Source organism: Aplidium turbinatum, chromosome 5 (genome assembly GCF_918807975.1).
Source record: "Aplidium turbinatum chromosome 5, kaAplTurb1.1, whole genome shotgun sequence".
NCBI classification, from domain to species: Eukaryota; Metazoa; Chordata; class Ascidiacea; order Aplousobranchia; family Polyclinidae; genus Aplidium; species Aplidium turbinatum.
In genome coordinates this window covers 28,783,185-28,927,363 of record NC_137476.1, presented here as the reverse complement: position 1 = coordinate 28,927,363, position 144,179 = coordinate 28,783,185, and the positions used below count along the sequence as shown (strand labels likewise).

General features: G+C 36.9%; 5 protein-coding genes across 7 annotated transcripts in view; 2 read left to right on the top strand and 3 right to left on the bottom strand.

Annotated features, from left to right (window-relative positions):
- Window positions 1–3,843, top strand: part of LOC145771105 (muscle, skeletal receptor tyrosine-protein kinase-like) — a 10,115-nt gene extending 6,272 nt beyond the window's left edge. The window contains exons 3-7 of the mRNA XM_082582844.1: window positions 317–486; window positions 1,733–1,872; window positions 2,297–2,477; window positions 3,097–3,164; window positions 3,832–3,843. Coding sequence (XP_082438970.1) covers window positions 317–486; window positions 1,733–1,872; window positions 2,297–2,477; window positions 3,097–3,164; window positions 3,832–3,843 — 571 coding nt within the window. The remainder of the gene's footprint in view (window positions 1–316; window positions 487–1,732; window positions 1,873–2,296; window positions 2,478–3,096; window positions 3,165–3,831) is intronic.
- LOC145771310 (tyrosine-protein kinase transmembrane receptor Ror2-like) lies at window positions 2,389–8,285 on the top strand. 2 transcript variants are annotated; one of them, XM_082583055.1, is made up of 10 exons: window positions 2,389–2,477; window positions 3,832–3,881; window positions 4,035–4,191; window positions 4,952–5,113; window positions 5,571–5,755; window positions 6,187–6,301; window positions 7,045–7,155; window positions 7,335–7,463; window positions 7,595–7,745; window positions 7,944–8,285. In XM_082583055.1, exons 3-10 carry the CDS (start codon window positions 4,103–4,105, stop codon window positions 8,094–8,096), a joined length of 1,095 nt encoding a protein of 364 aa, XP_082439181.1. In that variant the 5' UTR covers window positions 2,389–2,477; window positions 3,832–3,881; window positions 4,035–4,102; the 3' UTR covers window positions 8,097–8,285. The 2 variants fall into 2 exon arrangements, with proteins under 2 accessions (XP_082439181.1, XP_082439182.1); XM_082583056.1 differs by lacking the exons at window positions 2,389–2,477; window positions 4,035–4,191 and having other exon boundaries at window positions 3,837–3,881.
- Window positions 8,286–24,613: 16,328 nt separating this feature from the next.
- On the bottom strand, window positions 24,614–143,134 carry LOC145770216 (uncharacterized). 2 transcript variants are annotated; one of them, XM_082581809.1, is made up of 13 exons: window positions 142,999–143,134; window positions 141,775–141,910; window positions 139,905–139,996; window positions 139,177–139,333; window positions 136,739–136,854; window positions 133,410–133,471; window positions 131,862–131,958; window positions 131,254–131,412; window positions 130,583–130,707; window positions 128,413–128,471; window positions 26,860–27,055; window positions 25,785–25,876; window positions 24,614–24,802 (listed from the first exon to the last, which is right to left on the bottom strand). In XM_082581809.1, exons 1-13 carry the CDS (start codon window positions 143,032–143,034, stop codon window positions 24,663–24,665), a joined length of 1,467 nt encoding a protein of 488 aa, XP_082437935.1. In that variant the 5' UTR covers window positions 143,035–143,134; the 3' UTR covers window positions 24,614–24,662. The 2 variants fall into 2 exon arrangements, with proteins under 2 accessions (XP_082437935.1, XP_082437934.1); XM_082581808.1 differs by lacking the exons at window positions 24,614–24,802; window positions 25,785–25,876; window positions 26,860–27,055 and adding exons at window positions 118,785–119,519; window positions 120,553–120,644; window positions 121,861–122,056.
- LOC145770124 (intelectin-1-like) lies at window positions 66,586–69,313 on the bottom strand. The gene is made up of 3 exons (XM_082581709.1): window positions 69,190–69,313; window positions 67,355–67,446; window positions 66,586–66,783 (listed from the first exon to the last, which is right to left on the bottom strand). Exons 1-3 carry the CDS (start codon window positions 69,311–69,313, stop codon window positions 66,610–66,612), a joined length of 390 nt encoding a protein of 129 aa, XP_082437835.1. The 3' UTR covers window positions 66,586–66,609.
- On the bottom strand, window positions 99,625–101,248 carry LOC145770217 (transcription factor BTF3 homolog 4-like). Its single transcript, XM_082581810.1, has 4 exons — window positions 101,131–101,248; window positions 100,880–100,917; window positions 100,273–100,399; window positions 99,625–99,938 (listed from the first exon to the last, which is right to left on the bottom strand). Exons 1-4 carry the CDS (start codon window positions 101,207–101,209, stop codon window positions 99,892–99,894), a joined length of 291 nt encoding a protein of 96 aa, XP_082437936.1. The 5' UTR covers window positions 101,210–101,248; the 3' UTR covers window positions 99,625–99,891.
- Window positions 143,135–144,179: the final 1,045 nt, after the last annotated feature.

Below are 144,179 nucleotides of genomic sequence, written 5' to 3'. Positions count from 1 at the left end.
TTTGATTGCCAAGATTAGGACAAATTGTTACAGAGCCGGTTAATTACCTCAGTGTCTAAACTTTTGTGATTGCTTGAAATGCAACAGCAACTTTCAGTTTAGCAAAAAACATGTTCCTCCTCAGATTGTGTGTATAAAGGTAAACTGTCATCAAAGAAATATTAGTAGTTTTGTATAAATTGGAATGTTTGCAAATTATTTTCTTATGAGAATTTCCAATATTGCTTCATTGGACCGATTGTTCAGGCTTGCTAAATGCTAATGCAATAAAAGAATCTTTTACAACTTTAAAATTATCAAGTACTTTATCATTTAGGTTTTTTAACAGGAAGAAGGTGATACATAGTTCTCAATTTAAATTGCTTGAAAATGCACGAATTCTTCGAGTAACAGCAAGCAGAGCGACTGAAGGGTTATATTGCTGTGTGGCTAGCATTACCCCAGACTTATCTGACAGTCGTTGTGGTGCAATGCATGTTCAAAAAGGTGAGAAAAGCTTTAAAATTGTTGAAGGTTGATGACTCTTAAAACTTCATTTCGTGTACAATTGTATATTTTTTTAGATTTAAACTAAGAACACTTATTAGGATTATTTTATTTAACATCAGACAATTTATGTTTGATCACAGCTGGGAGTATTTTACTGAAGCACTCCTAACATTTTTTAATAAAAGTTTGTACTTTGCTGAATTTCGATTGTATCATGTTGTATATACATATTATTATAATGTAGTAATGATGATGTGTGTTTTTGTATAGTGATCAGAGATGTACGTATACGCCGCAAATTCTACGCCGTGGACTTGCGGCGTAGACTTTTTGTTTATGCTAACGCTTGCGGCCACATTTTTTTGGATAGTTGTCGCTTAAGGCTACTCCGTATATTTTTGCGGTTTTTTAGCGCATAACGTCAACGCATACTTTTTAATGTCTTAGCTGTTGTTTGCATTTTTTTTATCAAACTTTCCAGATTTTGAATAAGTTGAAAGAATGTTTTCAATGGGCAAAGACATATTGAAACCAAAACGCAGCAAAATGTCAGATGAACACTTTCAGACGCTTGTGTTTCTTCGTGGAAATTCAAAATAAAATTTGTTAGTTTCGAGTGGTTTATACCGTGTGAATGTTTGGCACCTAGCAAACACAATGAGTTTACGCTAGTGTATGCGCTGACGCCGCCAACTTTTTTTATAAGTTACGTTGACGCATACGGCGTATGGTTTTTTCGAACGTTTGCGTTTACGCTGACGGCGTCAATATTTTTTGTATGCGCGTACATCACTGATAGTGATACATATCCAATTGTCCATCCAAAATATGAGTTGCTCCTTAGTGCTTTACAAAGCAGACAGTGTCACTGCAGCCACATAGAGATACAACCGAGTAGGCATTATTACCGGAATTCATTCAATTTCCAGGCAGAAATAAGAATCAGTATATATATAAAAATACCAATTGTTAAAAGTCTTTGGTATGACCCGACATTCGACAAGGTATTGCACCCATGCCTACAGATTCAAAGGCGGACATACTGACTAAGCCATCGAGTTGGTATATACCTCACTAATCTGATATTTTTGTAGTGAAACAAAGTGGTTTGTATCGGTAAGGTGTGACCTTCTCTGGGTGTGACCTGTATCAGTGTATCATGTTATGAAATGTGCATGCCCCAATGCTAAAATTTCTAATGTCATGCAGCAACTAAAAATCAACGTGTTTTAAAATCTTTTAGCTCCGCTGGCCACCATTTCACCAACATTGCTCACTGCTGCTGTGGGATCCTCAGTTACACTTTATTGCTCTGTGCAAGGTAGGCCATTGCCTTCTGTGAGTTGGCTTGCGAATGGCAAACCCATCAGGTGCCATGGCAAGGTAAGTGTCGTAAGATGTTTTCGATTAATTGCTTTGATTCTACACTTTTTAACTTGCCTATATGAGTGTTGAATCCTTCAATTATGTAACGCCTATCTTGTAGCATAAAGGACTGCTGGAGTGCTGGTGTTACGCTACAGTGTTGAAATGTTGCCATATCTCACCACTGCTGCACCAAGCTGTTGCTTTCACAAGCGATCTTAGTGCTCCAACCAATGCAACTGTGATGCAAATAACACAAATCGGAATGCCTCATCAACCACACTTTTTTTCTTGTTTGATTGGCAGTGGCAGTGTATTGCAAGGCATTTAGCCAATTTGTCCAAGGAAGTAGTATATACCATTATAGAGTATTGTGAATCTATGTTGTAGAATGTACAGTTCTCCTAAGGCACAAGTATCAGAGACGTTGTATCTTTTATAGCTTGTTCCAAATGCAGAAGAGCAAAGCTTCTGTTCTCGTCTCTCCGTGGGAGATAACACCCTGACAATATCCGATCTAAAACTGAGGGATGTCGGGAAGTATCAGTGCGGTGCTTGGAACACGCTGGGAAATTCCATATCTGGATTTGCTGATCTTATAGTGAAAGAAAATAAAAATCGGGGTAAGTTTTCCGCTTGTCTGCATAGAATATGTAGAGTAAACTGTTTTCGGTTATTTCCCACTTGCTATAATGCTATATTTACTTAATTGGATTTATTTCTTTACTATTTAACAGTTTAATAACATTGATAACATAACAATACATGTTTGTTAGTGTACTTGTATTCTGCTATATCCAATTCAGATATACTTTGTTAACAGGGTTTCACGATGCAGACATGTTTACATTGTATACACGCTGCACTTAGAACTTGCGCAAATAGTTGGTTTCATGGACTCCTACTTCATTATTTTTGTGCCTTTCTAGACTCTGCGTGCCTATTTCTCCGTATTAATTCAAAATGCTTCACTTTTGCTGATCTTACCAAACTTTTTTTTAAATGATTTTAGACACAGGAAAAAGCGACTTTTCTACGTGTTAAATTCTTGTCAATTTTATTTTGATGTGGTAATGTTGTGGCTTTGTCGATTTGCAACAGCAAAGGCCTGTGGACTGTCTAGCCGTCCTCAATTTTCGGGATTTTAGTCCTTGCCACATTTAAGACTTTCGCTTTTTTCTCTGATCTACTGGCAGTGCTGCGCGGTAGACACTGATTGCATGCTTGATGCCATTTTCAAAGTCTTCGGTGTGTCCCGGTCTGGAATCGAACCCAGGTCATCTGAAACCAGTGGAATAGCCATTGCTCAGGTGCCACTGAGCTTAAAATTGCATTTCTTTTTGCAACTTTTTATATTGTTTATAATTTTCCACTCAGAATGCGAGACTACTACATAATAAAAACGTACGTTTTGTAACATAAACTAACTTCTCTCTGTTTTCACACTGTTAACAATAACTTTTGTTTTGTTTTTTCCATTTCTCTTCATCTTTTCCTTGAACAAGAAAAAAGGTTTGTTTTGTTTGGTAATTTTATTCTTAAGCAATTTCGTTGTGATTTTTTTTTCAACTACTTTTCAGTTTTCAGTGTCTTTTGTCTTTCGAATATAACGCACCGCGCAACATTGTTTGTTAGCTTGATGAATTGTTTCTATAAACTGGCCAGACAGCAAGCACCCGCCTCTCTTTCATTGATTCAGCGTTTGCACACGTTTAGTCATTGTTAAGAGGACTGGTTTACTATATGAGCAGCTTATAACATTATAACTCTCTTATGACTTTTGTGTTTTAACTTATTCTTTGAGATATGTCTTACTGTGCTTTAGAATAATAGTTCATTGAGTGGTAACTATGTGCCGTAGCTGGAGTGGTGCTTTTTTCGCGTTCCTTCTGTGGACAATCCACCAACTTAACAGGTTTGTAACATGTTATCGACAACTCGTTCATTGTCCTAACTTCTTGCGTGTTTTCCTTTCAGACCAACTCTTGACTGGACTACGGCCACAGACCACTGGACCCGGCCCACAGGTAACCACTAAACGTTTTTATTTTTACAATAATAATGCTTCAAAGGCCTAAAGAAAATATTATAAACCCAAAGCTTTACATGCTGCCTACAATCGACCATCGGTACTTGAAACTCGTTCGCTTTACAATGATCTTGACGATGATAATTTGTAGAAACGTCCACTGAAGAAAATGAAAGCAGTTCCATTGCTACCACATCAACAGTTATCTGGCTGGTTGTCATGTTGCTGTCAGGATTCCTTGGCAGTTTGTTGATGTGTTTCTTCATCAGGCGTCGATCCAAATGCAAGGACTCTTCAAATAACGACGAGTATGATTTTGTATTTTGACTCTTTTGTCTGCAACTGCAACATATCTTGATTTTGTTCATAAGAAACCAAAATACTCAGACAACAAAATTCGTCATTTTTACATTGATTCAACATCTGCAGACGTTGAATCAATGTAAAAATGACGGATTTTGCCGTCTGGGTATATACGGTTAGGAAAAAATGGTTCATTGGTCAAAGAACTTGTCTTTGATAAGTGAATCCCCTTCTCGCTAAATTCTCAAATTTTTACAATACAATAAGTTTTTATTTTATTTTTGTTACGCAAAAATATCTATATATATTACGGATATTACATAAACACATAAAAAACTTCAAAACGTTTTCAACACATCGTTGTGTTATCAGGAATGGCCTCATATTTATGAAGTCGTTTTCTGTTTAGATGAATTAAGATATTTTCCTGAAGAGGGCAGAAAGTTTTGCCGAAAACGTTCGAAATTATGTATCTATTTCATTTCTGTATTAATTTTGAATTATGCAATTCAATGTTATTAAGTTGTTATCGATTGTCTGTCTATGGTTTTCTGTATCAATATAGCTTTTTTTGCGTAGCAAAAACACAGTAGAAATATGTTGAGCCCTTTGACGTTACTCAGTTTTTTGTGCTTGTGGCAAAACAAACTGAACTCTGTACCAAAGCACTACAATAACAATTAACTCGTAAAATATACCGTAATCCTTAATTACGATTCAGTTCTTCCAATATAAGTTTCAATTTTGGTTGCATTTCCATTTCAGCAAGGTTCCAGAACTTGACCGCCAGATGGAGCCAGATAGAAATAATGAAACAGAGAGAATTTCTTATGACGATCAATTCAAGCGTCTCTACTGCTCTGGTGTGGATTTCAAACTGGTGAAAGAAATAGGAAAAGGACTTTTCGGGAAGGTTTATCAAGCAGTGTGAGTACTCTATATCGTCAGTAGCCGATATGTATTTATCAAATAAACGGTTTTAAAAAATTCCCAATTTCAACAATCAACAGTGCGATTTTATCACTTTATACCCGCATTGAAAAAAGTAAATGCGCTGCCGTTCAGTATTTGTTGGTGGCCTAGTTTTTGAACTCACATTCACAAATCGCATATGATATAACTTAAAGACTCTTTTTATGGTATACGAACACCTCGTATAAGTTTGGCAAAGTTTAAATACCATCTACTGCTGGTGTTTCAATAAGAAGTGAATACGGGCTAAAATATATTAAGTACAAAAGTAAGTTTTTTGACTTCATAGTTTTGAAATTTATTTGGAAAACTAAACTACCTGAATTAGCGTAGCGCTTAACTTTTGTGGTCAAGTTTTTATGTTTCTGCTGTTAAAAGTATGACTCATAAGCAAAAGCATTCTTAATTTCAGAGCAACTGGTGTGTACGCGAACGTAGACGACTCCTTGGTTGCGGTTAAGTTCCTGCACACCAACAGTGCTGGTTCTCGCGCTAACATGTACAGAGAGGCTATGCTGTTGCATTCGTTTGCGCATCCCAATATCGTGCATTTCATTGGACTCTCTGAAACCTTCACCGAGGCTTCGGATAGCCTGGGTACGAGTCTTTATATTAGATTAAAGCAAACAAGTTAGACAGAAAATTCCGTCATTTTTACGTTGACTCAACCTCTGCAAACGTTAAATTAATGTAAAAATGACGGATTTTGCTGTCTGGGTTAGTTCTTGCATCTTTTAGTCTTCACAAAGGTTCATCACACGCACATTGAAGCGCAGTTGATCTTGAATCTATTCTATCAACACTTTTCAAGATTAAACTTTACCGCCATTTTTAAATAGATATGTGGTATGACCTGACAGGGTGTCGTCGAATCAACCTCTCCTGGCTCACATGCGAGCTTTTTACCCATTCGCAGAGCTAAATTTCATTAGTATTTTTATGTTACTGATTTATTATTTATTAATCTTTTTGGTTAAAAACTAGTTATTAGAAAATGTACAATCGACGTTGAAATATGTTGATTTCAGTCAATGAGCCGATGCATCCTCCCTTCCTCATATTCGAGTTCATTGATGGTGGTGACCTCTGCACTCACCTCAGAAACATCTCACAACGTCTTTTTGAGAGCAGTCAATCAGATAAGTCAGTGATTTTGACATTTCTTACATATTCTTAACATATTATACGTTATATTAATTATATCTTCAATTTTTTTATTACTGAAGCATTAATTGATCATTCAGCCAAGATTTGTCTGGATGTTTGTTCGGGAGGCTTAAGTTGAAGATCTGTGCGATTCATCAGACAATTGTTTTAGCTTTCGTTTTCATGTTTAAATCTTTACGAACGATTTCCAAATCTTTTGTTTGTGATTGGAGTTTTACAACTTTTGTGGCTTTGATCTCTTTCGATTGTTATTGAAATCCGGCCCTGTTAGCTAAGTTGGTTAACGCACGTGACTTCGTAACCGAAGAAGCTTCAAGATCAAGCACCACTGGTTTGACTCTCCGGGTGTACGCTTGAGCAACGCACGTTAAAGAATGCTCTTCAATTGAGTGGCACCTAATGGATCGAATAATGCCTCGGCAACAAGACTTGAACAATCAGAAACTTCACTCTGCCAAACTCGGTGACCGACCTGCGTTAGGTGATCAAAGCCTCTACAAGTACGCGAAACTGCCAGGATGAAGCTCTCAAAGAAGCTTTCACAGTCCGAGGATAAAGATTCAATCAAGTAATAGAGAAAAATTACGGATTCATTTGAAAATTTTCTCATTATGTTTCTTAGATGAAGCATCCCTCTGTGTCTGTCGATGTTACCAGTTGACTTGTTGTGGCCTGTGTTGTGTGATGTTGTCAATATTATTGCAGCACATTCATTTCAGATTTTCGCGCGATACTGTTCAAGTTGGAGATATTGAGATAGAGAAGCTGACAATATGTTCTCACATCGCACTCGGGATGAAGTATCTGTCCAGCCAACATTTTGTGCATAGGTCAGTTCTCCACGGATTTTCTTGTGTCAACGCTGCCTGTCAGCGTTTTCATGATGAAGTATTATACTTTATGAAGCAAACTTAGTGACCAGAAGATTAAGTTTTTTGAAATAGCTTTTGTGGTCGACAAAAGATCTCGGTGAAATAATTTAAACTCTTGTTATTTTTACTCGCTTCAGAGATCTTGCCACCCGGAATTGTTTGATATCGACACGAGGCGTTGTGAAGATAGCGGATTTTGGTCTCTCGAGGAAGATGACCTGCGCGGATTATTACAAATCTGGTGACGTAGAATCCGCTCCCATAAGGTAAGGATAATGACCTTTCGACTGTAACCCATCTCGAAAAAAAAACGTTTTTCTACATAAATACAACATCTGATAACGTTGAATCAAACCAAAAGGAACAATTTTTACTTACTGTGTTTGCCATGTTGCAGATGGATGGCTCCGGAGTCTCTCTTGTACGGACGCTACAGCCCCCAGTCTGACGTCTGGTCGTACGGGGTGACGATGTGGGAGGTATACACGTTCGCCATGCAACCTTACTTTGGTTTGACCAATGAACGTGCGATTGAAGTTGTGCTCAAGGTAGGGATTGTCCTTTAGAAGCAATCACTTTTCATCTTATAACCGTAATCATTTCTGCACTAACATCTTGAACAGCTATGAAATATTGCAGTAAAATGAAGTGTAAGTACAAAAATATTGCATGGTGCGAAATGAGGTACATTCTCCTCCAACGGTTACTTTTAGATCCGAGTTCATGCAACTATATCTTTTACGCAGGGCAGTGTTTTGCCGAAGCCAACATCTGCACAAATGTGGGTTTACAATCTCATGAGACTGTGTTGGAATTTCTCCCCTCACGAGCGTCCTAACTTCGATGACATCACTTCGTGGCTACTGAACCATGAAATACAGAAAGCTTTAATAGAATGAAAACTATCCTTGCTTCACGTGGATTCGACGTTAAAAAATACGTTTGATTACATTTGCTCAGTTTGGACGTGTTCAAATCGTTGTTTAATGTTTATGTTGCAAGCTACAAATAATTTTTTTTGCTGTTTTAAACTGAATGTACACAGCTTCATGTAAGCTTATTTCTTTTATTACAATAAAACAATTTTGACCTAATAATTTTAATGTATTTTTTATTCATTGACTCTACTTTGTGTTAGATTTAACCTTTAACTTCGGACTTGCACAGATTAGTTAGGTACCGTACTCTGGCATCTGTTCAAAATGCCAACTAAATTCTGAGCTGGATAAAATTCGATCATTTACGGAACAAAATGGTATCCTGACCACAAAATATCTATCGAAATTTTTAGGTTACACAAATAATTTGTTTGGTAAACTGAAGGGTAACCATTCACCTTTATACACACAAAAGGAAATTAATCTAACATCATTGCATATATGTGTATTTTGTCGACGAAACAAAAAAGTCAGTTGGCTCAACTCCCCTGCCGATGGAGGAGAGTTGATCCAATGATCATAGTCTCAAGGTGAGTGAGCCATTGCCTACCAAAACCATATAAACACAAAAGATATAATACAAAATAAATTATCCAATATTATTCAGTACACAGTGTTACAATGTCACTTGTTAGATTTTTTTTTTTCACTATTTAATTCAAAACGGTGATGTTGCGGTAACATTATCCGCCATCAATGACGGGCCCCAATAGTTTTTTGGTCTAAAAAACCCATTTCAAATTGCAACCCAAGCGCTTTTCCAGCCGTTTGCGGTCGCTTTAAGCGATAGTCTAGAGTAGAAGAGGAAGTGCACCTTGGAAATTGTTTGACAGCATAATAATTGAATCAATAATAATAATAAATACTGTTATCATTAATATCCAATTATAATGACGTCACACACGTTTCAAAAGGGAAATCTTGAGTTCACAATTTCCCTCTGGTCCCCTGCTGTGAGCAAGTCTTTTGATCATTCACGTTATTCTGGTCAATTGCAAGCTTTTAATAAATCTAATAACAAAAAACTGATTTTAATAATTATTATTTATTTGCATCAGACAAGGTTGTCCATATTAAAACTAAAACACAAAAAAAAAGAACACAAAAAGACAAGACGTAAGGAGTCACTTGAATGACATGTGCAACATATCATTGTAGCGCTTAAAATATGTCGTTTTATAGAAAGCGTCTGAGGACATTAATGCTATGATAAGAGAATTGAGAGATCTGCAACAACGTTGCACAAAGGCATAAACTGTTTTCCGCAAAAGAGCATCAAAAGTTGTAACATTTGGATTGACTTTACATTCACCTGCACTAGTAAAGCGAGGCATATTGTGTAGAATTCGAAATGAGTCATTATATGGAATTCTAATCCGATTGATCGAAGAACGGCGATAATTGTGCCAAAGTTGACAAGCATAAAGAGATGTAGCCTACAGTAAGAGTGAAACAACACATTTTTTACTCTTCGTGAACATTTATTTTTTAATTTGTTTGCAGTACAATAAAGAGATTTAACTTGTCGCAGTATGTCCTTGTCATCTGATAATGAGGACGTGATATGCACACCTAAATACTTAACATTTTCGACAAACTCTATCGGTTCTTGGTCAAGAATAATCCTTGGGGAAGCAGACAGATCGAAATGTTTGGGCTTAAATAACACCCCCAGGCCCGTAGCCAGACGTTTTCAAGGGGGGGTTCCCAAATCCAAAAATATGGACCTTTTGAAAACGCTTTCTTCTTGGTGTAAACAAAAACAAGCAAGCAAAAACATAAGAAGCGGCAGTACACGTACCAACAAACAAAACAAAATTCAAATTGTCAATTATAAACAAAATGAATAAATAGGCTACCGGTACAAATTTTTTTTAAAATAACAATAGCACATCTACAGTGGAACCGATAGGGGTGCCGGAAGCGGGGGGGGGGAGGGACAGGGCAGATGCCCTTATAAGGTCATGTAAGCTACTGCACAATTTGCGCCACTGGTGGTCCATCTGGAATTTTTAGTGGTCCAAAGAGAATTTTATTGGTTCACATATGGACATCGATTGCCAATGGTCTATGATTTTTTTTCTTAAAAAATGGCCATGGGACAATGGCACAAATACATGTAGGCTAAGCTTCAGCGAATTTCACTGTGATTCAGTTTAAAGTAAGCTAGATCTTACACTATCCACTAAACCAGTGGTTCCCAACCTGGGGTCTGCGGACCCCTTGGGGGTCCGTGAGAAAGTCTCTGGGGGTCCGTGATTACCTTGATGAATTTTGGAGAAAAAAAAAACGAAAAGCGATCTTTTTACTTTCATTTCTCTCATTAAATTTGCTTACGTTGAAAAAGTTTCGGCCTGGCACTTTGGGTCACCTTAATAATCAAATACTGCTGACATTTCTTGAACAATTTATTCATTTTCTTATTTGAGCGACTGTTTAAGTGTTTAGCCTAATATTTGCCGCAGGAGTCATAGCGGCAATGCAATGTGACACAGTACAGAAGTTGAGTAGCATAATTATTACAATAGTCAATAGTATGTTGAGTTTCAGGCAAAATTTAGGTAGGGGCCGCAGAATAATTTGTCTAAAGAGGTCCGTGACAACAAAAAGGTTGAGAACTACTGCACTAAACCAATACGCGTCCACAATTCCTTTGCCTGTTCTCACGTCAACTATCTTTTATCACGAGAACTGTAGGCCTATTCATAAGATTTTATCAATAGAATCATTTTATTTTTCGTCATTAACGTGTGCCGGACGAAAATGTTTTCAATCTTCCATTTATCTTCCAGAAACCTCTTATTTAGAACTATCTGTAAGGTTTCAGCTAATCCTGTGATTATATGTACACTACACCTTCTACAAAATGTGGACCTTTTCGGCTCAAGGGGGGGTTCCCGGGAACCCTGAGAACCCCCCCTGGCTACGGGCCTGCACCCCAAAGGATTTTCTACAATTAAATGTAATGTCATGTTGCTTAGCAAAGTCTTGGCAGATTTCAATCAATTCACGTAAACCAACAAATCTGGGACAAAAGCAGCAAAGGCCTTCAGCAAACATAATGTGATTTAACAATGCATTCCCTACATAGCAACCCGCTTAAGACATGTTAAGCTTTTTGGATAGATCATCAACATAATAATAAGTAAACCAATAATATTGAGGAGAGTTGAGCCATTGCCTACCTAAACTATGTAAAAGCCATAGCTCAACTCTCCTAGACACCAATGGCTCAACTCTCCTTATGTTACCTTGTTAGGTAAAACCCGGGTAAAACTTGAAAGTTTTATTAAAACAGCGCTGCAAAGTTGATAATAGTTATGATAAAAAGGCATCACATTGACAATATATTACACTTCTTACAAGGAAATTATCTGCCACTACTTTGTGGCTATAAGATGAAAGACTTGTAACTCAGCAATCCACCTTTAGATTTGATTTTCACGTTGTACTACTTCAACAAGCTTTACTAGATTAGGGCTACCATATGTCCTCTTTTAAGAGGATTTGTCCTCTTTTTTGAAGAAAAATAAATTGTCCTCCGAGGTCACCCAAAAATGCTCAAATGTCCTCTTTTTTTACATTTCCAGTTTTCTTGCTCATATTTTCAACAGGATTTCAATGTTATGTGACTTCTTCGCAATCTCCAATCATTTCTGTACCAATGCAACATGTTGGTTTACAGATTTTCAAAAAAAGATTGGCGTACTGCCGGTATTTGATCTGTTGTTCTAAACCAGGCGTCACCAACCTTTTTTGCATGCGGGCCACTTTGGCACTAAGGAGAGCTGTGGCGGGCCGCACTAATAAAATTTTAGGTAGATTTATTCTTATGCTAGAAAAGAACGCATTTCGTACCCAGTATCCAGCGTTACATGTTATTCATATTTATCTTAGAATACCGCAGCAACAAAGTTAGTTGAACAACGCTACGGCCAGGCCAAGCTCCTTTAACAACACTTTTGACTTCTTCAAAAACGTGGCCACTTGTTTTGCGCACTTATAACGAGGCGGGCAGTTTCCTCAGAATATTCATCGCCAAGCAAGAGTGGTGTTGTCACTTCGCTTCACAAATGATATCTTGCAATTAACAGTTTCAGTAAACAAGGAAATGTTTGACACATCGCAATATAGGCAACAATAGTGACCGGCAAACATATCAGCCAAAATAAGCTCCAATATCAGGGAGAAAGAAACCAGGTAGCTTACCAAGAAACAAACGCTTGGGAAATCACCGAAAAAAAAACGTTTCTATCGTAACTCATGAGCAGCGTTCCCTCTAAAAAAGCAATGAGTTGGTTTTTCATCCTTTTTGTGAGAGTCTACAAAACCGTCTTTCTTTGATTGTTATTACACAACTGTCACTTGCGGTGCTTATCAGCATTGCAAGAATTGTTGATTAACAACATTTTTGCAGTAGGCTATTAAGCTAAATATTTTTCAACTGCCCGGAAGCATAATAATTCTACTTTGTACGCGATTTAATCAACTACTGAGACAGTGTGGCTGAACATCGCATTGGAATAACTTTAAGCAACCCCCACCTAGAACTACAATCTGATTGGTCGGTCGGTGGAATCGTATGCAAAGCGAAAATATGCTTCCCGGAAAGTATTTTTTGCCTTCATGCTCTTTAACTCCTCAAGAAAAGTAGTTTTGGTTATAGGCTACTTGTACGCTGATACCTTCCGCGGGCCGCCAGTTGGTGACCCCTGTTCTAAACAATCCTAGAGGTCCATTGAAACACTAGGCTACATTGCTTTGCGATTGTCGTAGGTAGCCAAATCGTGGTCAGCGATGAGTGCGAGCGGAACTGCAAATCCACTTGTGACAGTATTTCCTAACTTGAGGTTGAAGAGATCTGATCAGGGATATCTATAACTACGGGATTGGAAACTCTATCCAGTGCTATACATCAGTAGGGTCATCACATTACTATAGGACTACAGAAAGATTAACAAAATAAAATACCGACTAAAAGATATACAAAGTTAGATTTTGCAATAATAATACAAAATGTACACTCACATAAACTTAATTGATGTATAAAAGTACATTTACGCTGCTAGAAAAAAAACGATGAATCCAAAAAATGAATGAATGCAACGAGTCCAAAAACAGCCTACTGTTGTTCTGTAGCATTGTGCGTACTGCAAATCGGATCAGAAGTAAATGAGGAGTGTTCAGCAATCAGTGAAATATGCTGTTGTATCATCAATTTGTTCACTGATCGATCCAGTGCGAAACCAATCCGTTTACGACGTCATCAGAACTAAAACCAATAGTCATTCTGGAAATTTTTTAAGCAGCAAACAAAATACAACATAACTGCACTAATGGAATACAAACAAATAAACAAACCAGGCAAGCATAGACCTTACAATTTACAGGTGAATTAATGATTACACTTTTGGTTGTTCGTTTAGCCTACTACTTGCTACCCTTTGAGGTCAATTTATGTGATTATTTATCACAGCAGCGCACAAAGAAAAATGACCCTACTGGTGTATAACATGGTTTTCAGTTCCACAGAGTTTCCAATCCCGTAGTTATAGATATCCCTGGATCTGATCAACAAATGTATGAAAAAGAAAAATTAGGACAAACTAAAAAAATGAGAAAATCAAAAAAATGAATAGGCTAAATCACAAAGAAATACTGTAAAACATTAAAACACGCAAAAACTTGCAAAAGAGTTTGACATGTTTACATTTTAAGGTTCTCATACCTTTGCAATAAATTATTGTTTTACCCAGATCTATTTTATACTGATTTAGCGCTTGTAGACGTTGCTGATTACCAACTTAATAGTTTGGCTAATTTGCCAAGTGAAGCAAATCAAAAAATAATCTAAGGTGCACTATGTAGCCTATAATATAGGCCTATAAGATATTTCAAAATATATCGTGGCATGGATAGTTACAAGTTATGTGGGTGTAAATGTTGAATGAATTTTATCTGTGATGCCGTGTATACTTTAGTGGTGTTGCCAACTATGGTCTCTAAGGAAATAAGTTATGGCCGATACCAACGACATTTCCGCCCCTGTTTTGTAGCCACAATGGTACAAGGAAGGATTCGGCCTTTTAGTTGAGTCTGTCCTTAGCATCTCATTAACAGCTGTATACAACTTCAATTAGCCTATATTTTGTGCAAGTAATTTTATCATTTCGTTAAAGCTGATCCCTTTTTTTCCGAAAAAAGTTAAGGCATGGCTACCTGCAGTTAGGCTACTGCTTGATCTGCCACATTTTTATTACATTATCACATTACATTTTTATTTTGTCACACAAACCTAACAAATCGGCTTGTGAAAAACAAATTTGTCTGTTTTTTTGCTGCATACGTCTATATTATCCAAAAGGATGTAAAAAATTCTTCATGCGTAACATTCTATTCTACGTATTTTACTCGCTGGCGAAACGTGTCCTCTTTTTAGGCGATGAAAATATGGTAGGCCTATACTAGATATAATTACAAAATTGATTGAGTCAAAATGGCAGTAATGTTGCATATGTCACGCAGAGGAACCCAAATATTAGATTTCAATACTATAAATTGCATTTTTTGGGGGTGGATCAACCCTCCTTGCGGCTCAACTCTCCCGGGTCTCCCCTACTTCCTTCTTTTGTTAAATCAATGGTCATGGCTCAACCTTTACCGTTTAGCAAAGCACCTGTTTTAGCCTACTTTGGTTTTTACACTTAATTAGATGATCCTACTTGTTACATCACAATCTGTTTCAATAAAGGAGTATGACTGACAGCTATTCTGTTTTCATACCCACAAAAGCTCTGATTGAATTTTGTCTTGAGTTGATCGACAATATTTCTCATTTTGATTGAAAAAGTCGCTTTTTAGGAATCTTATAACGTCAATACTAAATCCCACTCGATCGATCGCGATCTACGTGTTGGCCACATCCACTAGCGTACGCAGGGGGGGGGCCATTGGGCCATGCTCCCCCCCTCCTTAAGATGTTGAGTGACGTCACGATATTGAGAATGATGCTTTCAGTCTCTTTATGCTTGGAAATGATGCTTTCAGTATAAAAAAAACTTGCCTAATTTTAAACAAAACTGAATTAAAAGAGCGAGTTTTGCCAATACCAAACCAGGGATATCTATAACTACGGGATTGGAAACTCTGTGGAACTGAAAACCATTTTATACACCAGTAGGGTCACTTTTCTTTGTGCGTTGCTGTGATAAGTAATCACATAAATTGACCTCAAAGGGCAGCAAGTATTAGGCTAAACGAACAACCAAAAGTGTAACAATCAATTCACCTGCTGTAAATTGTAAGGTCTACGCTTGCCTGGTATGTTTATTTGTTTGTATTCCATTAGTGCAGCCATGTTGTATTTTGTTTGCTGCTTAAAAAATTTCCAGAATGACTATTGGTTTTAGTTCTGATGACATCGTAAACGGATTAGTTTCGTACTAGATTGGTCTGTGAACAAGTTGATGATACAACAGTATATTTCACTGATTGCTTAACACTCTTCATTTACTTCTGATCCGATTTGCAGCACGCAAAATGCTAAAGAACAACAGTAGGAGGTTTTTGGACTCGTTGCATTCATTCATTTTTTGGATTTATCGTTTTTTTTCTAGCAGCGTAAATGTACTTTTATAATCAATTAAGTTTTAATATGAGTGTACATTTTTTTATGTTTTATATAGTTTTAATATGAGTAGTTTATTTACATTTTCCTCTAATACGCTGCATAAATCACACAAAGTATAGGCTAGCCTACTACCCTAATAGGCCTAGAAAATTGGTGTTGAACTATGATCTAATAGGGCTGCAGCCGTTGCACCTGTCACTCATCGTTTTGTAAATAATTATAGGCCTACTATGCACCTCATTTTTTCTAGTGCAGAATCAACAATCATCTCTTCAAGATCAATCCTTTAATAATAGTGAGAATGTATTTCACACCATCAGTGAAGTGTATCCTCGCCATCATAATCTATTAACAAAAATGTTTAGGCCTATTTTCTCGGTCATTTCCTTTTCAAACGCCAACAGAACCAAGTTCGCCTAGAACATAGACCTACGTGTAGGCATATCTATCCGAGATAAGACCGAGAAGCCACTTTCACAAACCGCACTACTGGACCTGAATAATGCCACAGTAGCGGCAAGTTTATATACGGTACATTCGGGAATGCCAGTCGTTGATTGTAGCCTACTGTGTTTTTTCAGTGGGCTACTAGGCCTACATTGGAATCGTGGTGTTCTGCAACTTCCACATGGTCATGTAAAAACTGTTTTGCGACTTGCAATTCCACCTCTGATGGAGTAGTAGCCGATCTATCTTCAGTTGGGTATATAGTGGAATGAGAGATATAGCCTACGCCACGGTCCTACCCAGTAATCGATTTCGAGTAATGGGTAGTACCAAATTTCAGTAATAAGTAGAGCAGACAACCTGAAACAGACATTGCCGTCGGCTGCAGCGTGGTCGGAAGGCGTAGCCTACACCGATGCATAGCGCTCAAGTCCGCTTTCCCGCAATGCAGGGTAAAGACATGAAAAACAAACAAAACAAACAAGTATAGAAGCATACTTAGAATGCAAATGTCAAGGTGGTTGTCCGGTAACTGCACAGTATTCTGGAGACTGATCGGCTATCACACTGCTTAGCTCAGTTGGAAACTGGTGTAGGCCTACCCTGGATCTCACCAGCAATAAATTTCGAGTCTGTCTATTTAACACAACATTCTACCACACCATTAAACACACAATGTTTACAATTAAACAACACAAGAAAATTGAGTATAAAACTGAAAAGTCAGCAAACAGAGCTAATTAACATATTTTTTCCAGGGGGTGCCAACATTTTTTCACGGGGGGCTTCGTCCCCCCTGCGCCCCCCCTAGTTACGGGCCTGTATAGGTTGCTATGCGATCACGGCGCAAATTCAAATGTGTTCCATCAAACTCCATTTTCTGAGGACATTAATTTTCGGTAGCTTCTCCACTGCGCAAGGAAGTTGGATTTCTTCTCGTAAAGATGAGGATGGTAGATTGTATGTCCTGGAGAGATCTTCCATTTTCTGTTGGACGATCGATGCTTGTGTTCCCTCCTCTATTCCAATCTGAACAGATGATGTCATTATTTTCACAAAGTAGCCTACATGTTTAATCGGACTATAATGCCATTGGACTGACTAGTGTAGGCTAAATGAACTTAATCTCAAAGTCCGTTTACACTGACATATTTGCATCTTTGTGCTAAAAACTGCTGCAATAACATGAATCGCTCCTATTGTTTTAGCATCGAAGATACACAAAAATTTTATCTAGCCCTTATGTTGTTAGACGTTAACATTAGAGGCGCATCTCCCATTTGGAAACAGCTAGCCTATGTAAAATACTTTGTAAAAAAAACATAATCGAAAAAAAATTGCTCAAGGAAAAAAGATTCCCTCACCACTCAGTAGGCTACTGCCAAATTACAATCATGTCCTTCAATAACAATGACGCAGACTGTAAATTTTAGGTTCTTTCAGCGCATTGAAATTCTTTTGCAATTCCAAGAGTGCTGTGCAGCTCAACTATAACTGTAAATTGACTGTAAATGGAGTTTAACGGCCGTGGTAACTAGAACTAAATAGTTGGAATTTTGTTTTAAATTTCAGACCAAATGCTGCAAGCCTCAAAATATCCACTGGGGTATTGCATAAAAACTAGAGCTTGGAGAAAAAATCTGATTGTAGATTTGGAATCAGTGGCTAAAACTCATTCAGAATCGATCGAAAAATCTCTTGCAACAAGGAATTTTTTTTTTTTTTGACCAGTGTTATTTAAATACGTGACAATGAATAAGCAAGCGACAATTTGCGATAAAATTTACTGCTGATCTAAATGGGCAATGTGACATATTACCTGCTTTTATGGGTTAATATGGATTAATTGTGCCGCAGTTCCTGATTTACAATGCTTCCACGAGGATTTTGACAAAAATTGCTCTCAAGAAACACAAAAAGTTTGTCAAAAGCCATAATTTGACAAATTTTGACTTTATTGAAAATTTTGACATTATTGTCAATTTTGACTTTATTTTAACCTATAAACTTTCTTAGAAACAGCCCCTTTAGTGCTGAAAACATCCTTATTCATTGATTCGTTGATAAACGATGTCCTTAATAAAAAAATTGTCTTTTTGACTTTTGCGGGCCTAGTTATTAGTTAAATGTTTAACTTATTTTTCCAAGTCAGCTTCCGTTTTTGAAAAATCATGATGAATAAACTGAAATTACAATACAGTGAAGCAATAACGAGTGATAATTTATCAAACAACATTTAGTAAGCCATAATTAAGATTCAGTTGTATTAACCTACATGCTGTAGGCCTACTAGTTTAAGATCTGGTTTGTTGCCATTATCATGGGCAACAAACACGGTAGATGTCGCAGTTGCGGTTGGTGTGGTCTCCGTTTTTTTCTTCTTGCCACACTCACAGATCGCGGATGGAGCCATCCTTCATTTATAGATGTTGGAGCGAAATAGTCCGACGCCAGTATGCAGGCGTTTGAGCCGCACCCAAGCCTTCCTTGGTAAAACATTCCGGTTGCATGAGGACCGGTGTCGGAGATGAAACTTTGGAGTCTTGAGAAGTTCTTCTTCCATTGCGAGATCCATTGGTGGCCTGCCCAGGTAGCGCATTGATGGATTGGTCTTCAACGGTTTTCATCAAAAGTCGTGCGGCCCGTAGTACAAATGGGTGTTTCGATTTCAATTTAATAACTACGCATTGAAGTGACAAAATCGACAGGCTAGATTTCCAAAGTTATGAAAGCCCATGCAAACAGTGCTGCAAAACTGCTCCATATAAATTTTCTCTTGCAATCAATCAATCAATGGTTTATTTGTCAGTAACAAGTACATAGTAGGCTACATGTTAAAATATGCACAATGCAAAAGTTGTACAAATTCCCATACAGGGAGGCAACGAGACGACCATTATTATACGGTCTACTGGTCAATTGCCACCCTTACAGAAATGAGGATTTTGTCATTGAAAAAAATGTTGCAGAAAGACACAAAGTTAGTGCGTTTCAAAATACATACAAAAACGTATGGTAAGAAGATAACGATAATGTAAACACAAAATTCCAAATAAAAATAAAAAGTAAGCGGAGATCAGAGATTACTCAAGTTTCTTTCAGACTAAAGCTTTTAAATTGCATATGAAACTGATAAGTTGATTTTCATAACATAGCACTTACGATGCACTGTAGCTTTGTAGAATTAACATTTTGATCTCTTTTTTGAAACAATGAAATGATAGTTTTTTGAAACTGCTTGGAACCTTTGACCAGACCACTCGACACTCGTTCCAATACCTGCATAGATTTTTGGGCAAAATCTGTGTTTGATCTATTTATAAAACAGTTGCTGCTAGTTTGATGTCTTGAGTTATACTGATGAATGGGTGAAGCATTTGTAAATAAATCACAATACGTAGAGGGATAGGCTACTGACTCGTATGAACTTTGTATCCTACATAGCCTGTGTGTTTTTTTTTATTTCTATGTTATGCAGTATAGGCCAAGACTTTTAGTTTCAAGATGTTTCTTTTGAAAAATGAAATATTTGTGTGAGCATAATAACTTCGTTTTGTAATTATTCTTGTATCTTTTTTTGTAATTTTATTAATGAATCCAATACACTGTAACAGGCCTTTCCCAAGTTGATATACAATATTGTAAATGGCAGCAAATTAAAGCAATATGCACATTGCACATTGCACATCTTTTAAAGAGTCGGTGTTGAAATAATTTTTGAGTTTTAGTAAAGCCTATAAACTTTTCACAGATTTATCTATGTGATATTTCTATCGTTTCTAGCACTAGTTGCAACTTTCATCTGACGAAACGTTGCAACTAGTGCTTCGTCTTCAATTGCCTTGCCTAAACCAGGCATCGACGGCCTCAGATAAATAATTAGGCCAAATATTCCTATTAGCCAGAGATGGGCAGTACCGAGTACAATTGTACCGCGGTACTTTTTGAAATTTGTACCGATTGCTTAAATACCCAGTACGTTTTTGGTCAAAATACTCGGTACTTTTATCAGTACTTTTTTTTCAACATAGTTTACTCCATAACGATTTAATCCGTAACGATTTAATCCATGAACGAAAATGGCGCGATGAGAAATCGAGAAGAGAAATCATCTCTTAAGGAGTAGGAGTACTGCGGCCAATCTGTCTGGCATTGGATAATTAAGCTTCAAGGCGAAGAAAATGCATAGGCCTACATAGGAATCCTTTGGCCAACGTTGTTTACGGCATTGAAAAAGTTAGAAGAACTGAAATCTAACAATATCGTGGGTGTTTGCTTGCCGTTAGTGACAGTTTTGATGGAAGCCATCCAAACGAGATTTTATCAAGTCGGCCTACTCCACAGTCCACAGCACTGGTCATCAACTGGCGTTAGCGTTGCATCCACATTTTCGGCTCTCGTTGATCCCACAGTCGAACATGGATGAGCGATATTCATTTCTTTCGGAAAGCATAGCGAAAAGCATCAAGACTCAGATGATCGGCGAGCTTGAATATTTGCTTGAGCAACAAGGTCAGAATGAAGCTGAAAGCAGCAGCGACGACTTAGAAAAAGTTGCTCATAGCAAGACGAGTTTTTCGTTTTTTTTGTTTGAGCAACCGAGAAGCCGACGACAAATTGCATCTAAACTGGTTGATAAATTTCTCAAAATGAGTCCTCAGAGATGCATGATAGATGCATGCTTTAAGCATCCGATTATCGAAATATTGTTTATTAAAACAAGCACTGCAATCCCTTCAAGTGCTGCTATTGAAAGAGTTTTTTCCACCGTTAAAGACATATTGAGGCCGAAACGAGCTGGATTAAGTGACACTCATTTTGAGATGCTAATGTTTTTGAAAGCGAATGCCTATAACAAGCTTGCCCCAAACTTTTACTACATACCCAATTAGTTATAAAGTAATAGGCCTATAACTTTAGGGTCTTATCAATTTTTATTTGTAAAGTGTTGGGGACTGTAGCCTATTGCAATTCCTAAAATCTTTTAGCACTTTCTTTGCTTTGAATTGTGTGTGTTAAATTAGGAGTCCAATGAGGATTCGTTGTTTTGCGGTTTGCTCCGTATGTGGCATAATTTTACTGCTTTTCAAATGTTATGGGACCCTGTTTAATCTTTAGAGATAAATGTTGAACAGAGGTGTAAAAAGTAGTCCATTTGAATAGTCAAGGAAAAGTACAGTTACTGACAGGTCAATTCTAATTCGTTACAATTACAAGTAGAAAGTACCAGGGCACATTATCACTCAAGTAGAAGTAAAAAAGTACGGATCTTTAAAATTAATTAAGTAGAATTAGTAAATTTTGCAGGCAAAAAACAAACATTTTTGACAAATTTCATCAAGTTTTGAAATAATATTTCAAAATCTCAACATTTTTAGTCATAAAATATCTCACTTAATAGTTTAATCTTTAATGAATCATTTTGGTCTTAGGAAGATTAACTTTTCGTTTTAACAATTCTTTTTAACAAAACTTTTAATTTTTAACACTTTCTCTTTAAAATATTTTTTTATTTTAGAAATGATACTTTTTAACAATTTTTATCAAAGTTACAACTTTCTTCTTGACAAAATATAAAATTACTCGAGTAACGTTACTTTGGCATAAAACTAAACCAGTGAAAGTAGAAAGTAATGAAAAATAAAACTACTCAAAAAGTAGCCTACTAGTTGCTGAACATTGCTGAACTGAATATAAAAGTAGGCTAAAAAGAAATAATAGTGTCACTGTCTTTTATTTTTTGAAAGTTGCCTTTATGTTTATGTTAATTTTTATGCTAATTGCAAGCCAGTCCATTTTAGATGGATACCAGTTTTTTGTTTTATTGCTACTTAAGTAACACTACTGTCATTGCTATACACCTCTGATGTTGAATGGCCTTTACTTCCAATAGCTTTCTATACTGCATGTTGGGTTGGCCCTTAACTATAAGTCTATAAACTAACAAGCATTAATATGCCTACCTTAAATTTATGAAGTTATACTAGCAAATCAAGAGACTTGTTACTTTATTTTCCGATCTGTTCCATTCAGCTTTGCGTGCCTACCAAAGGGCTGGTTGGGCAGTCTTTGTGTAGAATATGAACATCGTCATGGCGCGTTGCTGTTACTTGTTAATATAATTGGGATGGAGATGAATCGCATTTGTGGTTTTAAACCTAAGATTATTTCGATTACAATCACAAAAAGATTCATCATTCTAAGTCTTGTAACTTGTATTTAAAAAAGTACCGTACCGAGTACCGTACCGGTACCGCGGTACTTTTTGAAAATAGTACCGGTACCGGTACCGCGGTACTATTTTTTACCAGTACCGAGTACCGGTACTGCGGTACTTTTAAATTATACCGTGCCCATCTCAGCTATTAGCCTACATGTTGGATGGATGATTGTTTCTGTTTTGTCGTTAAATTGTTTCAGATGAGTTTGTCTTTGTCTGCCAGATGTCCACTTTCCAAAATTTTTACCAGTTATTGAGGGATACTGCAGTTTTTGCTTTCTTATTACATGGCCGAGAAACTTACATTGTCTGGTTTTCATACTTTTTAACAGAGTTCTAGTTTGGTTCACTTGGTGTAAAATTCCATTATTTGTTTTCTTTGCCGGTCATAAAATGCGTTGCAATTAGTGCTAGAAAAGATAATTGTCCTGATAAACAGCCAGGCTTTTCAGTATTCTGATATTTCTATGTTAATTTATTATGCATGTAAATGCCAAAATATTTTATTTGATCTTCTGTTGAATTGAATGCATATGTTAACAAAGTTAATATTAAATTCTTTTTATGTTATTATCATGTATTGAGTTTTTGAGAAATTTATCGAAGATAAATAATCTATTAAGCTTCATCCTGTTGTAAACTTTTTGCACTTCGGTATTTGCATTTTCCTGCAAATTTATTTCACATTTGTCACTGATCGTAAAGTTGGTGTCGTCTGCAAATAGTTTAACGTTTATGTTTGTTGAATTCGGTAAGTCATTTACATACAGCAAAAAACATCTTCGAAGTTTTCTATTAACAGAAGCATCTCTGCATGCAAGCACATTTTGACATACTTTATGCGTTAGAAGACACCAACTACTGTTTAGGACAGGGGTCGGCAACCTTTTTGAGCCGCGGGCCAATTTGATAAAATAAAATATACTGGCGGGCCGTAACTGCCGGGACAGATTTTCTGAAACGCGAATATCTTACCCTTAAATTGCACGGCGTTTTACACTCCTATTCATGCTTATATGATATGTTCATTGATATGATAAAAGGAATTTATTACTTTGAAACCGATTATTAAAAGAACAAATGTGTGTAACAATTTAATGTGAATGTTGATGTTGTTTGCATTTTTTTGCCAAATTGCCAAAGTCAGTTTTGATATTGGAACAAGAAATTTGTAAAACATCATTAACATGTTCATCAGATAAACGTGATCGAAGTGTATTTTTTGCAAAGTTCATCTTGGAAAATAATTGTTCACAAAGATAAGTGTTCCCAAACATGGATGCAATTTTTTTCGCATTATCTCGTAATTTCGGAAATAGGGCTGCAGATACATGTTCTTTGTAAAACACTTCCGGAGAAGTAACGTGAAACTTCGACTTTAACGTTGTATTATTCTGAAGTTCAATCAGTTCCATCTGCACGCTATTGTCCGCATCGGCTGGATCCACATCAAAAGGTGTTGCCAGTAACGCGAATTCGTGTTTGTGCCTTCGCATGTCCTGGAACCGGGAAGCAAACTGCTGTTTGATGTCAACAATAACCTCCACATATTTCAACATACTTGACGGACTGTTGTTACCAGATTGGAAAAATGTGCAAAATTAGAATTACGAAGTTGGTGTTCCCAAAGTCGCAGCTTACATTCAGGTTTTGTTGCACTATGATTTTAGCATGCGAAAAACAACTTATTTATCGTCGCGGGCCGAATTGCGTGCTTTTGCTTGGAACTGCTCGCGGGCCGGAACGAAGCGCCTGGCGGGCCGGAGCTGGCCCGCGGGCCGTAGGTTGCCGACCCCTGGTTTAGGATAACGTCGTGGTAAGTCACAGTAATTGGCCCTCGCCAATAAATATTTCAATGTCGTTTTAAAGTCAATAGACTATTTATTCTATAGCCTATGTATCCCACTGATATTCTGACAAGTAGGCTAAGTAATTTTTATGATATTGTTTTGAAATAGTAAATAGTAACTGTTACCATGTTGAAAAAGTTTTTTTGTGCATTTTAGATTTTAGGTCAGTGCTTGACGTATTCAGAATAAGACGGTAGAAGAGTATGATCCAAAATTTTAACAAACGTAACTCATCAGAATGATGCAATCAAGAATACACGAAATAAATGAAGTTGAGTTGATGAAAACAAAACCTTAACTCATATCTACAATTGTTTCAATAAGCTGTTAGAAAATCACTTTGCAAGTTTAAATGTGTCAAACTTCATTGTGTGACGACATTATTTTTTGATAGGTTCTCCATTGAGCAGGGAAGTTTGATTGCTTCTCGTGAAAATGAGTATGGTAGATTGTATGTCCTGGAGAGATCTTCCATTTTTTGTTGGACGATCAATATTTGTGTTTCCTCCTCTATTCCAATCTGAACAGATTATGTCGTTATTTGAAAAAGTTAAACTAAAAATAAATCCTTGCCCGCGGGTCACTTGACCCATTACAGATTTTCACTGACACACTGATCTTATTAAAAATAGCAAAATGCAAACAAACAATTTTGCCAAGAAAGCAAGTTTCACTAAATAAGTAGCCTACCGTGCCGAATTACTATATTGCAGTTTGACGCAATTAAGGCGCTGTAGGCCTAATGCACGTAACTGGGTGTAAGGTAGGCTATTATAAGATTATAATGCATTTGATTCTTAGCAAATTATTTTGCTGGGTAGGATTAGTATGATCCAGCAATAAAAAGGATGTAGTCTATACGTTCTTGTGAGTTTCATGCTGTTGAAATCCATGCTGAAATATAATTTTACAACGTGCCAACTTCAAACTTTTTGCCAATTTTGTTTTAAATCATGAAAAGGTTTGCGGTAGCTTTGTCAACTTGTTTGGTTATTGAAATTCTTGGGAGTCCATGCGCGTGACCAGTCAAGGATAATAAGACTGCCAGAGAAGATGCAGTAATAAGATTTGCATGTAATTAAATGTATGACCATGTTATAAATGTAGGCTATGACAGATATGACTCATTTTTGTATTTTTAAAGATTATGGTGTCTTTTGTAACTCATGCAATGAAAACGATTTGAACGAAATTAAATTCGGCTTATGAATACCATTAAGAAGCAGGCTATTTGCTTTAGTCAAAGTTTATACTAGACACGATCCTTGCTCTGATTCCTAGAGGTGACAGCAGATCGACAACGCAAGGGAACACCACCCCTATTAGACATAGTTGTTTTGGCTGATCTGATCCCTTTCGAAGTTGACATACGGTAGTTACTCATCAAATAAATGCAGTTATTCTAAGTCTTGGCATTTAAGATCTAGACGATTTATGATTCTAATGAAAAAACTTCAAAAAGATAAAATTGATGAAAATGATAGAATTAAAAAAGAACTGACCTGAATAATCTCCGCAAGTTGAACTTTTTCCGTTTTTGTTGGAGTTGATTCCTCCAACGCAGTGTAAGGATGGATCACCATGTCCCATCATGCTTCAACGTAAGAAAAGTAGTTTTATTTTGTTTGAAAGCGACAGCTGGTGGTGTTAAAAGGAACTTTTTGATCAAAACGTAACGTACAGTAATTCTTTGCAAAAAAGTTTGAAATATAGAGAAATATATAGGCCTGCATATTTACATAAAATATATGCATGCAAATAAAGTTTTGTGTTAAAAAAACAACTATCTTGAAATCTTTAAGCGGTGAAAGATATTTCAAAAATGTTTTGAAATTTCAAAAACATAGGCCTAAATATTGTATCAAACTGGAAAATCACCACACGGGGATCATAGCTTCATGGTCATTTATATCCAGCGCACCTACTGCTTTGGTGAAGCCTTATGTGCCGAAATGGTGTGCCACTGTTTGTAATTATTATATAAGCTATTTAATCTCAACTAAAATTAACCCAACTTAACTGAACTAGCAACTTTAATAATACTAATAATATTGTTAATACTGTATAATTAAAATTATTTGCAATACAAAATTGTTACGAATTTGTTTTTCAACGTTACAGCCCCATTAATCAGTCAAGCTGTTAAGCGGTTGCAAGTCGAAAACATTAAAGTTGTGCAAACTTACCTTTCTAACCTAATGGTTAGAAAGGATAGCTTAGGTCCAGTAACCGTCCGATTTGTACGAGAAACATGTTTGATTTTTGCAAGCCATAAATATCGAAAACTAACGACATACAAATAGTTAAATATCCATTCATCATTTTTGCTACAAAACATCCCCAACTTGAGGTAGTAGATAAAAAGAGAAACCCTTGGCACTAGAAGCTCAAAGGACGAAGATTTTGTTACAAAATTGTTAATGTTTGATTTATCAACAAGATAGATAAAAAATTAACCGACTTTACAACCTTTGATGTTCCTAGGCAATATTGGCATGCAAATAAAATTGTTTTTATTAGTAAAAACCATTTCAAGTTATGAAATACGGTAGGCCTACATAACCTATCTTATCTCACCGAACACCTGGACATAAAGCATGTGGATATCCAAACTCATCATAAGCCCGAAATTCAATGTAGCCTGCTCTTATGAGGTTGACTTGTGTAAGAGGAACACGTGACATGATGTCAGAGAGACCTCCCTTTGCAAACTCGATGGGCTGTGCAAACGTTTGTAATGGCGAAGGTGGGAACTCGAATGTTGCAACAAAGCCTATAATAAATTATAGCAAGATGCGGTAAAACCAGGGATTTCTAGAAGTACGAGATGTCCAACTACCTGACAAGAAGAGGGTGTGCTAAGTTTTACTGTTGTCTGATTCTGTTAGGTAGGACCAAGAATGATTTGAACATCAAACATCACTAAATGGACAAAATTAAGTTATGAAAATGCAGTACGAACAGCTCATGGTCGAGAACAATGGCGTATTGTATCCAACCCTCAATACGAAGAAAGAACATAATGATGATGACAATGATTCTGTTCCAGTTTCGAGTAAAGATTTATTTTACAGTAGTGATAGCCCAAGTCTTGCTCGTTTAAACTTAATTCAAAATTAACTTACAGCATTTTTATCATCTCAATCCAACTTATTAAAACATAATAATGTTTACAAGTAAAAACAGAGAGAGACTGTTCACCAGGCATTTTATAATAAAAGTAATTTGCGTTCTTCTGGTGACTACTAACCTAGTAAATAGTCACCAGAAGAACGCAAATTACTTTTATTAATGTTTACAAGTTTAGTTTATATGCAGAATTTATAATCAGGAAAAACAAAAGATATAGGACTTGACACACGATAGGCTACTTTATATTACTTAAGCGTTGTTTTATTTTTTTATTCTTTTTTTTTTATCTTAAAGGCTTAATTGAATACTCTTGAAATCTGTAGTTTCTTTCTAGATTAAGTAAGTTCAGCAATTGCTTCTTATCAAGTTTATTCCAAACGAGCAGAAAGTTTTCTCGTTTTAGATGACCAGACCAAGCACCTATAAACTCAACATTAGGATATCAGTTTGGGTCAAAGTTATAAACTTAGGCTATAGGCTGCATTCGTACATATTCTAGATTACAAACTTAGAGCCACATAGTTTGAATAAAAACTCAAACGGTGTTTCAGCTTTTAGTGGTAGGTAGTTATTTTTACAATCGTTTATTCAATTGTTTTAATTTGTATTATTAATAGGTAGGCCTACTCTATAGCAAGATTTCTTGAAGAGGGTGCGAGAGACACTGCTGTAGGCTGCAGTAAAAGTCTGGTGATTATTTAGCGCAAAGCTGCGAAGTGTCAAATGATTTTAGAAGTCAACTAAGCATTTGCTTTCATGTTACAGTAGACCGACAATTAACTGCGTCAATCGCTTGATCACCAGACCACTCCCAATTAGTTTTATGCCGTGAATCAAGACCATTTATGCACAAAAGCAGACACACCTTTTACATTGTAGAAGTACTCCTAAATGATTTTCCTAGCATACATTAATTTAAACAAGCGAGCTTGTTTAAGTGATTTTTACCATTAATGTATTGTAGCGTATAGTTTGTTCAACGTAGCAGCTTTGATCAAAAAGTTACTGTAAAAAGCAAAGCCCATTTCGAAAAAAAAACATTGCTGTCACTGTAGTAGGTTACGGTAGCCTAAGACAATGTAGCCTACCGCTGAGGCTCCCAAAACTCTTTGTTGTGCCTTGGTCCAACATTGATAAGCATTGCTTTACTTTATTCTATAACTAGCCTATATAGTCTACTCTAGAATCTAGATTCTAGTTATAAGCAGAGATAGACAAGATCACCAAGAATATGTGATCTTGAAGATCAAGATCACTTTTTCTAAACTTGAAAAAAAGAAAGTTTTTAATCCATGATGTTGCAAACTAAAACTGAATTTTACTATAAGCAACCAACCCTTATAGGGCTAAACTGACGTATCCCTGGGCCTGGACACATTTCGCTCATAAATTTGAGATGATGTCGTCGCTTTTAGCAGTGACGTAAGGGATCCATATGGGTCCTTTGACCCACAAGGGCAATATTTCATTTTTTTTTGGTTGGTTGCTCAGTAGTTGTTAAACAAACGATGTTCTTTGGTAAGACGTACAAAAGTTGATTTTTGCACGCAATAAAGCATACAACTGAAATACTAACATTTTTTGCTTTCTTACGTTGCACTATTTACGTCTGCGCATGCTTTTGACCTTACTGTATGAACCGAAGAATCTATATCAGAGGCGTGCAACATACGGCCCGCGGGCCAGAGCACGGCCCGCGGTACCCATTTACGTGGCCCGCACATTCTTCATCAAGTAGCCCATTATTTTTAAATACTTTTCACTGTTAGATCGGAGGATGTTGTTATTTGTAACGTCATCATTAGCATTATTGACTTGTAGCATTGTTACATCATTAGCATTATTGTTGCGTCATTAGTAAGCGTTGTAGAAAACCGCCTTGTTCTTCTGGCAATGATTTAGTAACATAAATCTTACTTTATTGGTGCAGTGTGGTAGGCATACCATATTTTCATCACCCAAAAGGAGGACATGATTAGTAAGCAAGTAAAATGCCAGTGGATTTTTACATTTAAACAATTTTTACATCTTCTTAGATGATTATAGGCCTATCGATTTTTAACAATTCATTAAAAATAATCTATAGTTCTGCAATGTTTGAACTATTCTGTCCATTTTCTAATGTGCCACCATAACAAAGTTAATGCAAGCTAGCTATCAGGTTTAAGACGCCTTTGCACTAGGTTTGGTATAGAATAATAGATCGAACAGTTTAGCATCATCAATGCCAACATTTTTCTCTGACAGATACTTCCACACACCGCTGAAAAGCGTTATCCTATTCTGTGGAGTAAGACAGCATAAGCAATAGCCTAAGCATCCAATCAAAGGATGTGAACTCGGAAAATGAAATTAGTGGTCTATTCATCCAAATAGGCAACATAAGAGTCGAACAATAGAAATACATCTGACATGGTCATCGAGTAACACTGCCTTCGTTTGCCACAGAAATAAATGTATCTACCATATCCACAGCAAGCAATGTATTGTCAACCTCAAAGTCAACAAACACTTTTTGTGAACAAGGATAGCCTACTTCTGCCACAGACAGCTCACAGAAAACATACTTTTTCCTTTTTGGTATCGTTGGTTAGCCTTATGTAGCTTTCGCCAAGGTCACATAAAAATAAAACCTTGTTGAAAATGATAGCAATGCAAAAACGAGGACATTTGAGAATTTTCAAGTGCCCTCGGAGGACAATTCATTTTTTATGAAAAAAGAGGACAAATCCTCCTAAAAGAGGACATATGGTAGCCCTAAGTGTGGTGAATACATTAATTTTTATTTTACAAAAAGCTTAGCATAGTAAAAATGTCTACAAGTAAGAAAAGGAAGGTTTATTATGAAAGGCGGAAGTTCAACAATGAGTGGTGTATAAATTACTTCGTTGTTCAACACAATCAAGATGTTGTTTGCCTGATTTGTCAAAACACTATAGCAGTAATGAAAGAGTACAATATCAAGCGACACTACTGTGCAAAACACTCTGCTAATTATTATAGCATGATAGCATTGCATTATGAGAGCAGTTCTTTTTAAAAATGAAGCTGTTCAAGACAAAACGCAGGAATCAGCTTACAGATGAGCACTTGTCAAGTCAACTTCGAGTTGCCACTTCCTCCGTCAAAGCTGACATTGGCAAGATCTCTGGACAGAGAAGATGTCAGGCATCTCATTAATCACTCACTCAATGTGTAACTTGAATGTGTGTACTTTTCCATTAAATAAATTTTTCATATAAATTCATGTGTTATTCGATAGACTGGCCCTCAGCATCATTATAATTGTACGTTGTGGCCCATTGCGATAAACAGTTGCACGCCCCTGATCTATATGAATACCTCGAGGTAGCAAAGCCTATTTCAAGCAGTAAATTGAATATTTTTGAAGTACGAAAGGGACCAAACAAAATTAAATGCTTTCTGAATGTTTTTAGATAAGAAATACGATCATAGTCTATTAGTCTTTGTATATCAAGAAGGTTCTCAAAAGTTGTCGACATTTTTGCTGAGAAAATGAATGCCTATGCAAAAGCAAATCCCAATTTGGCACAAAAATTCAGGAAGCTCTCTTAATCAAACGCTACAACCCAAATTTAAACAAAGAATTACTTGCGAGGGGCGCGTCTGTTTTCCTCAACATTTACTAGATGTATCACGCAGCGTACCAAGTAGTGCAAATTATTTTTGAGTTACGTAGTTGCCTTTTCCTAATGTAGCCTAATTTGTTTTCCATCTGTCTGTCTGTTTTCGACACTATTGCTTTTAATCGCTGCTTATAGTAAGTTAATTAGTTACCTTCAAGAAGAATTTATTGCATTTTTATGAATATTTTCAGATCCCTAATGAGGGTATTTTCAGATTCCTAATGAAGTAAAGGCGGCCAAGAGAAAGGAACTAGCTACCCTACTCTCGTTTGTCGTTAGTGCCGAAGGCTTAGTACAATGAGAACCTTATCTTACTATCCCCTGATGCTTGAATAAACTATGGGACCCACTTTTTTTTGTAATGAGGACTTAAATTAAGCCGAAAACGTTCGACTGTTAAAACTATTTGTAAATATGTAAAATATAATGTTATAATGCTCAACCTTGTTGTATAGTTGTGTCTTGCCTGTCTCATATCAAGTTTTATAGCATCATTTACCTATCGGGCATCCTAAATACTATTGTCTACTACCGGTATCAAACTCGTTCAACGATAAACCGCTCCAAACGAAAATACAAAAGCTATACAAAAAAGATGTCTTCACATTTAATATTAATATATTTTTTTATACTCAGACCTTAAACAACTATTAGCCTGGTTGATTTGCTGCAATAAACCACTTAAATGACCAAAGTCGGCTAAAGAGTCCAGTTTTTTTAGCACTTCCGAACTAAAGTTTTTAAACATCTAAAATTGGGTCAAGCATGGCCACCTAAAGATATGGCCTGATTTGTCACATTTTGCAGAAATTTCCAGGTCTTTCTAACTTTGGGCAAACGTTTACATAAATTTTTCTAAAAATTAGATTTTTACACTTTCTTTATTCTTTTCCCCAGATGATACAATAAGTTTTAACATCCTTACATGTTGAAAAACAAAGAAAATTTGATTTCGAAGATTTTAGTCAAACTGTTAATTTTCAATAACAGTCTGATTTTGCGTTTTTCAACTTACTTTTTCTCATTTGCTAATGGTTCCCCAAGGCAACAAGAAGTTTTATGTCATTAGGAAACCGCAAAAAGTAAAAACATCTCAGAAAATGTCAGTCAAGCACTAGCAGTAGCTGTAATCAAAATATGCAAAATGTGACAAGTCAGGCCGCATCTCCTGGTGGCCATGGGTCAAGGAAAGCGAACATTTTTAGAATTCACAAAACAAAATTGTGAACAAAGTTGGATCATTTTTATCATACGTCAACAAAAGTATATAGCCTACGGAATTTGACTTATTTATTATGACCAACTCAAAAAAGGTTTTAAATTTAAAAAGGGCAACACTGACCAAATTATTGAAACTTCAAATCGACTTTTCTTGGAGACTTATCATAATTAACAGTGGCTTAATGCTAGTAATTGTCACTTTGTGCAGTACGAGTTCGAAAAAAATGTCTCTATCTTGTAACTAAACTTCAATTTTAAAGTAATTTTGATCTTATTGTTCTTCAAGATCAAGATCACACAAAAAAGTGATCTCAGATCAAGATCATGCCCATTTCTGGTTATAAGTTAGACCTGAACATAAAAATAAAAAACTGTTATAGCATAGATTAAGCCATACTTATCATTTCTTGCAAAACATCAATCACTTGTGGTTCTGTGATGATGCTACCACTCGTTCTAAAAAAAATAAATAGAATGTTAAAATTCTGTAAATTTGACACTGTGAGAATAGGCTACAGGGCCTATATGCTGTACATTCATCAAAGATTTGCTTTTTACATACATTTCAACCATAATCTGCTGAACAAAATCGCGGATTAATGATCCTTTGAGGAACTTTCGACAAACTGATTCATAATTGTATAACCAGATGTTTAGCTTATTTGGCCGCTTGAAAAGACGCAGTAGGTACATTGAGCCATAAATGTATGGCAATCCAATGAACCCAATTGGATAAGTTTCTTTGTAAAAATTCATTCATACAGAAGTCTTGACGCAAATATGTAAGACACTAAATTGTGAAGTCGTCACTAGGTTAACCTATAGCCTACAAGAAACTGGGAAAAATCATGTAGCCTACCGTGACGTATATTAGGTAAAAAACGACATCTAGAAAGTTTCGTCTCACTTCATGTCGGCTATAATTTTTCCAAAAAGATACGTAAAATTAAAATTGCTAATGGTTAGCAGGTCAAAAATAGGTGATTTTGGCAAAAAGTGGAAATGTTTAAGCCTCTTGAGGCAAGATATCCCATTATCGGAGAGCAAAATGGTTGTCATTTTTGGATTTCTCATGGTCAAAATCAGGGAAAACAATGCAAGAAGCTAAAAAAAATTTGAATTTTGAGCAGGTCTAATCGAACATCATGTAATCAGTGTCACGCTGTTTTATTGCAGTGATCTTTGAAATTCTCGTGTTATTATTTAAGTGTTACTGTGAGCTAGTCAGAAGCACTGCGCAGTTTGATTTTTCTTGTTGAAAAAAATTGTATTTTGTTTACATATAGATAGAATTACTGCTTATAATTTCTGAAGAGGACATCATGTGATATTGAAAACGTTCGAAATTTGTTTCAATGTAGCTTTTTTTGTTTTCTGCAAATGTTGTAATAAACTTAAATATGTTAAATCCGATAAGTTAGTAGGCTATGCCTATATGGTTTAAAAAAGATAAACAATATTAAAAAATACTTCAAAAAAATTTTTGAAGCCAGCCAGTCAAAGTGTTTAATTGGCTTAATTTACAAATATTTGATTAATTAAGATTAATTACTTTTTAAGATTTAGAAAATTTTTTAAAAACAAATGTAATAATGTAAATAATTAACCCAAACAGCTATTTGAAGTAATGCTGGCAATTTTTATAATTAGGCTATAGATTTGCAACTCTGCCGTTACAACCTGCAAACTGCGAACTCTTACGTTCACTGCATAAATGACCTGATAAAAAGCCCAGACGGGGATTATTAAATCATAGATCAGAAAACTTCAAACGCAATTTATTTTTACAATGATTGGATTTTTGAGAAAAAATAAAACTAACTTCATAAAAGAAATCGGCTTTGTGTTTTGTCTGTTGTGTATTATTCGGCCGAAAAACACTTATTATAACATCGCTCATTTTGCAGTTTATCAAAATGTGCATAATTTTGAGTTATAAATGCACAAGATCGTGATCACTGCGCTAGAGAATTAATGGACCGTATATTCGATTGCCAAACATGTTCTAACAACAAACCATTCTTGGAGTCTTTTAGAGTTGTGCGTAAATGTTTCACCGAATCTGACACTAAAATCCACGAGGCTTTGCTAATAAAATCGTGCAATCCTCGCCCCAATACGCAGTTGTTTGCCGCAGGCGCTTCCTATCTGCCTATTTTTTCTTAATTCGTTATATGATGCGCTTTTTGCCTCGCGTAATTAACCGCCATGTGATGTGCCTTTCTCCGCTGCTTTGCAGTTTCATTCTTATGCATTTCGTTTTTCAATTCATTGTGTGGATCAGTTGTTTATTTTCAATGTAAATGTAAATTCAGTTATTGTTCGTTACTTGAAAAGGGCTAGCATGTGTATTGTGTATGGCCGAAAACGTTTGTAGTTTATAATTTATGTTCACTTTAATGTATTATGTTAAATGCCGTGTGGTTGTTTGGTTTTATATGTCTATGGTTGAAGAAAGTCACCTCTTAACCAAAATTCCATTAATAATAATTATTCTAAACATACGTTTTTTTACTGAGGCATTAGCAAATATTTGATAAATGCAAGTAGTTTAGTAAAACATAAAGTAAAGAATACCTTGAAAGCAAAGTATAGCCAGCTAATATATTTCTTGGTCTCTGCAATCGCATTTCGTTGAGAAGACGATCAGTTTGTTTAGACCAACTTGGATAATCTACGAACGGTTCGACAGAGCTCCACTTCTAAAGTATGCAACGTCCGGCAAATTAAACTTAAATGCAGTAATTTAAGTACAACAAGCAACAAATGAAGAGCTTGTTTCCAAAACCGCTTACATCCACTTTCGGTGATTTCGAGAAAACCACGAAAAACGTTTATGACAGTTTCAAGTCAAGTCAAGTCAAGTCAAGTTCGCTTGGTAAATGTAATGCGATTTTGATTTCTAACGATGTATAACTACCTACTGAATTGAGCCATGACGTTTGTCCAGATCTAAGGAATATTAGAAGGCTAAGAATCGCCTTTTTATAAAATTAGAAATGTGGATATAAGCGGTTTTGGAAATAAACTGGAGAATAAAAATTGCCAGAATGACAGAAACCAATTTTTGAAACCATTTTTCCAAGCTGACCACCACTAATTCATCACCACAATCCAAATTCACTTTAAACAAAGCAAAAAAACACAGTTATAAAGCTCAAGTAGGCTACTAAGCAGTCTGAGCACCGTTGGTAGCTGCAACAATAGGCTGCAAGCCTATAACAGTGCTTATCAGTGTTGCCAGATAGTAGATGCTTCAAACTACCAAACACATTTCAAATTTTGCCAAACTGACCAGAGACTGACTGTCAACTCACCAAAAATGTTTGCCAAAGTTCTGCCAACTCAAAATTTACTGCCAAACAACGTAAAATTCTGCCAAATCTCGAATTTGGTAGTGAAATTTGCCAAATGGTAACACTGCTGCTTATTACGAAACGATGACGAAAACGGTTTAACAATCAGCGATATGTCACGTCATACAATGGCTTAATATGATTGGTTAATTGTGGATACAAGTGGTTTTGGAAACAAAGTGTGATGGCGCGTAAGCGGTTTTGGAAGAAAACGCAATTTTTAGTGTCGAATTTGAAGCAGAAAGAGAAGGTTTTGGAAAAAAAGGAATGGATAGTAGGTACCTATGGTAATACTCTACCTAATGACACTCTAAACTCAATTTTGGTAAAAGTGGGGCCTAAGCGGTTTTGGAACTGGGCTCTTCAAATAATTAGATACTTAATTTTTAAGTTCGTCAAAATGCGAGAAAACAATTGTTTCTAAATTATTTGAAAATAGTTCAAGTTTGGAATAAAATATAAAATATACGTTTGTCGCATTAGCACGGTTACAACCGTTTTTTTTTTGTTTTTTTTTTTGGTTGGTTTTGAATCTTTATCCTCGGACTGACAAAGCCTTGATAAGTTATTCCTGGTAGTTTCGCATACTTGTGGAGGCTCTTGACCCAGAGCCGGTGACCCAGAACCGGTTACCGAGATTGGCAGAGTGAACTTTTCCGATTGTTGAAGTGTTGTTGCCGAAGAATTATTCCATTCATTAGGTGCCGCTGAATGGAGAGCAGTCCTTAGAATGCGTTGCTCTAGCGCACACCCCGAGAGTCGAACCAGCACAGCGTGATCTTAAGCCGGAGAGTAACCACTGAGCTAACTGGGCTTTTCTGCTAAAAGCACCAAATATCAATCTTAAATTAATTATTAACCTGATTGTTGCTTATGTAAAAGTAAACTTCACATATGGATGGGTCGTTTGCATCATAGATGTGGAAGACACGGTATCCAATTAAGAAACTATCTTGTCGAAGAGTCCCCTCGTAAGTTGTAATATTTCCCCGACCGTCAGCACCAGCATTGGAAGTTACCTAGATACAATTTTAATAACATTGTGGAATTTGTATTTTAATAAATTGTATTAAAGACATTAGAGAGTGACGTAACCCACACGGGGATGGTGATCAATCAAAACAGGACCAAGATATATGTAAATACCAGTGGCGTAGCTAGGGAATGTGCCGGAATGTGCCGCCCGGGGCGGATTCAGATTTTACCGCCCCCGTCAAGAAAAAGCATGTGAAAATGAAATGTGTTTTTTTGTCAGATTATAATCAAAAATTGTATTCTGAAAGTGCCGCCCCCAGACGTGCCACCCGGGGCGGTGCGCCCCCCTAGCTACACCACTGGTAAATACATTTGTAGTTATACTTTTACCGGAATGTTAAATATCTGAAAGCCACTTACGAATATAATTTTTCAATTGTATGTCGAATAGACTGAAGCTTATGCCTTAAAAGTATTAGTCTAACATCATAGCCTATATCGTAGAGTTTCATTATCCTTTATGATCATATTTGATAATTTGACAATAAAGTTCATCAACATAACTTTCTGGTGTCCTCAGCGGCGTTTAAATGAATTCTTAGTGTCAAAGTTTTAATTTCCTAAAAAGAGTTTTGTTCTCTGTTTTTTATTCGTTTAATTTATGGAAAATATAGGCTACCAACCCGTATTGAAAAGGAATCAACAGTGCGTCCATCCATCCAGGCCAGGAAGATAAATGGATGAACTGCCGCGCTTGTTGCCCAGTAACCAGGAAAAATGCTGCAAATGTCAAGTTATTTAAAATCATTCAACAAATTTCACTTTCAACAAATAACCAGGATAGCCTGCTTATGATAAAATATCTCGCAATGTGACAAAAACCCTTGTTTAAGTGCTGTTAGGCCTACCTGTTAGCCATGATGCTGCAAAATGGAAAGATGTTCTTGAAATATGTTGCGCACAACCCGAAAGTAGAATCATCGTTGGTTGCTGTTAATATTTCTTCATTCACAAAGACAACCTTTCACCCAAGTGAGTTATCGAAACGGACAGTATTTTTTACTCCTATCCTTGCTTTATTCTTATCAGTGAAGTTTTGGGAGTTGCTGCTGGATTTTGCTGTAGCCTACCGTTGATGTTTTAGAGCATTAAATTTGTTTGTTTTTCTTCCTTTTATTTTTCTAAATATTAAAATTCTTGAAGTGTTGCCAACGTGCCATATTTTAAACTGATTATCCTGTTTCGGTATCAAACACGTCACAATGTTTGCGTTTTGTCGCTTCTACTATTTTCTAGACCTTTGCTGCCCAGTAAACATTTTTCCTTGGCCCAACGTTGGCTGACGGTTGTTCGGGTTGGCTGAGGGTAGTGTAGTTTTGCCAACTTTGCCAACTTTTGAAATATTTTAACTGAAGATACCTTCGAAGAATTGTTTAAGTTTGCTTCATGGTATTCCTTTTATAATTGTAATGGGACAATGAAAATGCAAAAAAACTTAGAATTAGGAAGTCGGTCTTTCCAATGTTGGTGTGCAGTAGGGTGCCACAGGCGCCCTCATGTGGCCGAAATCACCTGAACTTTTTTTCTGGTGTGACATTTCACATATTAAGGCACTTTGCAAAGTTTGATTGAGATTGGACAAAAATTGGATGTGCAGATTGAAAACGAAAGTCTAAACTGAAATACAGTAAAATTAGGGGATTTCCCTAGTTTGAACATCAGTTTTTTTGCTATTTCTCATCTTTTCTCAACATTGAAACAAGGTAAATTCAAGAATTAGGTTAGGAGACCAGTGCCAGTATGTCAAGAATCAAGATCTCAATTGAAGTCAAGCATGACAGCTCCGCGCCTGTTACATTGATTCACCATCTTGCAACATTGAATCAACATAGCTGGCTTGACCTCACTCAGGGTCTTGGAATAATGGCTTTAGTATTTCTTCTTCTGTTGAATCAGTATTGCAGCGCCCAGGAAAGCTTAGTCTTAAACCCATGCAAGTTGTGACTTAATCTGGGAGAATATAGCAGACAGCAAAGATAAGGCAGGTAGCCTACTGTAAGAAAGGGTTATGTTACCTTTGCTTCTTGCAGGAAAGGCTAATAATGTTGTAAAACCTATGGTTGTATTGTTTTTTAGGTTATTCTACTAATGATAATTGATACGGTAGTGCTTTTACAAATCGGTCTGGTTAGTATTACAATCATGAACAGCCAGTCTCAGAATGCTGAGAAACAGTATCTTCTTTCTACTATTCCAACGAAAGATGATCAGAAAATCAAGGGAAGTAAACTGCCAACTTATCATCAAGTGATTTTAAGCTTTCTTGCCTTTAAGCAGGAGCTTGAATCTCAAAATCCCACGAAAAGGAAAATCCAAATATCAGTAGATGCAGCAAACGAGACAGTGAAGGACATCTTAACGTTTTACTACAAAGCTAATATTCCAACAATTCATCCAAAAAAAATGGCTCAAAAAATTCAATCTTTTCGTGATGAAATGAGTCTTATCTTCAAAATTCAGATGGAATACTTCCATAGGAGTGATGGAAAGCAATCGGAAAGGATTAAGGAATTTAAAAAGAAATTCAATTGACCTTTCCTTTCTGGCCTCGCGATGTAATGAAGAAGATGTCAATTGAGGAAGATAAAGAATTTTTGTGGAGCATGCAAACTACCAGAGAGGCGTCAATGGCAGGGAGAGACAATGCTTTGCGTAAGATGTTGAAACGAAAACATTCTAGAAAAGAAGCAGAAGTGCAAAGGAATAAAAAGAAATAAAACGTCAAGAGGCTGAATCCAGCAGCAAAAGTAACATTTTACTTTCTTCTAGCGATGATACCAGTGATGAAGTGATTGCAGTTAACACTGCCGAGCCTTCTACATCCACAGGAAGTAAAAGGAGTCACCGTCGAGTTGTAAAAACCGGTACCGCAATATTTTTACCACACGACATTTTACGATCACCTGGTTTAGTGGCCACAAGTTTACTAAACAGAATAACACCAACTGCATTATCTGCAACACTACACTCGTTAATCAAGAGTTGTTCTGGTGAAACTATTCGCGTAAACTTAAACCACATGACGGCTCAAAGGTATAGAGTTGAAACGATTTTCAATATTTCTGAAGCGGTTAAAAAAAGGTTGGATACCTCCTGAAGTTGGAACCATTCATTGGGATGGTAAAATGATGGAGTCACTAACAAACCCTAATAAGCAAGTTGATAAGCTTCCGATATTACTATCAGGTATTGGAGGCTCAAAACTGCTTGGTGTTCCTTATTTGCCTGCACAAACATCCGATCCAAAAGGAAAGCAAATAGCCAATGCAAGCATGGAATTGTTAAACAATTAGAACTGTACTGCATGTCTTGCTGCAATGGTGTTTGACACCACAAGTAGCAATACGGCCACAAAACTGCGGCCTGTATCCAAACACAAGGTCATCTTGGAAAAGACCTACTTTGGGCAGCATGCAGGCATCATATTGGGGAGATAATACTGACGCATGTTTGGGAAGAACTCAAAATAGAAAGCAGCAGTGGACCCAACATTTCCATATTTCAACGCTTTAAAAGCAATTTTCAAACTCTTTCTGATAGCGCATCAGGTTGTTTTCATACATCAAAATCGCACGAGAAAATTGATCTGCTTGCCAGCAAGCGGGAAGAATTGTCTAATGCATGAAACCTCATATTTTTAGGCATTTTTCATAAATTGTTGAACATATACAATTGACACATGGTCTGTACGATTGTAAATTAGTGAGTAAGTTCACCAGAAAGTATTTGAAGTTCAAATACTCCGTAACTGAGAAGAAATGTCTGAGTTTTGATGATTTAGAGAGGATTTTACTATTAAAATTGTGAAAATTTACCTTTAAAAACTTTAAACTTAATCTGCACGTCCAAATTTTATCAAAACTTATTGAAATTTCTCACATATGCTTTTTTTACCAAGTGTCACATACAAAAAAAAGTTCAGGTGTATTGGACGCAATTTTAATTTTTGAGGGGCGCCTGTGGCACCCTAGTGTGCAGTTATACAGAACGTTGGGCCAACGTCATTATTTGCGGGCGAACTACGGTAACCCCTCAATTTTTTACGTTATTGCTATCAGTAAAAAAAAAATTTGAAATGTTTTTCTAAATCATGCATCACTATGAGGATCACTAATTCTGAAAAAAAAACACTAATTTGCAAATTTAGCTGCAGTTTTTCAAGTTTGTTAGCAGCAGCTAGTTTTTTTAGTGTTCTATTATGGCTCTATATAACTATACTCTGCCTTCTTAAAATTAATCTGGGCTGTAGTTTCATCTCGCAATTTTTACGTGCTCCGTTCATTTTTGTTTTCAAAGTTTTCATTTTATTTTCGAAAAAAATTATGACAACACTGAGCTGAATAATTGGACCACAGTTTCCCGTACCATGTGTTTCAGGCAAGCACTTTAACTATAGACATCTAAAACAACTAGACAGCGCTTCTCCCATCTCGATTGAAGAAATTAAAAAAAGGCATTCGCCATTGTTACTATCTCAAATTTGCGTGAAAGCTGCGCTGTTACAGCCAAGCCATACAACAAAATCTGTCATTTTTACACTGATTCAACGTCTACAGACGTTTGTTAAGACAGAATTTTTGTTAAGCGTTTTACGAACCAATTTAGCTTGTATTTGCTTGCAGGTTTTCTTACCAATGCGGTAAAACCTAATTTTTAAATAACATTTGGACACAGTTTTGACTAGTGTAAAAATATGATTATTGCTAACGGTGCATTCAAACTAGGGACGGTACATTACGGGACGCGCAACTCCGTTGTTCCTTCAACATTAGAAGGGTCAATTGCCAATTTGACATTTTTTTTACGCTTTACTGCAGGCTTGCTTTCTACTAAAAACCTTAAATTACTTTAAAACCAACTTAACTCTTCTTATATAACCCATAAAAAGTAAAATATTTTGTAAATTAGAAAAAAACGTAACCCTTCTAGTGTTGCGGATAAGCCAAAAGCGGACGAAGTTTCGCATCCCTATGATCTACTATCCCTAATTCAAACACATGATCCGAGAGACTAGTAAATATCTTGGAATAATATTTACTCCTTTTATCATCTGAATTGTATTTTCTTCGTTTTCTACATTCATATGCACAGCACGCCATATCTAAAGCATTGACAACCGCGAGTAATTGGTACATTGTAAAAAATGGCGGACGTCTGAACGTGCTTTTTCAAAAATCGCTAAAAAGAGATGACGATGCGCATGCGCAGTCAGAAGCTACAATTGTCTGTGACATGAATCGTAAAAAACGCGCGAAAACCCAAATGGAGTTGGACGACATTTGCATTTGCAGTTTTGTCTTGTTCGCTTACAGAATGAATGGAAATTTATTTGTCAAGTTTTCTTCCGTATTTGAGTTCATAGCAAAGTAGTCACTTGCCTAATGTCCCTACCATGTTTAAATGCCCCAGTTGAATGACTTTTTAGTACGGATAGCTTGAAGAACATTAAAACTGACTACAGGAACAGTTTAAAGTGAGAAAGTTTAGTTGGTTTGCTACACACCCAAGGTATGAAGTCAGCTGGCTTATCAGCTGACAAACTGGGTTTAAGGGATCGAGCTAAATTGTTGAAGTTGGCAAGGGCTCATGAAGAGTTCAGCTACAGATGCTGAAGCACATAAACTAATCAACTAATTGCTAGTCGAATTAGCTCTCATGAATAAGTCGATAGTCGTGCACAGTTTGTGTCATTTTTAGCATGTGATAAGCATTGGTAAATCTTCACTGTATCCCTGTAATGTTAAACATCACTGTAATTTAAAATACCGTACTGCATTTTGCTGTGAGACTTAGCCCACTAATATAACAAAGTCATGTAGAATGGTTTTTGCTAGTGTTGTTGTTTAAACCGCTTAACTCTTGCTTTTTGTTTCAGAACGTGAAACTGTTCGAATGTAATAATGATTTAGGGAACTTTGATGTAATCTAGGAATTTTTAGACGTAGCTTTGGGGACTTTCAGGTTTTCATTTATGAGAGCACTGCCCAAATGAATGATCATCATGAAACTCAGGTAAGGTTTATTTCAGTTGACTCAGATCTATTCTTCAGGGTAAACTATTCAATACTTTTTACGGCAATTACGCGACCTGTTTATTGGTTTTGAAGTAACATTTTTAGAAGTAGCCCACTCGATTTTTTCAAAAAGTGGTATCTTCACTTTCAAGTGGCATAAAAATGACTATTATGTCAACGAGAAGTGCTTTTATCAGGATTCGAGTGTTGCTACTATCACCGCATTATGTATAGCCTATGCCACAAGTTTTTTGCAGATTGTTTTATGAAGTAGATTGCGCAGCATCGGATGCAACCTAATTAGTACCATGAACAATTCGTACCGTCAGTTTGTACCTTGAAAAGATCGAGAAAAAAATTAAAAAAGCCGAAGTCGCTGATCACAGTTTCTGCAAACATTTTAAAATTTTTCCGCAAACAAACAAAAACTCTTTGGATCATTTAAAGAAATTTTTAAATGTTTGCGGAAACTTTGATCAACCCTAACCCCGAACCCTTTTAAAATGTTTGCGGAAACTCTAATCAAGCCTAACCCTTTTAAAACGGTATCTCTAAATACCCATTGTCAGGCATTGTCGGGTATTGTCAGGCATAGTCGGCTTTTTGGGGGGTTGTGGAGCATTTTCAGGGGTTTTCAGGTATTGTGGAGTAGGCTAACTACTTTCAGGCATTGTTGGGAATTTCCAGGCATTGTCGATCATTATCAGTGGTTGACGGGTTTGTTAGGCATTATAGCATTTTCAGGGGTTGTCAGGCATTGTAGAGTAGCTACTTTCAGGCATTGTCGGTAATTTCAAGGCATTGTCTAGGATTTGTCTAATGCCCGACAATGCCTGACAATGGGTATTTAGAGGTGTTCCAGACAATTGTTCACCTAATCAAACGTCATATAAAAACCGTTCAGGTCTACTGAATGTTAGCGTATTACGTCATGGAATTTTTCCTAAACATGAGCAGAGATTGCACCATCGTTTGTACGACTTGTGTCAAACCTGTTTAAACCTGTTTAAACCTGTTTCAGTGTCAAACCTGTTTAAACATGAAATATTGGTTCACCAGCTTTGAACACCTGTTTGAATTGCGTGACAATGTCTTTCACTGTTACGTCACAGTACTGTGAATGTGAGTTTGAGATATTGCTATCTATTCTGGTCATTCGTGAAATGGTTGCTTGAGAGTTAGTCGCACATTTAACTGTTTGCTTGGTGCTTGCTAGCTGGACAAAATTTCCGTCTTTATCCAAGTAATCTGTTCTGTAGTGACAATTTTAGTGGTGTACGGTGTTGCATCCCGATTTCGATAGCCGCGGGCTAATTTTACAGGAATACACTTTTTGAATAGACGTTTCGAAAGAGTGTTTCTTTTTCGGTCATTACATGCAGACGAACGGATCCGGGAATTTTATGTTACAATTTTCCCACGAAGAATTATGGTTTACCGCTGTGACCAAGAGGTACCCCTTTTAAAATGTTTGCGGAAACTGCGAGTGCGATCAGAGACTTCGGTAAACTCTTAAGATCATTACCAGAAATTTTAAAATGTTTGCGGAAACTGCGGAAAAATGGAAACTGCGATCAGCAACTTCGGCTTTGTTCTATTTTTTTTCACTCGATCTTTTCAGTTTGTTTGTTTGAGGAAACACCCTAAACCTTAACCCTTTTAAAATGTTTGCGGAAACTCCGATCAAGCCTAACCTTTTTTAAATGTTTGCGGAAACTGCGTTCAGCGACTTCGGCAAACTCTTAGGATCATTACCGGAAACTTTAAAATGTTTGCATTACCGGAAATTTTAAAATGTTTGCGGAAAAACGGAAACTGCGATCAGCAATGTTCTATTTTTTTCTCGATCTTTTCAGTTTGTTTGTTTGCGGATACCGATGCCTAGCTAATCGATACCCTAATCCTTTTAAAATGTTTGCGGAAACTACGATCAGCGACTACAGCTTTTTTAATTTTTTCTCTTGATTTTTTCAAGGTAACTGACAGTACGAATTGTTCATGGTACGAATTAGGTTGCACCCCGCAGCATCCACTAGGTTCTGCTGAATGGAGAGTTCTCCTTTCGATGTGTTGTTCAAGAACACATCCCGAGAGTCGAATCAGCGTTGCTTGGTCTTAGTCGGGTGCTTAACCACTGAGCAAATGGGGCGGACAGATTTTTGTGGTCATGGCACCTTTTCATTGACATACTGGGGTATTGTAAAAGTGTTCACTTATCTTCAAACAATTCTGACAGAGCAACGTCAAATGAACAAACGGCTTTGTGAAATCGAAATTATGCTGAGAGAGAAGGGAGGGATTATCCCAGATAAATTCTCAGAATTGGCTCCGATTCCTGAGGATGTTCCTCTTCCTGCTACAATCATAGCGGAATTAAAAACCGTAAACAGCATGCTGGAGAATGAGGAGACCTATCAGATTGTGGTTAGTGAACACGATATGTTCTTAGTTCTTACTGCGCATTACCTATCTAAAGTCACCCACATTTTTGGTAAGGTAATACATGAGTTTTATGTGTGGGGAGTTAATTCTTCTATTTAGCCTAAAATGAGTTTAAACTTGAATGAATGAATTCTAAACCATTTAATGTCTGCCTCAACAGGCTAATTGCACAATTCAACGCACATAACCACATGGTACACACCAATTTACAAAACAATCACGCTATTGTACGCTGGTAGCCTGGTACGCACCGCGACTGTTTGATGGGACTGCTTTCTATGCTGTTTTAACGATCTCGGCTTATGCATTTCAACATCCATCTGTTCTATTGCAGTTCAAACAACTGTGTCGTATAGGAGGAAGAAGCCTATACGACACGGTTAATCGATTGATGTCTCAGGTGATGTTAAACGAAGTCGCAAGTTACGTCTCGCGGACCGGGAAGGGGAAAAATAAATTAAGTGGAGTGAAAAAGTTTTCTTTTGATTCCATGCAAAACTTAAAGAACATGGTCGTAGGTAGCCTAAGTAGTTTGTTTAAGTTTTGTATTCACCTTTTGTTGGTATGATATCGTCTCCAAAGAGAATACTTACTGTTCATGATTAATTTTCAATGAAATAACAACCTTGGATATATCATGAGTTTTGCAGCATCTGAAGTTTACCTTTTTCGTAATCTTTTTTGTCAATTTGCTGTTTACTATCCCTGATTAATGCCTCAGTCTAGATCCAGTTGAAAAACACCTGCTGTTTTTTCGTGTGCAATAAAAAAGATGAGATTAGAAAGTTGATCTGGCCGATTTCGCAGGGAAGGGTGGCCTTCTCTGCGAAAAGGTCGGGAAGGCCGACCTTCCTGGGTTCGGCGGCTATGCTTATGGTGATGTCCTCGCTTTTATTTTCATTACAGCTCTCCTGATGATCGTGCCACGCACGTGAAACAGACTGTAGAGCAACGTTCTTAACCTTTTCTGACCCGTTACCTCACTTTAAGCAATTAAGCATGTTGGGCATCTTAAATCTATTATTTGTCTATTAAATCCCATAACCTTGTCCATTTGCCCTGCAAGCAGTTCAAGGCGTTTATGTCAGAGAAAAAGTCGCACAAATAAGCAACCTTCGACAAGAACACGTTGTTCTGCATCTTCTCGTGAAGACTTCCAAACAGCAGCATAAAATTAATTCCATTCGTACCAATTTTATTAGTCTTTGGCAATCAATTGAACGGAATAGCCAAAGCCAAACCCAACAATGATTTAAGTTTGATTAAAAATTGGTAATAATTTGCACTGTCCTGATCATTGCCGTCTGGAAAACCTCAAACTTCCCCAGATTGAGTAATTACCCACAGGTTAAGAGCCGCTGGCCACTGCTGTGGATGATTGTGTAAAAATAAAAATCGATGTAACATTATTTGTTTACAAAACTGCTTTACTTATAGATGTTGTCCAGAGCAATACGAAATCATGCACTCTACAAGAATCGACCACAGACTGGGCGACTGGTTAAAGACGTGGGAAGACCGCGATGGGGGCCGGCTTAAACGTCTTGCTACAAAAAGTACTGCGGGTATGTTCATTTGTTCTCTCCGTCACTGACAAATCGTTACTATTCTCTCAATAAGGGCAATAAAAGCATTTTTATTTACTAAACCAGCGATTAGTTTATTGCCGGAGCAGAACTTCAAGAAATATACACACATTTTAAGACTTGACTTCGAAGATCTATCAAACGATAACAATAATAATTTGCACTGGTTAGAGAAGGCAAACCGCATTAACACGATTAACGAATGTGCATTAATGTTAGAGGTTGATAGAACATAACGGTATAGCCTACCCATTCCCCACGCCATCGTATAGGCTACGAATTACAGAATTAAAACATACTGAGGAATGTTAGGATGTATTAAAAAAATGCTTGTTATTGTAAAATAACCGGGTGTTGCATACACATATCCATGGGATATGTAGCAATTAGAGTCTGTTCTTTCACGGTGCTGTAAACACGATCTAATTTGCACTGTACAGTATATTTTCTTTACATATGTTGCATATTGTTTTATAGGTACTTGCGTTTGAGACCGCCACAGATCACGTTGTTACATCCAGGTGCAGTCTTCTGATGAGGCATGAAGTACCTCAGTCCACTGTGTTCTTAGACTTTTATGCATGTTTTGTCGTAGCTGTGAATTGTGCATGGGTGGTGCATTTTACCATTCGAATAAATGTATTTTTCAACAACTTTACGTTTGTTTACATCATTGACTTAAATTTGCTCAGTATAAGAAGATGGTCATCGTATTGGCATATGGATCATCAGGACAATGTCAACTTGAAATTGCAGGTTAAGTTTAACCAACGTTGCTCAACTACAACGATTAGTGCAAAATATGTATGGCCAACTGCGACGAAAGGTGCAAAGTGCGTTTGGCCAGCGTAGGTACCAACGATGAACTACGTTGGCAGTAGAGTTGGGATTACGTTGGCCCAAATATTTTAAAATAAGTCGGCTCAACTGCGACGAATGGTGCAAAATACGTTGGGCCATCGTAGGGTACCAACGATGAACTACGTTGGGTGTAGAGTTGGGATAACGTTGGCCCAAAGATTTTAAAATAAGTCGGCCCAACTGCGATGAATGGTGCAAAATACGTTGGGCCATCGTAGGGTACCAACGATGAACTACGTTGGGTGTAGAGTTGGGATAACGTTGGCCCAAAGATTATAAAATAAGTCAGCCCAACTGCGATGAATGGTGCAAAATACGTTGGGCCATCGTAGGGTACCAACGATTAACTACGTTGGGTGCAGATTTGGGATAACGTTGGCCCAAACATTTTAAAGAAGTTGTCCCAACTGCGACGAATGGTGCAAGATACGTTGGGTCAACTTCGGCCACAACGTAGTGCCAACGGAGGAGCATTATTTTACCAACTGTCACACTACGTTGGGCCGAAGTACAATGTTTGCTGGGTGTGTTTGGCATATATTGTTTTTCGTTGTGATGGTCACAAATAAAAGCAAACTGAACTGTGATACAATATTTTCATTCTAAAAGCTGATTTCATTCAGCATCGTTTTTTATAGCCTACTGTAGGCCTATTAGGTTGTTGTCTTATAGAAATGTTACCAAACCAATAACAAGATAATATAGTTTTGGGAGAGAGTTTGCTTTCTTGTAGCTTACCAAAGACAGACAAGACACAACAATACAACAGGGCTGAGCGTTATAACAATATATTTTACATATTTACAAATAATTTTAACAGTCGAACATTTTCGGCTTAACTTAAGCCCTCATCAGGAACCTGAAAATATTTATAAAATGCAATAAATTTTAATATCTTGAAGGTAGCTTAACTAGATAACTAACTAAATGCACCTAAAAATATATTGTTATGATGCTCAACCCTGTTGTATTGTTGTGTCTTGCCTGTCTTTGGTATAGTAACAAGATAACATTCTAAATTTAAAGAGTACGTAAGTACGATTGTAGCCTACTTAAGATAGGCTATGCTTTAATGATCTAAAGACTAAAGTCATAAACAAGAAAAACAAACCGCCAACTACAGTGCCGGCAAAAAAAATCTTTACATTCAGTCGGCAAAAAAAACTTTACATGTAAAATCTGCACAAGTTCTTAGCGTACTGTTCCCGCCAAAAGCATTGCGTCACAAAAACGCTTATAGTTACATCATTAGCTACTCTCTGGCAACACTTCGCCGTAAAGTCATTGCTCTGCGTGCGTAGTGTTGCTTTCCAGCTTCGTGAATAGTAAGGGGGGTGAAATCGCACAATATTTTTAATTTTCTCAATGTTTCGAGGTCTTGCAAAAAAATTTTCAAAAACTAAAATGGGTCGAAAGAAGAAGCAAATGGAAGAAAAACCTCGTGCCTTGACTTTGTTAGAGAAGAGAAATTCTTTGATTGCTGTAGCCAGAGATATTGGGGTCTCAAGAGAGGCAATTTATCAATTAAAAAGGTGAAATATTCACTCATTGCAAAGATTTTGGTGATACATTGCCTCTTTGGAGACCCCAATATCTCTGGCTACAGCAATCACAGAATCTCCTCTCTCTCACAAAGTCAAGGCACGAGGTTTTTCTTCCATTTGCTTCTTCTTTCAACCCATTTTAGTTTTTGAAAAAAATTTTGCAAGACCTCGAAACTATGAGAAAATGAAAAATTTTGTGCGATTTCATCCCCCTTACTATTCACGAAGCTGGAAAGCAACGCTACGCACGCAGAGCAATGGCTTTACGGCGAAGTGTTGCCAGAGAGTAGCTAATGATGTAACTATAAGCGTTTTTGTGACGCAATGCTTTTGGTGGGAACAGTAAGCTAAGAACTTCTGCAGATTTTACATGTAAAGTTTTTTTTATCGACTGAATGTAAAGATTTTTTTGGCGGCACTGTATGTTAGCTCTAAAAAAAATAGAAATTTTGTGCTTTTCAATTGCTAGAAATTACCTTTCATAGACTTCTCCGTATGTTACTTCTGTTCTAGCTTCATTATTTACTTGAAAAGAAACCTTGAAATGCAAGGGGTGTTTGATAACAACAATTATATTTAATGTTCTTTGTGCTTAGCATTGAGCAATGTTTCTGAGGTATCAATGATATTTACTTTATTGATTCATAATAATGTATAATATAATATAAATACATAACATAATCGATATTATTTCACTGAGATGCCATCGGCTACCGAAAAACAATTTGTGCATGAGTGCATGTGACTTCTAAAAAAAATTAAAGCAAACTGAGGTCCAGGATAGAGTTGAGCATTCAATGAGATCGGAGTGAAGTGGAGCTGGAATTTGCCCTATTTTTTAAAAAATGGGGTATATTCTGAGTTTGATTCAGCAACCTTGCATTTTAGTTATTAAATAAGTCCTGTAAGCCATAGCTTTGTTCGTAAAAAATAAAACTATCTCCAAGATTTTTTGCAGAATTTTATTGCTACGTATGATTGGATTTGGAATTTGGAATTGGTCAGTGTTCAGTCTTGCCAGTACAAAATCTTTATCTTTAATGATATTAAATGAAAGCAATTCCTGACGCTGCAAAGTTTAAATTACATTGTGGCTGACGCCACGAGGGCTTATCAACAAGCTCTTAGCCTATTGAAGGAAAAACGTAGCAGAAGTCAAGTTTTTTTTATAAAATAATACGTAATGCAAGTCAAGTGTTTTATTCATTCATAGCTTGTCACCAGGGCCGGATTAACTATAGTAGCAGATGTAGCAGCTGCTACGGGCCCCGCGCTTCACAAGGCCCCGCGCTTGGCGAGCAAAACTTTTTTTTGCAAAAATATATCGAACATGGCAAGTAATTTTTAGCTTGCAAACTGGAATGGCATATGGGAACATACAATTGTAGGATTAAATTACTAGTCCCAACGTCTTGTCTCTTCCTAATTATTCTAAACTTAACAAACCGGTAATTTCCGCTGTAGGCAACTGCCTGTTCGAATGCCACTAGCCCACGATGCTAAGTCCTAGTTGTTTGAGGGTACATTCGAAAAAATTGCAACTTCGCGCATTGTGTTATCACAGGAAAAAATTTAATCCGCAAGAGCTGATGCCATTAAGGTTATTAAGGAAAGTTTTCCTTTCGTAAAGGAGGCACTGGAGACACTTGCGAATGACCAAGAGCAAAAGGCAGAATGTCGACAGCAGGCTAATGGAATTGCTCGAGACTAGAAGCTTAGTAGTTTTTTGGAATAGCTTACTCGAGTGCTTCCAGGCAACTCAAGCCTCTCCTCAAGCAAATCAGCAAAATCTCAACATTGCTTCAGCGTTGTGTGCCTCTTTGGCAGGATCTCTATACAGACCTTCAGAGAACAATTCACTAAGTTTGAGTAAGAGGCGCAGAAGCTGACTCAAGTGCCGGATTACCGACCAACAAGCACAAGAAGATTTGTCCGAAATCGAAGGCGCGATGAGGATGTAGGCAGCGGCCGTTCAGTTCCAGATGCAATGGATATAATCAATCACCTAAAGACAGATTCCGGGTGGAAGTTTTCCTTGCAGTATTGGACAGACAAGCATACTCCAAGGACTTGGAAGACGGATTGAAAGATTAACTACCTCAGTTTTCAGAATTGGTAAAGCACATTGCTATTGATTGCTCCTCTCCAAAACTCAACCGTGGCCTACGTAAATAAGATACGGCCCAATATCTTGCTGAGAGCCAAAAAAATTAGTGGTGTAACTTTTCGAGATCGCCAAAAACTTTTGAATAACTGCTTCTCTTCCATCTGCTTTCAGTCTTATGACATCATTTGGCAATTAAAATGCCCTAGCTAATATGATGGTTTAAATCGTGACCTATTACTAACATTTTATGAGATCGAATGCAATTGACATCTTGAAGATAATTGGTAACAGTGTTCCCTCTAAGGGAAGCGATTTAGGCATTTTATTGGTCTAAAATCGAAAGTTTTTGAGCCTTTAGCCAGTGACATTTTGGACTACGTGTTAAAAAGTTAAAGTTGTTTTCCCATATTTGTTTGTCACACATCGACTTGGCCTTGTTTTTACATTTTCACATGAAGATAAGTTGATATTTGGACTTATTTCACTACATTTAAATGTGAACTGTAAATTTTGGACTTATCTGAAGATAGATTTTAAATATGTTGGATGGGTTTCACCATAAATTTTTGCTTTCATGTGAAATTTAGATTACTGTTTTTATTTTATTTGGATTCCTTTGGACTTGATCCTAAAGAAATTTTTGCATTTTGGACTGCATCTGAAGAGTTGAAGCCTTAGACATTTTCCTGTTTTGTCATCACGGTAGGATTATCTTCTTCAGAAGAGTCAGCACATAAGTTAGTATCAATGTCGTAAACATATTTTAATTGACAATAATGCCCACAGACAGACCTACGTGCCATAACATCACAGTAATGCACAACGAAAATACAAAATTAATACAGAAATATATATCCCAGCTAGAAAAGTGGACGTTTTTACGTTGATTCAACGTCTAGCAATGTTGTATCAACGTAAAAACGTCCAATGTCTGGTTGTTGTTTTATGCAAATCCACAAGGTATATACGTACATGCGCATGCTTATGTAGATACATATGTTGTATACATGTATGTATACACACGTGTGTATCCAAATGCACACATTTGTGTAGCACGGCAACAAGTAATAATAAAAAAGGCTAGGCAACAAACTAATACATAAACTATCATGCAAGATGCTAAGGGACTAGGCATACCGACCAACCTACCGCACTACATATGTGTGTGGATCAAATATGCATGTTTGTAAGCGTATGAGCCACCCCAAAACTTGAGATACACTGTCTACCACCCCATTGCTGATTCATTGCCTAGTTTCAATCAATCGACCCAACCGTCTTTAATAGAGAAAACAACAAAACTAAATAAATCCCTTATTTTGGCTCCCCAAAGACTTGTAACAGACCATCTCTCTACCCATTCAGGACTACGTCCAAGCTTCACTTGCCCAGGAGTTTCAAAAGAAAATGGTAATAAAATAACATTTAGTAACATTGACAAGACACAATCCAGACTAGAGTAGCAACATAACAATGCAAGTAAGAACTTCTCAAGTTGTGCACTTTCTACATTACTTTTGCCTCATGCTAGTACAGCACAGCACCATGACACTGACAGCACCCTTCATCCAAAATTATAAGTTACAACATTTCTAAAAACTGAATAAATTTGGAAGTGAAAAAAATATTGAATAAGTCTTGAAAAGATGGTACATCTTTTCAACACTTAGTCCATTCAATCCTCTTCTTACTTTCAAGTTCTTTTAGTTTCTAGGAATTCTGGTATTTATAATTTTGGATAAAGGGTGTTGTACTGTACAAGAATAAAAATTATCACTGCTATTTTTAAGAATTGCAAATAAAAACATTGCACTTATTTTTGTTATTTATTAAATGCTAAAGTGGACCAAAGTAACCTACAACTGCATATAAGCATTAAGCAAGCATATCATTCAAATTTAGAAAATAAATATCAGGTTAGAATGAGGGCAAATAAGTTTCCCAAATTATCATATATCACTACACCAAAACACAAAATTAACATTTAACAACATTATATACCAGCAGAGATGAACCACATCACCAATTCTAATGATCTCAAGATCAAGATAAGAAATCAGGAAAAGGTGATCTTGCAAGATGAAGATCATTAAGTTCTAATTCATCTTAGATGAAGTTAAAAATCATGATCTTGAAGATCAGCTTTCAATATCAGTCTTCAAGATTAATTTAATGAGTTTTGAAATAATATATAGAGTACCAACAAAATATTTTAGTCACTTTTTGATGGATTGACAATTAGTAGACCCCGATTGTTGACATTTAACTAACGGTACCCAAATCCTGGGTGTTTACACTGCATATGTAAAGCTCAGTGCTTAAAGGGGACCTGAAATGAAAAATTAAAATTTTTTTGGTGATTCTTTAGTGTTTAAGTATTATATTTTTCAAAAAATTTTTTTGATATGCCTTTTTGTTTGGGAGATATAACCAAATGAAAATCGGCCACCTGATGGCGCTATGTGTCTTGTGACGTCATTGGCTGGCAACCAAGTAAACAGCTTCATGCATTTGCCTTAGAAACGTCGCATAGGTCATTATATATTGAGCATAAACAAGTTGTCTGAAACAAGACAAGGATTTCTCTTTGAACCAAAAAGACGGCGACTTGACAGCGAAGAACATCATTCTGATTCGTGCTCTGACAACACCAGTTCAGACAGCAGTCAGATGGAAAATTTGCATTGAAAAAAATGCAGGAAAATAATTTGCTTGAACCAAGTGGTTTATATCAACTAAAAGTAGCCTATGTATTCAGAGTTGCCTAATATGCCTTTGCCTACCCTGCCAATGTTTTACTGTCCTACTGACCTGTTTCAAAGTCTTGTTGTTTTCTCGCTTTGCTATTCCATCCAAACGCCCGATCGTACTCACAGACCTGTACCTAGGTCGATCGAGTTTTGTGGGTACTGCATTGACAGTGGCTTTCACATATCTTGAAAAATCAAAGACAGAAGAAATAGCTTCAGGGATGAGCAGGTGTTTGGACTTGGTGCCTTGTAGCTCTGCCTGTAGATCGCGTTGGTAATCGCTGGCCAGAAAATGATTGGTGCACACACGGCAGTGCTTGTTTACAGGTGGGTTTTTGAGTTTCATCGCTGAGATCCATTTCTTCAGCTTGTCGTCATTATTCAGAGGTAAACGATGAAAGATTTGACGATTTCCCGGTTAGTACAACCGGGAGCCATACAAGTAGCCACCATTTTAAGGGTGTAAAAACTCCCTTAGCACAAAATTGTTCGCTGTTTCGGTAGCCTACGCGATTTGTTCCTTGTGTTTGTACGCAAAACAATAGACCTTGGATGCCGCTTTGCCAGCCAATGACGTCATCAAAAAATTTGACCAATCAGAATCATTCAATTCAAAAAACGTTTTTTTAGGTTTTTTAATTAATGGTAACACAAAAAATAAAAAAATTGTTGAAAAACGTTTTATTTCAGAAAGATCTACAAATACAAAAGCTATGTATTTTCGTTGCAGTGCACCTTTAAGGGTCTGTATATCACTTAACTCATGTCGATTGACCATAGATTTCAAAGTTTAACTTTAAATTCAGTGCCGTATTTACAAACAAAATTATCAGCAACGAAAAAGAGGAAAGAATGAAATGAAATTTGGAATCAAGATTAAATTTTTAAAAACTTAATCTACCCATTTTCTTTTCCTTTGGCGCCGTTTAAAGTCTTTTACAACATCTTTGCGTACTTCATCATTGGATATCTTTTGAGAATTGTTGAAAAAAATGTTTGTTATTATTTTGTTGACATACTTCAGCTGAGAAACATGCTCAAAGCATAAAAAAAATGTTGCTGCATTATTGTACTGCAGTGCATGCCTAGCAGCAGTTCTCTCCGACAAAGCACTTTGTCTAATTACCTTGCACGAAGCATCCAAGATAGCAAATGCTTTCCCAACATATTGGACTAAATCAGGTGATGGAGTTATCAAACCACCTCTTGACACTTTGTCTAAATAGGCGTATTCCTTCTGACGAATCGCTTCTTCTGGAGCTTTAAGAAGATCTTTACAAGTGTTGCAGCAATCATTTCTTTTAAGCATTTTTTTTGCAATGTACCCACCTATCACTGCAGACACTTCAACCCCATTTTCATCTAGAGTGCATGCCTCAAGATCACTTGAAATGCTGTACAGTGTAGCAACAAGTTTGGTTGTTAATGCAGTGTCATCTCTATCAGGTTGAAGATCTTCCTCCCAAACATTGACAGATTCCTTCAGAAGGCTTTTGATAGCTAATATCTTCTCTGAGGTTTGTACTTCTCGTAGTCCGATGAGGAATCTGCCACCACTCATTTGGCGATACTTCGAAAACCTCAATTCCAGTGGGTCTGTCTGAAAGCGGGAAGTCAGTACATACTTGTAGCCTTCTTTAGCCTTCTTTTCTCCTTCATACTTGTAGTTGGACAAAGGTTTTCATTGACACATTGAAAATCCTTAATTTTATCCCTTTCTTTAAAGTGTTCAATTTGGTCGGGCTCCAGTTGATTTCTTAATTTAGAAGGTTTTCTTGTGGACTGTGGTGTTGGCAGTACAGAAGGTGGTATCATATCTTCATCCAAATATATTGAAGGCACAGGATTCATAGACCAGTTTAATGTAGTTCGCTCACCACTACATACATATTCTGGAAGGAAATGCTTTACACAAACTCCACAGCACTTAGTAGGCTTCCAATCTTTACGGTTAACAAATCTTAACCACTTATTAAATAACTCTGGCTTGTTATTTGGGAATTTGAAAACAGGATGTTTATGAACAATTATATCTTTTTTATCTACTCGCTTCTTGTAACCAGTTTTGCAATTTACAACAGAACATACTTTTACCATTTTGATTGTTAAGCAAATATAAAGATAACCTACGTATGGCATAAAAATATTAATTTAAATTGGATACTGATGTTAACATTTTTGCCCATTTAAAATTGAAAGTTAGTCACAGAGCCTAGCACTCTTACCCTAGTCTAGAGCGTAGCACTACATGATAATTATTAAATGTTGGAAGTGGCTATTCGAGCGGCTTCCGTATATAAAACAAACACCGGTTGGCCGGTTAAATAGTGTTTCAAAGTAAAAGACCGGCAAACCGAGTGCAATTAGATAAACTAAAAAAGCTGGTCAATTAGTGTTTTAAAGTAAAAGACCAGTACCGGTCAAATAGCAACTGCCTTCAATGTTTGCAAATTTAGCTAAAGTACAGTGTCAGTAGCAAGTACGCTAGGCCATCATGCTAAAAAAAGGTTTAATAAGCTCTACTGGGCCTTTCTAGCTAGCCTAGAAGACTTTATTGGAATTTCCTAAGAAAACTAAAAGCAAGTTTGAACAGCTAACAATAGGCTACTAACGAAAATCTCAATTTTTACAGTAGCCAATAGGCTAGGCCATCATGCTAAAAAAAGGTTTCATGCTCTACCGGACATTTCTGGCTAGCCTAGAACACTTTACTGGAATTTCTTAAGAAAGCTAGAAGACAGTTTGAACAGCTAACAGAACTAAAATGTTGTTGAAGCGCGGGAACGTTTCAATTATTATTTTTCTCTTGTAAGCTTATTTTAAATGGCAAAATCGTAATTTCCGTAGGGTGGCAATTGACTAGTAGACCGTATGGTCGTCTCGTTGTCTCCCTGTCGGTATGGGAACTTGTGTAACTTTTGTACTGTGTATATTGCATATTTCAAATATGTACGTATGTTCCTGTTACTGACAAATAAAACGTTGATTGATTGATTGATTGAAAATGTCAAGTCATTGCACTTGACTACCTAATTGCAAAACACATGTGCTGACTTGACTTGGACTTAGGGTTGCCAGAGGTTAATATAAAAAGGAGCCCAAGCTTATGCAAAAAGTAACCCAATTTTTGGGGGTTCTAAAATGGAGCCCAAGCAAAGAGATTGGTTATTATACAAAATTCTTCCAGAGCGCTTGATCATCAGTCCCAAATTAGAAGTGTTTTTCCAGTTCTTCACATCTTTCAGACAGATTGGCAACCATGCATTCACTCAACTTTTTGTTAAAATAACTACAAACAAGTACCGGTACCTAAACACAAAAAAAGGATTGTTTTTCGTGATGAGCTAACGTATCAAGAGTGATCCCCTCAAGACCATCAACAGTTTTGATAACCTACCAAGGTTGATCAACGTATAAACTAAAAGATCAATGTAAAAGCGCCCAATCTGGCAACCCTACTTGGACTAGCCTACCTAATTTTAAGCCATTGTACTGTAATATGCAATATGCGATAGCCTATTTTTAATAAAATCTTTGGGATCAAAAAGTGAAATGTCTGCTAATGTCAGAGCTTTTTAGTTGTCAAATTATTAGCCTACATAAGACTAATAGCAGGTGGAACAGAAGCACTTATTTAAAAGTTTTTGGCGATCTCGAAAAGTTACACCACTAATTTTTTTGGCTCTCAGCAAGATATTGGGCCGTATATTTACGTAGGCCACGACTCAACTATTTCACTTTGATTAAAGAAAACAATATTGACACCACGTTCCCTAACATACACAATTTGTTGCGCATTTATTTATGTATGATGGTAACTAATTGTGCTGGAGAGAGATCATTTTTAAAATTGAAGTTGATTAAAAAGTATCTGCGAAACACGATGGGGCAAGAGCGGCTACACTATGTAACTCTTTCCAGTATTGAAAATGACATTCTGAAGTCACTGAACTCATCTGAAATAATTGCCAAATTTGCAGAGATCAAAATGCGTTGAAAAGACCTTTGAATGATATTGTTGAAGTTTTATATTTTTCCTTGAAAATAAAACATTACATTAGACTTTTGTTATTTTTGTTGTTGTAGAATGTAGATCAAAAATATAAAGTATTCAATTACTTCCCGGGTATTATCTATAGCCTACATCAAATCAATCTGCTACAGGCCCCGCACTTGGTTAATCCTGCACTGCTTGTCACGCATGTGTCGGAACCAGATAAGAGCATTGTTGGTAATGTGTCTTAGATCGTTGTCGTCACAGACTGGGATAAGGAGATGTGAAGAACTGAAGCTGTGCTTCATCGTCTGATTGACTAAGCCACAATTAAGCTACACATTGGATGGAGTGTCATCTTTTATTGAAAAAGTGACTAATGAAACTTTTCTGTTTTTGTGAACTAACTACCCAGCAAACTGTACACTTGAAGCGGTTGACTGTCTCGTATCATTCGTACGAGCCTTGTTACTCGACACAACCAACAGTGTAGGCTACCAGCCTCATTTTTAAATCATAAATCGGTTTCGCTATCACAGCATCCTCAGTATGACCATGTCTTGACATGATAGATGACACTGAAGATGCGGTGTCCGACGTTTTTTTCGTAAACAGTTTTTCGTAAAACAATTGTTCGTAAAGCAATTGTTCGTAAAATCAATTCTTCGTAAAGCAATTCTTCGTAAAGCAATTCTTCGGGCATGCAATTGACCGTAATGCTAATTGTTCGTAAACAAATGTTCATAAAAGTTAGACTACAGCTTTAAAAAAAAAAAGTTACAATTGTTTACGAACAATCAATTAGGGTACCGGTAGCCTATATGCTAGAGATGTGCTAATTGCGCTTAAAGACGTGCTGTACCTGTAGAGTGTAGACGAGCAGACAGAGTGTAGAGTCCCTGATTCAGAATGGCATTACAGTTTGTGAGCAGCGAAAAAGGAAAGCCAAAACTTTTGTACAGTGGCCAGCTTTATTACAAAGATTATAGTGCACTTAACGCACAAGGGCAAGAAACTACTTATTGGAAATGTGAGCATTTTAATAAGAAATGTCCTGCACGAGTAACAACTGCTATGGCAGCCATTGTACAATCCAGAGGTGAGCACAATCATGCTGGAGATGCTGGTCATGTCGAAGCAGCAAAGGTTATGGAAAATATTCGTTGTGCAGCAAAGACAGTCGTGATGCCCCAAGTTACCTCGTCTCAGCAAAAACTATTGGACTCAGTCAAGCCACGGCAGCAAAACTGCCCAGTGTGCAGAGCATGAAAAGGGCAGTCACCCAAGTGCGATTGAAGGAACATGCAGGCCCGGCAATCCCACATTCTCTCCGTGACATTGTGCTTCCAGTAGAGTACAAGCAAACGTTTGCTGGTGTAACATTCTTGGCCTATGATTCTGGGCCTGGAGATAACTGTATGGTCCTCTTTGCCACTGAAAGAAATCTGCAGCTCCTTGCCCGTTCAAAGCACTGGTATGCTGACGGCACCTTCAAGACAGTGCCTTCACTGTTTGAACAGCTCTACACAATACACGGACTGAAGGAAAACACTTCAGTGCCTCTGGTGTATGCCCTGCTGGGGGACAAAAGGAGAGGGTCGAGGGACATACATTCATCTGCTGCAAAAGATCAAGGAGTTGTTACCTGCTGTTGCTGTTCCAGAGACAATCATGACTGACTTTGAGATGGCCATGGTTAATGCAGTAAGCAGAGAGTACCCACTTTTAACTCACCGTGGCTGTTTCTTCCATTTGTGCCAGTGCATTTGGAGAAAGACGCAATCAAGTGGCCTGAAGGAGCAGTACAAGTGCAGAGTTTGCTCTGAGGCTGCGCATGTTGCCGTCTCTGGCCTTTGTGCCTATTGATGAAGTCAGCCGGGCCTTTGACATTCTCATTGATGGGAATGTATTACCAGATGTTGCTCAGCCAGTAATTGACTACTTTGAAGACACTTGGGTTGGGCGCCCAGATCGTCGTCAAGGGCGCCGTCCTCCAATGTTTGCAATTCAAATTTGGAACTGCTATGATGGCGTCCTCAGTGGCCTTCTCAAAACTAATAATGGCATTGAAGGATGGCACAAGGGTTCATGTTCCAGGTATCTGCAAATCATCCAGATATTTGGAAGTTCATATCTGCAACCAAGTGAGAGCAAAACCTAAATGAGGTTCGCATTGAACAGTATGTCAGTGGCCAGGCAGAACCCCCTCCAAAGAAGAAGTACAAGGACAGTGCAGAAAGACTAACTAGAATCGTCCGAACTTGGCGTCAAGACTTTCAAGATGATGAAATTTGTGATTTACTTGCGTGGAATTGCACACAATACTTCATACTAAACTTGGCTCGTGGACAATTTGTACGAAGTTACTCAAAGTAGTATTGGTAGTGTAAGCAAAGAATTGCTAAACACAGACAATTGTTGTATTCCAATAAATAACAAACAATGCGCTTTTTCATTGTGCTTATTTCTTTGTGTCGTCGTAACTTGGTTATTCAGGAAAATTTGCATTACGCACCTTCATCGGAAATTGCAAGACAAACCTTGCTGTTACGAAAAATTGTTCACGAACAATTCACCCTATCACCTGTTTACGAACAATTCACCTATACGAAGAATTGATGTATACGAAGAATTGCTTTACGAAGAATTGCTTTACGGAGAATTGATTTTACGACCAATTGTTTACGAACAATTGCTTTACGAACAACTGTTTACTTCAATTCACGTATAACCGAAGATGCTATGGCAGCGAAATCGATTTATGATTAAAAAATGAGGCTGGTAGGCTAAACTGTTTGTTGCGTTGAGTAACAAGGCTTTTTTTATTTATAATGGTCACTTTGGTTTTACCGATAGGCGATAATGCAGAGGCTTCTGTTGAAGCAACACCAAACTCATCTCTCAAAGTCGGGAGTATGTTCAAGGTTTTGGAACTTTGCATACAAAGTGTTTCATGAAACAATGCATCTCAACTACGGCGATAGACTGAGATTGCTGCTACCATGGAAAGTTTTCAAATATGAATCTAAATCAACTGTGATGCACAAAAGCAGCCAAATTGCACAAGATTGCGACCACGCAATGAGAGAAAGTGAGTTATTTGAATGCAATGGTCAACAAATTTTAACTAATTTTTTTAATCAGAGATACAAGCAAACCTTTACAGTTTCTCGTAGCCTACTCCTACATATCGTCAGACTAATAAAGTAATGGCGTAACTCATTTTTTCTTGTTTTGAGATAATCGAAAAAAACTGTCTGCACGGTTGGTTTTATCACATTTATTGTACAGTTAAACGAAAATAGCATGTCGACACATGTACAATGAGCATGTATAGGCTACTTTGATTTGCTTCATTTTGCATCCCATAATGTGCTGGGATGACTTAGGCCATTTTCCGAATGCACAGACATGAATTAGGCCGTTTGATATTTTGAGTTTATCAATATGAGTTTTTTAACGGTGACATAATAACAGTAATAATACGACTACAATTAACAGGAAAATCCCTAATAGCATCTCCAATCTAACGACAGGAGTTATATTTCATGCTAGACTGCATATTTCGCCCATAAACAATTCAGAGTTGGCAAGACAAGCTGAATAAATTATCAGTGATGAGGCAAATTATCAAAAAAGGAGTGGAACCCTATTGGCATAACATGTTTCATCGATTGGAGATCATTGTATTTCCTCAATTTGATTAAAAGATGGCTTGAAAAAATAGGAATCCATGTAATGTCGCCTAAGTTTGTTTGTGACCGCTGTGGCAGATCCTCCCACTGTGCAGCCTCACATAATGGGACCTTCTACAATACCTTTCCACTGCTTTCATGATTCAGGCCTCTAAGATCATGGGATCTCCACTCCAGCTTTCTTTCCAGGCCTGATACTCAACAAGCATCATCCATCGATTTTCATAAAATCACTGTGATGCATCCTCTGTAGGCTACATTGTTGGGATGCGGTCTGATCCTGGCATTCTGGATGATAATTTCGTAATCTCTCGTCGTAAAAATGTCGTTTACCAATTTCCGCTAGATAATAACTTACTGTGCATGCTATCACACTTCATTTGAGTATGACCAGCCACGAGGTACTTCTGAGTAATAGTGATGCCATGATTCCATGCAAGGGCACAGTAGGCACTAGAGACATTAAAGTTTCTATTTTGATATCCACACCCATCACTCCAAATAACTATCTCCTCCAGACCGGGGCTTCTAGAAATTACCCGTTCGAAATGATTAAACTGCAAGAAAGCGAATACTTCACTGCGTAAATCACCTTCTGTTTCATTCCAAATAGAGCAATAAGCATCTTTTTGATTCAAGATTGAATAGTGTAAAATTGTGTACCTGCAGCTTGGTTTTATAGTGCATACTGTTTGCCTTAGTTTTGGGAAACAGAAGTACAGCCTGTAAATCCATTGTCCATACGGATTTTACTGTGCTAGCGGACTCTTTGTCTTTCATCTTCTCATCTCAAGCTTCATTCTTCAACTTGATATGATCATCGTATTGTTCCTTAGTAATATTACTGTGTTTGAATGAAACACACACGTCGCACTGATCTTTACGTGGTATGAACAGAGCACCCCGCAGCCCGTTGCAACCAGTCCCCTGAAGCTGTACGTTTCGATCTTATTGGACCGCAGTGGACATGGAGCTGGCCAAGAATGTGTGCGTAACCCCCGCGTAGTCACGACCACCTTAAACAACCATACAAGCGAATGGCCTCTGTCTCAATTTGGACCTGGACCAAACAAAGCCCAATGGCGATGATATCACGGGTAACGGGGGCAGTCTTGGAAGAGTTGGAAGCCTCCAGCCCGGTTTCACACATTGGCGACGGATCTATGATGATCGTTTTCCAGTGCCCTTTGCCCACGTCTTTTCCATCATAGACTGGGCCTCCAAAGCCACATACGACATCACCATCCAAAACCAAATTCAATTTGAAGACAAACTAATGCTCGGACACGAGCTGGAGCTCACGGTGAAGACGGAGAAGTTCTCATTATGAAATACTTCACTAAAATAGGCTGTGCTCAATGATCGTATTCCTGATGATTCAGCAAGCTCTTTGTATTGCCGATGAAGTTGGATTATGGTAGTTTCAGGGTACAAAAATTTCTTCTTTCTGTACGTTGTGACCTTTTTACAGTAATGGGAATTTACAGTAGACAAGTCATTGAGAAATTTTGCCAAAAAGTGATTTTCCTCTTTTTCCACTTTAGCACATTTACCTACACATAAAAGTCAATTCAAACGTTTTGAAAGCTATGTTTTCCTATGTTCTCCTTCTCCCATCAGTGAAGCTCAAGAATGGTGACGATGAACCAGCAACGAGCTTATAAAGTTGCTAAGTGTGACATTAAGCTGAGAATTAATTAAGTATCCAACAATGTCTTTTCACAAAAACCTACCATGGGTGCAAGAAAACTCCGAGAAAGGGTGCATTGAGACGATCTGACCTGTATCACAGTGTGAGGTGATATGTCTCACTACCAGAGTGCTAGGAAAATGAAGCTTCTCAAAGGAAAAGAAAGAAAACAAATTGATTTAAGTAGGGTAGTTACTTGGAAATGGCCAAGATTACGATACGTAGGCTAGAATAGAAAAAACATAATTATTTTGTGCTAAATTAATCGTCTAGACTTGTGATGATGTGGAAGCTCTATTTCTGTACAATTTAGATCGTCGTCTTCTGACCATCTGCTCTGTTGGAGGAAAGCTTTATTTCCAGCAAACGATTAAAAAGATTTGTAAAATGGCCTAAGTCATGCGTTTGAGTTAGGCCATTTGACATTTTTACGAAAATACCACTTTCTCGTTAACGTAGGTCTTAGAAAATTATGTGGCAGATGTGCCTCATTTTAAGGACCTGCAAAACACTAATATCTCAATTTCGTCAAAAAGTGAGTTACGCCATTATTTTATTAGTCTGACGATATAGCTATGTCATAAAACGAAACTAATTGACTCAGAAATGAATAGACCAAGAACGAAAGCAGGAAACAATATATGTGTAAATTAATCTTCAAATTGCATCACTCATTTCTCGTTTTTAATGCTTTTTTTGTTTGACTTGCACAGCTTTTGAGATTGCTTTGCTCATTGGTTTTTAAATGGCCTTTGCCTACCAAGCTATAATAGGATGACCATTTTCTTGTGATCTTTCAAGGCAAACAATAATAAGATATACATAACCATAAGATGCACATGTTCAAATCCTTCTGATAAACAATACAGCGAAGAGGTGAGACTTATGAATGATCTTAAAAAGAATGTCGCAATAGAGTTAAAAAAAGAAGTATTAAACCACTTCAAGCTTTACTTATTTGATTACATAAGTTATTTCCTATTGGTATGATATGATATAAAACAATACTACAGAACATGAACACCACTGTGACACTGTCGTATCACTAAAATGCACAGAGGGGAAGTTAAACAAAACCTGCAAATAGACAAAGAGATGTTTTTCAAATGTCTCGGGTGGTGTTAAAACTACACCAATGACTGTCGCTGTGGGTTAACTTTTTACCAGCTAAAATATCGCAATTAGAAAAATAGTCAAGTTAAAAATTAGAACTGCTGGCAGGGAAATATAAAGTTGATCTCTTAAAGTAGGCTACCTCACCTAACTCACAGTATGTTTGCTTGTTTATGCATTTCTTTTAGATTTTATTCTTAATCGATGATATAGTTTTGTGTTAAGTATCGGAAAGAGCATTTTATTGCATTTGCTGCATAATAAAGTGGTTGCAAATATCAACCTTTTTCGAAAATCTGATACGTAGCCTATATTATTATATAAATTTATAGTTTACGTTATGTTTTGCCGTAATCTAAATGATTGGATAAACATACAAAAAAATAATTTTGGTATATTTTACTGATTTGAAGTATAAAAGATAAAGTTCAAAGCATAGAAATTAATGTTAAAGTTATTGCTGTATTTACCTGGTTTCCATTATCGTACATATCTCTTCCACCGTCGCTGATTTGGTTCGGTGGTTGTGCATCATACAGATAACTATAGAAGTCTGGGATTTGTTCTTGTAGTCGTTCCAATCGAACTGTGTTGTTCAGAGAGATGTCATACCCTAGCATGGCAACGGAGAGTTTATTAATGCCATTGCAATAGTAATTTTCCACAACAGGCTCTATCGACAAGAATCCCCAACACAATGGATTACTCTTTATTTATAGCTTTTTTAAAACTTAAGCTACAATATGTGTTTAAAAAAAAACTTTACATTTTTTTTTTGAAAGTTTTGTATTGGTTGATGTAACCCGAAGTGGAAGTGAAGTGGACCCGTTTAGGAGGCGCTTCCTCCTGATTTGCACTACAGGAGTGCCCGAACTGCGGCCCACGCTGATCGTTTTGCTTTCTGGGTCTAAATTTTAGGTAGTGTACAGTACTGTAGCTACGGAGCGCTGAAGCTTTTGCAAGATGGCTATTACAAGAAAATATGATATATATGACAATTTAAAACGTTTGTGACACAAAATAGACTTTTTGGTGATATTGCTCCTTGCTAAATTGTTACAACGGCAAGACATCCCTATTGCGAGAAGTGTCAGTCTATTATGAAAGATGAATTTACAAGATATAAAATCATGCAAAAAATGATAATAATGGTCTACTTTGACTGTGTATAGTTTAAAGTACAAAGTTTAAGCCGAAATGGCAGTGGCTTCGCTAATCTACGCAAAAAAGGAACTAAAAGAAAACACTACCAGCACATCATCCAGTGTACCAATAAAGTATCTGATATGTTCAAAATGTACACAGCACCTGTATACTCAATTATTCGTGCTTTTTTGTGATCCTTGCTTTAAAACAAAATGACTTTGCATAATGTTTTTTCAGAATTTGTCACTCAAAAGGCTGGGCGGTGGGATGGCTCAACGGATAAGGCGTTTGCTTTCCCATCATGTAATCCTGGCTCGACTCAGATGGTTGTTAAAAAAACGCTGCTCACCTCTACCGAGGGTGTAATAATTTGGGTGGGCGAAGTTGCTGAAGAAAATTATGGGGGACGAGAGAAAAGATTTGGCCATCTGACTCTCGTTAGTGCCGAAGGGTTACTATAATGAGAACCTTGTTTTCTCACCCCCGATGCTTGGAGTCAAGTGTGGGACCCACTTTTACCTTTTACTCAACAGACTAATCCAGTGGTTTTTGAAACTATGTGTCGCAACGCCCTAGTGTGACATTTAAAATTGCCTAAGTTGCTTTCGTTCGAATTACAAAAAAGCTTCTGCGAAAACGACCAAGGTATTTAGAAATTTCAAAATATTTTTAAAAGTTTTTGTTTTAAACCCCTCTGATATAATATTTTATTTATTATTATTCATTAGGCTTATTTCAAATTTAAAACTGGCAAGTCTAGTCAGACGAAAAGAACTTCTGTGTTGGTTCTGCAAAGTTGTAAACATTTTAACAAGTTAGTTGTATCGTTTTATTGATTGGTCAACAAAACAACGCAACATCAGTTTAACTAGCTTACTCCGCATGAAATCAGATCGTTCTGTACCAGAATTAACCACGTTCAGTGAAAAAACAAAGCTTGCTATAGATGCTCTGAGCTACGATCGTGCGATACACGATGATAAAGAAAAATAAGTTAGTAACGTGACATACAGAAAGGAAGACGCAAGGTGGCGTCGTGGTTGAAAAAACTGTGAAGAGTCATTCCCCCAAGAAAGCCATTTGTTGTAAAATATTTAAAAAATGCGCTCTCTTCCAGATCTTTCGTTTTCACCTCGTTTGGAACATGCCACAACATCACGTCAGTTGCCTGAAGAAGAAATGTAAATGTTGGAAATTGCTTTATTTAGAAATATTCAAATGTATCAGCATTTTAGGCTACTACAATATTTGTTCTATTTAACTATCGCCTAGATATGCAATGCTAAAAAAGTTACGTTGGTTGCTTTCTTGTTTGCAGCCTTGAAATTAGTCTCAGCTAATGCAAAGCTACTGTGTTGTCTTGTACAACGCCAGCAAAATTAAGGCTGGACTATAAAGTTCATTTCGTGAAGCAGTTTTATATTTTCAAACAATCTACCACTTGTGAGCAGTAGCGTTGACGAGGATTCGTGGGTACTTTTAGACCCTGGCCTGGAATGATTTTAGAAGCTCGTAACCCTTCCAAAAGGCCCGAGATTTGAAGGAACCGCGTCGTATTCGTTGGATATTATGCGTTTTTCTTACAAGTGTACTGATTTTGGGCCTGAAGATCTTGTTAGTAGGCTACCGGGCCAAAATTATTCTCTCAATGGCAATGCTAGTGAGCATAAAGTATAAACCAATCAAAACATCCTGCACTGGGCTTATTTTACAATGCAAAACCATGCAACAAAACTAACCTGCAAATCATAATAAGCGGGGTTTTTGTAGTCTGCACTTGTGATCGCTTTGATGTGACCGAATATATTGAGACTTGCCCAATTTCCTGGAACTGAAAATGTGCATCAACGATTTACTATTTCTGAATGCTTCGTGGAATTATTATTTACAACAGGGATGTGCAGATGTTTTCATCTATTTGTCAATTATACTTAGGCTAAGTGGAATACACCCCAACCCACACCTTTATTTAACATATCCCCTTGCCTACATTGTCTATCAGTGGCTGCCTGACTGGCATAAATTTAATTTGACGTTGATTTATTTCTTAGCGCACATATCTAACCTGAGAGCTCAATGCTAAATGCCAGACAATCTCAAGACTTTTTGATAACCCTTATTGATTGATTGATTGATTTTAATCTTTATCTTCGGACTGGGGAAAGCTTCTTTGAGAGCTTGATCCTGGACGTTTCGCATACTTGTAGAGGCTTTGAACCACTGACGCAACGCCGGTCGCCGAGGTTGATAGAGTAGAATTTCAAATTTGTTGAAGTATTGTTGTCGGGAAATTATTCCATTGACTAGGTGGAATAGTTCAAATTATTTCCATGCCATCCTTAGTTGTCTTTCTCCAAAAAGATCTGTCCCTGGCAAGTTGTTCCCACGATTTCAGACCAATATTAGCTTGGTTTAGAGAGAATTTCAGCTGATTTTTTATTTGGATTTTTGGTCTTCCAGTGGGTGGCAAGTTTCACATAAAGTATTATTTGAGAAAGCCTCTTTGGGTTCATCACACGGCATGTCCTGTCAAGCACAGGCATTGTTGCAGGATGGTGGCTTCGAGACTGGACAACTTAGCACGATCGAGGATTGCTTCGTTGGTGAGCAGGTCTTTTCAACGAGTCTAGTATTTGGTTCTGTTATTTTTATGAAAGTGTTTAAGACGTTTGATGTCAAAACAGTATTATGTCCAGGTTTCACTAGCATATAAAAGGGTGGTTACTTGGTTTGGTTGGTTGGTTTTGAACCTTTATCCTCGGACTGACAAAGCCTTGATTGGTTATTCCTGGTAGCTTTGCATACTTGTAGAGGCTCTTGACGCAGGGCCGGTTACCGAGATTGGCAGAGTGAAGTTTTCCGATTGTTGAAGTGTTGTTGCCAGGGAAATTATTCCATTCACCAGGTGCCGCTGAATGGAGAGTAGTCCTGAAATGCGTTGCTCAAGCGCACACCCTGTGAGTCCAACTTGCGCCGCGTGATCTTGAGCCGGGCGCGTAACCACTGAGCTAACGGGGCTAAACCGGGCTAAAAGGGTGTAGAGAACGACTGATAAACCATAATTTTTGTGCGGATAGATATAGCATGGTAATTGAAAACGCGATTGTGAAGTCTTCGATAAGGTTAAACCGAGGTAATAAGAAATGTGGAAATCATTTTCCACAAAATACTGCTACACTACAATATTATATGATTGCAAAAATGATCTTTTCAATTGCTCCCTTCATCAGTGCATCGCTGCGTGTAATTAAATTTTTCTTTCGAGATTTGATGCGTTGTTAGTATTTGGCGAAGCATATTTTCCTTTTTCTGCTATTACATATTCTAGTAGGTTATATTGAACAGGTGCCCCGAAAGTATTGTATGGGTATCTTTAAATAATGCTTTCATGCTAAAATTTGAATGGTGATTAAGTAAATCTACGAGTTCTGTAGGCAGTTTATGATAGATGAAAGGTTGTAATATCAAAGAATTGGGATGAAGTGTGTTTGAAATTCGTTTGAAACATGTTCGTTCGTTTGATCATGCGATTTTTGTTATGTTTGTAAATTATTTTTGTTGATGTACGTGCTACCTTCTAGACTGATGGGTTCAATTCCTTGCTCGCTCGACCACTTGTCTCCTAGTGTGCATTTTCCATCGATGTTGTTTTCATGGACTGAAGCAACAAGCGTCCATCCTCCCCCATCTGACGTCATATCACAAAATGTCTGTAACAAGTAAACTGTTAGGGATCCTTTTAAATACTCGATAACAATTCAAGCAGTATTTGGTTTTATTTGAGGATGAATATTGGAAGTGGCCTACCCGCATAACACTCAGACACAAGTAGGGTTTGAGAACCAGGATCCGGGTTTCGGAAATTCCAGGGATTTAGCACTTTTTGATTTCTCGTTGCCCAGTCTTATCGAGTAAAAATTCCCGTTTTTTTTAAGCACGAACCAGGATGAGAACAACCAAAGTCAGCTTTCAGCTGGTTCACAGAGATCAACAAGTGATAGCCTTTATGGAAGGCTTCAAGCACATATTATTATTCTTTCCACAGATTCACACATACAATCCGACACAATGTTGAATGAAAGAAGCCGGCTCCAAGCTGTGATAAAGCAAGAGATGTGATTCCTGGAAGCTACTGGACAAAGACCAAGCAAACTGGAGCAACTTTACAACGCTTTATTGAACATCCCACCATCTTCAGTGGAGGCAGAACGAGCATTTTGTGCAGCAGGATTGTTTGCCATGAAACTGCGATCATGGCTAGTGACAAATGTATCAATGCCCTGTGTGTTTTTAATCCAGTTATTACTTGAAAAATAAATAAAACAAGCTTGGATGCACTTTCGTTTTGTTGATTCGATATACTACGCCCTACTGTTTGTGTTACACGTTGTTGGTTTACTCTTATCAATACCGATAAACCTCAGGCGGCAGTGTGGCCCACTGGCCCAGTTGCTTCATTATATTTGGTGTGTAGGCTATTTCCGGTTTTTAAATGGTTCACTGCTAAATTAAAGACAGAACGTAAATTGAAAAAAAATGCATTTATTTTGCCGCACCATCTTGATGTTGATCTCCAAAAGGAATAGCTTCTATATTTACAACCGTTTGAGAGTTGAAATTCAATCTTCCACATGAAAACGGACGTCCTAAGCAGCCAGCCCACTCAGAATACTGTCCTTCAAGAATCCCGGATTTTCTTTCCAGTATTTCGGGATTGGGTTAACTTTTTCCCTATTTTTTTTTGTTTTTTTCAAAATCGAGAAATCAAAAACCAATACACATAAAAGGAGTCTTGCTTGAAACGAAGTGGCATTTGGATCAGGACGGATCATAAATATTCCAGATCTATTTTGTCCTTCAAGTTTAAGATCCAAACAAGAAGCTGGAGCTACTTTCACATCATTCACTGTGTATCAAATAAACACATTTTTCAAAATTATGTCCGCATATACCGACTTGCTTTTTTGTGGACACAAACTTACGCTACATTGAAGCAAATATTATAGCCAACAAGCAACTTTTGCTAAGCCTTTCTAAGGCAGCGTTTTATCAACCTTGTTTTTTGCGACCTAAAACAGGCCAGATCATAGCTACAACGATCTGGAAAAATATCTGCGACCAAAATAAGAACCAACGTCATTAAATGCTTACCCATCTGCGCTTGGTCACATAGCTTAAAAATAAACTAAGGGTCGAATGCAGAAAGGTAGCTCAAAACTAGTTTTAAGCAAGCCGGGCTTAGATAGTGGCTTGAGCCGAGTTTTGCGCTGCAGAAACTATTCTTACTTTAAGCCAAGCTTAAAACTCGTTTCATTCCAGGTTTTGAGCCACCAATTTAAGTCGCCAAAAAAGGCGACTTAACAGCGGCGGATCTTGACTTAAGCATTTTTGCAAACTGGATTTTAAAGGATTGTGGTGAAGTTGTGTAATTAGTCCATCGTGCAGGGCACTTTTTGAAGCTTGCTAAAATGTGCTTGTGCATTCTCCGTAGAACACTGTAGGCCTTTCTGGAAATGCTGAAGCTTACTAGCAGCATTTCATACGACCAGGTTAAATACGGCAATAATAATAATAACAATATTTATATAGCGCCACATCCACAGTCAAACTATGCTCCTGGGCGCTGCACATGACAATGGTGATAATTAATACGGTACTTTCAGTCATAATGTTCATTGAAATAGAACATTTTCAAGCGAGCTTTGAATTCATTTAAATTTTCAGCTTCTTTCACACAAATAGGAAAACAGTTCCAGCAACTGGCAGCAACAACTGAGAAGGTACGATTTCCATATTGTGTCTTACATGAAGGGTTGCACAGAGCAATTGATGTTGAGAACGTAAAGTTCTGGCAGGTTTATAATGAACAAGCAAAGTGTCCAGATAGTTCGGAGCAAAACCATGGAAAACTTTATAAATTAATAGATATATTTTTAAAGAGAAAATTCTGACCAGATTTATTTGAGTTACAGGTGGAATGTCCCTATTTAGCCCCTTGACAAACCTCCAGATATTTTTGATTCACTGCTATTTTTCAGTTTCAAAGTTGTTAAAAAACGACTGCTACTTGCAGGGGCGCCGAAACGAGTTTTCAATGGGGGGGGGGGCAGGATTATGAAAAAAGGGCACTTTTGTTGCTGAAAGGTCCATTTTTTTATAGTTTTAAAACAACGTATAGCGATAATGCTCATCTTTCAGCTCATTATCGAGTAATGATACAAGTGTCAGGTATACAAAGAACAATGGAACGGAAGGGCATCATGCTATGTTATAATGATGTAACCTACAGTGATACAGACTTTTGTGTCGTGAATATTATGTTGAGGCAAAAAGAAAAGATTATAATTAGGCTGAAAGGAAATAGCAGAAATTGCTATTGTTGTCTACTACATGCTTGCTAGTTGCTGTCAACATGCTTTGTCTTACAACAGGCTACTGACTTGCTACCACCAACTGGAAACTGCGTTTCAAATTCAATTGTGATGTAACAAAAGGTATTATGATGTCATTAATAAAGCATCCCTAATTACACGAACAACTTCTAAACTTACAATTACTTTATTTGTCGGGTAGGTTTCAAAAATCACCATCGCAAGTCGAGTGACGTCACACTTTGCGTCAAAAACGTGGCTTAACCCTATTATCCCTAGGTTCTGAGTTCCACCGAATCCCCAGGTGGTGCTGATTCAGCACCCAGTTTAAGCGCTTATAACTCTTTTATTACGAATCTCATCACTACCATCTTTTGACTACAGATAGAACATTTATCTGGGGTTATGAAAATTGTAAAATTGTCATTCAATTGCTTAAAATACTCTTGATTCAAAGCAATACACAAGCAGTACTTTTTTTACCACATTTAAAATAAAGAAACACTGCAATCAAGAAAAAATGTTCGTTTTTTCCCACTCTTTGACGTCATCACGGTTTGCGGTTTCCATTCTCTCGAGAGACTGAAGGCTGACAATGATTTTAAGATTTTTTCTGCCTGCGGTTTTTCTTACCGACGTATTTGTCAGCGCTCAATGTAGCTGTACATTTTAAAGGATTTTAACGTCCGAAGACGTTAGTCTGATTTTGAATAACGCAATAGTAGAATTGCTTTTCTTGAAAAGGTTTCACTGTTGTCTTTCAGGATAGTCAGAAGCAATTCAAGCTGTTTCGTCTATAGCCTATGGTTCACACAATTTTGTATTGTTGAGAAGTATCTTGTTCTGTGCGAGTCAAATGAATCTTCACGACACTCTGGACACTTTTTTTTATAAAAACGTCTTGCAGTTTGTTCCACTCACCAGAATGAAAATATTTGTTTTTGATTTATTCTATGGTGTTGTCAAGTTTTGTTTAACTTAGCAAAAGAAACTGTATTGAGTAGGACCGTTTGTCACAAAGTAGATTGTAATAGCAAAAAACAGTTGAATTTTTTGCAGCATCACAGAAGTTGAAAAAATGCACGAATAAACCTCAAATAAGTTTTGAAGTCCATGCCGACTTGCCTAGCACTACCCGGCAAGAAAAATTTGTGCATTTTGCATTGATTCAATGTCTAGACTTTTTTCTCAGTACTAAAAATACATCGTTTTAGTAGCTGGGTAAATCCTCATAAAAACGGCAACGTCACTGCAACTACATCGATTTCATAGTCCAGCCACAATTATTTATTCAATCAAAAATAAGATCAGAGAATTAATAAATTTTGTGTTGCAATGCAGCACAAGCAGTTTATAATATTGTGCATTTAAAATTTTCTATTGTATGCCTGTTTTATTTTGCATTGCAACAAATTGCCCAATGACGACTAAATAAAATTCTGCTTGAGACTCGCGGCAGATTGAACATAGCGACTTTGGAAGGAAAATACATTTTGAAGCCAAAGCGAGCTGGGCTTAGCGATCAACATTTTGAAATGCTGTTGCTTCTGAAAGGAAATTGATGTTGTGCTTCTTCGCTCATTTTAGATACCGGTATAAAAGTATTGACACGGCCTTCTGCTTATAAGTACGGAGTGTCCTTGGCATGTCGTTTTTTCGATTTTTTATTTTTTTTTTTTTGGTAGGCGTACGTTTTGGGCTTGGATTATGGATTTTTAGAAGCATTATAATATGTAGAGAGCTAGCAGAGTGGTCGCTGTTTTGTAGTTAGGCAACAGCTACGAACAAAGTATCGTCTTGCCCTTTATCATGTATTTTTCAACTTGTACTTCATGCAAAGAAGAGTAGTTGTAGGTCAGTACACATCCATTTCTTTGAAAAGTAACTGTAACAAGTTACTTTTAACAAAACGGTAACTGTAACTAGTTACTTTTTGAGCAAAGTAACTGTAACTCAATTACTTTGAAAGTAACTAGTGCCCACAACTGGAAGTTATGCTTCGCTCTAAAAGCCACTCGGCTGACGTCACCTATGTATACAGTCTATTTTCTAAAGTATAGCGTAGTTGTCTAAATCTTTAGAAAGTTAAAGGCATAAAAGATGTTAGAAATTGTTGCCCACATTCGATAAATGGATTCATAATTATCAAAATAACTTATAAAATGAGACCTTGATTGTGACTTTAAAAAAAAAAATATTTACATGAACATGAAAGACCAGCCACCAAATTAATCCTTTTTAGCTTTGGTTCAACGTCTGCAAATGTCTGTCTGGGCGATGCTTAGGAAAAAGAGGGTAGCTTCATTCCTAAATCCTAATGGATATAGGCGTCAGCCCTCTTCGATTTACAACAGTGGTTCTCAAACTGGGGTCCGCGGTCCTTTTGGGGTCCGCGAGACAATTTTCTAGGACCGCGAAGCACCTTCCAACAAAATTAACACGATCCCGAAGAAAAAAATTTTGTGGGAAGTAAAAATTTTCAGGCAACTTATTTTCCAAACCAAACTTAACAGATATATTTTAGTAAGCTGGTTTGTCATCCCTCCACACTGATTTTTAAGCCCGGCCTTTCGTTTGATTGTGATAGCCTTTGTTTCGTTTCTATCGCCTTTGTGACATCAAGGAGTGCATAGTGGTGACGTACTCCTACAACACTCGCGTTTACCAGATCAAGAACAGAATTACGAAATAGCCTATACTTGACTAAAAAGGGGTTAGGCGAAGTTGATTAAGGCTGGTTATTTTTACTGATTTAAGTTTTGAATTGAATGCTTTTCCGAACTTTTAGCTTTTTTAGCCTCAGTCAAACTCAATTTAGCCTAAAATTAAGAACTTTTTTACTTTACTGATTGAATTTTTAAGTTAAATTTGAGTACAAAAAGTGAAAATGGCTCAGCCTCGAAAAAAAATTAAGATTCGATGATTCCTATGTTCAATTTGGTTTCACTGCGATACATTCTGGAGGAGAAAAAAAAGCCGCAGTGCGTGCTGTGCTGTAAAGTTTTAGCAAGTTCTGCTCTAGAACCTAGCAAGCTGAAAAGACATTTGGTAACACATCAAGATCATATTGAACCAAACGGAACCTAACATAGAAGTGATAACACCCAAGCAGGTGCACCCATTTTATTGACGTGTGCATTTTTAATGGCATATAACAAATAAACTATTAATCATTTGCCGTTTTTGCGCTAATTTGCCTTAAGTTTTGGAGGACCGTGAGTCGTTGAAAAAATCGCAAGGGGGCCGTTCAACAATTTTTTTGAAAAAGTTTGAGAACCGCTGATTTACAAGAAGGTATCTACGCTCACTTCAAATGCTTCCTTCTCAGCACTTATGTAAAAGTTGGCGCCTTTTCGTTGACATTAATGTTTAATCAGTGGGAGAAAGGTTTAAAAATATTGGCAAAGGTTTAAAAATATTTGGAAGATTTTACTATGATGGATTTTATAGCCGGTGCATTATGACGGCAACAAATTATGATTTTCTTTGAGTTACGTAACCTAAAGCAGATGATCGATGCAAAAAAATAATAATAACAAGCACGTACACAGCAAAGAGTGATCAATGTTCTGATCTAATACTTCGAAAACCGTACGTTATTAGAGTAAATACTCGTTTTTTTTTCTAGGTATGGCAGAGCGAACAAATTCGCTCTCATAACGTTGATTCATTGTCTACAAACGCAAACAAAAGAAATCGCGGACTTGGTAGATTGACCGAATCAGCATTTGCGTTGAAACGATGAAACTCTCACCAAACACTTTCATGAAAAATTGAGATCTGTCCAGAAAATGTGGATAGCCTACATTTTGCAAGTGGCATTTGAACATTTAGGCGACTGGAGAAAATTCAAGTTTGCAGTGATATGACGTTTTTGAATGAAAGCTCTTTGTATTGTCATCGCCACTTTCCAGTTTTGAAGGTAAAATAGATAAATATGTACAGTTTTGTTGTTAGAAAAGGAATTCATAGATTGCGTTTGAAGATCAAGGAATTGTGAGGTCATAAGTTACAACTGCTATGAATCACACAGCAAACAAAAAGATTTTTTATTTAGCAAATTGACTAAAGATCAGCGTTGCGTTCAAACGATGAAATTAGTAGCAAGTGTTTTGATAAAAAAATTGAAATCTACCAAGAAAATTTACTTTGGTTTTTCACGCCGCTTCTAAACATTTCCTGGGGATTGTGAAGAAAGGGGCGTTCTTCCCGGCTATCAGCACAAGGCTGAGCACTCACTAGTACAGCGAGCAGCTGCGATTCGCCCACCATAACGGTGTAGCTTCCACGCTACACCGTTATGGTTGGCGAATCGCAGCTGCTCGCTGTACTAGTGAGTGCTCAGCCTTGTGCTGATAGCCGGGAAGAACGCCCCTTTCTTCACAATGTCCTCTGCCCTGGCGCCTGCTGGTTTTGTTGGCTCTTTCTTTGTTTCCACAAAGTTAAGAGTTAAACTGACTGGTAAAGCGGTGGTCGAATAAATTTGTGGCAGAATACGGTGCGATACTGATGAGCCCAGCCTCATGGGCGAAACACGTGTCTATCGCTGTCAATTCTTGCTACAAATCGGCTGCCGAGAAACATTTCCTGGGGATGTTACATTTACTGCAGCAATATGATGTTATTGGATGAAAGGTTTGTGTATGAAGTAAAATCCTGCCTCAGCACAAATCTTTGATTGACAACGCTAAAGCAGAAACCACCAACCAGAAAATGAGTCATACATTTTTGCGGTTTTGTTTTCAGACAGTTCTCGGCCAGCACGACGCTCCATATGAGCAATAAAGAAACACACAGTCTTCTCCGAAAAGAGCAATTTAGCAAAATTTCAGCAATTGCATTTCAAAATGCATATGTTTGCATGAAAAGTATAAGACATTGGAGGCCCAAATTTACACACAATAAAATTCGATGATATTTAGGAAAAGTCAAAAAAATCTGGATGCATGGAGCCAGTGGTTAAGCCGCGACAGCACATTTGAAGTGCTTGGTGCTGATTCAGCACCACCTGGGCAATATAGGGTTAAAATCAGTTTTATTATGAAGCGCAGCTCAAAGAGTGGCTTGTCCAAGCGACCTTGCAAATTAGTTTCTGCATCGCGCTTAAGTTTTAAACCGAGCTTGACTAAAACTCCGCTTGCCTGAGAAGAGCTTGGCGTTAAGCTAGGCTTATTTTGAGCTACCTTTCTGCATTCGACCCTAGATATCTTAAAATAATAAATCAGAAGATCAAAATTAGATAAATCTGTATATTACCTGAAGCACTGGTATTGGGCATTGCCGTGGTGTTGTCTTGCAGTTGCTCAGCTGAGACTTCTTCATCAAGTGTTGCATAATTTGTTTGCTAAAAAATAACTAAGTAACAAAAACAGCGTACTCTGAGACTCACTGTCTAACAAAGTTGTGATGTGGTGTGACACACAGGCCCGTCTAAAAGTTTTTCAAACTGATTTATTTTGGTGAAATGACATGATTTATTGAGGAAAAGGACTATAAAATGAAGAAAAATTCATTGCTAAAAACTTACTTTGAAAACTTTGAGCCAAAATTGAAGGTTTGTTTTCGTTTGAAACTAAAATTTGAAGAAGTTTTCTATGTAGACTAAAGTTATGTAGCTTACGAGTGGATAACTTTTTCGCATTTATAAACAAGACGTCATGTCGTTTCACGTTTTTAACATATTTTAGGTTGTTTCCATATAAAGTAACTGACGACTTGTATGAATATATACGAATAATAGTCTAACGTCTAGCTTATTTTACACGCATGTGCAATTGCTCGCATTTTCATGGGCGATATGTTGGGAAGGTAAGTGAAATTTACTGGTTTTTCTATCGTCAGATCAATTTTTCAGCTTACCAAGCAAAATCCATTGGCACTGAGCTCTTTTACAACTTGCAGTAACTACTGTGTGCCCCTATATAACCCGTCTAGTGGTAATCCATATTATTTTGAGAATCAGATGCAGTATCAGTGTCAAGCTGGAAGGATGTGATGTATGAAGGCATAAAACGTGTTATCCTTCGAAGATTAAAACATGGTCAATTTAATCTTCGTCAACTAGGCTACAGTTATAAGCAGATAAATCAGTTTGGGCAACTGATTTCTTTCGATGGAATTGTAGCGATATTATATTTGACATTTTTTTACTGTACCTTCAAAATAATTGGGGGAGCACGTGCCCCCCATGCCCCTTAGACATTACGCTACTGAGCCTTCCCAATAATTATACTTTTAATAGACATTTGAATGTAAATTATAACATCATATTTGTGTGTGTTTTTACTAATTGATTGCAAGTTGTAATTTGTTATTTTTTGAAAAGTTGGTAATTGAAACACGTCATTTTCTTCTCATGGGTAACCATATTAAAAAGGTTAAGAACCACTGCTGTAGACTGTAACTTCAAACAAGTTTCCAACATTCATGTAAGGTGTCATGTATGAGCGTAGCTTTTATGTAACTTAGATGTATAGCTAATAACTATATTTTCCTGTCACAACGATTAGCTGTCAAGCCTACGCCAAAACGTGCATAAGCTATATTGGCAATCAAATCAAATACTACGCTGATTAACATTTATTTTCATCTAAATTGATGAAAAGCCATTTTCTTATAATTTTCCAGATTCCCCGCCTTTGACGGCATGTAAAAGTTTCTTGCAAATAAACGTTGCAATTTACCTGTGCCAGTATGATTATTGCAGTTGTGCTTGCAAACAATGCCATCACGATAGAAATCGTTGTCAAAACATTAATTCTTTTAATCCATTGTTTTTGATCTGAAAATGATGTAGATGCTATATTGTCTGCCGTGCTGAAGACTGCAGTAGGCTTATCGATTTTGCCCAAAAATTAAACTAATCTGTCATCATCATTTAACGTTTAACTGATCAAACTATCAAGATAGTAAATCAACTCATCGTATTATTATTGCCACCTCAACTGAGGTTACAGCATGCATTACATACAGTAGCCTAATAGCCTACAATTAACACGAGTAGTCTAGTTTAGACTAAATAGGTCGTCTAAGTTATTGTTTATACGCATACCGTGGACAGAGCCGTTGTTTGATGTTGCTGTAGGCCTACTGTCATGCTGTAAAGGTGTTGGCGTGACTTCTACTTCCGCATATGTTTCAAAACTTTCAATGTTTTCTGAATTTACAGGAACGTTTGATGGTTGCTGTGACTTTCTGGAAAATCGGTTGGATTTTCGGTCTTCAGGAGGTTGACTAGTAGAAAATTTCCCGGTTTCACTGGAATGGCTAATTGAACTTGCGAAGTTGCGAGGCTGTTGTTTGCTGGATTGTTTTTTGTTGTCTGGTAGGTAGTTAGCTGTATCATTTTCATAAATTTCCTCGTTTGCATTACCTGCTGCCTTAGAAGGCTGGTATGGAGTTTGAGAGTAGCGCGCACTCATTATTATTTCATAGAATTATTATCAAAACTCAGTTGCCCTACTTCGTTAAAGTTATCAGTTATTTTACTCTTTATCAGCTGAAGAAATAAATTTATGGAAGTCTACAACTAATTGAGATAATATAGCTTTGGTAGAGAGGTACTTTTTAAAAACCATAGACAGACAATCGATAACAACTTAATAACATTGAATTGCATAATTCAAAATTAATACAGAAATGAAATAGATACATAATTTCGAACGTTTTCGGCAAAACTTTCTGCCCTCTTCAGGAAAATATCTTAATTCATCTAAACAAAACAATTATTCGTGAAATGTTAATTTCTGTATACATTTTCTGTAATACATTTTCTATAATACATTTCTGTATTAATTTTGAATTATGCAATTCAATGTTATTAAGTTGTTATCGATTGTCTGTCTATAATTGAGATAACAAATAAGGAATTATCTCAAACAACATTTGAGGTACTTCGATCCTTACCAAAAGCTTGACAGCTTTTTTGTCATTTAATTTAGGCTATAATAGCCTAGAAAGCCATTTGCCTTTTATGAGGTCTGCATGGACATATCGATTTTGCCCAAAAATTAAACTAATCTGTCATCATCATTTAACGTTTAACTGATCAAACTACCAAGATAGTAAATCAACTCATCGTATTATTATTGCCACCTCAACTGAGGTTACAGCATGCATTACATACAGTAGCCTAATAGCCTACAATCAACACGAGTAGTCTAGTTTAGACTAAATAGGTCGTCTAAGTTATTGTTTATGCGCATACCGTCGACAGAGCCGTTGTTTGATGTTGCTGTAGGCCTACTATCATGCTGTAAAGGTGTTGGCATGACTTCTACTTCCGCATATGTTTCAAAACTTTCAATGCTTTCTGAACTTGCAGGAACGTTTGATGGTTGCTCTGACTTCCTGGACTCCATACCAGCCTTCTAAGGCAGCAGGCAATGCAAACGAAGAAATTTATGAAAACGATACAGCTAACTACCTACCAGCCCACAAAAAACAATCCAGCAAACAACAGCCTCGCAACTTCGCAAGTTCAATTAGCCATTCAAGTGAAACGGGGAAATTTTCTACAAGTCAATCTCCTGAAAACCGAAAATCCAATCGATTTTCCAGAAAGTCAGAGCAACCATCAAACGTTCCTGCAAGTTCAGAAAGCATTGAAAGTTTTGAAACATATGCGGAAGTAGAAGTCATGCCAACATCTTTACAGCATGACAGTAGGCATACAGCAACATCAAACAACGGCTCTGTCGACGGTATGCGCATAAACAATAACTTAGACGACCTTCAGGGTTGTCCAAAGCCTGGCCCGCGGGCCGCATGCGGCCCGCGACCTCCTTCAATGCGGCCCGCCGCCTCTTCTAGAAAACTTTTAAAAATTACCGTATATCCTCGCATATAAGCCGACCCTAGAAAAACAACCTTAAAATGGTAAATTTATAAAAATCCGCATATAAGTTTTATGTTTAATTTGTAATGAAATGATATCTGTTATGAAAGAGTACAATGTACAACGACACTACAGCACTCTTCATGTCACTGGCTATGATAAATACACTGGTGAGGCGCGGCGAGCCCTACTCAATGATCTCAAATCAAACCTGCGTAAGCGTCAAGAAAACATGTTTCAATTAGTGAAGCCTTCGTCTTCTACAACCATTGCTTCTTATGATGTATCACTTTTGATGGCTAAATCCAAAAAACTTCAATGTATTCAATGCTCCGCTGACTATAACTATATCAGAAGCCGATGACGATTTGCAGCTTGAATTGTGTGACTTGCAAAGTGACCAGTTTTTATTAAGCAAAGCTACACTGCCAATCACTCAATTTTGGCCTCTTCTTTCTGAAGAGCATTATCCTAATTTACGCCGTTTTGGATTGCACTTGCTGTCAATGTTTGGCAGTACCTACCTTTGTGAAGCAGCATTTTCCGCAATGAAGTCGATTAAATCCAAAGAGAGGAATCTACTTAAACAAACATCTCTCGAAGCCTGCCTTCGTTTAGTCTTAACCTCAGTTGACATTGACACAAAGGAGCTGGCTTCCAAAATGCAGGCACACCCATCTCACTGAATTTTAAGTAAACTGTACCGTTTTACGTACTTCCTTAAATATTTTTTACGAATAAATTTATGGTTTATTCTTATTCATACTTGTCAGTTATTTATAAGGTTTCCTGGTCTACTGACGTTGCTTAAAATTTCCAAAACTCTCTTATTCGTAGTATTCACATCTTAGCTTCTTTAATCTATTCCCCAATATGTTTTTATGATAAATATAAAGATTCATTTACACATGTACGTGTTTTACTTTACATCTGGTACGGTGAGACAGTGTATAAGAGGAAAAATGTCAACTGCGGCCCGCGATCTAATTTCCTTGCCGAATGCGTCCCGAGTCCCATAAAGTTTGGACAACCCTGGACTCTAAGTTATTGTTTATGCGCATACCGTCGACAGAGCCGTTGTTTGATGTTGCTGTAGGCCTACTATCATGCTGTAAAGATGTTGGCATGACTTCTACTTCCGCATATGTTTCAAAACTTTCAATGCTTTCTGAACTTGCAGGAACGTTTGATGGTTGCTCTGACTTTCTGGAAAATCGATTGGATTTTCGGTTTTCAGGAGATCGACTTGTAGAAAATTTCCCGGTTTCACTTGAATGGCTAATTGAACTTGCGAAGTTGCAAGGCTGTTGTTTGCTGGATTGTTTTTTGTGGGCAGGTAGGGAGTTAGCTGCATCATTTTCATAAATTTCCTCGTTTGCATTGCCTGCTGCCTTAGAAGGCTGGTATGGAGTTTGAGTGTAGCGCGCACTCATTATTACTTCATAGAATTATTATTTATTATCAAAACTCAGTTGCCCTACTTCGTTAAAGTTATCAGTTATTTTACTCTTTATCAGCTGAAGGAATAAATTTATGGAAGTCTACAACTAATTGAGATAACAAATTAAGGAATTATCTCAAACAACATTTGAGATACTTCGATCCTTACAAAAAGCTTGACAGCTTTTTTGTCATTTAATTTATAGTAGCCTAGAAAACCTTTTTGCCTTTATCAGGTCTGCGTAGACACATTTTTTTCCATTTTAATTACAGTTATGGCAAACCATTTAAAAGTAGTAGGCTATAACTTGTGCAAAAATCGAAGTGGGCTAATGTTTCTGTTTTTCTTGGTTTCAAAAACTACCAACCGGAAAACACACAAATATCAAAAAATGTAGCCTATTACGTATTAATGCATACGTAGGCTATTACGTATAACTGAAAACATGTGTTAATGTATTCAAACTTTAACGAGAAAAAGCAAAGTTTACTGATTCTGAATGAAATAATGTTTTAAATTCATGTGCGCTACGAGGAAGAAGGGGCTGAAACTTTTTCTTTGGGTGACCTACCTAATAGCTCTCAACCAGTAGGCTGTTCTAAAAAAATCTAAATTTCAAAAAACATGCATTATCACATTACAACACTTTTTCACAATGTGGAGCATGCATAGATTTTTCACCAAGTGGGTGGTAGCCTACTGAAAAAAAAAGATATTGTATGAGACGACATTTTGTAGGGGAAAGTGGAGCAAAGCAGAACAGTTTTCCAAATTCCTACACATTATAACTTTCGCTACATGTATGATACGGACATCGTTTAAAGTGGCAATCGTTAGCCTACACTCCAAGTCTAGTATCTTCACACATCATTTCATACTTCTTGTTTCTATACGACTAACTTCACAGCACACTTTTAAATAAAAATGCTTGTTCCGCTTTCCCACTATTTGGGGCAAAGCAGAACGTCTGTTCTTGGTGTGTGATAAACTTCGGTTGCTCGAAAAAGGTGATTCCTATATTTTTTAAAGCTTGTATAGCAGCTTGCAATTGGTTCACTAAACAATTAGCATTTGCAGCTTTACGCTAACCTTTTTCTTCTTTTATTGTCGCACTTAATTCCAAGCATTGACTGCCTCTTGTATGAAAAGTTTCCAAGATTCTCTGTTGTTTGCTTTGTGTATTAGGTTCATTTATTGTATTGGTTCACTAAACAATTAGCAGTTGCAACTTTACGCTGATACTTTACATAAAACCATGTTTTTTTCTACAATATATCGTGGAGTCCCAGCCAGCAAGCCCGACTGGGGCCAAGTAAAAATTTAAGTGGGCACTTGGAATTGTGGGCACACCATGTGGGTTATTTATGGGTCACTAATGGATAATTAACACAAGTCCAGTTTTCATGTTTGTTTAACTAAATGCACTAAACCCAGCCCATTTCATTTCAACTTCTTTTTATTTTATTTTAGTTTGAAAAGGAAAGTAGAAAACATGGGTTGAATTTGGGCAGCCTAGTTGTAAAATCACCCAAACATGGGTTGTACATGGGTTGCCCAATATTAAAAAATGTTTTTACAAAACAAAAAATATTTTTATTTGCTGATAAAAACAACTTTTTCATTCTTGTTTTTATACTGCTAATTGTTATATTGCAAGGGTTAATGTGAGATTTCATGTGGGTTCCGTCTGGGCAGCCTATTTGCACAACAACAATTACAAATGTAGTTTGAGTTGAATTTCCCACATTAGTTCAGAATAGGCTACTAGTAATTTAAATTATAATGGCAACATACAGTACTTGACAATTTATTATGGATTTTATTTTTTTTTTGAACAATTTTACAGCAAATTTCAGACTTTTTTTGATAACTGAGAGCACTACAATAAATGCAATGGTGGTCCAAAGCAAAAAAGCTGCAATTCTCCAACATCGCTTTTCAACAACACGTAATAATGCCGGATTGTGACGTCATAATGACGTAAGTCTCTACTACAATGCCAACAGTTCAGTTGAGCCTTTGTGACGTCCATTATCACGTCACATGTGGCACTGTTGAATACCGATTGTGTAGAATGGCAGCTTCTTTGCTTGGGCCACCATTACAATTATTTCCGAGCTCTCAGTAAAGGGAAAAACAAAAAAAATTGAGATTTGCTGTAAAATTGTCCCCAAAAAAATCCGTTTCCAGTGCTGTAGATATTTTTTACACATTTTCTTCCTTCATCTTCCCTTCAACTACTAAGAAAAGCTAGCCTACTTTCATTACCTCTGAACTCGAAGGGTATTGGCGTGAGGTTTAGTGGCACATCGTATCAGTCTAGAATCCAGATACCAAAGACATCAGTTCAACACTGCTCGGAAGCTTTTTTTTCAAACTGGGCAGCCCAATTGGGTAGGAACTTGAGCACACGGACGTGTATAACTGAAAACCAATCGGGCAGCTCAGTTGGGGCCCAATATATTGCCTCTTTGGTAGCCAGAAGAGCTCCAGTTGTCACTGCTGGCTGGGATATATCAGGTCAGCAACACAACTTACAAGAGTAAGACAATCTAAAACAAAGGTCTCAAACTCAAAATACTCTGAATGTCAAATGAACACTTATAAATTAACCCTAGGGTCGCAATACATGATAAGAAGTCAATAAACAAAATAACACAATTATAACGCAATAAAAAAAATTAGTGAGAACACGCCAAGAACTTAGGATCGCAAGAAAAAATAGTAGCCTAAGAACAAAGAGATCGAAAAACACTTTACGAACGCAAAAAACGCAAACGAAACGACAGGCCTGGAAAGTAAAAATCTAGCAATCAACCTTCAAAACTGCGGAAAAAAACTAAATCCTTGAAGAACTGATTTGAATAGCCTAAATACCAAGGTTACTATTGCGAAACAACACAATATGTGAATAGGCATTAGGCAATGTGATTGTGATGCAGCAATACGAGTTTCTCGCACACAATAAAATGGCGCGACAGTAGGCTAAAAAGTCGTGTGAAGTTTGATGGGCATTTTCAGATTTTTGAGCAATTTTAGAGTGCAATTTATCTTTCTAAATCTATAGAAAAAATACTTACTGTAGGCTAATTGTTAATTATTTCGAAGTTTAAAAATGCATCACGGCCGCGTGTTTGAGACCCTTGATCTAAAACACGGATAGGTGACGACTGACATAATCTAGTTAATATTGTTAAAAGTATCAGAATAGGCCTAACATTGCTTAATTTCATTTGAATAAGTACTATTCAATAAAATTAGCGTTAACTGCGTTGAAACTATGCGTGCGGCTTAAAAAAACGACGTTCCACTTTGCCCCATCAGCAATACTCCTTTTTGCCCCAAAGTGTGATTTTAAATAAAAATAAAATAACTAAAAATTGTTAAGATACAAAACTTGTACTCAACCTGGATTTAGGTGATCCTTAAAAATTGATCCTTAAAATCACGCTGCGCTGGTTCGACTCTCGGGGTGTGCGCTTGAGCAACGCATTTCAGGACTGCTCTCCATTCAGCGACACCTAGTGGAATGAAATAATTCTTCGGCAACAACACTTCAACAATCGGAAAAACTTCATTCTGCCAATCTCGGTAACCGGCCCTGCGTCAAGAGCCTCTACAAGTATGCGAAACTACCAGAAATAACCAATCAAGGCTTTGTCAGTCCGAGGATAAAGATTCAAAACCAACCAACTTCTAATTCAACCTTAACAGCTCAACTAGCCTACTCGGTTCAAAACTAACTGATGCATTTTCGAACATGTTTGCTTGTTATAGATCAATAACAGCATACTGAAACTGATATTTTGGCTTAACTTAGCACACCCAACCTTCCTCTCAACAAATTTTGACGCGGAAATGTAGCCTATGTAATCTCAAACGCAACTAATAATGGTGCGTAGCGTTGTTTATATAGGCCTATTAGTTTGTGAGAAATTCCTATATTCCGCTATGCCCCACTTTGTCCGTGCACATTATTATAGCGTAGGTTTACGTATTAAAGTGTAGCCTATTGCCAAATATTTCAAAGTGTGGCGCTATTAAATTAAATTAAAAAAAATTAAATTAAACTGTCATCATCATTTAACGTTTAACTGATCAAACTATCAAGATAGGTAAATCAACTTATCGTATTATTATTGCTAATGCTGCCTCAACTGAGGTTACAGCATGCATTACATACAGTAGCCTAATAGCCTACAATTAACACGAGTAGTCTAGTTTAGACTAAATAGGTCGTCTAAGTTATTGTTTATACGCATACCGTGGACAGAGCCGTTGTTTGATGTTGCTGTAGGCCTACTGTCATGCTGTAAAGGTGTTGGCATGACTTCTACTTCCGCATTTGTTTCAAAACTTTCAATGCTTTCTGAATTTACAGGAACGTTTGATGGTTGCTGTGACTTCCTGGAAAATCGGTTGGATTTTCGGTCTTCAGGAGGTTGATTTGTAGAAAATTTCCCGGTTTCACTTGAATGGTTAATTGAACTTGCGAAGTTGCAAGGCTGTTGTTTGCTGGAATGTTTTTTGTGTGCTGGTAGGTGGTTAGCTGTATCATTTTCACAAATTTCCTCGTTTGCAGTGCTTGCTGCCTTAGAAGGCTGGTATGGAGTTTGAGTGTAGCGCGCACTCATTATTATTATTTCATAGAATTATTATCAAAACTCAGTTGCCCTACTTCGTTAAAGTTATCAGTTATTTTACTCTTTATCAGCTGAAGAAATAAATTTATTTAAGGCTACAACTAATAGAGATAATAAATTAAGGAATTATCTCAAACAACATTTGAGATAGCCTACTTCGATCCTTACCAAAAGCTTGACAGCTTTTTTGTCATTTAATTTATAGTAGGCTAGCCTAAAAAACCTTTTTGCCTTTTATGAGGTGTGCGTAGACACCTTTTTTTCCATTTTAATGACAGTTATGGCAAAGCATTTAAAAGTAGCATATCTTGTGCAAAAATCGAAGTGGGCTAATGTTTCTGTTTTTCTTGGTGTCAAAAACTAGGCTACAAACCGCAAATTACACAAATATCAAAAAATGTAGCCTATTACGTATTAATGCATACATATTACGTATGGCCGAAAACATGTGTTATTCAAACTTTAACGAGAAAAAGCAAAGTTTACTGATTCTGAATGAAATAATGTTTTAAATCCATGTGCGCTACGAGGAAGAAGGGGCTGAAACTTTTCCTTTGGATGGCCTACTTAACAGTTCTCAACCAGTAAGCAGGTCTAAAAAAATATAAATTTCAAAAAAACATTCATTATCACATTACAACACTTTTTCACAACGGTGGAGCATGCATAGATTTTTCACCAAGTGGGTGGTAGGCTATTGAAAAAAAAGACATTGCATGAGGCGACATTTTGTAGGGGAAAGTGGAGCAAAGCAGAACAGTTTTCCAAATTCCTACACATTATAACTTTCGCTACATGTATGATACGGACATCGTTTAAAGTGGCAATCGTTAGCCTATACACTCCAAGTCTAGTATCTTCACTCATCATTTCATACTTCTTGTTTCTATACGACTAATTTCACAGCACACTTTTAAATCAAAATGTTTGTTCTGCTTTTCCACTACTTGGAGCAAAGCAGAACATCTGTTCTTGGTGTGTGATAAACTTCGGTTGCTCGAAAAAAGTGATTCTTGTATTTTTTAAAGCTTATATGTAGGCTATAGCAGCTTGCAATTGCTTCACTAAACAATTAGTATTTGCAGCTTTACGCTGATATTTTACATAAAACCATGTTTTTTTTTCTACAATATATCATGGAGTCCCAGCCAGCAAGCCCGACTGGGGCCAAGTAAAAATTTAAGTGGGCACTTGGAATTGTGGGCACACCATGTGGGTTATTTATGGGTCACTAATTAGACCTACCATACGTCCCGGTGTGGCCGGGACAGTCCCGGTTTAAACGTCTGTCCCGGTGTCCCGTCCCGGTTAGCAAAATGTCCCGGAATTTTACTTTAGTGAAATTTTCAAAATTAACTCCAACCTGATGCAAAATTATGAAATAATTTCGTCCCAAAAGGCTTAACTTTGCTTTAACTTGAGGCTTATTTTAATATCCTATTTTTTTTAGCTTATTAAGTTGAGTAAAATATCGCGCATAGCTTGAGAAATCCTTTAGTTAGGGAATAATGAGTGACGTTTATTACGTCATTATTCTATTGACTTCAATGAAACGATGAAGCCAATGGTTTCTGAATGCATCCCCCTATAAATGTTTGATTTGTGAGTTAGTTAGTGTTATTTCTTTGTTCTCAGTGTTTGTTCTTTTTTTTTCTTGTAAATGTCTGATTTGTGACTTAGTGTTGCTAAAATTAACATGAATTTTCCTTTAAATAAAGTAATAAAAAATTTTATTCAATCTAAGTAGAATACTTTATTATGCAATATTAAAGCTTATAAATATAAACATGGAATAAAAATTTGCCAAGCTCAGGCCTTCGGCCTTTCGTCCAGTTATTTCATTCATAGTTTTGAGTTTGTCCCGGATCATGCCCAAGAAATTATGGTAAGTCTATCACTAATGGGTAATTAACACAAGTCCAGTTTTCATGTTTGTTTAACTAATTGCACCAAACCCAGCCCATTTCATTTCAACTTCTTTTTATTTTATTTTAGTTTGAAAAGGAAAGTAGAAAACATGAGCATTAATGTGGGTTGAATTTGGGCAGCCTAGTTGTAAAATCACCCAAACATGGGTTGTAAATAGGTTGCCCAATATTCAAAAAAAATATACAAAACAAAAATATTTTTATTGGCTGATAAAAACAACTTTTTCAGTGTTGTTTTTATACTGCTAATAATTAGGCTATATTGCAAAGGTTAATGTGAGATTTCACGTGGGCTCCGTCTGGGCAGCCTATTTGCACAACAACAATTGCAATTGTAGTTTGAGTTGAATTTCTCACATTAGTTCAGAATAGGCTACTAATAATTGAAATTATAATGGCAACATAGATATTTTTACACATTTTCTTCTTTCATCTTCCCTTCAATTACGAGGAAAGGCTACTTTCATTACCTCTGAACTCGAACGTTAGGCTATTGGCGTGAGGTTTAGTGGCACATCGTATCAGTCTGGAATCCAGATACCAAAGACATCAGTTCAACACTGCTCGGAAGCGTTTTTTTTTTTTTCAAACATTTTCAAACTGGTCAGCCCAATTGGGTAGGAACTTGAGCCCACGGACATATATAATTGAAAACCAATCGGGCAGCCCAGTTGGGGCCAAATATAATGTCCTTTTGGTACCCAAAAGGGCCCAAGTTGTCACTGCTGGCTGGGGAATATCACTTATCAGGAACACAATTTACAAAGCTAAGACAATCTAAAACAAAGGTTTCAAACACAAAATACTCTGAACGTCAAATGAACACTTATAAATTAACCCCAGGGTCGCAATGCATGATAAGAAGTCAATAAACAAAATAACACAATTGAAACGCAATAAAAAAAGTAGTAAGAACACGCCAAGAACGTAGGATCGCAAGAAAAAATAGTTGCCTAAGAACAAAGAGATCGAAAAACACTTTAGGCTACGAGCGCAAAAAAACGCAAACGAAACGACAGACCTGGAGAGCAGGGCCTCCGAGAGAAATCATGACTGGTCGGGAAACAATACAAAAAGTGGGCCCTAAAAAAACATTTTTCAGCAAACATACAAGTGACGAATTTGTATCATGGGTCTTAAACCGAACTTGGCTACTTTCCTCATCGCCTCATCGTGAAATTGAATTCCTTTAAAGTTTCGATTTTAAACAGCGTATATATTTATATGAAAAAACTGCTTTCAATCTGAAAATCAACAAAAATCACTCGACTACACTTGGAGCAAAATTGCCATTGTTGCTCAATATTTTCTTTTGAAAGAATTGCAGTGAAGTTATATGATGTTCACATGCACACCTCATACATGGTGCCTTTGGCCATGGCCGCTGGGAGGATAATTTAGGTCCCGTACCAAAACGATTCTGGCCCCAAACAAAGACACTTCCAAGAAAAATGCACCATATTCAAAAAATGCAGTAGTTTGTGCAAACTCTCTGGTGTTTGGGCAGTGTGGGCGTATTTGCTGATAAATTCTTGTCTGTTTGTTGTGTGGAATCCTGGAAGAATCGCTTTTGGGTCCGTGATAACGTCTACTCCTTTAACAAATTTGCGTCACTGCATCTGCGTTGGCTTCAGTCAGGTTGTAAATCGAAATTGTTATAGGTGGTAATTTTAGTATGCTATAACTTACCGTAGATAGAGGAAGAATTGGAAACACACAGACACAGTGCGGGCAATGAAAATAGCTCAAAAAGCATTCAATCCATTTTGAACCTTTTGCAATGCAAAGTTACGGATCACAGCATTAAATAATAAAGATTTTGAAAGGTCTAATTTGATGCACAACATGCATAAACTGTTCACTCGGTTTTGAGTCGTGGTGGAGCGTAAACAAATCTTACAAATTTCTGTGTGCTAAAACCGCGTTTTCAACATGCAACCGTTGGAGGTAGCCTACTGGTTTACGTAACAAATTTTCAGAGCAACAAAAATATTTGGAAAAGTGTTTCGAAAGTTACAATCAATGATTTCCTTGAGCAGATATCATGAGCCTGAGGTGATGCGTTGCGGTTTGCAGTTCAAGTTTGCTGGGTAGCTTTCTTTCAAAAGTATCCTACAAACTTATCCAACATGTCATTGTTGTAAAACTTGTTTAAATTTGTTCCACACGCTTGCAACTACACATCAGACATACAATGATATTTCCATAGGACTTCAAACTTACCGATATTTTTGAGTTTGTTGATACATTTGTGAATAAACTACCAACAGCTAGCGAATCCTTTGCAACATAGCGTGCAGTAGAATAAATTTTGTTTGTAAGATTGAGCTGGTGAAGCGGAGTTGTTGTAGCGTTCCGTCCTCAGAAAAATAAAATCTTTTTTTTTTAATTCATAGTTCCCATAACAACTTAAAGGGATACTAAAGAAAAAACCTGACTTGGCGATTTTCCACGTTCTTTGTGTTTAACTTGCTACCATGAAACGATTTTCAATAAAATTTTGCCCCATTGTGGTCTGACCACCATTGTGCGCGTGCTTTTGTCAGAGCTTTCAAAGCGAGATTGGGCCTGAGCAACGAAGCGTGCGACTGTACAGTCTACGTAACAAAAGACTAGCAATCAACCGATCACGCAATAATTGTTACTGCGGGCGATTTGACTGTAGGCTATGTATGTATGTACATCAAAACAGCACATTTCAACATCAAAACAGCAGACAGTTTGCTCAAAACATCAGATGTGGTAACGTGGCTTTTGTTATTGCTGTCTTTTATTACGTATTCTCGAGCAGTGTTTGCACGTTTTTGGTCATTTTGAAAAAATGAAAATAAATGAAACACTGGACTTTGGGCCTTGCCAGCGCCATTGAAAACAATTTTTTTTCGGTAATTGTTTTTGAAATGTATTCTTGAATGTTCAGTTTATTCATTTTAATGCTTAACTCCGGTTTGAAATTTTCATTTAGTATGCCTTTAAGCTTGCGAGTAGTCAACTCTTTCCAGCTTTCTGTAACTTCGATTACATCTTCCTTAACTACTTTCTTTAAAATTTCCTATCTGGCTTGGCTAGAATTGAAAATGACATAAGCTTATAGTCGATCAATTAGACTACTCAAAACTGATATAATATTTGGACAACACTGCACACAATGAAGTCCAACTCTAGTGCATTTAAGCAATGACATCCTTAAGCAGAAAATAGGCAAGAAGGGTTTACTTCCTTCAATCTTGCTTGGACACTTTTCCAAATATGTTGGATTCATTATCATATGCCTGGCAAACGCAGTTTTTCATGTCAAGGTACAGTTGGTCAAGCAAACATAATACACGCTTAGCCAAAGCAGCACTAGCTTTCAATTTAGAACAAGATAAAACGTTCAATGATACAGAGATCAGCAGGCTTAACAGCAACAGATTTCACGCGCTGAAGCAGTTTAACATAGCCGGACTCAAAAGGAGAATGGTTTGTTCTTGATAAAAAACATCTAAAGTAGCATCTACAATGATCGAAAAATACTTGTAACTACGCATTTCATTCAAAAATTTGTTTATTTTTAAGTTGATAAATTTTTATTTTAGTAGTAAAAATGGGCCCCCCTCAAAAGTGACAAAACGAAAAACTACTCGTTTTTCCTTTACAATGTTATGCTAGGGGGGAAAGTAGCCCGACTTCCCCCCCTCCCTCTCGGAGCCACTGCTGGAGAGTAAAAATCTAGCAATCAACCTTCAAAAATGCAGAAGAAAAACTAAACCCAAATACCAAGATTAGGCCTATTATTGCGAAACAACACAATAATTGAATAGGCAATGTGATTGTGATGTAACAATACAAGTTTCTCCCACACAATAAAATGGCACGACAGTAATGCTAAAAAGTCGTGTGAAGTTTAATGCGCTTTTTCAGATTTTTTGAACAATTTTAGAGTGCAATTTATCTTTCTAAATCTATAGAAAAAATATTTACTGTAATTGTTAATTATTTCGAAGTTTAAAAATGCATTACGGGAGCGTGTTTGAGACCCTTAATTGATCGAAAACATAGATAAGTGACGTCATCTAGTGCCATAAAGTGCATTGTTTTCGCAATGGTCAAAACGTGGCGTAGTTCCATTTGTCTCATTCTTCATTAGAGAACAGTGGACACTGGACAGACTGCACAGTGAACGTCTTTCGCAAAATTATTTTGAAGTGAGTAAATAAGTTAAACCAGAGGTTCTTAACCTTTTTTGTCTCGTTTACCCCTTGCCGAATGAAAATAGTAAAATTTACCCCATCGTTTTGGTGGCCCCTTGTGATGTCATCGTGTTCAGTCAACCATGCGATACACTGAGGTTTTTGAACATCATCTGTCGTAATGAAGTCGAACCCAAAGTCAACATATGATTCTAAATAAGTGCGCTTCTTCGACATAATAACTGCAGATTGTTTAACTTATTTACTCACTTCAAAATAATTTTGCGAAAGACGTTCACTGTGCAGTCTGTCCAGTGTCCACTGTCCTCTAATGAAGAATGAGACAAATGGAACTACGCCACGTTTTGACCATTGCGAAAACAATGCACTTTATGGCGCAATAAAGGAAGTTGCAATCTTAGCAGAGTTGCAATCCACTTTGTGGTCCTAATTAGGTCCTAATTGGGTTCTGTACAGTAAAAATGTAGCACACATACGCTGCTGAAATGAAACTGGTAGTCTAGTTGAACTGCAGGGGCGGATCCAGGTATTAACGTTAGGGGGGGCGATGTCATTGACATTCAGGCAAGTGATCATCCCGGCACAAACAACGACGGGGGGTCTCCCCTAGAAAAATTAGATTGAATTTGGGCGTTCTGAGAGCATTTCGAACACAAATTATGAGAAATTCTATAACTTGAAAAACCCTCAACAAATGCTGTTGTTTAACAAAGGGAGGGATGAAGAGCTTACGTGCCCTTGCCATGTCAAGTTGAAGCCTGAGCAACCTAGCCGCATTTATAGAGACTGAAGGTTTCACTCTTGATTGTTTCACAGCAATTTAAAAATTGACCACGGAAAGATAATAACACGTTTTTCCAATGTCACAGCATAATATTGATACCGACATTGAGGTTGTTATAGACTTACTGTATAACTTCGAGGTTTTATTCCTCTGACAAGTTTTGAATTGTTATAAAGAGCAATGAGGAAAGGTTATGAATACATTCAACATAATGAGCAACAAAAGTGGGGGCCAGGTCAAAACACTGGGTCATGCTCCACTCTCCGTAGAATCGCCACTATAGGCTAGCTTTCGATTGTAAATTTTTATTTTGGACCAACGAAACACTACAATTTGTACATTAAAATTATAGAATGGCAGTTAAACATAGTTAAATGACGACCAAAAGATATAGTCTTCCTTGAAACGTGCCATGCACGGTCGCTGCACCCATTAATAAATATACAGCAGGTATATTTATTAACTATGCTGCACCAGACAAAGAAAAAAACTAACGGAAACAATTATTTCTGTGGACTTCACAAATAAAACGAAAATAAAAAAACTACTTTGCCGATACGGGTAATACTAACAGGTGTTGTACCTTTGACTACAACACAAAGTCAAGTTTGCGATTTCTACTGTTGGCAAATCGATTTATCACGAAGTCTGTCAATTAAAATGTCCCGATGCTGGTATGGTAAGGCCAATCCATTCACTCTTTCCTCGCCGATGTTGTTCTTCAGCCAGATTTTCAGCGACCGAAGAGATGAAAAGCTTCTTTCGGCTGATGCTACGCTGACTGGCAAGGTTAATAGTATTTTTAGAAGAGAGTGTACAATTGTGTACACATGTTCATCACACTATGTTGTAAAGCTTCTTCCGCAGTCATCAGTAAGACTGCAGCAGTCGCCGGAACAGTTATAATTGCCCACTTCTCCTTCCTATATATGACGTAACAAGCCGTTGTAGGCATTGCAAATGACTTTTGTCAATGCTATCGGATCGATACTTGAGCAATTTCGTGGTAGCAATGATGTTAGGTGACAAGATGCTAAAGTCTCATTAAAAAACATTGAACTTTGCTCTTTCTAGATGCAATTTCAAGGTAGAATTCCAATGGTTTTAGTTCCACGTCTGACCGCCAAAGTTACCAATAACCTACTCTGTCAACCAACTTATCTAGGCTAAGGGATTTATAGCTATGCTCTATACTAGTGCCGGCAAAAAGTTTAGAAACTTTTTAAATTTTAGTATTTTCGTTCGGTAATTAGACTCTGTGACGAAATAATAGCCTTACACTAGGCCTATATTATTATTATAACCTACCTTAGCCTAACATAATCTTCGAACATGGCGAAAGACTTATTCAGCATCGCTTTCGATATGTTGTTTTCCAAATCGTACGCATATAAATGAAGAATAAAGTTACTTTCTTAGGTTTTAGGGGGGGCGATCGCCCCAATCGCCCCCCTCTGGATCCGCCCCTGAGTTGAAAATAAAAGAAAAAGACGAAAACTTCCATCAACCATAAATTTGAATCAGAATCGAGTGCAACATTAGTACACCACCAGTTTTATAATAACTGAACAAATGAAGTTTGCTTTAATTTATGATTCAGTAAATTTACCCCCTCGGTAGGTGAAATTTACCCCGGTTAAGAACCCCCGAGTTAAACAGTCTGCAGTTATTATGTCGAAGAAGCGAACTTACTTAGAATCGTATGTTGACTTTGGGTTCGACTTCATTACGACAGATGATGTTCAAAAACCTCAGTGTATCGCATGGTTGACTGGACATGATGACATCACAAGGGGCCACCAAAACGATGGAGTAAATTTTACTTTTTTCATTCGGCAAAGGGTAAACGAGACAAAAAAGGTTAAAAACCTCTGTTATAGACCTATAACAGCATACTGAAACTGATATTTTGGCTTTACTTAGCACACCCAACCTTCCTCTCAACAAATTTTGACGCGGAAATGTAGCCTATGACATGATAATCTCAAACGCAACTAATAATGGTGCGTAGCGTTGTTTATATAGGCCTATTAGTTTGTGAGAAATTCTTATATTCCGCTATGCCCCACTTTGTCCGTGCACATTATTATAGCGTAGGTTTACGTATCAAAGTGTAGCCTATTGCCAAATATTTCAAAGTGTGGCGCTATTGGCTTAGATCGTCCAGCGTAGTCAGCGAAGAAATAATAGTTCAACTCTCGGAGTGTGCGCTTGAAACAGTGAACCACGCACTTCAATGATGGCTTTGCATTCAGCGGCAACTGGTGTTTGGAATAATTTACAGCCAACTCTTCAACAATCAATGACTTCACTCTTGTCAATCTCAGGTCTGCATCAAAGCCTCTACAAGCGCCGCATGCAAAACCTCCAGGATTAAAATTCCAAAATACTTTCTTACTCCAAGGATAAAGATTCCCACAATACCTTAGATCGGCATAACTAAGATAGCCTACAGCCAGGGCCGGATTTAGCTGATGGGGGGCCCGGGGCACTTTTAGATCGGGGGGCCCCCGTGCAAAAAAAAAAATCATTTCTACGTCTACAGTAGCATCAGTCCACTACTGCACAGCATTTTGCAGAAACTTTAAAGGTTAAAAGGAAAAAACTAACACAAAATCACATTTTTTTCACATAGGGGGCCCTCTAAATCCGGGCCTGCCTACAGCAGTGGTTTTCAACCAGGGTTCCGCCAGTAAGTCTAGCGGTTCCGCAAGTTTACATTCAAATCCGAGAGTCTACTTATTATTATTATATGCATATTGTTTAAATATAATTAAATATTGATTAGGTTTGCCACTATTACTAAATTTGCTACACTTTAACACGTTCGCTGCGATTCCGAATTTTTGTTGTTTTCTTGTGGTGCAATTACCTTTCCCGCCAAATTTCGTCGACATGTTTTCTTCGCTTCAAGGAGTTCTTTCAGACAGTTTAATCGTTTGTACACCGGTGGGTCAAATCGCCGTGAACGTGTTAGGGAGCGTTCAAATATTACGTAACGCTATCGAGGGGGAGGGGGTTTATGAAAAGCGTTACGTTAGCGTCACATCGGGGGGGGAGGAGGTTCAAGCAAAACGTTACGTAACGCTTACGAGTAGGCTACGGTAGTTTATTTGTGCTGGCTGGTATCGTCGTTTGGATGCTAAATTAAGCTGAAATCATATCCAACAGCACCTAGGCTATTCAGCACCAACAAAACCTCTATCAAGTATCAACTACGGTACTGTAATTCCCGTAATTCCGTACAGGTTCTAAGTGCTCAAAACTTAGCATTTCGAAATTGCAAGGCAACATTCTTACATCACAAAGCTTGCTTTGATGTGAGTGAACAACATTAGGGTTGCCAGATGGCCTTTTTTTAGGGTAAATTTCAAAAATCTGGCCTTTTTAAATTACAGTTGGCTTAAAAAAATTGATGCAAATAAGGCCAGCCTTTTTTATGGCTGCAAATTTTGACCGGTTTAGAAAGTATTATTTTAAGTAAATTTCAAATAAGAGTATCACTTATTATCACTTAAAGCAGTGGTTTTCAATGTTTTTGGTGGAACGGAACCCAATGAAACATTCCAAAAGCTCGAGGAACCCCTGTTCAATCATTTAATTACCTTATGCAAAAAACATCATTTGATTAATTAAATTAAAATACTCATGTTCAGATTTATTTATGTACAATAAAAATACAAACTGTAAGAAACCTGATAGCCCACTGGCAAAACAAAATGATCTCTAACGCGTCAACGGCAATTTGACCCACCGGTGTACAAACGAACTGTCTGAAAGAACTCCTTGAAGCGAAGAAAACATGTCGACAAAATTTGGCGGGAAAGCAGAAAGTTAAAGGTTATCGCACCACAAGAAAACAACGAAAATTCGGGATCGCAGCGAACGTGTTAAAGTGTAGAAAATTTATTAATAGTGGCAAACATAATCAATATTTGATTATATTCAAACAATATGCATATAATAGACTCTCGGATTTCAATGTAAACTTGCGGAACCCCTAGACTTCAGGGCCGGATTTAGCTGATGGGGGGCCCGGGGCACTTTTAGATCGGGGGGCCCCGTGCAAAAACCACTTCTACAGTAGCATCAGTCCAGTGCTGCACAGCATTTTGCAGAAACTTTAAAGGCCAAAGGAAAAAATATAACACAAAATCACATTTTTTCCACATAGGGGGGCCCTTCAAAAGTCGGGAGGCACGGGGCAACTGTCCCTCTGCCCCCCCTCTAAATCCGGGCCTGCTAGACTTACTGGCGGATACTTACGGTTCCGCGGAACCCTGATTGAAAACCACTGACTTAAAGCCTGAACTATACCCGTTTTAATTACTACAGTAGCCTAGGCTAAGTAGTGACATAGAGAGTAGAGAATGTGTTAGCTGTGGACAAGGTGGTTCTATTGAGTTGAACCGGGTGGGCTACTAAACGTTTTCAGTAGGTACATAACGTTTTAATTCCAAAAAAATATTATAGCTAAAATTTCATGTCTCAAACGTAAGCTTTAGGTGCATACAAACCAAGATATTTTATCAGCACGTGTTTCCACGTCATTATTTTGATATAAACTGGCAAAACGGGCTTTGTAATGGAAAAACGTCACGTGGGAAGGTTGACAAAAACGTTACGTTGGCGTCACATGGGGGAGGGGGGGGGTCAAAAATTCGGAAAAACAGCGTTACATAATATTTGAACGTTCCCTTAGAGATCATTTTGTTTTGCCAGTATCAGGTTTGTTTTTATAACCTGCTTGCTGGTTGCAGCCTTACAAGTATGGATATTTTTCATAAATAAATCTGAACATGAGTATTTTAATTTAATTAATTAAACGATGTTTTTTGCAAAAGGCAATTAAATTATTGAACAGGGGTTCCTCGAGCTTTTGGAATGTTTCATTGGGTTCCGTTCCACCAAAAAGGTTGAAAACCACTGGCATACAGGCAATTTTTCAGTTACTATTTCAGAACATTTCAAAACTTAAAATATTTTGCAATGGCAATTATGGGCCCACGCATTTTTTAAAAAACAGGCAAGCAGTATTTTACTAACGGGCAACGGCCGCAGAAAAATTTTATTGCAAGGAAAAGGTTTTGATGAGCTAGGATAGAAAGTCAGATAAGATCGTTGTTTTGAAAACAATCAGCGGTAATAACGCGTTGGGCTCGCAGTCGAGAGCCTGCATATTCGACTCCAGCACCCGCAATTGCTGTTGTTTCTCTGGGCAAGAAACTTAACGATAATTGCCTCTACCCAGTGATCGATATCGAGTAATGGGTAGTACCAAATTTAAGTCATAAGTAGACAACCGGAAACAGACATTGCCGTCGGCTGCAGCGTGGGTCAGGTGTACATCGGAAGGCGTACACCGATGCATAGCGCTCAAGTCCGCTTTCCCGCAATGCAGGATAAAGATAAACAAACAAACAAACAAAAATGTAGGCTATTCCAATTTATCCTTATCTGGGAATGATTATGCGAATCTCTATTCTCTAACAAAAAGCTTCTATGGAAACAAAGGTGTTCAGTTACAACGTCCGCGTTTTGTCGCTTCTTCCCTTTTCTAGACCTCCGCTATACTTGGCATATATTGTTTTTCGTTGTGATGGTCAAAAACAAACTGAACTGCTCAAACACAAACAAGTTCTGCCCACAAAAAACAAAAATTATGCAATACTAGCCATAGCGTAGTTGAAACTAAAATATCTCCATGGCTCAAACTAAAGCAGCGACCGCCATTGTATGAATATGAATGCTTGTGTTTTAACAGCAATTTTCAAGCCTCGCAATCTTAACTCACTTAACGCCAGCACACAAACTACATGTGACAAAAACAAATTTTCTTTCACGATCAATGCGGGTAATCGAAGTAGGCTACCAACAGGCTCAGTTGAATAATTTAAATCAAGTAGCACTTTCGCTCTCATAAATCAAACTACAGGTTTGAAATCTTCGAAATTTAAAGTTTTAAATGCAGAACGATCGGTTGCTATTGGTGACAGCAGCAGAAATGGGACTCCCAAACTTCATGTGACGATGTTTCTAGCAGCAAACAGTTATATACAAAATTGTCAAAAAAAATCCATTCAAATAACTTCAGCTTTAGATGCTTCGTCAAAGTCACCCATCAAATCTGTAATGAGATTTTATAATTTCAGTGAACTGAAAAATGTTTCAAAAGTTTAATTGAACAAAAAACATTTGGTAATCCAACATTTACCCTTTTAATTTATCGATTCAGCAAATTTAATGAAAGGGCTATTGTTTTCCTCACGCACCAACAGTAATTGGATGTTTAGAATCGCCAAAAGTAAACAATATCCAAATACTATAAGTCTACAATATGATTAACTGTAGAAAAACGATAAAAATTAAGCGTCTTCAGTGTAGCCTATCTATCGAAGATCACTTGAGAAGAAATCACAATTCATCTTGCAAGTGCTAACTTGATTATCAATTTCACTTACCAGGGACGTCTTCATCATCCTCTTCACTCTCCTGTTCCTCTGTGCTCTGCTGGACGTCCTGGGTGGAAGGGGTCGACTGGGGCGCTCTGGTTGCCAACTTCTTCAAGCTGTTAATGTTCTCTGCTCCCTATTGGAATAGTAAAGTTTCATGTTTGTTGAATTTCAATCAGACACAGAAAAAAAAAACATAGTCGAAAAGACAAGACATACGAATAATAATTAAGCAAATGCTGACAAATAGTCTGCTAAACATGATGCATTGTTTAAAAACAAGGATTAAAAACGCTTGTCGGGGAAAGAAATGAAAGCGGCATATACTGCAACCATTGTAGGGCTTGTAGGCCATATCAAAACCACATTGAACGGTGAAAGTGGACTGTTACAACTAAACATTTCCATCTTCTGATGATTTCTGATAACACCTATTTGACCAAACCAGAGCCATCTACTATGCTTAAAAAACATAATTTCACTAAAGAAAATTGACAAAATTAGCTTGTTTGCAACCACGTTTGAGCTGATTTGAATGTCAGAAGTAAGGTCTCTATGTTAAGTGGAATAAAAAGAGTACACAAATGAAAATATTCCAGTGATCTTAATAACTTACCAGCTGGTTTAAGATGCTTGGTAGCATGTCAGTTAAGTCTGAAATCATATTTCATGTTAAAAAAGCAACACATATTACAGGACACAAACTAAAAATTGCCTAATAGATCTTTTAACACACTTCACTTCACTTTTGCAAAGTCTTCAAAGTTTGTTAACTGAGTCCTACTTTTGTTCTAGTACCTAATTTAATTGCAAGAAAAAAATCAAAGCTTGCAACCTTTTTAATACGTATTATAATGAACATCTTACGCTTGTTTTCCGCATGTCCGGTCACTGCAAATGTATTTGAAGAAGGAGCCGCCTGTACTTTTGGGTTGTTAAAGTGCATTATTCGAGGGAGCCTCGTTGGGTCCACTCGCACGACATGTCCTGTCCAACGAAGGCGGTGTTGCAATATGGTGGCTTCTAAACTGGGCAACCTAGCTCGATTAAGGATTGCATCGTTGGTGAGACAATCTTCCCAACGAGTGCCTAGCATTTATTTTGCCTCAGTTTCCTCTGCTGGAAATTTTCAAGACATTTGATGTCACGGCGGTATAATTGGATGGTGGAATAGGGTGGTATGAAACTGAAATTAAGATCTCCTGGTTGTAGCCAAAAAAACAACGTTAGGATTTAGTCACGGTTTCTTTTGAATAGCCGATAGTGTGTTTGTTCCGCAGCATCCTGAATCATAATGGCGCTGCGGTATATTTTTAGCTTTGTATTCGACCCACAATGGTTGCTTTATATCAGCTTTGTAGCATTATATTCAAATTTTTGACCACTATTGTATTGACGGTTTGCCGCACCTTCATGCAGAAAATACGTGGTTTATAATCACCGTTAGAAGGTACTTTTTATTTCCTTAAATATACAAAGCGTTCGTTGCGAACTACGTCTTGTAATGCACTTTAAATATCAATTTTAATTGTTGAGCCATGCCGCTAACCCCCTGTAGAAATGTTTCAGTAATTTAACCAAGTAGATTGAGGCATACAATGTCTTGGATACCACTATCAAAACAATTAACAATGTTGCTGTAAACAGGGTAGTTGAGTGGATAATTTGGGCCCGGTATCAATAAGATTTTCAGGCCCAAAATCAAGACACTTTTAAGAAATCCGCACTATATCCAAATAATACGAAATTGTTTCTTCAAGTCCCCGGGCCTTTTAGAAAAGGTACAGGCCTCTAAAACTCATCCCTGGTCCAAAAGCACGCCCTCGTCAACGTTACTGGCTTTTGATCATCAGTTTTTAACCTCGCCGAGTTGGGCTCTGTTAGGATCTGCTAAATTAGTGCTTGCTCAGTTAATAATGTGGATTGGAACTTATTCAGTTGTCGCTTGCTGTGCTCGTGATTGCTGACACCACACCTGCTAAATTTAGCTGTTTGCTAAGTTTTATTCTTGCTGACTTGATGCCAGCTGAACGTCTCGTTTGCTGTCTTAAAGAGTAGCTGAAACGTACAAGCTCAATTGATACATTTGCTGAGTGGTCCGACGACCGTTAGACAGGTGTTTCATCAAAGAGGCTGAGCTCATCAGTATCGCACCAATAATCCATGCCATAGCTTCCAGACAGCCGCGTTTACCAGTATGCAAGCACTTCCTGTCACTTTCTTTTGATAATTTGCAATTATCTTACAGGATATATCGATAGCCTACGGAACTAACGTACTTAAAATATCACAAATGTTTACGGTTAAGTAAGTTTGCGGTATAGTCGTTTTATGGTTTGTTGATTGCTAACTATCTTCATCCATCAAAAACTAGCATTTCAAAAACATGTTTTACAATACAATTTTGGTAGAAAGGCGATTTTTTAACCATAGACAAATAAAACCTAACAACCAGACGGCATTTAACATAATAGCATCAAAATAAGCTAAAAATTACAATCGTTTTCGGCGATACTCATGTTAGCCCTTTTCAAGTAACCAACTGACTGATGTTCTTCTCAAACTGAAATTACAGAACTGATCTACATACAGAAAAATCGAAAAAAAGAAACGCATAAGAATGAAACGGCAAGCCAAAGGAAAAATCACATGTTTTACATACTTCACTAATCTCAAGCACCCAGTTGGTACAAAACTATTTCTGGAGCAAAATTGAAGATTACTTTTATTTCAACTCTCTGCTCTTGCGCTTGAGCAGCAAACTTAACATTCTTATTCTTTATTGTTTCTGCTGTACTCATAAGAGCAGCAATTTGGCATATTATATTGGCAAATTGGCATTAATTATAGGATTTACATTTTGTAGCCTATTAGGCTATCTAAAAAAACATCAAAAATATTTTGTCTACTATACCTTTATATTTTTATTGTTTCTGGATAATTTCGAGGATTCCAAAAATGGGATTAGTTTTTTTCTATCATCGCTCGCTGTCAGTAAGCCAATTTGCATAAATAGGTTACGCGCTCAGCTAACAAGTTAAAAAGGTAGGTCTACTTCACAACAAAAACAAAATGACAAACTCTCTCAATATTATTGTTGTGTATGTTCACGAAATTATTGCCCAGCTACCTGTCCTAGTGCTGTAGATTGTGACGAATTCATGACGTCATCATTGGGATGCACTGTCATGCTTGAGCGACAATCTGTCATTATTCTTCCTCTATTTTACTTTTAAAAAGAATGTTTGTTGGCCCCCAAGTAACTACCATGTTGACATAAAATGGAGGAAAAAAATTGAAGGAAAAAAATTGTCGGAAATAGAAGGGAAGGCATAGCAAACTTTTTGATGTGTGGTTGATATTTTTTTAGGAAACAATAAAGACCCAGCTTTGGTAGAGAGTTTGCTTTGTTGAACCGGTTATAGGCAAATTGTTCGTAAGCAATTCTTCGTAAAGCAATTCTTCGTAAACAGTTGTTCGTAAAACAATTGTTCGTAAACTGTTGTTCGTAAAGCAATTGTTCGTAAACAGTTGTTCGTAAAACAATTGTTCGTAAACTGTTGTTCGTAAAATGAAATCCGTAAAACAATTCTTTGTAAAGCATTTCTTCGTATACATCAAATTTCAACTGCATGCAGGAAAAAATGCTTTAGGAAGAGTTGTTTTAGGAAGCAATAATTTTACGAACAATTGTTTTACGAAGAATTGCTTACGAAGAATTGCTTTACGAACAATTGCTTGCGAATAATTTGTCGGACACCGTTGAACCATACAGAAATAAAACATAGTAACTTTAGCGGGTTTAACATCTACTTTATTTCACACAAAATATAACATAATTAAAATAAAATAAACTCAAACGTTTTCGACACGTAGGCTACATGTGTCCTCATCAATTTAAAATCATCTCTCGAGGCAGATCTGATTTTCAGACTAAGATCATGGAAGCCTTAAGAATCAAACGTAACAATCCATCTCTCAATCGGCAGTTATTCGCTTGTGGCTCATCGTTCCTTTTGTGTGTGTTCTAATTGTCTGTCCAATGCCTGTAGGCTACACCTCACCTGATCTGTTTCCAACCGCATAATTTACTCGCAATCATTCTCGTATCATTTGTTCAGTTTGTGCTTTTAGTCCAGAGTGTCGTTACAGTTACAGTGCAGAGTCAAATAAATCTTACGATTTTTAATTTTATGCATTGCATATTTAATGCCTGATTAGGACACATGTACGTGTCGAAAACGTTTGAGTTTATTTTATTTTAATTATGTTATATTTTGTGTGAAATAAAGTATGTAAAACCCGCTAAAGTTACTATGTTTTATTTCTCTATGGTTCAATAAAGTCCAAAGTACAATGATATAGATCAGTGGTTCCCAAACTGGGGTTCGCGGACCCCTTTGGGGTCCATGAGGAAGCATTTGAGAGTCCGTGATTACCTTGATGAATTTTGGAAAAAAAAAACGAAAAGCGATCTTTTTACTTTCATTTCTCTGTTTAAATGCAAATGTGTCAAGTACACCGTACTTTTAAATCGCTCTGCAAGAACTAGCGTCAGATTACGAAGTACTTTTGTATCATTTTGAGGTATGTTGGTTATCCAGAGGAGAAGTTTTAAAACGATCGCAGCAGCTAAAAAATGAGGTATCAACTCTTTTGAAAGCAAAAGGAAGGCCCCTCTCAAAATTGCTTGAGATTTGAGAGAAAAAGTATTCTATACGCATGGCCTACTTAGCCGATATTTTCGGTCATATTAACAATGTTAATCGTGACGTTCAAGGACCAGGTGTGAAAATAATTGATGTAGCTGAAAAACTGAAAGCGTTTTAGCCAAGTTGCCGGTTTGAAAACGCAGATTGGAAACAAGTAATTACGTTAACTTTCCAATGTTAGAAGATCTTATCTTGATGGATGAAACTCAAAGAGAATGTACTCTTTTGATCTCTATGAGAGAAAATTTTTGCGCACACTTGCGTAAGAAAAAAGGTTATCTTGATTTCATAACCACTTACCTTTGCAAGGCAGGATTCTCAGCTCTTGTTACAATAAAAACTAAACATCGAAATCGCCTGGACGTTGATGACATGCGTGTTGTATTGTCAAAAACTCAACCACAGTTCAGTCGTTTAGTTCAAGAAAGGCAACAACAGCCCTCTCATTAAATTTACTTACGTTGAAAAAGTTTCGGCATGGCACTTTGGGCCACCTTAGTACTCAAATACTGCTGACATTTCTTAAACAATTCATTCATTTTCTTATTTGAGCAACTGTTTAACCTGATATTTGCCGCAGGAGTCATAGCGGCAATGCAATATAACACAGTACTGTCGTTGAGTAGCATAATTATTACAATAGTCAATAGTATGTTAACTGTGTTTCAGACAAAATTTAGGTAGGGGTCCGCAGAATTAATAATTTGTCTAAAGGGGTCCGTGACAACAAAAAGGTTGGGAACCATTGATATAGATACTGATCACAAGTTACAAAAAGATAGGACGTCGTATGTCATTCAAATTCAATTTTTATACTTTCATTTTGATTTAGTTCAAGAAGTGTTTGGTACTTTAGCGAGAAACATGGTGAGAGATTTCATTACGGTATGTAGCCTACTGCAGCCAATGCAAGGATGGTATAAGGGCTACTAGGGCAGTGGCAGTGCATTGCAACCATGAGCGATTACACGTGGTTTTTGATAATGGAAATTACGTTTGGTCAAAAAAGAAAAGCTTGTTCAACAGCGGCCTACCATTTTTGAAAATCTTAAGTCTTTAAAGAGAGAACGTTTTGTTCTTAACTTTAGGTTAATAAATTGTTGCTTAATTGATTTTCGTGATTTTCGTGTTCAAATAGACCTAACAAAAGATCACGAAGAGAAAAATTTATTACCTGAGCAGCATGAAAGGTACAAACATAATAAACAATGCAGATCCTAAAAATTGAATGAGGCTGTTCAAGTGTTTTACTAGACATTTAGTTAAATCTTCTGGTGCAAATTAAGCTGAACTATTACAAGATGTATGAGATGATAATCTGATTTTATTCCGACGTTTCGTCAATCAGGTACGACTGACTTCTTCAGGAGGCTAGGTCAGGTAGTGGCTACCTCTCTAGCAAGGCTAGTGTTTTGCCATGGTAGACAGGTAGGTCAAGTTGTTTTGATTTTGATAAATCTCAATGAATATATCGAAAACGTATGAAATCTAAACCCATGCCCCGCTAGGTCAGGTTAATCTTTCTTAATTTTCACCGCGTAGTTTACTTCAATTTATTGGTTAGTACCAGAGCTACCAGAATGGCTGTATTTTTAAGGCGTTTGCTGATAAGTTGGCTTTGAAATAGGGTTTCTTAAATTTAGGCAATTATGGATATTTTTAATTTTGTTTGAAAACTTGATTACTTTTATTTTTTTATAGCCTAAAGTTTAATTTTTTTGCTGATAATACGTAGGCCTAAGCAGTGATGTACGCGTATACAAAAAATATTGACGCCATCAGCGTAAACGTAAACGTTCGAAAAACCATACGCCGTATGCGTCAACGTAACTTGTAAAAAAAAGTTGGCGGCGTCAGCGTCAGCGCATACACTAGCGCAGTGGTTCTCAACCTTTTTGTCTTGGTGGACTCCTTTTGGTGTCTTCGAAGCGGTCGCGGACCCCTAAAAATTTCAATTTGAAATTTTGGTATATCGCGTTTCTTTATGGAATCATATGTTGCATAAGTTTCAAAGCAACACACTTAAAAGAATTTGCTGAATTCGCAACGCACTTGACGATTGATGAGATTGACGAAATTATGTTATGACTTATGAGCTATATCAGTGGTTCTCAACGGGGGTGGTACCGCCCCCCAGGGGGCGTTTTGATGTTTCAAGGGGGCGGTATGATTACCTCGGCTTAAGGGGGGCGTTTTAATTATTAGGTGCATTCTGGTTTAATCTATCTCCCGACCAGCGTAACGATTTCGTCAAAGAGCTCGTATCTTCGTGGTATTTCCTACCTTATACCTGGTGGAAAAGGGATTCAACTGTGTTGTTCTGCTACATACCAAACAGCGAAACCCACTTGACATATCCACAAGAGGTGATCTTTGATTGTTTCTCACTGGCTTTACACCGGATGTGAAGAAACGGGCACTTTCTCACCAAGCCCAAGGTTCATATTGACTCCCAGTAGGCCTATACTGTTTTCATGCTCGCAAATATATATTTGCTTTTCATCAAATATAGTTACTAGTCTCTGAAACCCTTACAGCCTGTTTCACCATAGCAGGGGGATCATCAGAAGGTCTTTATATTCTAATAGAATTGTATTTGAATAAGGACCTTCTGATGATCCACCTTTTAAGGTAAAACAGGCCGTAAGAGTTTTAGAGATTGGTAATAGCCTATATTTGATGTCATTCGCTCTGCTTGGCTTTTTGCTTGGCATTGAGCACTTTTTGTAGTATTAATAGTATTTATTGTTTTATATTCGCTTTTGGTAATTAATCGTTATTGTTGGGGGCGGTAAAATTTTGCAGGTTCATGAAGGGGGCGTTGGGCTAAAAAAGGTTGAGAAACACTGAGCTATATGTTGGCACACAGGATCAAACATCGGTAAGCTATATGCTCATTTGATGTTTTTCTATAACTTTTATCAAAAGTTAATAGAATACTTGCGACTGTTACAAAGAATTTTTCCCTTTTTTCATTTGAAATCAATATTAATTCGTTATAATCACAGTCATTGCAAAACTGTGAGTGGTGATAAACTGCTGACTAACCTTTGTATTTCTAAATTAATCATTGATCATCAATCTGTTGTCTTAAAAGAATTTAGTTGAACATAGCCAACATAGCCTTATTAAAAGGTTTAAGTAATTTATATGATATTTTAGTTAAGAAACCAAACCTTTGTGCAATATCCTTTGCAATTTCAAACGACGCACCAGTGCGTTGCGACTTACAGTTTAAGAATCACTGTAGGCTAATACATAAACAAAGCACAAACAATTTTTAAATTTCTTAATTTATCCGTCATGTTGAAAACTCGGAAACTTTCGCAGACCCCCGGAAATCGCTTCACGGACCCCTTGGGGTCCGCGGACCCCCGGTTGAGAACCACTGCACTAGCGTAAACTCATTTTGTTTGCTAGATTCCAAACATTCACATTACAACATGGAGAATAAACTGGTCACAGCGGTAAACCATAATCTCTTCGTGGGAATTGCAACATAAAGTTCCCGGATTCGTTCGTCTGTATGCAATGACCGAAAGAAACACTCTTCTGAAAACGTCTATTCAAGAATTGTATTTCTGTAAAAATAGCCTCAAGGCTGTCGAAATTGAGACGCAACACGGTACGCCACTAAAACGTGTCACTACATACAAATTACTTAGATAAAGACGGAAATTTCGTCTAGTTGGTAAGCATAAGCAAACAGGTTAAATATGCTACCAATCTTTCAGCAACGATTCTAAAAATGACGAGAAGGTGTTCGTATAATACGCAGGTCAAAAACACAATGAATTTAAACATTATAGAATAACAAGAGATTACGAATTATTACATTTTAACAGTCATTCAAATTGTATTCGTTTTAATTTTTATTCTCTCTCGTGTCTCTTTGTCTCTACGCGTGTCTGTTTGTCTCCTCCTCAAAGGGCGAGTGTAAACAGTTTTATTCTCCATCACCTTTTTTTCTATTTTGTGCAGTTTACATGGAAGAGTACAAAATCTTCAGGAAATGACGTAGCCTATGTTTTAAAATTGTTCACTTGTAAGGAAGGTAAACGTGTTTGACATGATATTGGATTGCTACAGTAAAACTATTTAATTGGGAAGAATAACTCGCTTTTTGCTGTATCAACAAACTAAACCTGCGGCAGGTTTAGTAGTTGCCGCATGCAGCCGACAAGCAAAACAATTTAACTTTGCAGGCTATTCTTTTCCAATTTTTTTGAATCCAGTCAAAGCGACAGCTTAATTGTTGAAGTGAAAAGTAGCCTACGCTACAGAAGTAGAAGCATAAGGAGAAGATAAAAAGAAAAATAGCTAGAAAAGAGAGTTTATGATTATTAGTAGAGCCATGTTTATTTTGACCTAACGAAATTGCTTATTATTTTGTAGAGGCCACAGTTCTTTCTTGAATTGATATCAGTTACCCAAACATAATATTTTGCCGATTTTAGACCCAAACGTAATATTTTGTTAAAAAGTCAAGTTTTTTTGTGGATTATAAAAAATGCGTCCTGCTTTTTGGCGATAAGAAATCTCGACAAATCTGTCTAACATTTGCTGAAGACGATTTAGCTTGCTTAGGCATGTTTGTATTACAGAATGTCAGTAGGCTATTCCTAAAATCCAAACTGTTGATCTTCGAAAACACTACTTTTGTGACGATGAAGTGTTTTATAAAAATTATTTAAATACGTGACAATGAATAAGCAAGCGACAATTTGCGATAAAATTTACTGCTGATCTAAATGGGCAATGTGACATATTTCCTGCTTTTATGGGTTAATATGGATTAATTGTGCCGCAGTTCCTGATTTACAATGCTTCCACGAGGATTTTGACAAAAATTGCTCTCAAGAAACACAAAAAGTTTGTCAAAAGCCATAATTTAACAAATTTTGACTTTATTGAAAATTTTGACTTTATTGTCAATTTTGACTTTATTTTAACCTATAAATTTCTTAGAAACAGCCCCTTTAGTGCTGAAAACAACCTTATTCGTTGATTCGTTGATAAACGATGTCTTTAATAAAAAAATTGTCTTTTTGACTTTTGCGGGCCTAGTTATTAGTTAAATATTTAACTTAGTTTTCCAAGTCAGCTTCCGTTTTTGAAAAATTATGATGAATAAACTGAAATTACAATACAGTGAAGCAATAACGAGTGATAATTTATCAAACAACATTTAGTAAGCCATAATTAAGATTCAGTTGTATTAACCTACATGCTGTAGGCCTACTAGTTTAAGATCTGGTTTGTTGCCATTATCATGGGCAACAAACACGGTAGATGTCGCAGTTGCGGTTGGTGTGGTCTCCGTTTTTTTCTTCTTGCCACACTCACAGATCGCGGATGGAGCCATCCTTCATTTATAGATGTTGGAGCGAAATAGTCCGACGCCAGTATGCAGGCGTTTGAGCCGCACCCAAGCCTTCCTTGGTAAAACATTCCGGTTGCATGAGGACCGGTGTCGGAGATGAAACTTTGGAGTCTTGAGAAGTTCTTCTTCCATTGCGAGATCCATTGGTGGCCTGCCCAGGTAGCTGCATTGATGGATTGGTCTTCAGCGGTTTCCATCAAAAGTTGTGCGGCCCGTAGTACAAATGGGTGTTTCGATTTCAATTTAATAATTACGCATTGAAGTGACAAAATCGACAGGCTAGATTTCCAAAGTTATGAAAGCCCATGCAAACAGTGCTGCAAAACTGCTCCATATAAATTTTCTCTTGCAATCAATCAATCAATGGTTTATTTGTCAGTAACAAGAACATAGTAGGCTACATGTTAAAATATGCACAATGCAAAAGTTGTACAAATTCCCATACAGGGAGGCAACGAGACGACCATATACGGTCTACTGGTCAATTGCCACCCTACAAAAATGAGGATTTTGTCATTGAAAAAAATGTTGCAGAAAGACACAAAGTTAGTGCGTTTCAAAATACATACAAAAACGTATGGTAAGAAGATAACGTCAGTGGCGTACCGTGACCACTTTGACAGGGTGTTCAGTGACGGCAAAACAACAGCGGGGGGTCTGGGGGGCCTCCCCCAGAAAATTTTTAAAATTAACATTGAATTTGGTGCGTTCTGAGAGCATTTTCAGCACAAATTCTGAACATGAACAGAACTGACAAAAATAATGTTGTCGGAATGGAGAAGAATACAAAATAGATATTTATTTGACAGCGCCTATTGAATGAAAGGCTTAATAATATCAAACATTAAGTTGCATTTCTAAAGTCACATACTTCAGTTCAGTTTTTATTTCCGACCATCAAAACAAACAATATTACCGTAGGCACTTGCCATAACACAGCAGGAGTCTGAAAAAACGTGAAAGTTAAAGCGTGCTCGAGATGGAAATGATTTACTTCATGCAAGGATTAGGCACGGTCGCAACACCTTGAGAAATGTAGCCTACAAGCAAATTAAAAACAAACAGGTGAAAGTTAAAACAAAAAACAATAGCAAAGCAACTCGATAATAAACAAGCTTTAGCCACTAGCCAATTTTTTTATTATCAGTACCGGTATCATTTTGTTCATTGGCTTTACATTTTAATACATATATTATATACCGTACCGGTGGTACACCCAAGACGAAACGAACATAGGCAATAATTAATGTGAGGCAAACCAGGAGACACAGAAAGCGACTTTGAGTCAGCTGGCACCTGCTACATAATAAAGGTGTTTCAGCAATAAGGTACAATACCAGTAACATACAAACACTCTAATTACAAAACGATTAGATGTGTTGTTTTAGAATGGTGCATCAATGATATTGGCTGTTGCCATAAGCTTTGTTGCAGATTCAGACAAGCTAGTCCTAATTTACTGGCACTTGGAGCATAAAAAACATTTTATCTTATCTTGTTTCCAACTCTGATCACCTCAAACTCTAATCCAACAAGCTAAAACTTGCTATTGCCTGGGATTCCCCCAATGACGCGCCAAGGTGTGCAGATCAGCGAGTGCACAGCCTGGCTGACCTAAAACCATTGCTGTTTTCGCTGCCTTGTGACGTCATTTTTCTTAATTGTTTATTTTAAATAGCAGTCGCCAAGCTGTCAGTGCAGGTAGGCACTTTTACATCACCCACTCGTCGAAAAGCGCCTGCTTTTCAATGTGAAATTGCTTTGTGTTTTGTTTAGTCACAATTTTCCTTATAAACTCCATTGATTGCAGTCATTAAGATCCTTCTTGCACTCAGTTCAGTTGCAGAAGAAAAAATAGTATTAGCAGAGAGTGGGAATCGAACCCACGAAGTCGAAATTACTACTCCTCTGCCCTAACCATTAGGCAACGTGGTTGTGGCAAAGCATTCAGTTAAATTTCTTTGTATCAAAATTTTTCGATCAGAATATCACGTGTCGAGTCACATGATTGAAATCAGCTGAATCGCGAGTGAACATGTCACGCATGATTGCGTACCTCTTCGACGAGTGGGTAATGTTAAAGTGCCTACCATCAGTGCACACCTAGCTTAAAGGTAATGACCGAAAAAAATTAAAGGCAATGACCTCAAACGTTGGAGTATTAAAATTAGAAGGGGACGAGCTTTGCAATTGAAAAGAAAGCAATCAGCATGCAGCAAGATGTTAGAATATTATAAAAGTAAAGAACATCGACAACCGATGGAAATTTTCTTTTTTTTTTGGATTTCCTGGGGTGTTCAGTGCACACCTTGAACACCCTGAATATACGCCACTGGATAATGTAAACACAAAATTCCAAATAAAAATAAAAAGTAAGCGGAGATATGAGATTACTCAAGTTTCTTTCAGACTAAAGCTTTTAAATTGCATATGAAACTGATAAGTTGATTTTCATAACATAGCACTTACGATGCACTGTAGCTTTGTAGAATTAACATTTTGATCTCTTTTTTGAAACAATGAAATGATAGTTTTTTGAAACTGCTTGGAACCTCTGACCAGACCACTCGACACTCGTTCCAATACCTGCATAGATTTTTGGGCAAAATCTGTGTTTGATCTATTTATAAAACAGTTGCTGCTAGTTTGATGTCTTGAGTTATACTGATGAATGGGTGAAGCATTTGTAAATAAATCACAATACGTAGAGGGATAGGCTACTGACTCGTATGAACTTTGTATCCTACATAGCCTGTGTGTTTTTTTTATTTCTATGTTATGCAGTATAGGCCAAGACTTTTAGTTTCAAGATGTTTCTTTTGAAAAATAAAATATTTGTGTGAGCATAATAACTTCGTTTTGTAATTATTCTTGTATCTTTTTTTGTAATTTTATTAATGAATCCAATACACTGTAACAGGCCTTTCCCAAGTTGATATACAATATTGTAAATGGCAGCAAATTAAAGCAATATGCACATTAGGGTGGGTCGATTTCTCCATTTATCATATAAATTTGAATATAGGTGCCACTTTACCTTCTAAACATTTCCTCAAAGTTTAAAATCGTTTTGTGCAAAGCAACCCATTACCCCAATGACCCTCTGTTTCTATAACAGGGTTGCCAGATTGGGCAAAAAGTTGCGGAAATTTTGTCATTTTTATCTCATTTTTCGCCCAATTCGGCAATCCTGCGCAGTGAGCGAACTTCTAATAGTTGTGCGGTTTAATACGTCACAAAAAAACTTTGTGAAACTGACTCTTTATCTTATTAATCCGATAATGATCCTAGTTTCAAGGAGAGTTTTTCAACAAGTAGTGCCTACAATACCATCTCAATCCCTTGTGTTGCAAGGGAAGCAGATCGAAAGATGGTTTCTGACGAAACAGTTGCTGCTACTGCCACTGCTACTTTGCAGGGTGTGGTAGGAGAAGACTTCTCCACATATATCATTATTGACCTACGGAAAGTGAGACATAGCCGAGTCAAGAGGCGTACTGAATTGAAACCAACCCAACATGTCGTCAATAATTTTATAATGCTCTATTTCGATGGGAGAAAGGATGAATCATATGTCTTTGATGACTACCACCACAGGAGAAAAATAAAAGAATACCATTACGTTTTACTGACACAACCTGGTGACATCTACATCTCTCATGTCACAACACCAAGTGGTCGTTCAGTTGACATTTTAAAATGTATGATCGACGAGAATATGAACATGGATGGAATTCTAATAACAGGTTGTGACGGGACAGCAGTGAACACTGGAAATCGTAATGGAGTAATTGCTAGAATAGAAGATCATATCCATTATAAAGTTCAGTGGAATATATGTTGGCCTATGCTGCCCATCAATGAGTTACCATTGCAGCATATATTTGGATTATTTGGAAAGACATCTAGTCCAGAAACATTCATTGGTGAAATTGGCGATATTCTGTGGTCAAACCATATAGCCTTGGAGATCGCATTGTTTGATAAAATTGAGAGTCCCCATTTGCCAAAAATGGACAATTCAAAGATCTAAGCACAGACCAAATGTACCTTTTGGAAATCTCAGCTCGCTCGTGGACTTGAGCCAGTAGAAATGCAGTCTGTCATCGACAAATCGATCAAGCAAAATTGTTATGCAGCTCACCCCGAAAACTTGCTATATGCTGTGTTTCATGACAATAAATCATGAGGTAAATCATGACAATAAATAAATCAAATATATATATACAATATGACAATAAATCTGCATTCGTGAAGTAGCTGTTAGGCGATTTCTGAAAGCACGAAAGCTTTCATCTATATTCTACTATAATATGAAGATTCCATCGCCTTGCTGATCAACTTAATCTTAATGCAATGGATTATATTGATATGATCGATTGGATACAGATTGATGTTACTGAACTACCATTATTATCATCTAAGAACTAAGAGTGAGGATGAACTTTGGGATGCAATAAAGTCAGTCCCAACCACAGGCTCAAGCCGTTGAAAGAATGATTCGTGTAGCCTAGTCGCTGATGTCAGCTTCAAAACTGTCGGAAAGGAGAAAAGAAACTCTATGATTTATTCTATCTTAGATGCAAGGAAGCAGCGTCCTATATTTGAATCAAAGAATGACTGTGTTGTTTAGTTTATCATTCAGGTCAGATCCGGATTTGGGGGGGCAGAGGGTGCAGGTGCCCCGGGCCCCCCTCCCCCCCTCCCGAATTTTGAAGGGTTCCCCTACGTGGAAAAAATGTGATTTTATGTTATTTTTTTTTTTCTTTCAACCTTTGAAGTCTCTGCAAAATGCTGTGCAGTGCTGGATTAATGCTACTTTAGACGTAAAGGTGGCTTTACGCGCCGTAGGCGCGAAAAATGTTTTTGCGCGGGGGCCCTCTGATCAAAAATTGCCCCGGGCCCCTCATCAGCTAAATCCGGCCCTGATCTAGGTCACTAGGTGTGGCTTTAACTCATTACATTTCAATTGTGTTTCGTTTTCACTGTAGCCTGCCTCTTGAATATAATTTACTGTAAAGTAGAAAATTGTATTTTTCCATACCACCTGGGGTAAGTGGTTAGGAGCACACCATCACATCACATTGAAATTTTAACCCTTTATTTAGTATGGCAAGCCTCGCCTAAATACCGATTTATGCGACAATCCGACAATTTTATGTGAAAATCGACCCACCCTAATGCACATTGCACATTGCACATCTTTTAAAGAGTCGGTGTTGAAATAATTTTTGAGTTTTAGTAAAGCCTATAAACTTTTCACAGATTTATCCATGTGATATTTCTATCGTTTTTAGCACTAGTTGCAACTTTCATCTGACGAAACGTTGCAACTAGTGCTTCGTCTTCAATTGCCTTGCCTAAACCAGGCATCGACGGCCTCAGATAAATAATTAGGCCAAATATTCCTATTAGCCAGAGGTGGGCAGTACCGAGTACAATTGTACTGCGGTACGTTTTGAAATTTGTACCGATTGCTTAAATACCCAGTACGTTTTTGGTCAAAATACTCGGTACTTTTATCAGTACTTTTTTTTCAACATAGTTTACTCCATAACGATTTAATCCGTAACGATTTAATCCATGAACGAAAATGGCGCGATGAGAAATCGAGAAGAGAAATCATCTCTTAAGGAGTAGGAGTACTGCGGCCAATCTGTCTGGCATTGGATAATTAAGCTTCAAGGCGAAGAAAATGCATAGGCCTACATAGGAATCCTTTGGCCAACGTTGTTTACGGCATTGAAAAAGTTAGAAGAACTGAAATCTAACAATATCGTGGGTGTTTGCTTGCCGTTAGTGACAGTTTTGATGGAAGCCATCCAAACGAGATTTCATCAAGTCCGCCTACTCCACAGCACTGATCATCAACTGGCGTTGGCGTTGCATCCACATTTTCGGCTCTCGTTGATCCCACAATCGAACATGGATGAGCGATATTCATTTCTTTCGGAAAGCATAGCAAAAAGCATCAAGACTCGGTTGATCAGCAAGCTTGAATATTTGCTTGAGCAACAAGGTCAGAATGAAACTGAAAGCAGCAGCGACGACTTAGAAGAAGTTGCTCATAGCAAGACGAGTTTTTCGGTTTTTTTTGTTTGAGCAACCGAGAAGCCGACGACAAAGTGCATCTAAACTGGTTGATGAATTTCTCAAAATGAGTCCTCAGAGATGCATGACAGATGCATGATTTAAGCATCCGATTATCGAAATATTGTTTATTAAAACAAACACTGCAATCCCTTCAAGTGCTGCTATTGAAAGAGTTTTTTCCACCGTTAAAGACATATTGAGGCCGAAACGAGCTGGATTAAGTGACATTCATTTTGAGATGCTACTGTTTTTGAAAGCGAATGCCTATAACAAGCTTGCCCCAAACTTTCAATAAATACCCAATTAGTTATAAAGTAATAGGCCTATAACTTTAGGGTCTTATCAAGTTTTATTTGTAAAGTGTTGGGGACTGTAGCCTACTGCAATTCCTAAAATCTTTTAGTACTTTCTTTGCTTTGAATTGTGTGTGTTAAATTAGGAGTCCAATGAGGATTCGTTGTTTTGCGGTTTGCTCCGTATGTGGCATAATTATACTGCTTTTCAAATGTTATGGGACCCTGTTTAATCTTTAGAGATAAATGTTGAACAGAGGTGTAAAAAGTATAGTCCATTTGAATAGTCAAGGAAAAGTACAGTTACTGACAGGTCAATTCTAATTCGTTACAATTACAAATAGAAAGTATCATCAGGGCACATTATCACTCAAGTAGAAGTAAAAAAGTACTGATCTTTAAAATTACTCAAGTAGAATTAGTAAATTTTGCAGGCAAAAAACAAACATTTTTGACAAATTTCATCAAGTTTTGAAATAATATTTCAAAATCTCAACATTTTTAGTCGTAAAATATCTCACTTAATAGTCTAATCTTTAATGAATCATTTTGGTCTTAGGAAGATAAACTTTTCGTTTTAACAATTCTTTTTAACAAAACTTTTAATTTTTAACAATTTCTCTTTAAAATATTTTTTTATTTTAGAAATGATACCTTTTTAACAGATTTTTATCAAAGTTACAACTTTCTTCTTGACAAAATATAAAATTACTCGAGTAACGTTACTTTGGCATAAAACTAAACAAGTGAAAGTAATGAAAAATAAAACTACTCAAAAAGTACTAGTTGCTGAACATTGCTGCTTTAACATAAAAGTAGGCTAAAAAGGAATAATAGTGTCACTGTCTTTTATTTTTTGAAAGTTGCCTTTATGTTTATGTTAATTTTTATGCTAATTGCAAGCCAGTCCATTTTAGATGGATACCAGTTTTTTGTTTTATTGCTACTTAAGTAACACTACTGTCATTACTATACACCTCTGATGTTGAATGGCCTTTACTTCCAATAGCTTTCTATACGGCATGTTGGGTTGGTCCAGGTTGGCCCTTAACTATAAGTCTATAAACTAACAAGCATTAATATGCCTACCTTAAATTTATGAAATTATACTGAGCAAATCAAGAGACTTGTTACTTTATTTTCCGATCTGTTCCATTCAGCTTTGCGTGCCTACCAAAGGGCTGGTTGGGCAGTCTTTGTGTAGAATATGAACATCGTCATGGCGCGTTGCTGTTACTTGTTAACATAATTGGGATAGAGATGAATCGCATTTGTGGTTTTAAACCTAAGATTATTTCGATTACAATCACAAAAAGATTCATCATTCTAAGTCTTGTAACTTGTATTTAAAAAAGTACCGTACCGAGTACCGTACCGGTACCACAGTACTTTTTGAAAATAGTACCGGTACCGGTACCGCCGTACTATTTTTTACCAGTACCGAGTACCGGTACTGCTGTACTTTTAAATTGTACCGTGCCCATCTCAGCTATTAGCCTACATGTTGCATGGATGATTGTTTCTGTTTTGTCGTTAAATTGTTTCAGATGAGTTTGTCTTTGTCTGCCAGATGTCCACTTTCCAAAATTTTTACCAGTTTATGAGGGATGCTGCAGTTTTTGCTTACTTATTACATGGCCGAGAAACTTACATTGTCTGGTTTTCATACTTTTTAACAGAGTTCTAGTTTGGTTCACTTGGTGTAAAATTCCTTTCTTTGTTTTCTTTGCCAGTCATAAAATGCGTTGCAATTAGTGCTAGAAGATAATTGTCCTGATAAACAGCCAGGCTTTTCAGTATTCTGATATTTCTATGTTAATTTATTATGCATGTAAATGCCAAAATATTTTATTTGATCTTCTGTTGAATTGAATGCATGTGTTAACAAAGTTAATATTAAATTTTTTTTATGTTATTGTCATGTATTGAGTTTTTGAGAAATTTATCGAAGATAAATAATCTATTAAGCTTCATCCTGTTGTAAATTTTTTGCACTTCGGTATTTGCATTTTCCTGCAAATTTATTTCACATTTGTCACTGATCGTAAAGTTGGTGTCGTCTGCAAATAGTTTAACGTTCATGTTTGTTGAATTCGGTAAGTCATTTACATACAGCAAAAAACATCTTCGAAGTTTTCTATTAACAGAAGCATCTCTGCATGCAAGCATATTTTGACATACTTTATGCGTTAGAAGACATCAACTACTGTTTAGGATAACGTCGTGGTAAGTCACAGTAATTGACCCTCGCCAATACATATTTCAATGTCGTTTTAAAGTCAATAGACTATTTATTCTATAGCCTATGTATCCCACTGATATTCTGACAAGTAAGTAATTTTTATGATATTGTTTTGAAATAGTAAATAGTAACTGTTACCATGTTGAAAAAGTTTTTTTGTGCATTTTAGGTTTTAGGTCAGTGCTTGACGTATTCAGAATAAGACCGTAGAAGAGTATGATCCAAAATTTTAACAAACGTAACTCATCAGAATGATGCAATCAAGAATACACAAAATAAATGAAGTTGAGTTGATGAAAACAAAACCTTAACTCATATCTACAATTGTTTCAATAAGCTGTTAGAAAATCACTTTGCAAGTTTAAATGTGTCAAACTTCATTCTGTGACGACATTATTTTTCAATAGGTTCTCCATTGAGCAGGGAAGTTTGATTGCTTCTCGTGAAAATGAGTATGGTAGATTGTATGTCCTGGAGAGATCTTCCATTTTCTGTTGGACGATCAATATTTGTGTTTCCTCCTCTATTCCAATCTGAACAGATTATGTCGTTATTTGAAAAAGTTAAACTAAAAAAGAATCCTTGTCCGCGGGTCACTTGACCCATCACAGATTTTCACTGACACACTGATCTTATTAAAAATAGCAAAATGCAAACAAACAATTTTGCCAAGAAAACAAGTTTCACTAAATATTTGTAATAAGGGCCTTATTTTAATTTACTGTAGTAGCCTACCGTGCCGAATTACTATATTGCAGTTTGACGCAATTAAGGTGCTGTAGGCCTAATGCACGTAACTGGGTGTAGGGTAGGCTATTATAAGATTATAATGCATTTGATTCTTAGCAAATTATTTTGCTGGGTAGGATTAGTGTGGTCCAGCAATAAACAGGATGTAGTCTATACGTTCTTGTGAGTTTCCTGCTGTTGACATCCATGCTGAAATATAATTTTACAACGTGCCAACTTCAAACTTTTTGCCAATTTTGTTTTAACTCATGAAAAGGTTTGCGGTAGCTTTGTCAACTTGTTTGGTTATTGAAATTCTTGGGAGTCCATAGGCGTGACCAGTCAAGGATAATAAGACTGCAGAGAAGATGCAGTGGCCTAATAAGATTTGCATGTACAATTGTACAGTAATTAAATGTATGACCATGTTATAAATGTACGCCAAGACAGATATGACTAACTTTTGTATTTTTAAACATTATGGTATTTTTGTAACCCATGCAATGAAAAAGATTCGAATGAAATTAAATTCGGCTTATGAATACCATTAAGAAGTAGGCTATTGATTCAGTGAAAGTTTATACCAAACACGATCCTTGCTCTGATTCCTAGAGGTGACTGCGGATCGACAACGCAAGGGAACACGACCACTATTAGACAATAGACATAGTTGTTTTGGTTGATCTGATCCATTTCTAAGTTATACGGTAGTTACTCATCAAATAAATGCAGATATTTCAAGTCTTGGAAATTAAGGTCTGGACAATTTATGATTCTAATGAAAAATCTTCAAAAAGATAAATTTGATGAAAATGATCAAATTAAAAGAGAACTGACCTGAATAATCTCCGCAAGTTGAACTCTTTCCGTTTTTGTTGGAGTTGATTTCTCCAACGCAGTGTAAGGATGGATCACCATGTCCCATCATGCTTCAACGTAAGAAAAGTCGTTTTATTTTATTTGAAAGCGACAGCTGGTGCTGTTAAAACGAACTTTTTGATCAAAACGTAACGAGTAAGTCTTTGCAAAAAAGTTTGCAATATGGAGAAATATATAGGCCTGCAACCCTGCATATTTACATAAATTATATGCATGCAAATAAAATTTTGTGTTAAAAAAGCAAATATCATGAAATCTTTAAACGGAGAAAAATATTTCAAAAATGCTTTGAAATTTCAAAAATATAGACCTAAATATTGTATAAAATTGGAAAATCACCAGCCGGTGGTCATTTATATCCAGTGCATACCTACTGCTTTGGAGAAGCCTTATGTGCCGAAATGGTGTGCCACTGTTTGTAATTATTATATACGCTATATAATCTCAACTAAAATTAACCCAATTTAACTGAACTAGCAACTTTGACCCTTGCTTGTGCGAAGCTGACTGAAAAGGATCTAGTTTTGGCATTTAAAACGAGAACTGAAAAAAATGTTTCTTGGAAAAATTTTCTCTTGAAAGATTATTGTGCTGTTTCATTAATTAAATTATTTTTTATTGTGTCTATCAACCTACAAGTTACAAAATATTTTATATAGCCTACTTAGTAAGTTATACGTCAGTCAACTACATTTAAGTAGTGTTGCATCAAATCATCTTCCTGAAAGGTAAATTGATAACCTACAGATGGTTATTGATTTTAGATTGTTAATGTTGTATAATTAAAATTATTTGCAATAAAAAAATTTGTTAATCAGTCAAGCTGTCAAGCGGTTGCTAGTCGAAAACATTAAAGTTGTGCAAACTTACCTTTCTAACCAAATGGTTAGAAACGATAGCTTATAGGACCAGTAGGCTAACCGTCTGTTTTATACGAGAAACATGTTTGATTTTTGCAAGCCATAAATATCGAAAACTAACAACATACAAATAGTTAAATATCCGTTCATCATTTTTGCTACAAAACATCCCCAACTTGAGGTAGTAGGTAAAAAGAAAAAGCATTGGCACTATAAGAAGCTCAAACGACAAAGACTTTGTTACAAAATTGTTAATGTTTGGTTTATTAACAAAACAGAAAAAAATTAGCCGACTTTACAACCTTTGATGTTCCTATAGGCAATATAGTCATGCAAATAAAATTGTTTTTATAAGCGAAAACCATTTCAAGTTATAAAATACGGTACATAACCTATCTTATCTCACCGAACACCTGGACATAAAGCATGTGGATATCCCGAGTCATCATAAGCCCTGAATTCAATGTAGCCTGCTGTTATGAGATTGACTTGTGACAGAGGAACACGTGACATGATGTCAGAGAGACCTCCCTTTGCAAACTCAATGGGCTGTGCAAACGTTTGTAGTGGAGAAGGTGGGAACTCGAATGTTTCAACAAAGCCTATATTAAATTATAGCAAGATGAGGTAAAACCCTGGGATTTCTAGAAGTACTGGATGTCCAACTACCTGACAAGAGGGTGTGTTAAGTATTAATGTTGTCTGATTTTGTTCCAGTTTCGAATAAAGATTTATTTTACAGTAGTGACAGCCCAAGTCTTGCCCGTTCAAAGTTAATTCAAAATTAACTTACAGCATTTTATCATCTCAATCAAACATAGCCTATTAAAACATAATAATGTTTACAAATTTAATTTATATACAGAATTTACAACCAGGTAAAACAAGAGATATACGACTTGACACACGATACTTTATACTACTTAAGCGTTGTTTTATTTTTCTATTCTTTTTTAATCTTAAAGGCTTAATTAAATATTTAAATTTCAAGACCAAGCACCTATAAACTCAACATTAGCTTTTGTTTAATAATTAGGTTATCAGTTTGGGTTACAGTTGTAAACTTGGGCTATAGGCTGCATTCGTGCGTATAGATTACAAACTTGATGTTCGCCCTTCGTTTCCGAAGATGGCCAGGATCATGACTTGCGCGTGATTTTGTTTTAAGTGAGGAACGGCTGCGCGGACTCCAACCTCACTCTCTTGTCTCAGGTTTCAGGGTCCAATGGCAAGACATGGTCAAGACGATTGGGTGAAGTATGAGATGCAGCAGGATGACCATAACGTCTACGTGTCACGTCATGCTCTTGGGCACGTCCTGCAACTGTGATACTGGATGGTGCCTTCCTGTCCGTTGAGCTATGTCCAGTGATGAGCTTCTTCCGCACAGTCTGCCACACATCCAGGTTTGAATAAGATGACAAGCCGGAGTGGTGTTATTTGACCTATAGCTGGGGCCCTGACAGGTGCTACTGCTACGGGCCAGAGCAGACCTGGGAGTAATGGAAAACTAAGGGGTAACTCCATGTTCCCCATAACTCCAGAGTTCCCACACTGGAGCCTTTCCCACCGGTTGCAGTTTTTAACGTCATGCCCAGGACTAACAAACTTAGGGTCGAATGCAGAAAGGTAGCTCAAAACTAGTTTTAAGCAAGCCGGGCTTAAATAGTGGCTTGAGCCGAGTTTTGCGCTGCAGAAACTATTCTTACTTTAAGCTTAGCTTAAAACTCGTTTCATTTCAGGTTTTGAGCCACCAATTTAAGTCGCCAAAAATGGCGACTTAACAGCGGCAGATCTTGACTTAAGCATTTTTGCAAACTGGATTTCAAAGGATTCCGGTGAAGTTGTGTGTTCGGTGGAAGTTACTGGCCATGATGCGAAAATATTTGTAATGCGTAATTTTGCATCAACAATGCACTGGGTATTTATTGAGAAATAGCCTTTCCTGTTCCAGAAAATTTCAGCGTTTTCACCAATTGCATCTATCACACAAGGAAAATAGGCAATACCATAAAACTTCTGTTTGGTATTTAGAATTTCTGCTGGCGATGATGGAAACTTTATGTATGTGTTTTTCCTTGCAACAATATACGCTGAAACTTTTTTTACTGTACGCAGGGCCGTAGCCAGACTGCAGAGCAAGGGGGGCCCAAATTTTTTTAGGGGGGCGAAAAAATTTAAATGGGCAAAGTCATTATATCTGTAGCTGTTGCTCGAGAATGTTTGGATTTTGCCAGGGGGGCAAGGCCCCCCTGGCCCCCGGCTGGCTACGGGCCTGACTGTACGGCATACAGTCGTTTGGTGACATTGAATCAAGTCACCATCACTCAGTTTAAAATGTCCAGTTGCATAGAATCTTAAGGTAACAAGCAACTGTAGCATTGGTGAGAGGGATTGACTTCGCTCTGTGAAACTATCGGATAGTTGCTGGCACAGTTCTACTACAACAGCTTTGCTAAATCTGTAGCGTGCATGAAGCTGGTCATCATCGTAATAATCAAATGGATTTTGTGCATCCCTAATCATCCTGCGTGATAAGTTAACCGTTGGTTCTTCATCTTCAATGAATCTTTCAAGCAAGTCTAATGTATCCATAAAGTACCGTATGTTATTGCTAAAAAGTAAACCGTTTTCTGGTAAAAAATAAACAAACGTTTGTTATCCTCCTCTTGCTAGCAAACAAAATATTGGATGCATGATTAACCAATGCTTATCACTTCGGCAATTTTATGTTTTTGTTGTAAAAACTATTTCCGAAGTATACCTGCAGAGGCTGTAGTACAGCATGCAGGTAAGCTATTTTATGGCTATACATTCAGTAAGATGAGGCTCTGCCTTTCTACAACCATTTTTTATCAACGAAGTTCTGTAGATATAAAAGAAAAAACTCTACAGTACTTGTACAAGTTGCTGTTTGTTCATACTTGCTAGTTGATTTTTTGGCTCTCATAAAGAATCATCTCTCTCTCGCCATTTTGTAGACTTCAATAATACTTTTAATTTTTATTAATAGCCTACCCCTCCCTATTTAGCCCCTTGACAAACCTCCAGATAGTTTTGGTTCACTGCTATTTTTCAGTTACAATGTTGTTAAAAAACAACTGCTACTTGTAGCCTACAAATTGTTGTCTACCACTACATGCTTGCTAGTGGCTGTCAACATGCTTTGTCAAAAATCACCATGGCAAGTCGAGTGACGTCACACTTTGCGTCAAAAACGTGGCTTAAAACCAGTTTTATTATGAAGCGCAGCTCAAAGAGTGGCTTGGCCAAGCGACCTTGCAAATTAGTTTCTGCATCGCGCTCAAGTTTTAAACCGAGCTTGACTAAAACTCCGCTTGCCTGAGAAGAGCTTGGCGTTAAGCTAGGCTTATTTTGAGCTACCTTTCTGCATTCGACCCTTAGAACCACATAGTTTGAATAAAAACTCAAAAGGTGTTTCAGCTTTTAGTGGTAGGTAATTATTTCTACAACCGTTTATAAAATTGTTTTAATTGTGTATTATTAATAGGTAGGCCTACTCTATCCAGTGATGGGCATTATCGGCGATAATTTACCGGCGATAATTATCGGCGATAAATTTTTTTATCGCCTATCGTTATCGCTCAATTATTTTTTCAGTTATCGTTTATCGTTATCGCCAAAGGCAATATATGATTATCGCCAATAATCGCCGATAAATTTTATTTTGGATCAACACACAAGTGGAAAGACCGTGAGAAGTAATATTTTTACTGGCCACCTAGTTAATGAAACTAAAATTGAAACCAGTTCTTCTTTAGTGCCTGAAGTGTGTGTGCACAGGTCGTTGTCAGGGGAAGGGCACGCCCCTTATGCACATTTTTACTACCAAAAACGCTTAAGATTACTGATAAATTTTCAAGCATTTTGGGTTTTTTGGAATTTTTTCAATTATTGCTGACTTTGCTGTAAACAGCCCTTTAAGAAGAAAGCAAAATACAAAGTTTGGAATTTTTTATGGTGTTTTCATTTGATTTAATTGATTTGCCTATTGCACGTAAGCGGCAGTGTAACTCAATTGATAAAAGCATCCAACTGGTATCTGAAGGTATAATTACAAGCACGGCGGTTACCTCAGTGGTTTGATTCTGGATTAAGAGGTTGAAGATTCGATACCCACTGCCGCTGTTGCGATTCTATTCATGCATAACTTACAAAACGTTTTGTCCCTTTACAGTACGCTATATTATGTTCGATTTTTTGTCATGTTGATGAAAACAGTTCGTGCTGCATGGGATGGGGCAGCACTAATCAAGAAAAAAAGAAAAATATCGTTATCGGACATTATCGGCAATAATTTTATCGTTTATCGTTATCGCTTAACTTTTTTTTGATTTATCGTTTATCGGTATCGCTTTAGGCATTTTTCGTTTATCGATTATATCGTTATTGATTAACTGAAAAATGAGTTATCGCGCCCAACACTGTCTATAGCAAGGATTCACGAAGAGGGTGCCGAGAGACACTGGCGTAGGCTGCCGCAAAAGTCTGGTGAATATAGTATTGTAGCGCGAAGCTGCGAAGTGTCAAATGATTTTAGAAGTCAAGCATTTGCTTTCGTGTTACAGTAGACCGACAATTAACTGCGTCAATCGCTTGATCACCAGACTACTCCCAATTAATTTTATGCCCGGAATCAAAACCATTTAAGCACAAAAGCAGGCACACCTTTTACATTGCAGAACTACTTTAAATGGTTTTCCTAGCATACATCAATTCAAACAAGCGAGCTTGTTTAAGTCATTTTTACCATTAATGTATTGTAGCGTATATTTGTTTAACGTAGCAGCTTTGATCAAAAAGTTAATGTAAAAAGCAAAGCCTATTTCGAAAAAAAAAACATTGCTGTAACTGTAGTAGGTTACGGTAGCCTAAGACAATGTAGGCTACCGCTGAGGCTCCTAAAACTCTTTGTTGTGCTTTGGTCCAACATTGATAAGCATTGCTCTACTTTATTCTACTGTATAGCTAGCCTATAGTCTAGACTCTAGATTCTAGTTATAAGCAGAGATAGACAAGATCATCAAGAAGGTGATCTTGAAGATCAATTTTCTAAACTTGAAAAAAAGAAAGCTTTTAATCCATGACGTTGCAAACTAAAACTGAATTTTACTATAAGCAACCAACCCTTATAGGGCTACACTGACGTATCCCTGGGCCTGGGCACATTTCGCTCATAAATTTGAGATGATGTCGTTGCTTTTAGCAGTGACGTAAGGGATCCATATGGATCCTTTGACCTACAAGGGCAATATTTCATTTTTTTGTTTGGTTGCTCAGTAGTTATTAAACAAAAGATGTTCTTTCGTTAGACGTACAAAACTTGATTTTTGCACGCGATAAAGCATACAACTGAAATTCTAACATTTTTTGCTTTCTTACGTTTCACTATTTACGTCTGCGCATGCTTTTGACCTTACTGTATGAACCGAAGAATCCATATGAATACCTCGAGGTAGCAAAGCCTATTTCAAGCAGTAAATTGAATATTTTTGAAGTACGAAGGGACCAAACAAAATTAAATGCTTTCTGAATGTTTTTAGATAAGAAAATCGATCATAGTCTATTAGTCTTTGTATATCAAGAAGGTTCTCAAAAGTTGTCGATATTTTTGCTGAGAAAATGAATGCCTATGCAAAGGCAAATCCCAATTTGACACAAAAATTCAGGAAGCTCTGTTAATCAAACGCTACAACCCAAATTTAAACAAAGAATTACTTGCGAGGGGCGCGTCTGTTTTCCCCAACATTTACTAGATGTATCACGTAGCCTACCCAGTGGTGCAAATTCTTTTTTAGTTACGTGGTTGCCTTTTCTTAGTGTAGCCTAATTTGTTTTCCATCTGTCTGTCTGTTTTCGACACTATTGCTTTTAATCGCTGCTTATAGTAAGTTAATTAGTTATCTTCAAGAAGTTGAAATTTATTTCATTTTTATGAATATTTTCAGATTTCTAATGAGGGCGTAGTTGCTGACGTAAAGGCGGCCGAAAGAAAGGAACTGGCCACCCTACTCTTGTTAGTGCCGAAGGCTTAGTACAATGAGAACCTTATTTTCTCATCCCCTGATGCTTGAATATGGGACCCACCTTTTTTGTAATGAGGGCTTAAATTAAGCCGAAAACGTTCAACTGTTAAAACTATTTGTAAATATGTTAAATATAATGTTATAATGATCAACCCTGTTGTATTGTTGTGTCTTGCCTGTCTCATATCAATTTTTATAGCATCATTTACCTGTCGGGCATCCTTGATACCATTGTCTACTACCGGTATCAACTTCGCTCAAAGATAAACCGCTCCAAACGAAAATACAAAAGCTATACAAAAAAGATGTCTTCACAATTACTATTAATATCTTTTTTTATACTCAGACCTTAAACAACTATTAGCCTGGTTGCTTTCCTGCAATAAACCACTTAAATTACCAAAGTCGGCTAAAGAGTCCAGTTTTTTTAGCACTGCCACTACCGTACTAAAGTTTTTAAACATCTAAAATTGGGTCAAAGAAAGCAAACATTTTTAGAATTCACAAAACAGAATTGTGAACAAAGTTGGATCATTTTTATCATACGTCAACAAAAGTATATAGCCTACGGAATTTGACTTATTTATTATGACTAACTCAAAAAAGGTTTTAAATATAAAAAGGGCAACACTGACCAAATTATTGAAACTTCAAATCGACTTTTCTTGGAGACTTATCATAATTAACAGTGGCTTAATGCTAGTAATTGTCACTTTGTGCAGTACGAGTTCGAAAAAAATGTCTCTATCTTGTAACTAAACTTCAATTTTAAAGTGATTTTGATCTTATTGTTCTTCAAGATCAAGATCACACAAAAAAGTGATCTCAGATCAAGATCATGCCCATTTCTGGTTATAAGTTAGACCTGAACATAAAAATAAAAAACTGTAATAGCATAGATCAAGCCATACTTATCATTTCTTGCAAAACATCAATCACTTGTGGTTCTGTGATGATGCTACCACCCGTTCTAAAAAAAAACAAATAGAATGTTAAAATGCTGTAAATTTGACACAGTGAGAATAGGCTACAGGGCCTATATGCTGTACATTCATCAAAGATTTGCTTTTTACATTCTTTCAACCATAATCTGCTGAATAAAATCGCGGATTAATGATCCTTTGAGGAACTTTCGACAAACTGATTCATAATTGAATAACGAGATGTTTAGCTTATTTGGCCGCTTGAAAAGACGCAGTAGGTAGGCTACATTGAGCCATAAATGTATGGCAATCCAGTGAACTCAATTGGATAAGTTTCTTTGTAAAAATTCATTCATACAGAAGTCTTGTCGCAAATATGTAAGACACTAAATTGTGAAGTCGTCACTAGGTTAACCTATAGCCTACAAGAAACTGGGAAAAATCATGTAGCCTACTGTGACGTATATTAGGTAAAAAACGACATCTAGAAAGTTTCGTCTCACTTCATGTCGGCTATAATTTTTCCAAAAAGATACGTAAAATTAAAATTGCTAATGGTTAGCAGGTCAAAAATAGGTGATTTTGGCAAAAAGTGGAAATGTTTAAGCCTCTTGGGGCAAGACATCCCATTATCGGAGAGCAAAATGGTTGTCATTTTTGGATTTCTCATGGTCAAAATCAGGGAAAACAATGCAAGAAGCTAAAAAAGTTTGAATTTTGAGCAGGTCTAATCGAACATCATGTAATCAGTGTCACGCTGTTTTATTGCAGTGACCTTTGAAATTTTCGTGTTATTATTTAAGTGTTACCGTGACCTAGTCAGAAGCACTGCCCAGTTTGTTTTTTCTTGTTGATAACCATTGTATTTTGTTTAGATATAGATAGAATTACTGCGTATAATTTCTGAAGAGGACATCAAGTGATATTGAAAACGTTCGAAATTTGTTTCAATGTAGCTTTTTTTTTTCTGCAAATGTTGTAATAAACTTAAATATGTTAAATCCGATAAGTTAGTATGCCTATATGGTTTAAAAAAGATAAACAATATTAAAAAATACTTCAAAAAAATTTTTGAAGCCAGCCAGTCAAAGTGTTTAATTGGCTTAATTTACAAATATTTGATTAATTAAGATTAATTACTTTTTAAAATTTAGAAAAATTTTTAAAAACAAATGTAATAATGTAAATAATTAACTCAGACAGCTATTTGAAGTAATGCTGGCAATTTTTATAATTAGGCTATAGATTTGCAACTCTGCCGTTACAACCTGCAAACTGCGAACTCTCACGTTCACTGCATAAATGACCTGATAAAAAGCCCAGACGGGGATTATTAAATCATAGATCAGAAAACTTCAAACGAAATTTATTTTTACAATGATTGGATTTTTGAGAAAAAATAAAACTAACTTCATAAAAGAAATCGGCTTTGTGTTTTGTCTGTTGTGTATTATTTGGCCGAAAAACACGTATTATATCACCGCTCATTTTGCAGTTTATCAAAATGTGCATAATTTTGAGTTATAAATGCACAAGATCGTGATCACTGCGCTAGAGAATTAATGGACCGTATATTCGATTGCCAAACATGTTCAAACAACAAACCATCCTTGGAGTCTTTTAGAGTTGTGCGTAAACATTTCACCGAATCTGACACTAAAATCCACGAGGCTTGTCTAATAAAATCGTGCAATCCCCGCCTCAATACGCAGTTGTTTGCCGCAGGCGCTTCCTATCTGCCTATTTTTTCTTAATTCGTCATATGATGCGCTTTTTGCCTCGTGTAATTAACCGCCATGTGATGCGCCTTTCTCCCCTGCTTTGCAGTTTCATTCTTACGCATTTTGTTTTTCAATTTATTGTGTGGATCAGTTATTTATTTTCAATGTAAATGTAAATTCAGTTATTTTTTATTACTTGAAAAGGGCTAACATGTGTATGGCCGAAAACGTTCGTAGTTTATAATTTATGTTCACTTTAATGTATTATCTTAAATAGCGTGTGGTTGCTTGGTTTTATATGTCTATGGTTGAAGAAAGTCATCTCTTTACCAAAATTATATTAATAATTATTCTAAACATAAGTTTTTTTTACCTAGCCATTAGCAAATGTTTGATAAATTCAGGTAGTTTATAGCGAAAAATGAAGTAAAGAATACCTTGAAAGCAAGGTATAGCCAGCTAATATATTTCTTGGTCTCTGCAATCGCATTTCGTTGAGAAGAAAACCAGTTTGTGCAGACCAACTTGGATAATCTACGAATGGTTCGACAGAGCTCCACTTCTAAAGGATAAAACGTTCGGCAAATTAAACTTAAATGCAGTAATTTAAGTACAACAAGCAACAAACAATTAGATACTTAATTTTTAAGTTCATCAAAATGCAAGAAAACAATTGTTTTTATATTATTTATAAATAGTTCAAGTTTGGGATAAACAAAAAATTATAGCTACGTTTGTCGCATTAGCACGGTTACAACCGTTTTTTTTTTTTTTTTTTCTTTGGTTGGTTTTGAATCTTTATCTTCGGACTGACAAAGCCTTGATAGGTTATTCCTGGTAGTCTCGCATATTTGTGGAGGCTCTTGACCCAGAGCCGTTACCGAGATTGGCAGAGTAAAGTTTTCCGATTGTTGAAGTGTTGTTGCCTGGGAATTATTCCATTCACTATGTGCCGCTGAACGGAGAGCAGTCTTTAGAACGCGTTGCTCAAGCGCACACCCCGAGAGTCAAACCAGCGCAGTGTGATCTTGAGCCGGGGGGTAACCACTGAGCTAACGGGGCTTTTCTGCTAAAAGCACTAAATATCAATCTTAAATTAATTATTGACCTGATTGTTGCTTATGTAAAAGTAAACTTCACATATGGATGGGTCGCTTGCATTATAGATGTGGAAGACACGGTATCCCATTAAGAAACTATCTTGTCGAAGAGTCCCGGTGTAAGTTGTAAAATTTCCCTGACCGTCAGCACCAGTATCGGAAGTTACCTAGATACAATTTTAAAGACATTGTGTAATTTCTATTTTAATTGTATTAAAGAAAATAGCGAGTGACGTAGCCTACACGGATGGTGTTCAATGAAAACAGGACCTAAATATATCAATACATTTGTAGTTATACTTTTACCTGAATGTTAAATATCTGAATGCTATTTAGGAATACAATTTTTCAATTGTATATCGGATAGACTGAAGCCTATGTACAATGTACATGCCTTAAAATTATTATCATCATAGCCTATTATACTGTAGTTTTATTATTTAAAAAATTTAATGATCAAATTTGATAATTTGACAATAAAGTTCATCAAAATAACTTTCTGGTGTCCTCAGTGACATTTAACTGAATTTTTAGTGTCAAAGTTTTAATTTCCTTAAAAAAGGACTTTGTTCTCTGTATTTTTTTTTTTTTTTTACTTTATGGAAAATATACCAACCCGTATTGAAAAGGAATCAACAGTGCGTTCATCCATCCAGGCCAGGAAGATAAATGGATGAACTGCCGCACTTGTTGCCCAGTACCCGGGAAAAATGCTGCAAATGTCAAGCCATTTAAAATCATTCAAGAAATTTCACTTTCAACAAATAACCAGAATGGCCTGCTTATGATGAAGTCGGCAGTCGTGGCCGAGTGGTTAGCGCGTTGGGCTCGCAGTCGAGAGCCTGCATGTTCGAATCCAGCCACCCGCACTTGCTGTTGTTTCTCTGGGCAAAAAACTTAACGATAATTGCCTCTACCTAGTGATCGATTTCGAGTAATGGGTGGTACCAAATTTAAGTCATTAGTAGAGTAGACAACCGGAAACCGGCATTGCCGTCGGCTGCAGCGTACGTCAGGTGTATGTCGGAAGGCGTACACCGATGCATAGCGCTCAAGTCCGCTTTCCCGCAATGCAGGATAAAGATAAACAAACAAACAAACAAATATCTCGCAATGTGACAAAAACCCTTGTTTAAGTGCTGTTACTTGTTAGCCATGATGCTGCAAAATGGAAAGATGTTATTGAAATATGTTGCGCTCAACCCGAAAGAAGAATTATTGTTGGTTGCTGTTAATATTTCTTCATTCACAAAAACGGTCCTTCACCCAAGTGAGTTATCGAAACGGATAGTATTTTTTACTCCTGTCCTTGCTTTATTCTTATCAGTGAAGTTTTGGGAGTTGCTGCTGGAAATTGCTGTAGCCTACGCCCTACGGTACCGTTGATGTTTCAGAGCATTAATTTGTTGCTTTTTTTCTCCTAAATTTAAAATTATTAAGGTGTTGCGACTGTGCCATATTTTAAACTGATTATCCTGTTTCGGTATCAAGCACGTCACAATGTTTGCGTTTTGTCGCTTCTACTTTTTCTAGACCTTTGCTGTGTATGGCATATACTATTGTTTTTCGTTGTGATGGTCAGAAATAAAAACAAACTGAACTGAACTGTGATAGGCTACAACATTTTCATTCTAAAAACTGATTTCATCCAGCATCATTTTTGTATTAGGTTGTTGTGTTATAAAAATGTTACCAAACTAATAACAAGATAATATAGTTTTGGGAGAGAGTTTGCTTTCTTGTACCAAAGATAGACAAGACACAACAATACAACAGGGTTGAGCGTTACAACAATATATTTTACATATTTACAAATAATTTTAACAGTCGAACGTTTTTGGCTTAACTTAAGCCTTGATCAGGAATCTGAAAATATTTATAAAATATAATAAATTTCAACTTCTTGAAGGTAGCCTAACAAGCTAACTGACTACAAGCATCAAAAAATATATTGTTATAATGCTCAACCCTGTTGTATTGTTGTGTCTTGCCTGTCTTTGGTATAATAACAAGCGAACATTCTAAATCTAAAGAGTACGAAAGTACGATTGTACTCAAGATATGCTTTAGTGATCTAAAGCCATAAACAAGAAAAACAAACTGCCAACTGTGTTAGCTTGAAAAAAAAATTAGAAATTTTATACTTTTCAATTGTTAGAAATACCTTTTATAGACTTTTCCGTATGTCACTTCCGTTCTAGTTGCATTATTTACTTGAAAAGAAACCTTAAAATGCAAAGGAGTGTTTGATAATAACAATTATATTTAATGTTATTTGTGCTTAGCATTGAGCAATGCAATGTCTCTGAGGTAGACTATCCATGATATTTATTTTATTGATTCAACGATGAAAACTATTAATACTACAAAAAGTGCTCAATGATAAGCAAAAAGCAAAGCAGAGCGAATTAAATCAAATAAAATTATTACTATTCTAAACCCTTGACAGCCTGTTTCACGTAAAGGAGGATCGTCAGAAGGTCCTTATTCAAACAGAAAATTTTCTATTTGAATAAATAGAAATATTGAAATAGAAAAATTTCTATTTGAATAAGGACCTTCTGATAATCCACCTTTAGGTGAAACAGGCTGTCAAGGGTTTAGAATAGTAATAACTTTATTCGATTTATTTTATTGATTCATAATAATACTTATATTACAGTATATAATCGATATTATTTCACTGTGCTGCAATCGGCTACCGAGAAACAATCTGTAGCCTACTTGTTACATATAAAAAAATTAAATTAAACTGAGGTCCACGGTAGAGTTCAGCATTGAGTGAAGTCGGAGTGGAGTAGAGCTAGAGTTTGTCTTGTTTTTAAAACATGGGGTAGGCTAGATTCTGAGTTTGATTCAGCACCTTGCATTTTAGTTATTGAATAAGCCCTGTAAGGTATAGTTTAGTTCGTAAAAAAATAAACGATAAAACTATCCTCAAGATTTTTGCAGAATTTTATTGCTAAATATGATTGGATTTGGAATTCGTAATTGGTCAGTGTTTAGTCTTGCCAGTACAAAATCTTTATCTTTAGTGCCATTAAATGAAAGCAATCTCTGGCGCTGCTAAGTTTAAATTACATTGTGGCTGATGTCACGAGAGCTAATCAACAAGCTATTTGAAGGAAAAACGTAACAGAAGTCATGTTTTTCATGAAATGATACGTGATGCAAGTCAAGCGTTTCATTTATTCACAGCTGTAAGCTCATTCACAGACGCAGCTCATTCACAGTCGGCTGCATAGCCGAGTGGTGAGAGCCCTGGAACAGCAATCGAAAGGGCGCCGGTTCGACACCGCTCAAGAGCATGTGGCTGTGTCTTTGGCAGGACACCTAAAGGCATGCCTGAAGGTGGACACAAAGATTGGCTTCCTTGCCTTCCCGTCCACTTAATCTAAATCTTCAACCACCGGGTGCAAGCCTGGATACGACAAACAAAAAACAGCTTATCACGGAAGTGTCAGAACCAAATAAGAGCATTGTTGGTAGTGTGTCTTAGATGGTTGTCGTTACAGACTGGGACAAGGGAACAATTGAAGATGTGGTTCATCGTCTGATTGACTAAGCCACAATTAAGCTACACATTAGATAGGGTGTCATCTTTTATTGAAAAAGTGACTAATAAAACTCTTCTGTTTTTGTGAAACACCCCAGCAAACTGTAGCCTACCCTTGAAGCGGTTGACTGTCTCGTATCATTAGTATGAGCCTTGTTACTCGACACAACCAACAGTTTACCAGCCTCATCTTTTAATCATAAATCGATTTCGCTTATCACAGCATCCTCAGCATGATCATGTTAAGAGCCATGATTATGTCTTGACATGATCATACTGAGGATGCTGTAGTAGCGAAATCGATTTAGCCTATGTTTAAAAAATGAGGCTGGTAAACTGTTTGTTGCGTTGAGTAACAACGCTTATTCTATTTAAAACGGTCAATTTTATTTTTACCGACAATACAGAGGGGTTTTGTTAAGCAACACCAATCTTATCTCTCAAAGTCGGGAGTTTGTTGAAGGCTTTTGGAAGGAATTGTAGCCTAATAGCAGAACTTTGCATACAAAGTGTTTCATGAAAGATGAAACAATACATCTCAACTACAGCGATAGACTGCGATTGTTGCTACCATGGGAAGTTTTCCCATATGAATCTAAATCAATTGGGATACACAAAGCAGCCAGATTGCAAAAGATTGCAACCACGCAATGGGAAAGCGAATTATTCGAATACGATTGGTCAACAAATTTAAACTAAATTTTTCAATCAGAGATACAAGTAAACTTTTCTAGCTCCTCGTATTCTTACATAATATGTCATAAAGCGAAACTATTTGACTCAGAAATAAATAGACCAAGAACAAAAGCAGGAAACAATATAATTGTAAAATTAATCTTCAAATTGCATCACTCACTTCTCGATCGTGAGAAATGGTCATCCTATTGTAGCTTGGTAGGCAAAGGACATATAAAAACCAATGCGCAAAGCAATCTCAAAAGCTGTACAAGTCAAACAAAAAAAGCATTGAAAACGAGAAATGATTGATGCAATTTGAAGATTAGTTTTACAATTATATTGTTTCCTACTTTCGTTCTTGGTCCATTCATTTCTGAGTCAAATAGTTTCGCTTTATGACATATTATGTAAGAATATGAGGAGCTAGAAAAGTTTACTTGTATCTCTGATTGAAAAATTTAGTTTACATTTGTTGACCAATCGCTTTCAAATAATTCGCTTTCCCAATGCGTGGTTGCAATCTTTTGCAATCTGGCTGCTTTTGTGTATCACAAATGATTTAGATTCATATTGGAAAACTTCCATGGCAGCAACATTCGCAGTCTATCGCTGTAGTTAGATGCATTGTTTCATGAAACACTTTGTATGCAAAGTTCTGCTATTACAAGTCCTTCCAAAAGCCTTCAACAAACTCCCGACTTCGAGAGATGAATTTGATGTTGCTTAACAATAACTGCAAACGATAAATAAAGAGATGTGTTTCAAAAGTCATGGGTGGTGTAAAAACTACACTAATGACTGTCGCTATGGGTTAACATTTTACCAGCTAAAATATCGCAATTCGAAAAGTAGTAAAGTTAAAAATTAAAACGCCTGCTGGCAGGGAAATATAAAGTTGGTCTCTTAAAGTAGGCTACCTCACCTAACTCACAGTACGTTTGGTTGTTTATCCATTTCTTTTAGATTTTATTCTTAATCGATGATATAAGTTAGTTTTGTGTTTAGTATCGGAAAGAGTATTTCATTGCATTTGATGCATAATAAAGTGGTTGCAAATATCTACCTTCTTCGAAAATCTGATGTGTATACTGTATAGTGTATATTATTATATAAATTTATACTTTACCTTATGTTTTTCCGTAATCTAAATGATTGGATGAACATACAAAAAAATAATTCTAATATATTTTACTGACTTAAACTATAATAGATAGAGTTCAAAGCATAAAAGTTAATGTGAAAGTTATTGTTGTATTTACCTGGTTCCCACTATCGTACATATCTCTTCCACCGTCTCTGATTCGGTTCGGTGGTTGTGCGTCATATTCATAACTATAGAAGTCTGGGATTTGTTCTTGTATTCGTTCCAACCGAACTGTGTTGTTCAGAGAGATGTTATACCATAACAAGGCAATAAAGAGTTTATTAATGCCATTACAATTGTAATTTTCCACAACAGGCTCCATCTACAAGAATCACCAACACAATAATGGGTTGCACACTACAGGGGTACCCGAACTGCGGCTCACGTGCTCATCTTTTTGCTTTTTGAGTCTGCATTCAATGTAGTGTAGTACAGTACTGTAGCTTAATAAGGAGCGCTGAAGCCTTTTGCAAGATGGCTATTACAAAAAAACAAAAAAAATGATATATTTGACAATTTAAAACGTTTGTGACACAAAATATACTTTTTGGATGTTATTGCACCTAGCGAAATTGTTTCAACAGCAGGACATCGCTATTGTGGAAACTGTCACCCAATTATGAAAGGTGAATTCGCAAGATATAAAATCATGCAAAAAATAATTATGGTGGTCTTCTTTGACTGTCTATCAATGTAAACAGAATAAAAACGTTTTATTGCTCAACACCATGCATTCAGTGGTTGCAATTGGAAGGGATCAAAAATTGCTATCCGAATCAATTGTAATTTGGTCTAAAATGCCACAGTTAGGAGTTGATATAGTCAATCAGATAAAAAAAAAATACAGCTTACAGACAGTGTACTGTAAATGCAACTTGTAGAAGGGGATCTGTATGTATTCCTGGGTGTGTAAAGCATTTTTCATAATAATTAGGTTTTGCTGCTATTGGTGCTTGTAGCCTATATTGCTTTCTTTACAAGAACGTGACAGTCGCTAGACTAAAGTTACAAAGGTCTGTGTTGTAAATTGTTGCTGTAGCCCAGTTTGCATAAGAGCTTCGGTGCAAGCTTGTTCAGTTCAGTTCAATTTGTTTTTATTAAAGGTCAAGAAAAAGGTAGAAGCGACAAAACGCGGACGTTATAACGTGCATGATACCAAAGCAGGACAATCCGTTTAAAATATGGCACGGTCGCAACACCTCAATAAAATTTTTATAAATTTAGAAAAAAGGAAAAAAATAGACTAGTAAATTTTTTTTTCAATTTATATGAATAAAAAAATAAACAAGAAACAATAAATAAATAAAACAAGACAAAAAGACAGTTGCTATGTTGATCGACGTTGGTGGGTTATCAAAAGTGTTGATGGTCTTGAAGGGAACACTCTTGATGCGTTAGCTCATCACGTAAAGCAAGTTGTAGACTACAACGAACTACAAGCATTATGAAAAAGTTTAAGCCGAGATGGCAGTGGCTTTGCTAATCTACGCCAAAAAATAAACTAAAAGAAAACACTACCAGCACATCTCCCAGTGTACTAATAAAATATCTGATATATTCAAAATGTACACAGCACCTGTATACTCAATTATTTGTGCCTTTTGTGATCTTTGCTTTAAAACAAAATTACTTTGCTTAATGTTTTTTTCACAATTTGTCACTCAAAAGACTGGGCGGTGGGATGGCTCAACGAAAAAGGCGTTTGCTTTCCCATCATGTAATCTTGGCTGGACTCAGATGGTTGTTGAAAAATACTGCCCACTTCTACCCAGGGTGTAATAAATTGGGTAGGCGCAGTTGCTGAAGGAAATTAAGGGGAATGAGAGAAAATATCTGGCCATCTTATTCTCGTTAGCGCCGGAGATTTACTATAATGAGAACCTTGTTTTCTCACCCCGATGATTAGATTCGAGTATGGGACCCACTTTTACCTTTTACTCAACAGACTAATTCAGTGCTTTTCAAACTATGTGTCGCAACGCCCTGGTGTGACATTTAAAATTACTTAATAGTCAGTAAGTTGTTTTCTTTCGATTTACAATAAAGCATCTGCCGAAACGACAAAGGTAGCCTATTTAGAAATTTCAAAATATTTTTAAACGTTTTTATTTTAAACGGCTCTGATATAATATTTTATTTATTATTAATTTGCTTCAGACCAATAGGTCCATACTTAACCAAACATTCAAAAAACAAACGAAAAATGAAACAACATAGGCGTATACGCTTTTAACATTGATATAGGCCTAATATTAGGCTTATTCCAAATTCAAAACTGTCAGGTCTAGTCAGACAAAAAAAACTTTTTATGTTGGTTCTGCAAAGTTGTAAACATTTTAACAAGTTAGTTGTATCGTTTCATTGATTGGTCAACAAAACAACGCAACATCAGCTCAAGCAGACTACTCCGCATGAAATCAAATTGTTCAGTACCGTACCAGAATTAAACATGTTCAGTGGTAAAACAAAAGCTTGCGAGATGCTCTGAGCAGACTGAGCTACGATCGTGCGATACACGATGATAAAGAATGATAAGTTAGTAACGTAACATACTTAAAAGAAGAGGCAAGGTGGCGCTGTAGTTGAAAAAACTGTGAAGAGTCATTCCCCCAAGAAAGCCATTGGTTGTATAATATTTTAAAAGTGTTCTCTCATCCAGATCTTTCGCCTTCACCTCGTTTGGAACATGCCACAACATGACGTCAGTTGCCTGAAGAAAAAATGTACATGTTGGAAATTTCTTCATTTAAAAATATTGAAATGTATCAGAATTTTAGGCTACTACAATACTTGTTCTATTTAGCAATCGCCTAGATATGCAATGCTAAAAAAGTTACGTTGGTTGCTTTCTTGTTTGCAGCCTTGAAATTAGTCTCAGCTAATGCAAAGCTACTGTGTTGTCTTGTACAACGCCAGAAAAATTAAGGGCTGGTCTATAAAGTTCATTTCGTGAAGCAGTTATATATTTTCAAACAATCTACCACTTGTGAGCAGTAGCGTAAACGGGGATTCATGGGTACTTTTAGACCCGGCCTGGGATAGTTTTAGAGGCCCACATCCACTCCAAGAGTCCCAAGATTTGAAGAAACCACGTCGTATTCGTTGGATATTATGCGTTTTTCTTACAAGTGTACTGATTTTGGGCCTGAAGATCTTGTTAGTAGGCTATCGGGCCAAAATTGTTCTCTCAATGGCAATGCTAGTGAGCATAAAGTATAAACCAATCAAAACATCCTGCACTGGGCTTATTTTACAATGCAAAACCATGCAACAAAACTAACCTGCAAATCATAATAAGCGGGGTTTTTGTAGTCTGCACTTGTGATCGCTTTGATGTGACCGAATATATTGAGACTTGCCCAATTTCCTGGAACTGAAAATGTGCATCAACGATTTACTATTTCTGAATGCTTCGTGTAATTGTTATTTACAACAGGGATGTGCAGATATTTTCATCTATTTGTCAATTGTACTTAGGCTAAGTGGAATACACCCCAACCCACACCTTTATTTAACATATCTCCTAGCCTACATTGTCTATATGTGGCTGCCTGACTGGCATAAATTTAATTTGACCTTGATTTATTTCTTAGCGCACATATCTAACCTGAGAGCTCAATGCTAAATGCCAGACAATCTCAAGACTTTTTGATAACCCTTATTGATTGATTGATTGATTTTAATCTTTATCTTCGGACTGGGAAAAGCTTCTTTGAGAGCTTGATCCTGGACGTTTCGCATACTTGTAGAGGCTTTGAACCACTGACGCACGGCCGGTCGCCGAGGTTGATAGATTAGAATTTCAAATTTGTTGAAGTATTGTTGTCGGGAAATTATTCCATTGACTAGGTGGAATACTTCAAATTATTTCCATGCCATCCTTAGTTGTCTTTCTCCAAAAAGATCTGTCCCTGGCAAGTTGTTCCCACGATTTCAGACCAATATTAGCTTGGTTTAGAGAGAATTTCAGCTGATTTTTTATTTGGATTTTCGGTCTTCCAGTGGGTGGCAAGTTTCACATAAAGTATTATTTGAGAAAGCCTCTTTGGGTCCATCACACGGCATGTCCTGTCAAGCACAGGCGGTGTTGCAGGATGGTGGCTTCGAGACTGGACAACTTAGCACGATCGAGGAATGCTTCGTTGGTGAGCAGGTCTTTTCAACGAATCTAGTAATTGGTTCTGTTATTTTTATGAATGTGTTTAAGACGTTTGATGTCAAAACAGTATTATGTCCAGGTTTTACTAGCATATAAAAGGGTGGTTACTTGGTTTGGTTGGTTGGTTTTGAACCTTTATCCGCGGACTAACAAAGCCCTGACTGGTTATTCCTGGTAGCTTCGCATACTTGTAGAGGCTCTTGACGCAGGGCCGGTTACCGAGATTGGCAGAGTGAAGTTTTCCGATTGTTGAAGTGTTGTTGCCGGGAAATTATTCCATTCACCAGGTGCCGCTGAATGGAGAGTAGTCCTGAAATGCGTTGCTCAAGCGCACACCCAGTGAGTCCAACTTGCGCCGCGTGATCTTGAACCGGGCGCGTAACCACTGAGCTAACGGGGCTAAGCCGGGCTAAAAGGGTGTAGAGAACGACTGTTAGACCATAATTTTTGTGCGGTTAAATCACGGCGCCATGGGTTAAATATAGCATGGTAATTGAAAACGCGATTGTGAAGTCTTCGATAAGGTTAAACCGAGGTAATAAGAGATGTGGAAATCATTTTCCACAAAAAAATACTGCAACACTACAATATTATATGATTGCAAAAATGATCTTTTCAATTGCTCCCTTCATCAGTGCATCGCTTTGACATGTGGTTAAATTTTTCTTTCGAGATTTGATGGCATTTGATGCGTTGTTAGTATTTGGCGAAGCATATTTTAATTTTTCTGCTATTACATATTCTAGTAGGTTATATTGAACAGGTGCCCCGAAAGTATTGTATGGGTATCTTTAAATAATGCTTTCATGCTAAAATTTGAATGGTGATTAAGTAAATCTACGAGTTCTGTAGGCAGTTTATGATAGATGAAAGGTTGTAATATCAAAGAATTGGGATGAAGTGTGTTTGAAATTCGTTTGAAACATGTTCATTCGTTTGATCATGCGATTTTTGTTATGTTTGTAAATTACTTTTGTTGATGTACGTGCTACCTTCTAGAGTGCTGGGTTCAATTCCTTGCTCACTCGACCACTTGTCTCCTAGTGTGCATTTTCCATCGATGTTGTTTTCATGGACTGAAGCAACAAGCGTCCATCCTCCCCCATCTGACGTCATATCACAAAATGTCTGTAACAAGTAAACTGTTAGGGATCCTTTTAAATACTCGATAACAATTCAAGCAGTATTTGGTTTTATTTGAGGATGAATATTGGAAGTGGCCTACCCGCATAACACTCAGACACAAGTAGGGTTTGAGAACCAGGATCCCGGTTTCGGAAATTCCAGAGATTTAGCACTTTTTGATTTCTCGTTTCCCAGTCTTATCGAGTAAAAATTCCCGTTTTTTTTTAAGCACGAACCAGGATGAGAACAACCAAAATCAGCTCTCAGCTGATTCACAGAGATCAACAAGTGATAGCCTTTATGGAAGGCTTCAAGCACATATTATTATTCTTTCCACAGATTCACACATACAATCCGACACAGTGTTGAATGAAAGAAGCCGGCTCCAAGCTGTGATAAAGCAAGAGATGTGATTCCTGGAAGCTACTGGACAAAGACCAAGCAAACTGGAGCAACTTTACAATGCTTTATTGAACATCCCACCATCTTCAGTGGAAGCAGAACGAGCATTTTGTGCAGCAGGATTGTTTGCCATGAAACTGCGATCATGGCTAGTGACAAATGTATCAATGCCCTGTGTGTTTTTAATCCAGATATTACTTGAAAAATAAATAAAACAAGCTTGGATGCACTTTCGTTTTGTTGATTCGATATACTACGCCCTACTGTTTGTGTTACACGTTGTTGGTTTACTCTTATCAATACCGATAAACCTCAGGCGGCAGTGTGGCCCACTGGCCCAGTTGCTTCATTATATTTGGTGTGTAGGCTATTTCCGGTTTTTAAATGGTTCACTGCTAAATTAAAGACAGAACGTAAATTGAAAAAAAATGCATTTATTTTGCCGCACCATCTTGATGTTGATCTCCAAAAGGAATAGCTTCTATATTTACAACCGTTTGAGAGTTGAAACTCAATCTTCCGACATGAAAACGGACGTCCTAAGCAGCTAGCCCACTCAGAATACTGTCCTTCAAGAATTCCGGATTTTCTTTCCAGTATTTCGGGATTGGGTTAACTTCTTCCCTATTTTTTTTTGTTTTTTTCAAAATCGAGAAATCAAAAACCTATACACATAAAAGGAGTCTTACTTGAAACGAAGTGGCATTTGGATCAGGACGGATCATAAATATTCCAGATCTATTTTGTCCTTCAAGTTTAAAATCCAAACAAGAAGCTGGAGCTACTTTCACATCATTCACTGTGTATCAAATAAACACATTTTTCAAAATTATGTCCGCATATACCGACTTGCTTTTTTGTGGACACAAACTTACGCTACATTGAAGCAAATATTATAGCCAACAAGCAACTTTTGCTAAGCCTTTCTAAGGCAGCGTTTTATCAACCTTGTTTTTTGCGACCTAAAACAGGCCAGATCATAGCTACAACGATCTGGAAAAATATCTGCGACCAAAATAAGAACCAACGTCATTAAATGCTTACCCATCTGCGCTTGGTCACATAGCTTAAAAATAAACTAAGGGTCGAATGCAGAAAGGTAGCTCAAAACTAGTTTTAAGCAAGCCGGGCTTAGATAGTGGCTTGAGCCGAGTTTTGCGCTGCAGAAACTATTCCTACTTTAAGCCAAGCTTAAAACTCGTTTCATTCCAGGTTTTGAGCCACCAATTTAAGTCGCCAAAAAAGGCGACTTAACAGCGTCGGATCTTGACTTAAGCATTTTTGCAAACTGGATTTTAAAGGATTGTGGTGGAGTTGTGTAATTAGTCCATCGTGCAGGGCACTTTTTGAAGCTTGCTAAAATGTGCTTGTGCATTCTCCGTAGAACACTGTAGGCCTTTCTGGAAATGCTGAAGCTTACTAGCAGCATTTCATACGACCAGGTTAAATACGGCAATAATAATAATAACAATATTTATATAGCGCCACATCCACAGTCAAACTATGCTCCTGGGCGCTGCACATGACAATGGTGATAATTAATACGGTACTTTCAGTCATAATGTTCATTGAAATAGAACATTTTCAAGCGAGCTTTGAATTCATTTAAATTTTCAGCTTCTTTCACACAAATAGGCAAACAGTTCCAGCAACTGGCAGCAACAACTGGGAAGGTACGATTTCCATATTGTGTCTTACATGAAGGGTTGCACAGAGCAATTGATCTTGAGAACGCAAAGTTCTGGCAGGTTTATAATGAACAAGCCAAGTGTCCAGATAGTTCGGAGCAAAACCATGGAAAACTTTATAAATTAATAGATATATTTTTAAAGAGAAAATTCTGACCAGATTTATTTGAGTTACAGGTGGA

What these genes read in the sequence shown, in the direction of transcription:
- LOC145771310 (XM_082583055.1), top strand. Translation starts at nt 4,103, where the DNA reads ATGTTGCTGTCAGGATTCCTTGGCAGTTTGTTGATGTGTTTCTTCATC. An exon ending in GACTCTTCAAATAACGACGA is followed by an intron (nt 4,192 to 4,951) that starts GTATGATTTTGT and finishes TTTCCATTTCAG; the next exon opens with CAAGGTTCCAGAACTTGACC. An exon ending in GGGAAGGTTTATCAAGCAGT is followed by an intron (nt 5,114 to 5,570) that starts GTGAGTACTCTA and finishes TCTTAATTTCAG; the next exon opens with AGCAACTGGTGTGTACGCGA.
- LOC145770124 (XM_082581709.1), bottom strand. Translation starts at nt 69,313, where the DNA reads ATGACGTCAGATGGGGGAGGATGGACGCTTGTTGCTTCAGTCCATGAA. An exon ending in TGAACCCATCAGTCTAGAAG is followed by an intron (nt 67,447 to 69,189) that starts GTAGCACGTACA and finishes GCACATTTTCAG; the next exon opens with TTCCAGGAAATTGGGCAAGT. An exon ending in CCGCTTATTATGATTTGCAG is followed by an intron (nt 66,784 to 67,354) that starts GTTAGTTTTGTT and finishes TTTCTTCTTCAG; the next exon opens with GCAACTGACGTGATGTTGTG.
- LOC145770217 (XM_082581810.1), bottom strand. Translation starts at nt 101,209, where the DNA reads ATGCACTTTAACAACCCAAAAGTACAGGCGGCTCCTTCTTCAAATACA. An exon ending in CAAGCATCTTAAACCAGCTG is followed by an intron (nt 100,400 to 100,879) that starts GTAAGTTATTAA and finishes CTATTCCAATAG; the next exon opens with GGAGCAGAGAACATTAACAG. An exon ending in GGATGATGAAGACGTCCCTG is followed by an intron (nt 99,939 to 100,272) that starts GTAAGTGAAATT and finishes ATCTCATTACAG; the next exon opens with ATTTGATGGGTGACTTTGAC.
- LOC145770216 (XM_082581809.1), bottom strand. Translation starts at nt 143,034, where the DNA reads ATGATCCGTCCTGATCCAAATGCCACTTCGTTTCAA. An exon ending in CAAATGCCACTTCGTTTCAA is followed by an intron (nt 141,911 to 142,998) that starts GTAAGACTCCTT and finishes TACTTGTTACAG; the next exon opens with ACATTTTGTGATATGACGTC. An exon ending in TGTTTTGCAAGAAATGATAA is followed by an intron (nt 27,056 to 128,412) that starts GTATGGCTTGAT and finishes AATTTATTATAG; the next exon opens with GCTTTGTTGCAACATTCGAG.